The sequence below is a fragment of the Pinus tabuliformis genome, chromosome 4_2, assembly GCF_031772625.1.
Source record: "Pinus tabuliformis cultivar Carrire ecotype Pingquan chromosome 4_2, CPIR1, whole genome shotgun sequence".
In the NCBI taxonomy this organism is placed as follows: domain Eukaryota; kingdom Viridiplantae; phylum Streptophyta; class Pinopsida; order Pinales; family Pinaceae; genus Pinus; species Pinus tabuliformis.
The window spans coordinates 796759967-796904145 of record NC_142304.1 but is presented as its reverse complement, the minus strand read 5'-3'; the positions used below and the strand labels follow the sequence as shown (position 1 = coordinate 796904145).

At 39.8% G+C, this 144179-nt stretch overlaps 1 protein-coding gene across 2 annotated transcripts in view; it reads right to left on the bottom strand.

Annotated features, from left to right (window-relative positions):
- Positions 1-136054: 136054 nt before the first annotated feature.
- The window catches only part of LOC149172056 (uncharacterized), a 10944-nt gene continuing 2819 nt past the window's right edge, over positions 136055-144179 (bottom strand). The window contains exons 2-6 of one of the 2 annotated variants that reach the window (XM_089424187.1): positions 141763-141840; positions 141400-141522; positions 140860-141243; positions 138143-140748; positions 136055-138010 (exon numbers count right to left, since the gene is read on the bottom strand). In XM_089424187.1, the coding sequence (XP_089280313.1) occupies positions 136708-138010; positions 138143-140748; positions 140860-141243; positions 141400-141522; positions 141763-141840 (4494 nt within the window). In that variant the 3' untranslated portion in view covers positions 136055-136707. Of the gene's footprint in view, positions 138011-138142; positions 140749-140859; positions 141244-141399; positions 141523-141624; positions 141742-141762; positions 141841-144179 lie in introns of those variants that run through there. The other variant, XM_089424188.1, reaches the window with a different exon arrangement.

Sequence of the window (144179 nt, the reverse complement as noted above, 5' to 3'; positions counted from 1 at the left end):
GGAGCCAATTAATGGTGTGACTACAAGTGTAGTTTTGTTGGTAGGCCCAAATGCTTAACATCCTCTGCTAAGATGAGTTTCTTTTGACTCTCACTATTTACAATGAAACACAATGGAGCACCCTTAACCCACATTTGTGAGTGAAAGAGACACTAACCTTACTTTAGATATTTGGGCTCACTTTCTTGAACATTGGTGGTGGTGACGATGGCACCGGGATTTCACATAAATGATATATTTCCCATTGTATAGGTTTGGTTCATATTCAAAAAATGTGTCTGACTTTGAAGCTTTAGCTTGGCCACTAGCTACCATTGCTTTGTGCGACACTCACTTGTGTTATGAGTAGGGTTCTTGTGGAAATCACACCGCTTTCCTGTGTTTTTCTTCACTTCCCCATTACCATTCTTTATTTGTGGCTTCAATGGGTTGTCCTATTAAAGTATGTTCTAGCTTTTTCCTTTATTATGTGGTTTGGGGATGCCCTTGCCTCACTTCTAATATGAAGGATTCACAAATCCAAAGCATTTTTTCTCCTATTTAAACTTTTTTTCAAATTTGACAACATATCAGTATGTTTCTTCGAGTGAGGAGATGTCCAGGAACCCCATTCACCAAGATACTAAAAAATTCCAAGACTCATTCGACAAGAAAATTTCATCAATACCTCATTAAGACCTACACTCAGACCATCATTTGGCCCTCTTCCTTAAATTATTACGGCCACATATGAATAATTTTATCTCACTACTAGACATTACCTAACATTTGGGATCATCTCCTATTTTTAGCATTTTCTATTTTTAGTAATTATGATTTTAGTAGCGGTGACACTTAGAATGACATGTGGTGGTTACTAGACACTAATTGTGCTTTGAAATGGTGATTTCCTCTCCATTATTTCACTGCTAAGGTCCCTAATATGAATTCCCTCTCTTATTTTGCGAAAATACCTTATCCACCCACCTACTAGCTCTCTTTTTAACTTTCAGTTCCATTTTTGGAGTTAGCATGGGTGCTAAGTACATGTGAGCGCTACTACAATTTTAATTTATTTGTAACTCTAATTAATTTCGACTAATTATTTTAATATATTTTTTATAATTTAAGGGTTTCCCACTCCAATTTTGGCTTTCTAGCTAATTCTAGGAAACTACTCTAGTTATCTAAGTGCATGCACAATGGAATCCCAACCTAATTCGAATTGGTTCTTCCTCCTAGAGAGTCTATATATTGTATTCATGTTCCACATAATAATACATCATATTTTCATATCATGTCTCTTGTGTAATTTGAATCTCCTCTTTGGACACTTAGTAAAAAAATTAACTAATTTTTCTTTTTCTGCTCTCTTATTTTGTAGTAGCTAGTCTAGTATTTTTTCACACATATATCTTAAGCCTGTAATTAAAATCCTACACCATAATACATATCTATATTTAAACATTATCAACAAAATACTTATATAAAGCATAAGGAAATAATGTGTCCATAAATTCATCTCCTATTTGAGCATCTCAATTGATCTAGGTGGATATCGGTGGCCACCCACCAATTCCAATGGCTCACAACACAATTTTCCTATTTTGGCAATTTTCTATTTTAGGCAGTTTTTAGGTCCTGAACTTATGGAGTTTTTTTTTAGGCCATAAATGATGTTTTTTTGGAAAATATCCATGTGTATACCTTTCCAATGGCCTATTAGGCACAACAAAAAAAGATCGTATGCTAAAGTTATAACCTCGGGAAATTGACATTCCAACTTACCCCATCGGGGCCCATAAGCCTTTAGTGCTTCATCTCCTAGGGTTATGATTTTGGATGTTTATGACTTTTCATTGCTTCTTCATAATAAAAAGGATTTTGAGCCTCATTTTAACATAATTTATGAAGGCGTGTAGCCATCACATCTCTTCTAAGAGATAAGCTACCATCGTTTGAGTTGGTTTACTTTAATTTTGCATGTAAACTATTTCAACATTTTCCATTTATTAATTAAAGTAAGTTTTCACTATATAAGTATATTTTCTTCTTAAGTTTGTATTTAATTTTGTTCCCTTCATAAAATCAGATAAGTGGTATCAGAGCAGTTTGCTCTTCTTAGTTTTTCTATGCATATCCCAGACGAGGTTGGGGTATAAGGAGTTGGGACTCAAACTGCTTGGGCCCTTGTAATGCCATCCTTGCTAGCCTCGATGAACTCCCATGGTAGAAGAAAACAACGAGGGAGCAAGAGATGTTATCAAACTGTTGCTCGAAGAATCCCCTGAGCAATAAAGGAACGAGATGATGGATAATTATTCCTAGATCCATTAGAGAAATTTTGAGGTAAAAAATGGGCCTCAAAGCAAAAATGTATTAAAAAATCCAACTTTATAAGAACCAATAGGATTCAATATGATGATGTCAACCATGGGGGATGATTCAACATCTTTGGAGTAAAAGGTAAAAAAAAAACAAAACAAAAAACTACTTTTTCAACTCGTATTCTCAACTTATCTCCCTACGATTTTACTCATATTTTGAGTGGAAGCACTCATTGGATGTGGAATTTAATTTTTTAGCCAAGGAGTACCCGTGTTTCATACTTTCGATGGACCTCACTACACGAAAAGTGTGAAATACAAGAAAAATCATGATTGCAATCATGTTTTTCCATGTATTTCACATTTTTCGTGTAGTAGGGTCATCAAAATTATCCAACATGGGTACTCCTTGGATGTAAAATTAAATTCCACATCCAATGAGTGCTCCCGCTCAAAATATGAGTAAAATCATAGGGAAATAAGTTGAAAATAAGAGTTGAAACAATAGTTTTTTTCTTTTTTTCCCTCCAAAACTTGATGAGGTAATCTAATCTTATTTTATTATTTCCACCATTATTTTATAATATTCCTTATGAGTCCCTTTTTAGACGTCAAAAATTATCTAATGCTTTGGCAGATACCAATAGGAAACACATCTTCATCCAGTGGCCACTTCGGAGGCATCACCCCCTTTAAGGTACAAGTTAATTTTGATATTCATATATTTGAAGGACTTGCACATGCATATGCTCTAGACAAATTGTTAAATCTGCAAGAAGGATTTTTTTTGGTCCATAATTGTTCCGATAGAGAAAATATTATTTTTTCACTCCTTAAGGTCGCCCCCATTGTCATGGACTAGTGGTAAACTTATTGTGAAAAAAGGGCCATGCAGGAATCCACACTCTTTTTAGTCACACCCACTTGGAACTCTTTTAGGGATGTTGTTAAGGAACCATATTACCCTGTTGGAAACTACAAAGACCAGTACATGAGATGAACCACACTATAACAGGAAAGGGACCAACAGTTCATAGATATATTTGATACCTTGCGCACCAAGCTGGGTATCAAGGACTCTAAGTGACATTTGTTGCTCAAGTACCATGCCTATCTTCATAGATACATCCAGATAGAAATGGAGTTCCTGGACATCTCCTCACTCGATAAAACATACTAATATGTTGTCAAAATTGACCAAAATTTTAAACAGAAGAAAAGATATTTTGGATTTGTGAATCCTTCCCAGCAAAATTAAGGCAAGGGCATCCCAAACCATAGAACAAATGACAAATCCAGGATGGACCATAATAGGACAACCCATCGACAACTAAGGAGTATCTTGGCGAATGAGTCTTGGAATTTTAAGCCATGTTAGGTACTCATGCACAACATAAATAAAATATATAGTGAGTTAAAGAGGGAAAACCCAGTGGGAACTAAACACTCCCTCAAAATAAGAGTGCTTATGTCAAAGATTTTCGTTTCTAAGCAACTATTTCCTTCACTCCTAAGAGCTCCCACAAAGCTATGAATCTCTGATGAGTAAAATTTTTGGTGAAAGTGTTTTTAGTCTGCTCGGAAGAAGGGAAGCATTGTATATTGGTGAATCCTATATGTATTTCCTTTTAAATGTAGTGCATGTGAACCCCAATGTGCTTAGTCCAATGTCTCTAAAATGGTTCTCTACAAAACTTGAGTGTGATATGGTTGTCACACCATATCATTATAGGAAGTTGAATCGATACACCAAGATTTTACAGAAAGTATTACAGCCAAACGGCCTGTTCATTGCACCCTTGTACTATGTCTCTACTATTAAAAAAGAAATAGCTTCCTTCTTCTTAATCAACATATGGGACTAGAACTAAGGTAAAGAACATGTCTTTATGTGGACTTGTGATATGTGTTATCACTGGCCCAATTTGAGTTTGTATAACCAACAAGATCTAAGTAATATTGTGTTCCATAATGTAAGCCATAGCTAGTAGTGCCCTTGACATATCTAAAAATCATTTTAGCTACTTTTCACTGTAGCTCATGTGGCTCTTGAAGTACTTGGAAAATAATCCAACTATATGGGATATTTCTGGTACAGAATGTGTAAGGAACAAAATACTCCCAATCAACTATTGATATCTAGTAGAGTCTACCAATGTTGTAGCACAACCATCTTGTAGCCTAACTCTTGAAGGAAAGGATAGGATTTTCCTTGCAAATAGTAATTTGAAATATGTCAAGAATGTCACTTCCATATATGGATTGATTCAACTCATCCCATTATCATACTGGATTATCTCAAGACCAATAAAATAATGGAAATAATCCCATACGATTCATGGAAAACCTACTGTGAAGAAGAGGTACCAATTCCCAAGTGTTATTCTCCATTAGGGAATTGCACTCCTCTCTCATAACTACTTCCCAAGAGGGGTTTCCTTTGGTCTATGCATAGGTATGAGGGTTTTGATCCAAGCATAAAATAACAATGGATAGTATACAAAGGATCCATGATCGTTATAGCTTGTGGAGGTTCCACAAACTACGACTTTCTTCTCTGTGGATCGATAGGATCACCCATTAGATCAATAATTGCATGAAGTGTTTGTTGTACCCATCGAGGCCTACGTTTTGAACCTTAAATTTACTGTTTCTATTCTAAAATATCAAAATTTTAAATTTGATTAGAATTCTAATCTTAAGAAGTATCACTAATATCTAACACAAACAGAGGTGGAGAGGATGAAGTATGGTGCTCTGGAAGTGCCAATAAGGGACCTTTTTCGAATCTAACACTTCTCTAAATGGAAATAATATGTAATGAAGTGTCTAATATCTTGTATCCATTAAATCCTCTTATATATCCCATAAATAATCACTCTTTTTTATGAGGCTCCATATCCTTCCTCTTATGCGGAATCCTAGCCCATGCCTAGGAACCAAAAACTTTAAACTGAGTAACATCTAGTTTATTCCCTATTGAAGCCTAAAAATAAGTGATCCCCCTTATTGATTTACCTGGAATTCTATTTTGAGTGTATGATGCACAATTAATAGCTTCAACCCATAGCTTAGGAGGTCATTATCTAGCATGAATTATACAATTTTCCATCTCTTTTAGTGTTCTATTCCCCTCTTTACAACTCCATTTTGTTTGGAGTGTAATAAACTATGTTTTGTAGTTGTATGATCAATTATAAATAATGAATTTTAACATCCTTATTGACATATTTCCCCCATTATTTTTTTAAGGAATTTAATCCTCTTCCCTATTTGGTTTTCTACAAGTTGTTTGATTTTTTTTAAGTACTTAAAGACTCTTCATTTCAACTTAAGAAAATAAACCCATGTATATCATTACAAATCATCAACACTTATTTTAAAACATACCTTGCCTTACTTTTTTATGGGTGAGGAAAAGATTCAATAATGTCATTGTGCACTGACCGAATATCTCATGCCAAAACTTGTTCTCCTCATTAGCATGTGTTAAAAGAGAAAAATAAGATATAGGAATGAATTGAGAGAAAGTGTATAACCTGGAATGGTGTTTCACCTCTTGAATAAAATCTATAAAACTATTTACATGTTGGAAATCACTATATATTTGGACTGACTTCTACTTTCTTTCCTAACCCTGTATGAGTGATCTAATAAATGGAAAGGAGTTTAACTAAAGTTGAGGAACATGAATTACCTTGTTAAATTTTCCATGATGCAAGTCAATTCTCCCTTCTTCACAAACATCCGCAAGTGTGTCATATCCCAAAAATATGGTTGGTCTACTACTAATATCCAAGTGAGAAAAAGGATCTTCTGAAGAAGCCATGTGGTGTGTGACTTCTAAATCAAGTAACCAAGTATTATGAGATGAAGTAGTAGCTAGCAATGAAAGACCATTACTATTTTCATTTGGTGGTTGGTCTACCTTCTTCTTCTTGGAATTATCTAGCATTTAATCATCCAAGTGATGTTGTTGGAGTACATGTTCCATTTGATCAATGGTTTTGTTCATGCAAGAGCTATTAGGGTGGAACCCCCTATTACAATATGTGCATTTACCCCCTATTACAATATGTGCATTTATTTTTCACCTCGTTGTCCTTGGATTTTTTGATTTTTTTTCCTTCTTGATATTATTTTTTTCCGTAGCCTTCTTGCTTTATTCCTTTGTTGGAACTGAATGGGGTTTGGAATACTAAAGGGTCCCCATGAGTATGCACTTGGTCTGCTCTTGTATTAAGGACTCAATAAACTCATCCAAAGATAGAATCTTACAATTTTTATCCATGGAAAGTTTAGTAGTATGGAAAAAAGAGACAAAAACATAGTAATCAGGTCCTAGCTTAGAATGCACCAAAAGAATGAGTTGTTTCTTTCCTATCTATGCCAAAAGATTTTACCTAAGTCATTTATGTCTTGAATTTGAATAAATAGTCATAAAAGGTAGAAAATTTGGATGGATCCATTGTGATTATATTATTATCAAGTTGATGTCTCCTCAATGCATCTTTCTTTCCAAATAATTTGTTCAATTTGGTCTAAACTTCTTTAGGATTTTTACACTCATCTATATGAAACAACAAATAAGTGGAGATTGAAAAACATAGAATCTTATAGGTTCCATCCCTATTGAATTATTTCAATTTCCAAATGATTGATGTAGGCTCATGTTCTATCCCCATTGTGATCCTATTGAGCCCCTTGTTGCTCAAGAACATTAGAAGCTTAGGCTTCTAGTCAAAGTAGTTGAAAGGAGTGAGGATTACTGAGATATTATCCACTCCCTCTATGGCTTGTTATAATTTTTTAAATCTAAAATAAAACATAAGTATTCTTCACAAAAACACTCATGCTTTCATACCATGTAGGATTTGAAACATAATATCAAGATTTATGTGTAAAAGAAATACTAGACTAACTACTGCAAAACAAGAGAGAAGAGACAAAAAACTTGTTTAGAAATTTGACTAAATAACCAAAGAGGAAATTTGAATTACACAAGGGAAATGATATGTAAATATGATGCATTATTATTTATGAAAATTAATACAATATGTATACTCTCCAAGAGGAATAACTAATTCAAATTTGGTTGGGATTCCAATGTGCATGCACTCTGATAACTAGATTAGTTTCCTAGAATTAACTAGAAAGCAAAAATTGGAGTGGGAGACTCTTAAATTAGAAACATATCTTATAAAAGAGTTAAATAAATGAAACTATATTTAGAAATAATTTAAAGCTGATATGATCACTCTCACATGTAATTAGTTCCCAAGCAAACTCCAAAAATGGAATTGGAAGTCAACAAAAAAGCTAGTAGGTGGGTGGATAAGGTAGTTTCCCAAAATAAGAGAGGGAATTCATATTAGGAACATTAGGGGTGAAATATTGGAGATGAAATCACCTTTTAATATCCTATTTAGTGCCTATTCATTGCCACATGTTATCATATGTTTCACCCATTACTAAAAATAAAAAATGTTGAAATAAGAGATGATCTAACAAATGATAGGGAACACCTAGTAGTGAAATAATTAAAGTGGTCATATGTGGCCCTAATAACATATGGAAGAGGTTCAAATGATGGCCTGACTATAGGTATTGATAAAATCCTGAGTGCAATGTGCCCCAACATGTGGTTCTTGTTTTAATAGAAATACCATGATGTTCTTAGGAAAGTTAATTTTATGCAAGTTTATGTTTCTCAAGACCCACATTGATCTAGGTAAAATGATGGGAGTAATTGGAAAGAATGTCAATTTTGGTGGAAATTAGTCCTAAGGAAGAGACTCATTCTTAATGAGGATATAAAACTTGGTCCTAGTGGATTGTGAGCTTAAGAGGTGAATATTGACTTGAAAATGATTGTTGATTGGGGGTTAAAACCATAAAAGGGATGAGTTTATTTCACTTAATATCCATTTTGTGAAATCCATATTTTTTTCTCTTAAGCCTAATTTCACCCCAGATATACTAAAAAAGGGGAAATAAGAGGGTTATGAGGCCTTTTAAGGAGTTGAGTACCTTGTGAAAAAATGGAAAAGGGGAAGTGTTCCTTGTGTGAGGGGGATGGATTCTAATTTATGGTTGTGATTACTTCCTTGAGGTACAAGGTTGTTATATCTATGATTTTGATGAGAATAACCTAAGAAATTCTCCAACTCATTCTCAGTGGGTAGATGAGGCCAAGAGTGTTCCTAACTACAAGGGATACTAATATCCATAGTTGAACCTGGAAATTGATATTTGGGGCATCATAACTTCAAAAATAGACGTGTTGTGAGCTAGAGGATTGTTTTTCCATAGTTAGAGATGTTAAGAGCTACAATGTAACAATATATTTTATAAAGGAGCTCTATAGTTGGAGGTACTTTAATATTAAGAGTAAGAGTGGGTGGTCTTGTTCACCATAAACCCAAGGGGTATGGGGGTCCAATAATTCCAAAGGTTTGTCCACCACATAATAGATTATTAGTTGGATGTCTGACACATTGATGTCATTTATTTGGAAAATGAGTGATCTTTATTGAGTGAGACTATTTTGAGCTACATTCTCATTGAGCTTGAGCCATTTTTTGGGGGAAACACCTAGGTTTATGTGAATGTTGACACCTAATCCGAAACGGATGGGTGAACTGGACAGTCATCTAGAAGATGAACTGATCTGTTTTTATTTTTGTATATAAACATGAGTTACCTAATGAATAATATCAATCATTTTTCTCTCTCGCTCATTCTGGAGTTACCCTGGCCTGACATGGTATCAGAGCCAGGTTCCAGAAATAGTTGTAACTCCTGCCTCTTCCAGGTTTCTGCTGCCTCATGAAACCTCTGTCCTGAGAGACTGCGCATCCATTTTCTCTGAGAGACTGCGCATTTTTTTTGTATAAATGTTTGCCTGACACACCTCTGCTCCTCTGCTCCCTGGCGCACCAGCGCTGCATACTGCTCTCTGCTCTCCTGACAAATCTGCTCTCTGGAAGGACGAAGAAGCGCCGGCAACTGAGGGCTTTGTTGTCCTCTCCGCCTCCACCTCCAAACGGCAGCACATTGCATGGATTTGCGTTTCTCTATCTGCACAGAGCTGCAAGAGAGATGCGTAAGTATTGGCATTGAATTTTTGATCAATTCTTTGTATCTTTTTCACTCTGCGGACTCCTCACGCAGAAGTGTTTGTGCCTAGATTTGAGAATTTAGTGAGTCCATTCATGTTCCTCATGCTCACTGTGACGTTGATGTTGTATGATTACTGCTCGTTTGAGAATAATATTATCACGTGAAAGACTTTCGACTTGCTGCTTCAGCACCACATTTTCTTTTTGCAAGTTTTCAGCATGAATAAAATTTCTTCTTGTGCCATCAACTATGGCCTTTTCAAGTCCCTCCATTAATTTTTGAAACACGTGATTTTGCATTATCCATATTTGGTGAACTCTGCATCTCTCGCAAAAGAAACTCGACCCATTGACAACCATTAACTGGATTAGCCGCTGGCGTCGCTGCCGGGGAGCTGCCTGTACTCTCAACACCTGACCCTCTGCGGAAATCTCATCACATCCGATTGCTTCTTATTCCATAACTCCTCTATGTACTTATACGCACCCATGGATGGATTGCTCTTGGATCTGGATGAGCAGGACTCTTAATGGGAGAAACGAATTAGAAGGGCGGAATTTCTTAGAAGTCGAAAATTCTGTATCTTCTTCATAACAATATGACCTCTTTCGTGACATGGAATTGCTGTAACATGGTTGGTATATGAGCAGAGTATTGTCATCAGTATATACAAATGTTTATACATAATGTCTGTTTGGTTGGTATACGAGCAGAGTATTGTCGTCAGTATATACAAATGTTTATACATAATATCTGTTTGGTTGGTATATGAGCAGAGTATTATCATCAGCATATGTAAGCGTTGTATTTTTATGAGCTGTTGATTTGGCAGCACGAGCTTTTAAATATTACACAGCCTCTTTTTGATTGAGCAGTTTTTGGTCTAAAGCATCTGTAGTATTACATGATATATATTGATATATTGAAGTGATATATTAATACATTGAAGTGATGCCTTGCGCATTTTTTTCAAAACAGTAGTATTGCAGTGATGAAATGCTGATATTTTTTTTTAGCAAATATTAGAGGGATTTGAAGGCTGTAACGTAAGGATTTTTTATCAGCAGAAGTATTTTTACAGAATGCATTCAATCATCTCTATGGTCGGAATAGTTCTCACTGGCAAGGAGAACTATTCTGAATGGTCCCGGATGGTAAAACACACCCTCATCTACAATGAGTTGTGGAAAGGAGTGTGTGTCGGAGAAGAAGACAAAGACCCAGTGCAGCCTACATCAGACAAAGAACTCGCCATTTGGGAAAACAAGATCAGCAAAGCCTATGCATTGATCGCAGCATCTGTAAATGAGGAAGTAAGTCGTCATATTTCATCCTATTCCACTGCCTTTGAAGCTTTACAAAAGCTGAAAGAACTCTATGATACACATTTTGCACTTGAAGTTGTTCAGCTCATGATTAAACTCTTCACTCTTGAACTGAAAAATAATGATCCTCTTGCTCTTGCATCTGAAATAAAGTCTATAATGCATGATATTAAATCCACTAAGGTTGAGCTGGATATCTCTCTTATTTCCTTTCTCAAAGCACTCTATCCTACCTACTCCAATTATCTTGAGTCTTTATAAGCAAATGGAAATCTTAAAGATATAACCTTTGACTCTCTTGTGAAAAAGTTTGCTGAAAGAGAGAAAGCCTTTGGAAAGAAAACAGTCCCTGAATCTTCTGAAGAGATTGTTTGCCTTGCTCACAAAGAAAAGCATCCTGCTCAAGATTCTACAAGAGGAAGAGGTGGACGAAGAGGAAGAGGAAGATACTTCAGAGGCAGGGGGGGCAGACATTCTCAAGCAGAAAAAGCAGATCTGCATTGCATTCGCTGCAAACGAAATGGATCACATGATGCTTCTACATGCAAGCTACCATGGGACAAAGTTGAGCAGAGAAGAAATCAGCAGAAAGGTAAAACTGATGACACAGACAAAGGTAAAGCACCTGAATCCGCTCACTATATTGACGCACAATGTAACATTGGAGTAAATGAAGATTTGTTTAATGCTTCACTTGCTTCTTCGAAAAATGACTGGTTGCTTGATTCAGGAGCAACCTGTCATATGACTCATAGAAAAGATTTTTTTGAAGAGTTCACTGACAATGTTGATGGAGCAGTATACTTTGCAGATCAGTCAAAAATCAAGCCATCAGGGTTTGGCACAATCAGGCTTAAACTGCCTGGTCTTCCAGACTTTCTTCTGGATCATGTTCTCTATCTCCCACAGCTCAAGAGAAACTTGCTGTCCCTGGTCCACATCCGCCAGCAAGGTCACTCCATTCATATGTTTGATGGAAAGCTTGAGGTAAGAAAGGCATCTGACCATTCACTTGTCATGAGGGGTATAGAAGAAGAAAGACTTCTTAAACTGCAAGGAACCTCTGCTCATGCACAACATTTTTCATATATTTCTCATCATGAAGAAGGTACACTTCCATCAAGTTTATTATGGCATGCTAGATTTGGACATTTAAACTATGATAGTCTCCGCTTGTTGAAGAAAAATGGTGTTGCTGGTTTGCCTACAATTCCTAGAAAACATAAGCAATGTGATGCTTGCATTCTAGGAAAGCATAGCAAACAGTCTTTTCATGATTCACATTCAAGAGCACATAGGAAGCTTGAACTCATTCATTCAGATTTATGTGGTCCAATGCCTGTTTCTTCTGCAAATGGAAATAAATATATCATGACATTTATTGATGATTACACCAGAATGTGTTGGGTTTATTTATTGAAGAACAAATCTGATGCTTTTCAAACATTCAAGAATTTTCATAAATGGATTGAAAATGATGCACAATCTCATATTGGGTCTATTCGCACTGATAATGGAAAAGAATATATATCAAATGAATTTGAACACTATCTTCGCCAACATGGGATTAAACATCAAACAATTGTGCCTTATAATCCTCAACAGAATGGTGTAGCTGAAAGAATGAACAGAACAATTTTGAATATGGTACGATCCATGCTTTTCTTCAAAAATGTAAAGACAATGTTTTGGGCTGATGTTGTTCTATGTGCTGCATATATAAAGAATAGATGTCCATCTAGTGCTATAAGAAACAAGACTCCTTATGAATTGTGGTATGGACATGTTCCTTCGGTAAAACATCTCAGGATTTTTGGTTCCACCTGTTATGCTTTAATACCAAAGGTACATAGAAACAAACTTGGTGCTAGAAGTCGTAAGTGTATCTTCCTGGGGTATTCAAACACATCTAAAGCATACCGCCTTTATGATGAAGTAAATAAAAAGTTTGTTTTATCTAGAGATGTCATTTTTCTTGAATCATCCAAATCTGACAGTGTTGTTGAGCGGCAACTTGATCGCTTGGATAGATTCACAAAACCGAAATCATTCCAAGAGTTTGATAATCAAATTCCACATCTTGAAGGGGGGATTCCTATACTAGATCAACATGTGGAATCTTCTTCTGAAGAACAATCTCCCCTGCATGACACTCCAACAACGGATGATGCTTTAAGTGATGTAATTGATAGAATTGGGAGACTCAATCTTGATTCAGACCCAACTCAATCAACAGAACAGCCTGGACCATCTCAGAAAGGTCCCCCAAAATGGCTGACAAAGACACTTGAAAGTGTTCATCCTGATGAAATTGGAAAAACAGGAACCAGAAATACAAACAAACAAGATGGAGGTGATGTAGATAACTCTAATTCACCTGTTGATATGGATGTTACTTACGATTGTGAATTGAACTTGTCTACAGATTTTGAACCAACTTCCTTCAAAGAAGTTGCTTCTCATGATGAATGGAAAGAAGCAATGCGGAAGGAGTATGATGCCCTCATAAAGAATGGCACTTGGAAGCTGGTTGATCCTCCATTTGGAACCAAACCAATTGGCTGCAAGTGGGTCTACAAGAACAAGTACAAAGTTGATGGCTCACTTGACAAGCACAAAGCTAGGCTTGTGGCAAAAGGTTTTGCACAGAAGGAAGGGGTCTATTATGAGGAAACTTTTGCTCCCACAACAAAATGGGCCACCATCCGAACACTCTTTGCACTAGCTGCTCAGAACGGTTGGAAAGTCCATCAAATGGATGTAAAAACTGCATTCTTGAATGGAGATCTAAAAGAGAATGTTTTTATGTCCCAGCCTGAAGGATTTGCTGTGAAAGGACATGAACACAAAGTATGCAAACTTGTGAAGTCCTTATATGGCCTCAAACAAGCACCACGAGCCTGGTATGAAAAACTAACTGAGCATCTTCTGAAACTCAACTTCAAACATTTTGATCTTGATGATGCAACTTTATTTGTCAAGAAAGTTGGCAAAACAGTTGTATATCTTGTGGTATATGTAGATGATCTTTTAATGACAGGGAACAATGAAAGCTATATTGCATCCATAAAGAAAGAATTAGGAAATTTTTTGAAATGACTGATTTGGGCTATGTTCATTACTATCTTGGCATTGAAGTAACCCAACATCCAAAGTCCATATTTCTTTCTCAAAAGAAATACATTGGAGATTTGTTAAACAGATTTGGCATGACAGAGTGCAATCCCCTTTCTACTCCAATGGAACAAAACTTGAAGCTCACATCTATTGAAGGAAAGGAATTTGAGGATGCAACAAAGTATAGACAACTTGTAGGAAGTCTCATCTACCTCACTACTACCAGACCAAACATTTCATTTGATGTTGGAATCCTCTCCAGGTTTATGCAAAAGCCTTGTGAGGGACATTGGTATGCTGCAAAAAGAGTTCTAAGGTACTTGAAGGGAACTCAAGACCTTGGAATCAAGTATACACAGGTGGACGACTTCAACTTGATTGGATACTCTGATTCAGACTTCGATGGAGACAAAGAAACTGGGGTATCTACTTCAGGATATGCTATGAGTTTGGATCAGGAGCTGTCTCCTGGAGATCACGCAAACAATCAGTACCAGCAGATTCCACAACAGAAGCAGAATATGTGGCAGCAGCTGAAGCAACGAAAGAAATTGTGTGGCTCAGGAAAATTCTTGAAGATTTGCAGGTAAAACAAATACAATCAACTCCACTCATGATTGATAACACATCTGCAATAAAGTTGGCCAAGAATCCAAAGTTCCATGATCGTACTAAGCACATCAATACTAAATATCATCTGATCCGACATCATGTTGAGGCCAAAACAATCCATCTCCGTCATTGTTCCACAAACGAGCAAATTGCAGACATCTTCACCAAAGCGCTTGGAAGAGAAAAGCTTGAAAGATTCAGAACGATGCTTGGACTCACCAACATCCCTTCAGATTAAGGGGGGGAATGTTGACACCTAATCCGAAACGGATGGGTGAACTGGACAGTCATCTAGAAGATGAACTGATCCGTTTTTATTTTTGTATATAAACATGAGTTACCTAATGAATAATATCAATCAGTTTTCTCTCTCGCTCATTCTGGAGTTACCCTGGCCTGACAGTTCCATTAGGTGAGTGGAAATTCGCCCCTTGGGTGAGATTCCCCCCCTTATTGGCATGCCTACATTGATCATTGTTTTGGACCAATATTCATTCATCATCCATGCATAAGCTTCTAGCTACATGTTATTATTTTTCTTATTGTATTTCTCATCTATATGATTTACTTGATTAATTAAAATAAAAATAATTTATAGTAGGTAACCACCATCCAAGCCAATTTATGCCTATAGGTTTTTCATAATTGCGTGCCTCTAGTAAATGCATGCTTTTGAAAACTAAAAGAATTGAGTGGATGTAACCTTAAGAACTTGTTCGAATTAAGTGAGTTAGAATGAGGGAGGGCTCTTGACTCAAGAAATTTTTTAATTTTAATTACTATATTTATTTATTTCATTTAGTTTCTTCTTTTATTTTATTGTTGTGTGCTTGCTTATTTATTTTCCTTCCTTTTTCTGATGTTCTTTAGTTAAAGGTAGCAAGTTAATTTAGTTTTCATAATAGCACGTATGGACCTTATATTTCTCATTTTTATAATGCCCTTTTTCATGTCATTATTTGGACCATTTGAGTTAACAATTTTCCTATAATAGAATAGGTCAATGTTAGAATAATCAAAACGCACACACATACATTATCAATTGGGTGTAGCTTAGTTGGTTGGCATGAATGATTGTTATCCTCCTTGTCAAGGTTCAATTCTTGCAAGTGACATGTTGAGCCCCTGTTGAATATATGATGAATATATTCTTGTAATGACCTTGAACCTCAAGCTTCTAATAAATGATTTACCTGGGCACCACCCTTGGAATGAGGGAAATTTCCCAGTGGGAGATATATATATATATATATATATATATATATATATATATATATATATATATATATACATGGAGAGAGAGAGAGATCTCACCTTGCTTAAGGCCTTATTTTATTGCTAGGTAATTGATATCTACATAAAGTAGCTACTTGTCAAAGAAAGTGAAAGATTCATTAACCCTAATGAGAATGGATGAGCATTCATCTTGCCTACTTTCCTTTTATTATCATCCTTCTAATTTTTTACATGTTCTTTCTATTTAATCATTTACTTGGTATTTACTTTTTAAATGGATAGGAAAAGATAATTCATTACTAGCCTCTAACGATTGAATTTCCCTTGGTGTGAATTTGGATATTTTTTCTCTTCACTCATACAATTTTTTGGATCTCTTAGTAGAGATGGTTTTGGTATTATTGATATCATACTAGCCCCGAGGGTTAACTCAATTGGTCGAGGTATCATTACTAAAAGCACCTTGTCATTGGGAGGTCATGATGTCAATTCTTGTCGACGCTATCAGGGTTAGGCTCTAATTAGTTTGGTTGAAAGTATGTGATCCCTTAAGGTGGATATGCCCATATTTAAAAAAAATAAATAAATAAATTGATATCATACTTCGACTCTCAAAATTTCCTGATCAAAATTAAATGTGTTGGTCAATTTTGAATGAAACAATTGATTTGGCTTTCGAATATATATATATATATATATATATATATATATATATATATATATATATATATATATATATATATATATATATATATATTCCTACATGTCTTTTCTAAATCACCTATTAGATAATTGACCATAGTGGGAGGTATAATATTGTCAAGCTTGGGAATCCAACCATTAATATAATGATAGAGTGTGATACACGTAGGGTTCATCTTGAGTCATTTACATTTTTGAAAAACCACATTTTTTTAGGGTGTCATAAAAGAGGCCCAATTCACAGTGAAGCATTATGGGAATTTTGAGCTCAAAAATGAACCTCAAAACAAAAATTGTATTAAAAAAATTAACTTTAAAAAAACCAACAGGATTTAAGATGATGTCAATCCCTAGGGGAGAAAATTTTAGAGGGAAAAGAAGAAAATTAAATTTTTTAATTGTATTTTTTACTTATCTTCTTGTAGGTTTATGAATACGTTTTTTCTCATGAATTTTCAATTTTTTCGATGTGGGTCTACTCAGAAGTATGCAGAGTGGGTACTAATTGGATGTGGAATTTAATTTGGCATCCAACAAGTGTCTACACTTGACATTTGAGAAAAACTACAAGCAAATAAGTTGAAAATTCAGTAAAAAAATAGTTGGTTTTCTTTTTCTTTAAAAATTCATCTCTTATTTTATTATTTTAATTATTGTTTTATTATTTTCCTTAGGAGGCTCATTTTAGACCTCAAAATTCCCCTAATGTACCATAAACACAATATGATTTCTAGAAGATGGCATGTTATAGTTGGAAAAGTAAAGTGGGTCTCCATTTTTTTTATCATGTATTTATGATATCTTTCTTTAGATAAGAGATTACAACATTTTTGTAATAGTGGAATATCCTAGACAGACAAGCCCAATCATGAACTATGATCCTACAAAATTGAATTCACAAGTATCAAATATATGTGTTGTTAGGGTCCTAGGGTCTAGGGATGAATATGTGCCTCTTTTTATTCATTTTGGGAATTTGTACGTCAATTTAGCCTATGAATCACTGTTGTCATAGTCTAAAGATCATTTTCTAAGGTCACTATAAGTTTTTCATGTCATAGAGGGTCATAAGGTCATATTTTCATGTAGATTCATTGAGGTTTCAAGGGGGTCATTTCACGGGGTTTCCAGTTAACACTAGTTAAAACCATAACAGTCAAGTTCCATTTGTTAAAATTTTATGGGTCTGTTAGTGGTGTCCACCATGTCCACATTTTACCATTCACAATTCATCATTCAAACTTCACCATTTGTAATTCATAATTACCTTTCATATAATCATCCCATATACTTCTTCCATGCATCGTTTACCATGATAGACTCCCTTCATTCACATTTAACATCATATACACCCCCCTCCTCAAATCACCTCACATCATCATTTCACTTCCCTAAATTCATAAATCATCATCATCCACCATTCATAATTCATGATTATCATAACCCCCTTACCCAAAGTTTTACATTCATGAAAAAGACAAGACATAGGGAGTGCAAATTTTCAATTTTTTTTGGAGTTGCCCTCATTCTCTCTCTATCTACAACCGGTGCTCTCAAAAGGTTTCATGTTCAAAGAAAAGATCAGAAGGTTGAAAGCAGCTTGGCAGAAGATTGAAAGTAGTTTTTTTTCAAGTGGGAGAAGATTGTTACGTAACTATTACACAAAACTCTAAGCCATACAGTCCTTGCGCAGTAGCTATGTAACTGATTCAAGCTCCTTGTAGAGGTCAATGCTAGTCTCCCACTGCTTCCAATCAAGATTTTCTATTGTCTAAGGTAGGAAACACATTCTCTAGCCACAATTTTCCTTAAAATATCGATTAGACATTTATTGGTAATGATTGTGTGTTTGATGTGTTAGCCTCCTATTGCAATAGGTTTCATATTTCATGATTGACTGTTTTACATGCCAAATATGTCATCTTTTCATGCTATAAGGTTCCATATTTCCAAGAAATTCCATTTTGAAGAATCATACCATTTTTGAAGAGTTTTTACAGATAAGGGAAAGCCAAACAGCTTAATCTTGGCTTCCTTAGGTTTAAATTACTTGTTTTAGAAGATAGAGAATGAATATCTGTCCAAACATCTTAAGCTTGGCAGATCAGTAGCTAGGTAGAGAAATGAAGGAGCCCAACTGCTTAATCTAGGCCCTTGGAAGATATAAAGGTACATTTAGATAGGAGGGCAGTCAAAAGAAAAGAAGATAATCAGGGTCTGCAAATCTAAGTGCACCCATGCAAAAAGAAGAAAAAATGCTAGGCAAGTAGGCTGGGTAAGTAGTTTTGTGGTTGCAGAATCAAGCTATGTGATCCATTTCATGTTTTCAAGTGTTATATCTATTCAGATCACAATTATGAGGCACGTTTTTCATTTGGAGGAGCTCAAGCGAGGCATGTCTAACTCCCCCTTCTTCTTATTCCCCAAATCACTTACTAACATCCCCTTGAGGACCTTGGGATCTGCCCAACCAGTCCTGTTACCACTTCATTTTTTGTAAAATACTAAGTCAAGCTTTGACTTTCTTCAGTGAAAAGAAGCCACATTTCTTGTGTAAAAATAATTTCTCCACAGTCCATTCACTTCCTATGTTTAAAGTTTCAGTTCACAAACTTAGCTTCTCCCCTACACTTCACCTCAAAAATTCATATTAACTTCTAACATTATTATGTAAATCCCTATCTATTTTCCCTTCTCCTTACTAAAAAGCACTAAATAGCTCCCCTATGTACATATCCCCTCCCTCTGGTTGAAAGATAACCTTGACTATGCTTGGGAATCGCTAAGTTTGCCTGAAACTTAGCCAAAACCCTCAAGTTGCCTCTCAAACCATCTTCTAAAAATGCATTAGGACTCATTCCTATGCATAAAATTCCCCTCCAAATGTATAAAATCCATATTTGGCCGTTTTTTACCTTTCCCAAGGCATAAACCCCTTTTTGGCCATAAACCCTTCTCAAAACACATAAAACCCTTCTCAAGTGCCTTTGAACTCCTCCAAAGCGTGAAATTCCTTTTTAGGTTATCGGACCCCTTCTGAGGCCTCAAAAACCCGTATTTCCCAAAGTTTTGACCCCCCTGCACATAAATATTAATTTAATATTCGGGTGGGCCCCCGCACATAAACATGCCACCAGCTCCGCACTCCGTCAGCCCTCCGATCCACCTGCCCAGATCCAACGGCTCTCGGCGATTTCGGATCCGCCCTGACGATCGACGGTTATCCTCCGATAGCCTGGCGGTTTTGCCGTCGTACAGAAGACAGGTGTCCGCCTTTTATTGCGTCGGAGCCCCTCTGACAATTACCACTCTCGTACAGAAGGCGGTCCGATGAAACCACAAACCGCCTTCTGTCTCTCCGCCCCTGACGTCATCACCACGTCAGCACTGCATCACCCCCGCATCAACCCACCACTGCATCCTGTGCCACTTCGTCACCCTGTCGTACTGCCATGTCACCCTGCCATGTCACTGCCGTACTGGGACCCACTGCTGACGTAATGCTGGCGTCATCACCAAAAAAGGGCGCGAAAGGCGAAAATCGCAGCGAAGGATGCCCGAAATGAAAAACTGAGGCAGTTTTTGATGCGCAATTAGCGCTTAGCTCTAATCGCACACCGCTAAGAAAAAATGGTCAAAATGGAAGGCTACCTATTGCTCGGCTACCAGCAGGCCCGAAAATTCGCAATTTGACAAGATTTCTTCATGAAGGTTCAGAAAAGGGGTGATTTTGACAATTTCAAGAGCATCAGAGGAAAGACGAAGCCCAGATTAAATTAAAGAGTATCAGTGAAGTGGCAAAGAGTATCAAATCGGCAATACCAAAGCAGGTGAACATTAAAGGCCCCCAAGCAAAGTCAAAGAAAGTGGTGAAGCCATTTAAGGCTCTCAGATCACAGTTAATGCACATCAAAACCACTCGAGAGCAGGGGATCAAAGCCCAAAGCACAATTATGGCTAAATGAACAGTATAGAGCCATAAGGACACCATATTAACTCATTTTGATACAGCTGCCTCCAGCGCAGCTCAAAGATATTTTCTTGCATTAATTTCAGGACAAAATTAGGTTAAAGAACTCATTTTCCTCGGACCTGTTTAAGGTCTGCTGTGATAGATATTTTAAGATATTTTCGCTATATAAACCACCTTAATTCATTGTTTAAAGGGTTGGTTGGTTGATATTCTGCATGCTGGACTTGCGCTGTATTTTTTAGAAGCTCTGTAATCAAAGACTGCTGGAATGCTTTGGATGAAGAACTGACTGTTGTGTTATTAATGGTTAAAGAGTGATTGTGGAATTCCTGTGCTACTACATGGCTCAATAAGTTTTTCTACCTCTGTTTACAGTTTTCATATGTTTATGCACAATTGTGTTACCATCTAAAATAGCAAGAAAAAAGAATAGCTTAGGTTTTGCTTGACTGCACCCTATGCTCGGTTCTTGTTATTTCTATATGTTTTCCTCAGAAATGGTTATGAATATGCATACTTAAATGATCATGTTTACCCTGTTTCTTTCACATATGACTGTTTTTTAGGAATTCTTTACTGCTCCTAGACAAACTTTCATCCACCTTCCCTCTCTGTTAGCTAATGAAAGAATCTTAGTTACCTTTCATCTCTGACCTTCATTCCATCTTTATTCCAGCCTGATATTGTTCTATGTGTAGCTATCCTGCTCTATATCCTCTTTTGACCAAGAAAACACAACAGCAAGCCCTAATCCATGACTCCATGCCCAATGGTTTGAACTTCTCACACTATGCATCCCAAATCTGCTTGAAAACATCTCCTTCCCACCAAAATCAAAACAAAACCCTTGTACACCATAACTAGCCTAAAATCAACCCAAAACAAAGTTAAATCATAAAGAGAGAGCCCTCTCTGACTGCAGGTAGGCTAGGACCTGTGGCCCAAAGATTGGTTTGTGGTTACCTCGGTCGTATCCCTTAAGGAGCTAAGAGACAACTTGAGTGATAACATCATTGGCGACTCCGCCGGGAACCTTATTCAGAAAATTCCAAAAAACGAGTTAGAAGTTGGCTCCCAAGAAGAAAACACATAATACTAGGTCAAACCCAGACCCAAATCCACCAGCTGTTTTTGAAAATCCCAATTTAATCTCTAGAAACCTTAGCAAGAAAAAACAGGAAGAGGTAGTTGATTCTAGTCCTGAAACAGTTCAGCCAAGCTGTTTTCCAACCCCTGTTAAAGTTTTGTTTCGTTCAACCCCTACTTCCCCTTGTTCATCATCCACTTCTCCAAGCACCTTTTCCACACCTCCATTCACTGCGCATACTACCACTACCACCACTGTTATTACAGCTCTTCCAGTTGTTCCAGTCGTTCCACTTATCCCTGTAAATATGGCTAAGAGATATGCACCTTTACAGTTACCTGCAAATCTGGGGGCTATGCCTCAGGACTATCAAACTAAAATCACATACTTTGATGCTACTAGTTTTGGTACAGCCCTGTAGCATACCAATAAAATGCAAGAATTTTTTGAGAGTTATGAAATAGATGATGATAGTGTAAGAATGAAGATTTTTGTCCAAAGTTTAACAGGAGATGTAAGGCCTTGGTTTAGAGCACTTGCTGCAAATTCCATAGCTGACCCAGAGGCCCTTTACCAAGCATTTCTTAACAGATGGGAAAAGAAGAAGGACCCTCTGCACATATTATCCGAGTATGAAACTATCAAAAGAGGCCCTCAAGAAGCTGTTTTAGACTATTGTGCCAGGTTTAACAATGTTTATAACTCTATTCCACAAAACCTTAGACCTCCACCTGATCTTGCTTTATACAAATTCCCTGATGGATTTGATTCAGACATGGCTTATCAGTTAAGAAAAAGAGCCCCTCAAACCCTAGCAGACATGCAGAATGTAGCTGTTAGTGTGGAGGCAAATCTGATTTCCAAGCGAAATAGAGCAAGAGCTGAGAGAAGAACCACTTTCAAAGATGAACCTTCAGCCTTTGAGAAAAAATTGGACACAGTCATCAAAGGTATGGACACCTTTGAAAATAGAATTGGAACTATTGAAAGCAAAGCCACGTGGGAAGGACAACAAAACAATCCTATCAGAAATCCAAACTTTAGAAAAAATCACAACCCAAACATTGGAAGGGCAAGTCCTGACCATGATATAAGACCTCCTTTTCATGAAAACTATGTTGAAGCATCCACATCTAATGATCAGATAGAGGACACTCACATAAATTTTATGGGTTTGAAAAGTGAACAACAAGTATTTCTAACCCAAGAAGACCAAGATGACCATGATATAGATCAATTTCAGACCAAGTCTGGAGAGTCATTTGACTTCAAACAAGGTTATGATTTGGCTGTCTACGAAGTCCATAAACAATACAAATTGAGAACAAAAACCATTGATGTGTCTGATCCCATCAAGCCAAAGGATGCCAAGCTAGCTAAGAAAGTAAAGGACAAGACCGCTATCACAGAACCTGCTGACAAAACAGACCCAAAATTAAAAGAAGTGACCATAGAGGATGTATCTGACATGCAGCCCTCTAATAACTAGCCTTTTTTCTCCTTTCCCTTAAATGATAATGTAAATAGCACTTCTCAAAGCCTTCCCAAAATAGAACAATCTCAAGAAATCACTGATAACCAAGAGAAGATCACTGAAGATATAATTGAAAATGGAAAATCTGCTAGTCACAATACTAAAACACAATCAGAAAAACCTTTTGATTTAGAAGCAGAAATTGGTAAATTAAAGATATCTATTCCTCTCTCTGAGCTTGCCAAACATGATGTGTACAGACAGAAAATCAAAAGATCACTACAAATACCAGAGAACAGGGATGATGTTAATGTCTTAGATAATCAACCTGAATTACTTTTGGTCCTAAGGTCAATGGTAAATTAGGACATGGAGTTGTTCTACCCTTTTATGTCAGTTTGCACATTCATGATAAAGTGTTGCACAATGCTATGTTTGATTCACGTGCTTCACACAATTTAATGCCCAAAGCTGTAATGGAGAAGCTAAACCTTGATGTCACTAGACCCTACAAAGACTTATTCTCATTCGATTCTAGTCAGGTCGAGTGTTTAGGCTTAATCAAAGACCTTTGTGTGTCTTTAGTCCAATTTCCCAATAAAATGATCCTAGTGGACATGGTGGTTGCTAACATTCCACCAAAGTATGGGATGCTCTTATTAAGATCTTGGGGAGCAAAACTCCAAGGATCTCTCCAACTAGACCTCTCCTATGCCACTATTTCAGTCTTTGGGCAACCAAAGAGACTGTATAGAGAAACACTGATGAAGTACGTGGTAAGTAGTGAGGAAAAACCCCAAAACTTTCCCATTTACTCAATCCATTCTGATATGGATTCCTTTATATTGTTCAATGGTGAAAGTTGCCCTCCCACTGATGAGAAGCCTTTGCCTTTAGAACAAGAAACATGCATCAATCAAGAGTCGGTTGCCCATACCCATGAAACTGTTAAAACAATTAGTGCAACCAGCATACAAGAAGAACCACATGAAGCACAAAACCAAGGTTCACCCAATCCTAAAATGACTGAAACTCGTAATACTAGCCACAAGCAAGAAATCACATGGTATTTAGAGTTTGATGGTTCTGTTAATAAGCTAGGAGCAGGGGCAGGAATATGGATTCACAATACACATAATAGCCATGCAGAGGGTCATGCTTACAGACTAAACTTCAAATGCACCAACAACATGGCAGAGTATGAAGCTCTCTTTTTAGGCCTTAAAATGCTCAAAGCTCTAGGAGCTGCAAAAGTGTACATTCTAGGTTACTCTGATTTAATCATTCAACATATGAAAGGTAACTTTGTTACTAATGACAATAGGCTAAGAGCTTATAGGTCTGCTGCCACAGAAATACTCAATTCCTTCACCGAATCCAAGCTTGCTAAGATTTCTAGAAAACATAACATGCATGCTCATAGTCTAGCTACTTTTGCTAGCACTTGCAGGCTGCCCTTTGAGCCCAATTACCACTTTACTGCTAAGATAAAGCACAGGCCTGCTGTCCCTAACAATATCAAAGATTGGCAAGTGTTTGAGGATGATGCTCAAATCAACAATTCTCTTACCTTACAGCAAGAATTCTCAAACTTAAACATTGATGAAGATGCCATGAATGACCCACAACAGCAAATAAGCCAAAATGAGCAAACTATAACAGCTGAAGCAACAAATCAAATGCTGCACCCAACCATTTTTGAGGAGAAAAACGTGCAAGAGCTGAAGCAAATGCATTCAGAAGAAATAGTTGAGAAGAGGCCGGAGTGATTGATTTAAAAGAAAATTTTCTACCTGCTGGCCTCACTCCATTAGAAGACATATTTGATTCAAACAATGTCCCCAAAAAGCCAAAGATGCAGCCCTTAAACGCTGCTGTGGAAGACTGTAATATTGGGACAGTAGAGAAGCCCAAAATGATTAAACTGTCCAAGTCTTTGCCTCCCGATCAAAAACCAAAATATGTTGATTTATTTAAAGAGTTTCAAGATGTATTTGCCTGGAGTTATGAGGACCTTAAGTCCCATGACACCTTTGTTATTCAACATATCGTTCCCTTAAAACCAAATCAAAAGCCCTTCAAACAGAAACTAAGGAGAATCAATCCTGTGCTTCTCCCTTTGATTGAGAAATAAGTGAAAAGAATGTTTGAAGCTGGTATCATAGCACCCATTAGATTTTCAGAATGGGTATCCAATATTGTTCCCACAAGGAAGAAAAAACAGGGGAGATCAGACTATGTGTGAACTTAAGAAATCTGAACCAAGTCTCCCTTAAAGATCACTACCCACTGCCAAAAATGGACCACATTCTACAAAGAGTAGTGGGGTCATCAAGAATTTCTTTACTAGACGGCTTTTCAGGCTTTAATCAAATACTTGTTCACTCGGATGACCAAGACAAGACATCCTTTACAACACCGTGGGGACATTTAAGTATGTGAAGATGCCTTTCGGACTAAAGAATGCAGGTGATACCTTTCAAAGGGCCATGGACATTGCATTTTCCAAGGAAATCCATGATTTCCTAGTGGTTTACCTTGATGACCTTACTCCTTTCTCAAAATCTGATCAAGAGCACTTAAAACATTTGAGGCAAGTGTTCCTAACATGTAGGAAATATGGAATTTCCTTGAATCCTAAGAAATCTCTTTTTAGCCTAGAAGAAGGAAAATTGCTAGGCCATATCATTTCAAAAGATGGGATTAGAATTGATCCTGAAAGAATTCAAGTCATCTTGCAAATCCCTTATCCAAGAAAAATCAAAGAATTGCAAGCATTCCTAGGAAAGATCAATTTCCTAAGGAGATTTATCCCAAAATTGGCCGAGCTGATACGAATGCTAAATAAAATGTTAAAGAAGGATTCCAAGGTAAAATGAACTTTAGAGGCCAAGCAAGCCTTTGAGGGCATAAAATCTGCCTTAACCCAAGCCCCAGTCCTCAGAAGTCCTCAATTTGATAAAGATTTCATCATTTTTTCATTTGCATCTGAACACACCATTGTTGTTGTCCTTTTGCAGAAAGATGATCAGGGAAATGAAAAGCCAATTGCATTTTTAGACGAGCCCTTAGAGATGCACCCTTGAAATACCAAATCATGGAGAAGCAAGCATATGCCCTTGTTAAAGCAATCAAAGATTTCAGAATTTACATTTTATATTCACATATAATTGCTTATGTACCAAATGTTGTTGTAAAAGATATATTAACTCAATAGGGCATAGAAGGCAAAAGAGGCAAATGGGTTGCCAATATCCTTGAGTATGACATTGAGATAAAACCCACCAAGCTGATAAAGGGACAAGGTTTAGCCAAACTAATGTCCGAAACCAATTTTCAAGCCTTAGACATTAATCAACTGGACAATGAACAGGGCTGGCGACTCCACAGATCAGTCAAGCCTTTTTCCAATCCCCATGGTATGCTGATATATGTTTTATATTGTTAAACCTGTGTGCTCCTCCAGGGTTGTCCAGAACCAAAAAGAGATTTTTAAAGATGAAAGCATCAAAGTTTTGTGTCTTTGATAGTGCCCTGTTTTGGAAAAATCATGAAGGAATATTGCTGAATTGTCTAACTATGAATGAAACTGACAGTGTCATGAAAGAATTCCATGCAGGGGACTATGGAGGGCACTTATATTGGAAGTCCACTGCTGATAAGATACTAAGGGCTGGTTTCTATTGGCCCTCTTTGTTTTTTGATGTAAGAAAGTTTGTATTTTCATGCCACAAATGCCAAATCTTTGAAGGCAAAAGAAAGCTTTTGCCCTTGCCCCTTAAGCCCATTTCAACCGAGAAGCTTTTTCAACAATGGGGTCTTGACTTCATTGGAGAAATCCATCCATCCTCTTCTGGCCAGCATAAGTGGATTCTAACAGCCACAGATTACTTTACCAAGTGAATTGAAGCCATCCCATGTAGGCAAGCCAATGACTCCACCATCATCCAATTCCTTGAAACCAACATTTTGTCCAGATTTGGCTGTCCTGAGAAGATCAATACGGATAACGCTGATGTCTTCAAATCCAAGAAAATGATCAGTTTTTGCCACAAATTCCACATTACCTTAGGTCACTCCACAGCCTATTACCCTCAAGGTAATGGCTTGGACGAATCATCCAACAAGAGTCTGATTAACATCATTAAGAAAGTCTTGGAGGAGAACAAGAAGAATTGGCACAAAAAGCTTCTAAATGCCCTATGGGCAGACAGATTGTCAACCAAGAGGTCCATAGGGATGAGCTCATATGAGTTAGTCTATGGCATGGAGGCCAAGTTCCCCTCTTCTTTGGGAATCCCTGTTATCAAATTGATGCAAGAGATGCAGGCAAAGCCAAATGATATCCAAAGAAGAATACACCAAACCATCCATTTGTAGCAAACAAGAGAGAAAGTGTACGACAGAGCTCAGATTTTACAAGAGAAGCTCAAGAAAATGTTTGACAAAAGAACCAAGGCTGAATATTTCTACATAGGCAACAAAGTCTTAAGATGGGATTCAAGAAGAGAGGACAAAGGAAAGCATGGAAAGTTTGATTTCCTATGGAAAGGCCCCTTTATTATTTCTGTTGTTCAAGGTAACAACACATATTTTCTGAAGAATTTGGATGGCATCACAGCTGAAGAAGGCCCTGTCAATGGCCGAATTCTAAAGAACTATCATGATCCCATTTGGTGAAAGCAGCACAGTTCTGTATACTATATGTACATTAATATTAGTATTTTCAGCACTTTTTCTTATAACAGGCCAATAAGAGGGAACAATGCAGCAAATTTTGAAGGAAAGATCAAAGGAAGTTCTATTTCAGATCTCTGTTTATGAAATAATTACAAAGAAGTGCTCAAGTGGACCTGGAATTTTTCTGCAATTCAGCTCAAAAGAATACTGCATATCAGCTTATGAGAATTCAGTCAAAGGCATTAACAAGAAGGAAATTTTCAGTTCACAACAACAAGTGAAGATCAAGGCATTCTGACCTGCTGTTCTTGGCTTTTCATTTTGAAAAACAATCCCCAAGTGGAGCCACTGTTAGCCTCCTATTACAATAGGTTTCATATTTCATGATTGATCGTTTTACATGCCAAATATGTCATCTTTTCATGCTGCAAGGTTCCATATTTCCACGAAATTCCATTTTGAAGAATCATACCATTTTTGAAGATTTTTTACAGATAAGGGAAATCCAAACAGGTTAATCTTGGCTTCCCTAGGTTTAAATTACTTTTTTTAGAAGATAGAGAATGAATATCTGTCCAATCAGCTTAAGCTTGGCAGATCAGTAGCTAGGTAGAGAAATGAAGGAGCCCAACTGCTTAATCTGGGCCCTTGGAAGATATAAGGGTACATTTAGATAGGAGGGCAGTCAAAAGAAAAGAAGATAATCAGGGTCTGCAAATCTAAGTGCACCCATGCAAAAAGAAGAAAAAATGCTAGGCAAGTAGGCTGGGTAAGTAGTTTTGTGGTTGCAGAATCAAGCTATGTCATCCATTTCATGTTTTCAAGTGTTATATCTATTCATATCAAAATTATGAGGCACGTTTTTCATTTGGAGGAGCTCAAGCGAGGCATGTCTAACTCCCCCTTCTTCTTATTCCCCAAATCACTTACTAACATCCCCTTGAGGACCTTGGGATCTGCCCAACCAGTCCTGTTACCACTTCATTTTTTGTAAAATACTAAGTCAAGCTTTGACTTTCTTCAGTGAAAATAAGCCACATTTCTTGTGTAAAAATAATTTCTCCACAGTCCATTCACTTCCTATGTTTAAAGTTTCAGTTCACAAACTTAGCCTCTCCCCTACACTTCACCTCACAAATTCATATTAACTTCTAACATTATTATGTAAATCCCTATCTATTTTCCCTTCTCCTTACTAAAAAGCACTAAATAGCTCCCCTATGTACATATCCCCTCCCTCTGGCTGAAAGATAACCTTGACTATGCTTGGGAATCGATAAGTTTACCTGAAACTTAGCCAGAACCCTCAGGTTGCCTCTCAAACCATCTTCTAAAAATGCATTAGGACTCATTCCTATGCATAAAATTCCCCTCCAAATGTATAAAATCCATCTTTGGCCGTGTTTTACCTTTCCCAAGGCATAAACCCCTTTTTGGCCATAAACCCTTCTCAAAACACATAAAACCCTTCTCAAGTGCCTTTGAACTCCTCCAAAGCGTGAAATTCCTTTTTAGGTTATCGGACCCCTTCTCAGGCCTCAAAAACCCGTATTTCCAAAAGTTTTGACCCCCCCGCACATAAATATTAATTCAATATTCGGGCGGGCCCCCGCACATAAACCTGCCGCTAGCTCCGCACTCTGTCAGCCCTCTGATCCACCCACCCAGATCCAACGGCTCTCAGCGATTTCGAATCCACCCTGATGATCGACGGTTACCCTCCAATAGCCTGGCGGTTTTGCCGCCGTACAGAAGACAGGTGTCCGCCTTTTATTGCGTCGAAGCCCCTCTGACAATTACCGCTCTCGTACAGAAGGCGGTCCAATGAAACCACAAACCGCCTTCTCTCTCTTTGCCCCTGACGTCATCGCCACATCAGCATTGCATCACCCCCGCATCAACCCGCCATTGCGTCCTGTGCCACGTCGTCACCCTGCTGTACTGCCACATCACCCTGTTGACGTCACCCTGCCACGTCACCTCCGTATCGGGACCCACCGCTGACGTCATGCTGACATAATGTTGGTGGGTTAAAGAACTCATTTCCCGCAGACCTGTTTAAGGTCTGCTGTAATAGATATTTTTAGATATTTTCCCTATATAAACCACCCTAATTCATTGTTTAAAGGTTTGGTTGGTTGATATTCCGCATGCTGGACTTGCGTTGTATTTTTGAGAAGCTCTGTAATCAAAGACTGTTGGAATGCTTTGGATGAAGAACTGACTGTTGTGTTATTAATGGTTAAAGAGTGACTGTGGAATTCCTATGCTACTACATGGCTCAATAAGTTTTTCTACCTCTGTGTACAGTTTTCATATGTTTATGCACAATTATGTTACCATCTAAAATAGCAAGAAAAAAGAATAGCTTAGGTTTTGCTTGACTGCACCCTATGCTCAGTTCTTGTTATTTCTATATGTTTTTGTCAGAAATGGTTATGAATATGCATACTTAAATGATCATGTTTACCCTATTTCTTTCACATATGACTCTTTTTTAGGAATTCTTTAATTCTCCTAGACAAACTTTCATCCACCTTCCCTCTCTGTTAGCTAATGAAAGATTCTTAGTTGCCTTTCATCTCTAACCTTCATTCCATCTTTATTCTAGCCTGATATTGTTCTATGTGTAGCTATCCTGCTCTATATTCCTCTTGTGACCAAGAAAACGCAACAACAAGCCCTAATCCATGACTCCATGCCCAATGGTTTGAACTTCTCACACTGTGCATCCCAACTCTTCTTGAAAACATCTCCTTCCCACCAAAATCAAAACAAAACCCTTGTACACCATAACTAGCCTAAAATCAACCCAAAACAAAGTTAAATCATAAAGAGAGAGCCCTCTTTGACTGCAGGTAGGCTAGGACCTGCGACCCAAAGATTGGTTTGTGGTTACCTCGGCCGTATCCCTTAAGGAGTCAAGGGACAACCTGAGTGATAACATGATGTACAATCATAGCGCAAAGCCCTGCATGTTGATTGGTCTGTGTTTGAGATGTTTGAAATGTTCAAGGTTTGTGTGTCAATTTGTATGTGTTGATGTGTATTTATGCATAACCCATCAATCAAATTTCATGTTAATTGTCATAATTTCCTTCGCATACGCCCACTTTTATGATCTAGCATGTAAAAAGGTTGTTCGGGCATAAGAATTTTCCCAAGACCCAAAGTCATTTAACTCTTGTGAAAACCCTATCAGTTGGCTCTGTTCATCATGCTGTCACCTCACTTCATCGTATTGTCATCCTTTTCATTTCTCATTGCACTATCAGTTAACCTTTTCTCCACAGACTTGGTGTATGCCACGAAAACATAGTTGAAAGTGTGTGTTGTAGTTTTTAAAACTAGATGGAAAGCCTAGGGAGCAAAAGAAAAGCAAAGGGAGGAGAGGTAGTTCATGTTGAGCCCAGAAGTTTAGAGATGGTGAATGTTGACCCTGCAATCATAGTGGCATTCGAAGAGACAGGATGCATAGCCTTCTGTGAGAAAATTCAAACACATGGCCACCACTTCTAGCTTGCTAGTATGTTTTCCCTAAATTTTAAAGGTGACAAGGTCAAAATTGGAGATTTAGAATTTACAATGTCTGAAGAAACTATTTCTCAAGCCACAGAAATCCCCTTACAAGGTGAAAGATGGTTCAAAGGCAAGGAGTTGGATGCCTCACATTTTAAAGAGTTTGTAAAACCTCAGTACAAAGACAAATATGACACTACATTCCCAAGAAACTACTTATTGAACCACTACAACCAACTTTTGAAGGTAATACAAAGGTATTTTACATGTGAAGGCCACTTCAACAAGGTGTACCAGTATCACATTAGGCTTCTTATGCATTTCACTAGAAAGAGGAGCCTAAAATTACCTTATTACTTGTTCAAAATCTTGGGCAAGATGGCAGAAAGAGTTCAGTCTAAGGGAGAGAAACACTTGCCTAGCTTGTTCCATTTTGCACTAATCAAACTGTTAGTTTTGCATGAGTTAGAGAAAAATAAAATGTCTTGGGATGGTTTCTTGTTAGCCTCAAGTTTGTTGTCTCATGCATACATTTATACTATGGAAGTAGAAGAAGAGGTGCCTAAAGCTGAAGAGATAGTGAAGGAATCAATGAGGGATAGGAGAGAAACTAGTAAGGGGAAAGGCAAGATACAAGTGGCCCATGAAGAAACACAATTTCTTCATAGACCGAGGACTAGATTTTCTACCAAAAAGTTGATTGAGGAGCCAACTTATCAAAATACCATTGATCTCCCAGAGGATATTCCAGAACAAGGTGCAGGGGGTGAGCAAGATGTTCAAATGGAAGACAAAGACCTTGAAATTACAAAGTTGCAGGACAACCTTGCTAAAGCTCATCTTAATATTGCCTATTTGCAGAAGGAAAACTGAGAGCTCAGGCACACATAAGGAAAAATAGCCTAGAAAAAGGAAAGTGAGTTTTCCAGGAGGACTCCTAGACCTACAATATAGGATAAAGGAAAATAGGTAATTTATGTAGAGGAGATAAGAGAACCTAATGTGCAATTAAGGAAGCCTTTGACAAGGTTAGCAGCCAAATGGAAAGACCAGATGAAAGAAACCTTTCAATCAACAAATAAGACAAAGTTTGATCAATGGAAGGAATATCAATGGTTATTTGAGGATATTGAAGATTGTCAACAACAAGTTGATCAGATAAAAGAGAATACTGAAATTTACAAGACGGCCATCAATGGTTCCATCTCAGAAGTTGATGCTCATGTTGCAGAAGCTCTTGACACAGATGACAAAGCCAAAGTAGTATTAATATGGAATCTTCCCTTACATAGAAAAATAAAGAATTATTACATAATAAATCTAATTATGAGAAGAAGATTAAGGTTGATGAAATAGAATTTGGCTAGGACTAGAAGACAACTAAAGAAGATCAAACAGTCACATTCACCTAGTGTTGGGCACGGGATCCCCCAAGGGAGGTTTTGGGGCTAAAACCCCATATATTTGGTGATAAATTGTATCTTTGATGTAAAGACTCCGCATTTTGTGGGTGTGGAGCGCGTAGCTTGTAAATGAGTCATAGGGTTGTCCGCCCTTAATTTTGTAATGTAATGTCGACTATAGAGATCTACCCATGGTCTGCGGACCATGGATTGTATAAATAGAGCGAGGCTCTGAGTTGTAGAGGAATCAATGAATTGATAATGGAATAGAAGCTTGCTGGAAGATCTAAGGGAAAAGTCAAGTCTTTGGGTCATAGAGTAGGAGAAGGCTCTGCAGCTGAGTGTGTAGAGGCCTAGTAGTCCGCAGCTGAGTGCGTGGACCCCTGCCGCTGAGTGCGTAGGGCGAGTCGAGTCTATAACCGTTTAAGCATTAATAAAGAGAAGTTTTACATCAATTCTGTGTATTTATTTCCTATTTTCTGTATCGAATATACTGGGTATAAATTGCATTTATGTTGTCTATATGGTGCACGAACATATATAATTGTGTAGATTAAGTGAATGTGAGTTAAAGTATTTGTTTATGCGAAGTTGACTAACATCTATAAGAGGATAAGTAAGATACGTGGTGTAACTTGGGGAAATAGTGCAGATCGCTGCCATAGCAGCGCGAAATCACCTCAGCCCTTGGTTAGGGTTGCGCGAAGGACAGTTATAGCAGATCGCGAAGGTATCGCATGTCAGAACGGTGCGCAAACTGACCTGCACGAAGGTAGGCACGGTTAGACTAAATCGACCCCTCAAACATCTTGAGGGTGCAGAAACTTGGTTCAAAATCCCCCCATATTACTTCAAGTGAGACTTCAGTCCACACTCCACGGGTTGATGCCGAAAGGGCCAGTAGTGTAGGGATTTGTTTGGCTAATTAACTCCAAACCTGGGTCAGGCCCCATCAAGCCAACAAATGGTTCCATTTCCAGGACTAGAATCTACATAGAGATGTATGATGTCGTACCATTGTAATCCAACTAAGAAGGAAATTGAAGGCTGGTTGGACAGAAGAATTCACGAGTTCGCGGCCCAGGAGAACAGGAACCCACGATTGACAAAAGAAGAGTGGTTAGACTGCTACCTATATAGAGAGATCCACGAAATATCCTCCGCATCTTTCTCTACTGAGTTGTACGAGTGGATTGCGAAGCTAGCAGATAGCCAAGGAAGCTGGAAACTTGACGGTCCTATTGTGTGGACCCCAGAGTTAGTGCGTAGGTTGGAAGCATCGGAGGATAAGATCATGCACCGTTGATCATTGGCTCGATCAGATTATAGGAGGATTCATTACTGAGTTCGCGGTTGACACCTCGGTTAGCTACAGCGAGGCAGAGTGACGCTTTCTCAAGGGACCGCGAGGTAAGTACGTAAAGTCTTTGAATACTTGGATTAAAATGCTATTGTATGAAAAGAGGGTTATGTAGTTACCTTGATGTTTGGGGCTACGCGAAGTGGAAAAACTTAAAGGAACAAAGGAAATAAGGGACCAGAAACTAGCCCCTTGATTGCACCTCTGCGAGGGGACGAGGAAGAACTCACGAAGGTCTCACCACGAAGTGTGATCCACATGATAAGGCAAAGAATTCTATGAATACCACCCCCACCCACATCATCACCAACTTCACCACCATCACCTCCATCTTCACCCGTACCACCTTCACCACCACCGCGATTCAATATGGCAAGCATGATAAAGTTGCTTGTGTTCAAGGGAGTGGGAAATGAGGATCCAAACCAATTTTGGTTCATTGTACAAGCCGTATGGGAAGCACAAGGAGTTACAGATGATAATATAAAGAAATTGACACTAGTTAGCGCCGTACAAGACTGCACGCTGACCTGGTATATTAAGCACTCCAATGATAATCCAAATGCGGGAATCGCAGATATCCAAGCAATGCTAAACAAAGAATTTAGCAGGCCAAATTCTGAAGCATAGTAGATCATTGGATTCAAATAAATCACAATTCTACCAAGTGAGACTCCTTGGGAGCTGGATCAGAGACTGAAATGCACAATTCACGAAGCTAATAGGAATCTGACGGATGGGCAACATCGCGAATGGTTTGTAGCATCGCTAACACCACATCTGAGGAGTGCGCTATCACAACAGAAATTAATGACTCAGGCAAAGGCCTTAGAGATCGCGATGAGGTTGCATGAGACTCCGATGTAGGATCCTAACTTGGGAGTTCAACAGATCCACACGCAGCTAAAAAATTTATGCCTTGAGATGCAAAGTCTGAAACAGGACAGGACAGCGTGACCAGAAGTACATGAAGAGATGTGGTGTGTAAAATTCAAAGGCCAAGGTCATGACAAGGACCACTGCCTGGTTTTCGTGAATTACCTTGCAGGAGGAGGACCGATGCCATTAAGGCCGGAAGCATAAGCAGGACCTAGCACGACACTTGCTTTGTGGTGAACGATTTGTCAAATAGGAGGAAAACACGCTACGGACAACTACCATTTGTTATAGAACTATACACAAAATTCACAAAAATTTTGTAACTTTTGTAGGTCAGTTGGACATGATGAGCGCACTTGTGGAAGCTATGAGTTGATGATGGATAGAACTCCAACCTACAGAGTTCAGATAAAATCATGGCCCTTAGAACAGAATGCAGGAGTGGCGCGAACAGGATTTCAGGGGCGCAGCCGAGGCTGAGGCAGAGGAGGATCTGGAAGAGGTCGTGGGCAGTTGATATATTGCAATTGTGGAGGGCCAGGACATTATGCCTGCGATTGTATGAATCCAACGCGCCCGTCATGTTTGTATTGTAACTTGTTTGATCATGAGACAGAAGATTTTCCTACACTGATAGCTAGGATACGCGAAAAAGGAGCGCTACCACCTCCCCCGACTCAGAACCTGCAAATGATGAGGTCTGAGCCACGCGAGGAAGATCCAAATGTGAACATTGTGCTCCGAAGTGGAATCGCGACGGGAGATGACAAAGGCAAACAACCAGAGGATAGTACTTGGGTTCACAAAGCTCCAACGAAAGAAGTGGAGTTTTATTTGGAGCGTGCTCGAGAAACCTTCATGGAAGCTAAGAAGAGCTTCATGGAGGCCTCCACTTCAGGAAGCAAAGATAGACCGAAGCTAGAGATGGACCCATCCATGCTCACAATGTTCTTGGAAACATGTATGAAGTTACTACACGACAGTAAAGCTATAAAAGAGTTACATGAGCTCATTAATAGATGCGCTGGGACCGCGCAAGGAGAACTGCACGTAGTCAGGAAGATCAAAAAGAATAAGACAAGAACGGGAAGAGAAATGAGGTTAATCGTGCAGATTGGAGAATATGAAATGGACCAAGTAATTCTGGATCTAGGATCAGATTCGAATGTTATGCTGAAGCAGAAATGGGAGCGAATGGGGAGACCTACGCTGCAATGGTCTCCTTTTTAGCTGCGAACGGCGAACCAGCAGAAGATAATACCTATGGGGCGATTGCAGGGAATCACTGTGGACATTGAGGGATCGAGTGTGCTAGCAGACTTTTAAGTGATAAAGATTGTTGATGGTAGCAATCCCTACCCAGTGGTCTTAGGAATTTATTGGGCCACTGACATGAATTGGGTGATTAATCTGAAGAAGCGCAAAATGATTTTTGAGAATAAGTAACTACGCGTAGTTATACCCCTGGACCCTGTTGAAGGATCGCGCTATACAGAGCCGGTGCACGACTATGCAATTGATGATGATTTGGATTGCATCTTTAAGATAACAACGCAAAACCAAGACTGGGAAAATCCCACTGTGGATGGGCGGATTGCATGGAAGTGCGAAAGCTCCTGTATTTTGGATTCAAACGAGGAAACAGAGCGATGTCAGAATTGGTTACATGAGGTGACTACACTAAATTATAATATGATGACAAGGTCGTTGCACTGCATATCGACCGAAGTAAGAGACCTACTTACTTATGATGGCCTAAGTGAGGTAGATACCTTCTTGAATAAATTTGAAAGGGAGGTGCCGGAAAATCAATGCTTCCAGGTCTTAGATTGGGTACTACGTGCTACGCCCACAAGGTGGTGGGGTATGTTAACACCCAGGTTGTTCCCTATGACTCCCAAGGGAATACGGCCGGGGTAACCACTAACCAGTCTTTGGATCACAGTTCCTAGCCAAACTGTAATCAGAGAGGGCTCTCTCTTTATGATTTGTCTCTGTTTTGATAGGATTTTTAGGCTAGTTATTATGCTCAGGTTTTGGTTTATATTTTGGTTGAAGGATTTCTTTCAGTGCTTAAGATGTAGTGTTCAGAGAATAGTATATCATTGGGCAATGGAGTCTAGAGCTGTGGAGTGCTTTAAGATGCTGGAGTGATGATGTTCAGACTGCAGGGCCTATTGTGTATCTCAAACAAACAAATTTAAACTTAAGTGGTGGGGCATGGCCAGCCAACAGAAAGCAATTAAGAATTCTCTATTAAGCTGGTGATGTGAAAGTGAAACATGTTGCACAGGAGCAAACTTGAATTCCTGAAACAAAGGTCACTGTGAAAGATATATTTTGAAAGTGCAGCAATTAAGAATTACACTTATCAAGGTTATAGCTGAAGAAAAACATTCATTAACAACACAGATTGAACTCAGGGTATTGCATGAATAAATCCTGAAGGTTATTCTTTTTCTTTGTTGCTAAACACTTAGAAACTAGAAACATATGGGTTGTAAAAGATTAAAGCACATAACAAAGAGAGTTACAGAAACTTATTGTATTGTGAAGTACACAGGAATCCTACAGTTTTCAACAGAGACCAGAACGCATTCAACACTTCAGAACTTTGAGAAATTCCAGCACTTTCTTTATTAAACTCTGAGAGAATTACAGCTTAAGAAATTCTTCAGGAGAAATCAACAACAACCCCTGCAAGCTAGTGCGAGGGGCAAATATATACCATCGGTCATTACAAAATATCTGAGTGCTAAGTTATCTCAGAATTGAATATCTTCACCAACTTTTCAAGATATTTAGATCAGAAAGTTATTACATCATTGAATACAAAGTAAATGCATCTTTATGCTTGTCAGAAGATATTTTGGCCTTTGGAGGCCACTGAGTCAGTTGAAGTGATCTGCATAAATGCTGATAAATGCGCTTTTGGAGCTGCTCTGCTGTAGCTTCTCGGCCTGGACACCTGTAGCTTCCTACTTTGCTTCGTTGGCCAAAATTTCTGCTGAGTTGGCTCAGCTTTAATCTTTAATGCATGCTGATTCTTTTTAGACTGTCCTGTGTATGACAATTTTGCATTTTCGATGATCAAAATTTGTTGAATGGCTTCCTGTTTATAAAATTGTCTGTATGGCCTTAGTCCACCACTCTAGTGTAGGTAGTTGATGCCTGAGAATGGCATCCATAGTCTCCTCTGCCTCTGTATACTTATAAAAATTGGGAGGCGCCTCAAACAGGTGTTTGATTTCATTCATTATAAAAAATAAATTCTCTACTCTGTTGTAGAGAGTCTGTCCTGTGGCTGGCCCTGTTTCCTCTGAGGTGCTGGGCTTCTCGTTGATCTGACTAGTGGCAAATGTATTAACCCTTTTGGCATACTGGTCATGTGTGAACAATCTCCCTGCGCTGTTCAGTAAGCTAGGGAGCCCTCTGTTTTCTAACACCTGAAACTTCTCCATAAACCTGTTCACCTCAGTCTACATGTCCTGGGTTCTTCTTTCCAATGTCTGCACTAAGTTTCTCGGTGTGAGAACCCTTTTGATTAACTGAATGTGCTCAGTTCTATTTGAGATCCCCATGGCAGCCAACTGAGTACTTGTCCTATTGTTAAGCACATTAATCATCCTGGTGGCTATTTCAAGCATGTTGCTTAGAGCAGCTCTTGATCTTTGAATCTCAGTCTGTGCTTTTGGAATGAGCTCCAACTGCTCATGGATTGTTTCAATATATTGTCATTGCTCATTAATAGATTGGCCAATGTTAGCCCACAGCACTATTTTGAGCTCAGCCACCACCTTATCTAATTTGAGCTCATTCTCTAGCTCTTTGATTCTATCTTTGAGGGCTTTTATCTCCCTGCCCTTTTCTGCCACAGACTGCTTGGATTTGTCATATCTGTCATTTACTTTGGCCAATTTATCCCTGGTCTCATTCAGCTCTGTCATTTGAGCTTCCAGGGCCTGGATCTCATTCCTCAGCTTTTGCATGTCCAGGCTTGGGGCCTGCTCTGTTGCTGGTGGTGCTGCTGAATTGGATGTTGCTGCCTGTTCTGCTTGTTGAGGAGGAGGAACAGTGATTGGAGCAGTTTCCTCAAGGTTTATTACTTCAGGAGGAGGCTGGGAGGTCTGACCTTCTTCTCTTTGCTTCAAAGCTGCCTGTAGTGCTGCCTGTGCAGCCTCTGATTCTCCCAGCTTTTCTTGTGTCTGGATTAACTGCTTATATAGAGACACCAGCAAGTTTGAGGCCTCTTGATCATGCCTCTGCTGGGCAACCTCATCTGTTTGAGGGTGGATTGTGGCTGGCATTTTGATCTTTTTCTTCAAGGCAGCCATGTCTGCATCACTTAATTTCAATATCTCCTGGATGCCCTTGATATCTTTGGGATCATGCCCAATCTCAATAATTATATCTTCTAAGGACCTAATTCTGTTGTCCTTAGCCTTTGATGATGCCCTTTCCAACTCAAGTTGGGCAGCTGTATTATTAAGGCTATTTTCCAGCCTATAATTGTCCAGTGTTTTGTCAGCCAAGGAGGCATAGACCATCTCACCTGTTTGCTTATGCAACTCAATTTTATCCATTGGGTGGATGTCTTTGGCAAGGACCTCAAGATTGGTCCTTATGTAATCTGCATGAGATTGGGGCTGTGCTACAGCTGGCAAGAAATGACTCATGATCATCTTGCCTTCACTAACATCAAAAGCAGACATCAGTCTTTGCTGGTTAGTGGGAGCCATCTTCAGTAAATGATTATAGAGTTGTATTTTTATGGGCTCATTTCTTTTCTTTATGTCTATGAACTGTTGTTTGATGCTCAGTTCACCCTCCCTCTGCTGGCTAGAGGAGCTGACTTCTCCTCCCACAGTTCTGTTCTGTTCCTCTTGGAAGGAACTTGCAGATGCTTCCCTGCTAGGTGGGCCCATGCCCAGAGACTGCCCTATTGGCATTTCCTCATTGGAGAAAGGGTTCAATCTTTGTCTTTTCTCACCATGACTTTCTGATGTGGTCAAGTGAGTCTCTCTGTCCCTTTTTCTGCTAGTATCCTCCTTTTGTGGAGTTTGGAGGATTGATGCATCAACTGATGTTTCTTGCCTAGGAGGCACCGTATTTTGTGCCTGCTGTTCTGTGGAAATTGGGGCCTCAACTGCCCCTTCTTGCTGTGGGGGCTGCTCTTTATTATGATGCCTTTCTTCTTGCTGCAATTCCTGTTGTTGTTGTTGTTGTTGTACCTGTTGCTGCTGTTGTTGCACCTTCTCATGCGGTGGCTGTTCAGTATCCATCTCTTTTTCCTTGCCCTTGCTAGATATATCTTCAGTGACTTTGGGTGCTTGCTGATTTACAGTCGAGGAGGATGCAACTGCTCCCACTTGTGTGCTTGGCAGTGAAAACACCTGTGAACAAAGTTCAAGGTCAGCCATCTTTTTAAGATTCCCCACCGCTCTTTGATTCAACTCTTCTTGTGTAACCAGCTCTTCTAGGGTTCCTCTCCTCCATTTTGCTTGGTTTGCATGTTTTTCAATGTGAGGGATCTTTACATGATCATAGCCAGAGAGCCTATATCTGAGCCTTCTCAAAGTGATGAAGTGGTTGGGGTCATAAGGTTTCCAGAGGAAACTGGTTTGAAGGCCAAGGGACTCAAGCATCCTGTCTGCTTCTCTCCAACCTTCCTCCCTTTGGTTATAGACAAAGTGGCCAAGTTGGTTCCTAACTTTCAACTGTGCTTTCTTACCTTTGCCTGAAAAGTGAAGCACATCAACATTTCCAAACTGCCTGAAGTATTCTAGGGCAAATAGCCTCATAGGCACATATCTGGGTAGTCTGTAGGGAGGCAGTTCACACCCATACATCCTGATGACGGTGTGGTGCTGGTAAAAGTACCAGTCCCCAATGTTGTATGATTTGGATAACTGCAAGATCCTTTGCATTTCATCTGTGAGCCTCGGAGGAGGTGAGCCCATCATCATTGACATAGCTGGGTGGATGAACTGATCTATGAACTCACAATAAGTATAAGGAGTTTCACCTCTACAGTGGAAAACAGATGACCAATAGACCACTGATCTTGGATTGCCTTGGGCATCCTCTCTTTTGATTGGAAAAGAGAATTTCTGATGTTGATGATATAAGATCAAGTGGTAAATGTAGGAGGTATACCTGAACACTCTTTCTCTTGCCAGGTTCATTAGTTGCTCATGTATTTTGTCTGCTATATAGGTGGCATAGTCATAGCAGATAGGAGACTTGCCAGGAGCAAACATGAGCATGATTACCAGCACAGTTTGATCAACAAACTCAATGGAGTTGTAGCCCAAAATAGGACTAATCATGTCTGCCAGATCTCTGCCCAGTTGGTTGAGGTATACTTGATTGATAGGAGGATACTTCACAGAGTCAGAGCCAATGTATAGCTGGTTTAGTTTGGTGACCTGAGCATCTGTCATTCTGGCTCCTCGATTTATCAGGTCTACAAGTGATAGAGGGACCAGTTTCTTCTCAGTCCTGAAGCAGAGCATATCCTTGATAGCTTCTGGGGTGACATAAAACACAGCTGATCCTGAAGGGTCAAGAACTGCCCTCTGAGTGGGGTCATAATTTTCAGCACACAGATGGATCAAATCAGGGAATTGGTTAACTTGAGGGAGCTTGAAAATAGGGAGGAATGAGTCCCATATGCCCAGCACATCTGTTCCAGCCTCATGCTTGGCCTTCAGTTCATTGAGCAGGTGGATGTGGAACTTAGTACCCATCAGCATTTCCTCTGAAATCTGATAGTCCATGTCTGCCAGAGACTGCCATTCCAATTGTCTCTGAGGGGCATTTAATGGAGCAACGTTTAATGCTATTGGAGCTACTGGTGGATCCATGACTTCTCCTAGAATTATGGATAGAGTTTCTATGCAGAGCAACACCAAGAGTTTTCTTTGAGGGAGAAATGTGAATTGGATAGAACAGAGGGTGAGTGAAACAGCTGCAGCAATTGAAATACTGTTTAAAGTGAAAATAAGACCAATGTGTGGTCTCAATCTGTCTTTTTAACAGGTAGGTGCAATTTGAGTAAGTTGTTTCGCGATTGCGCGAACAAAGTGCAGTTTTTTGTGAAAGTATGGGCAAACAAGGCTCAGCTGGTGTTTTTCGAGCTCACAGTTGTAAATGGGGGCTAGGCACCAAGATTTCGCCGGTGAATTTTGAGAGTTTTTTGTCGTTTAAGCTCTTTTGAGGGAATTCACAGACAAAGTAGGCATATGAAGAATTTATAATGGAGAATACCTGGTAAAGAGCGAGCAATGGTCACGGATGACTGTGGAAATAGCGCGCTGGATGTCTCCGAGTCGATTTCAGCAAAGGTGGTATAATTTGGACGTAAAATCATGCAGAGAAAGCAACAGCTCTTGCGGCAAAAAGTGTGAAAAAACGCAAAAATTGGCCTAAATATGGATTTTTGGCATATTGGCGCGTTTTTTGGATGACGTCAGCATGACGTCATCAGGTGGGGTCAAGGTCGGATGACGTCAGCATGACGTCATCGGGTGAGGTGGCAGGCTCTGATTGGTCCACGTGGATGATGAGGTGGCAAAACAGATCAGCATAGGGGCGGACGCAGGGGCTGACGCGACGGCGGGGTGGCACTGACGTGGGTATGACGTGGTGGTGACGTTGGCTGGGCGGATCGACCGAAAACCGGGAGCGGTTAGCGGTTTCTCATCGCACCGCTTATGATACGGAAGAAGGATTTGTCAGGCGTACCTCCGATGAGCTGTGGGGATGACGGGTGGCGGAGGCCTGACGTCACCTTCTGACAGATATCGGAAGGTATCTGTCGGACGTCGGGGCCGGTCCGATATGGATTAGGGCCGTCCGATCAAAAGCGCTCGATCGGACGGTTGACGGGTCGCTGAGATGATCGGTGGATATGACAAGGGGCGGGATTATTTTAATATTTATTTTCGGGATCAGTGCTGGGCGGAAACTCTTGGGATATGGCGGGTTTACAAAGGTTTTTTCAATGTCCATTCAATATAAAATTTAAAAATAACCCGGCGCCCATACTTTGGATAAACGAAAAAAGTGGGTTTTTGTTCATTTTTTGCAAATTAAAGCGGGTATAGGTAGAACAAGGTCTTCTATAAGGTTTTCTTTGACAAATGAGGGTTTTAAGGGGCCAAATGGATTCAGAAGAGGGGAGGGGGTTAGACTTAGGTTCAGCAAAGTGACCAGATGCCAATTTGATCCCTAACAGAGGATTTATTGGCTATAATGCCAAGGGGAGGGATATTTATACAATGTTTGGGGTTTATACACCATGGTGTTATAATACTAGGGAAAGGGTAATATAGGGGAGTTATATAATAGAGTTAGGGTTAATATGGATGAAAGGAGTTGATGAGGGGAGATAACACTAAGTTTATTTGAAAATAACTTAGCTTAAGGAGTAGATCAAAATGAAAAGAGTTTTAGAGAAGAAATGTGGCTTCTAATAGGACTAAGAACCACAAAAACCACCAATTCTTTCATGAATATCAACTGATGAGGGGATGTTAGTAATGAATGGAGGGGGAATTTTGGGAAGTTAGACATGCTTCTTTTCTTGTTGCAGCCTGATAGAGAAGAAGACTTCTCCATCCATTGACTTTGCTTTGTGAAATAGGTTAGCATACCTTCAATTGTAAGGAATGATACTTCTGCAACCCCAACTGCCTACCCATCTACTTGCCTAGCATTTTTTGTTTCTTCTTGGAGGGTGCACTTAGGCTTGCAGACCCTTATTTGCCTTTTCTTTTCTTTGGCTTTTTCTTTTGTTTTTCTATCTACTTCTACCCTCATTTCTTCCAAGGTCCCAGATTAAGCTGTTGGGAGCCTTTCTTCTCTACCTAAACTGCTTTGTCTGCCAAGATTAAACAGTTTGGACAGACTTCTTTCTCTATTCTACAACTGAAAATTTAAAACATGGCATGATCCAGATTAGGCTTTTGGACCATCCATCAGAATTTGAGTCTACATCAAGCTATAAGCACAGATTGTATTCTCTTGGAAATATGTGATCTTTGCATTATCAAAGCAGAGCATATTTGGACCTTTTCATTGCCAATCATGAAATATGAAACCTATTGGTATAGGTAGCTAACAGTGGCTCCACATGGGGATGGTCTTTCTTTTGAAAGACCAAGAACAACAGGTCATATTGCCTTGGCCCCTTGACTGTCTTTAACAAAATCTTGAAGTTTGCTGCTTTGAAATGCCAAAATTGTGTAATTCCCTTCTTGGTAGACCTCTGAACCTATTTGCCTTTTACTGATAGTTAATAAACTTGAAAACTGCATTTTTACATGTTGACAGAAAATAATATATACATCTGGATATGTACAAGGGAAAATTCAGGCTGCACTTATGGATGGTAGTCAAAATAGTGCTTCAGCATCCTGCCATTCACAGGACCTTCATCCAAATCAGTTTCATTGAGACTTTTAAGGAAATAAGTGTTGTTTCCTTGTACTGCTTGGATAGCAAATGGTCCTCTCCAAAGGGAATCAAATTTTCCATGTTTTCCCTTATCTTCTCTTCTTGCATCCCACTTGAGGACTTTGTCACCAATGTTGAAATCTTCTGCCTTGGTTCTTCTGTCAAAGGCCTTCTTTAATTTTTCTTGTAGGACTTGAACTCTGCTGAAAACTTGGTCTCTAGTTTGCTGTAAACATATGATTTGATTGATTCTTCTTTGCATATCATTTGGTTCAGCTTGGCTTTCTTGAAGAAGCTTCATAACAGGTATCCCTAGTGATGAAGGAAACTTGGCTTCTAATCCATAAACCAACTCATATGGGCTGGTCCCAATTGATCTCTTGGTTGTTAGTCTATCTGCCCATAGAGCATTCACAAGCTTCTTATGCCAATTCTTTTTGTTCTCTTCTAGTACTTTCTTTATAATGTTTACCAGACTTTTATTTGATGACTCAGCAAGGCCATTACCTTGGGGATAGTATGCAGTAGAATGGCCTAAGGTAATGTGAAATTTGTGGCAGAAATTCACCATTTTCTTGGATCTGAAAGCAGCAGCATTGTCTGTTATTATTTTATCAGGACAGCCAAATCTAGCCAAAATGTTGTTCTCCAAGAACTGAATGATAGTGGAATCATTTGCTTGTCTTCATGGAACAGCTTCAATCCACTTGGTGAAGTAGTCTGTGGCTGTTAAGATCCATCTATGTTGGCCTGAAGATGAGGGATGAATTTCCCCAATGAAATCCAAGCCCCATTGTTGAAAAGGTCTCTCTGTTGCAATAGGCCTCAAGGGAAGTGGCAGCAACTGTCTCTTTCCCTCAAACACTTGACATTTATGACATGAGGTAGTGAATTTCTTGACATCAGAGAACATGGTGGGCCAGTAGTAACCAGCCCTTAGTATTTTATCCACAGTGGACTTCCAGTACAAGTGTCCACCACAGTCACCTGCATGAAATTCCTTTATGATATTGTCAGTTTCATTCTCAATTAGGCAGTTTAGCAATATGCCTTCATGGTTTTTCCACAATAGATTTCCATTTATAACACAGAATTTAGAAGCTTTCATTTTTAAGAACCTACATTTAGTTCTGGACAATCCTGGGGGAGCACACAGGTTTTGCAATACATAACATATATCAGAGTACCAAGGGGATTGTTCAAAGGCTACATTGATCTTTGGAGTCGCCAGCTCCGGTTCATTGTCCAGCTGGTTGATGTCTAAGGCTTGGAAGTTTGCTTCTGTCATTAGTTTGGCCAAACCTTGCCCTTTTATTAGTTTTGTAGGTTTTATTTCAATATCAAATTCCAAAATGTTGGCAATCCACTTTCCTCTTCTGCCCTCTAAATTTTCTTGGGTGAGAATGTCTTTGACAATAGGACTTGGTACATAAGCTATAACATGTGAATAAAGGATGTAAATCCTAAAGTCCTTAATGGCCTTAACCAAAGCATAAGCTTGCTTTTCCATGATTTGATATTTTAAAGGTGCATCTCTAAGAGCTCTGCTAAAGGAAGCAATTGGTTTCTCATTTCCTTGGTCATCTTTTTGTAACAAAACAGCAGCAATAGTATGCTGGGAGGCAAAAGAGAAGATGATAAATTCTCTGTCAAATTGAGGATTGGTCAAGACTGGGGTTTGGGTAAGAGCCAGCTTTATACCTTCAAAGGCTTGATTTGCTTCATCTGTCCATTTTACTTTTGAATCTTTCTTTAGCATGTTATTTAGTAATCTGATTAGTTCAGCTAAGTTGGGGATAAACCTTCTCAAGAAATTGATTTTCCCCAAGAATCCTTGCAGTTCTTTGATATTTCTTGGGTGGGGCATTTGTAGGATAGCTTGTATCCTATATGGGTCAATTCTAATGCCATCTTTAGAAATGATGCGGTCCAATAGCTTACCTTCCTCTAAACCAAACAGGGATTTCTTGGGATTCAAGGAAATTCCATATTTTCTGCATTTTAGGAAGATCTGTCTCAAATGTTTTATATGTTCTTGGTCTGATTTTGAGAAAGGTGTAAGGTCATCTAAGTAAATGACTAAAAAGTCATGAATCTCCTTGGCAAAAGCAATATCCATTGCTCTTTGAAATGTTGCCCCTGCATTTTTCAATCCAAAAGGCATCTTTACATATTTGAAAGTTCCCCATGGGGTTGTGAATGCTGTTTTATCTTGATCATCAGGGTGCACCAGGATTTGATTGAAGCCTGAAAATCCATCCAGTAATGAGATCCTTGAGGCCCCTACCACTCTTTGGAGAATGTGATCCATCTTGGGTAAGGGATAGTTGTCTTTGATGGATACTTGGTTCAGATTTCTTAGATCCACACACAGCCTTATTTCACCAGTTTTCTTTCTTGTAGGGACTAAGTTTGAGATCCAGTCAGAGAATCTGATTGGTGCTATGATGCCTGCCTTGAACATTTTTTGTGCTTCTTGTTCCATTGCTGGGAGAAGCATAGGATTGATTCTCCTCAATTTCTGTTTAAAGGGCTTTTGATCAGGCTTGAGAGGGATTGTATGCTGGATAACAGAGGTGTCATAGGACTTTAGGTCCTCATAACTCCATGCAAAAACATCCTGGAACTCTTTAAAGAGGTCAATGTATTTAGGCTTTTGGTCAGGAGGTAAAGAAGCAGACAATTTAATTATTTTGGGCTTGTCAATGGTACCAATGTTGCATTCTTCAATGGCTGCATTTTTGGTTTTCTGGGAATATCATTTGAATCAAAGATGTCCTCTAGTGGAGTTAGACCTGTTGGTAGAAAATTGTCTTTCAGCTCTATGATTTCAGTTTCATCATTGGCCACTTCCTCACAATTGATTGATTGAATTTGCTGAATGCTGTCCTTGTTGAAAATAGTTGGATTTAGCATTTGTTTTGCTGTTCTAGGTGATATTGGGTGAGTAATCTTTTGAAACTGTATTTGTGATGGACTTGCTCTTTCAAGTATTTGTGATTGACTTGTTGTATCAAGTATTTGTGATTGACTTGCTGTATCAAGTATTTGTGATTGACTTGCTGTATCAGTGTCAATATTTAATCCTGCAAATTCTTGTTGCAGAGTTAAAAAATGGTTTATTTGCTTGTCATCCTCAAATACTTGCCAATCATTAACATTGTTTGGAATGTAGGGTATGTGTTTTACCTCAGCTGTGAAACAATGATGGGGCTCAAAAGGCAGCTTGCAGGTACTTGCAAATGTGGCTAGACTATGAGCATGCAGATTGTGGGTTCTAGGAATTTTAGTGATTTGGAATTCAGAGAAAAAGTTTAGTACCTCAGCAACAGCAGACCTATAAGTCCTTAGTCTTTTGTCATTGGTGACAAAATTTCCCTTCACTTGTTGGATAACTAAATCTGAATCACCCATGATTGAAACCCTGGCAGCTTGCAAGAACTTTACTAACTTGAGGCCTAGTAACAGAGCTTCATATTCTGCCATATTATTAGTACATCTGAAGTTTAATCTATAGGCTCTGCCTTTTGCATGACTATTTTCTTTATTGTGTACCCAAACTCCAGCTCCTGCCCCTAACTTGTTGACTGAGCCATCAAATTCAAGGAACCATAGAATATCCTGTTGGGAAGGAGATTTAATGATCTGTTCATGGGCTGGCAATGTAAGTAGAAGTTTTGGTGTTTCATCTGGCTTGTCTTCTAGGACAGTTTCATCATTTGATTGGGTATGCTTGATATTTAGAACAACAGCAGTGTCTAGCATTTGATTGACTGTTGTTTCATGGGTGGTAATTCTTTCATTAGAGTCTTCCTCCTGTGTGAGTATTTTGGTTTCAACATCATTTTTTGAGAGAATTGTGTTGTTATTGAAGAGAATGTATGAGTCTATGTCTGAATGGACAGCATATATGGGAAAGTTTTGAGGCTTTTCTTCACTGCTGACCATGTATTTCATGAGTGTTTCTCTGTATAGTCTTTTTGGTTGCCCAAAAACAGAGATGGTGGCGTATGACATGTCTAATTGTAGGGAACCTTGGAGTTTAGCTCCCCATGATCTTGATAACAGCATCCCATACTTAGGTGGGATGTCAGCAACTACCACATCCATTAGGATTGTTTTGTTTGGGTATTGAACCAGAGACACACATAAATCTTTTATGAGACCCAGACATTTGACTTGGCTGGAGTCAAAGGAGAACAGGTCCTTGTATGGTCTTGTTATATCTAGATTTAATCTCTCCATGACTGCTTTTGGCATGAGATTGTGAGAGGCTCCTGAGTCAAACATTGCGTTATGTAGTATTTTATCATGAATATGTAAGCTGACATAGAAAGGTAACACCCCTGTGACTACCGTTTTTCCATCCACTTCTGGACCAAACAGTAATTCTGGGGTGTCATCCAGCACATTGACATCATCTTTGTTGCTAGTGAGTTGAAGGGACTTCTTGATCTGTAGTTTATAGATGTCATGCTTGGCTAGTTCTGAGAGAGGAATTGCTATCTTTAGTTTGCCAATTTCAGTTTCTAGGTCAAAGGGTTTTTCAGATTGGGTCTTAGGGTTATGGATAACAGTCCTTTCCTTGTTCATTAAATCTTCTTCTTGATTTTTATCTTGACTTTGGGACTTGTCTCTTTTACTCATCTCTTGGGGAGTAACACTTAAATTAGGTTGAGAGGGTGAAGTGGCCATAGGCTTCTGTTTTAAGGACAGTGGTTCAGTGATCTCTTCAATAATCACTTCTTCTGCAGGTGGTTTTGTTTTGTCATTAGGCTCTGTGACTATGACTCTTTTAGGCTGCTGATTATCCTTTATCTTTTCAGGCTGATTTACGTTCACAGTTCTGCTCCTTAGCTTGTATTGTTTATGGACTTCATAGACAGCAGTGTCATAGCCTTGTTTAAAGTCAAAGGATTCACCTGATTTAGTTTGGAACAGTTTGATTTTATCATCCTCATGATCTTCTTGCGTTAAGAAAACTTGACTTTCACCATCTATACCCATTAAATTAATCTCAGGATCTTCATTGGGCTCTGTTGATGTGGAATTTTCTGCATAATTTTCTTGGAAAGGGGGTCTTATGTCTTGGTCAGCACTGGCCTTGCCAACGTTTGGGTTTTGAGTTCTCCTAAAATTTGGATTCCTAGGAGGGTTGTTTTGTGGTGCTTCCCATGATGATTTTCTCTCAACCGATTCCACCCTATCACCCAATCTTTTCATTCCAGTGAGTATTGCATCCAGCTTCTGATCAAAGGCAGAGGGTTCCTCTTTGAAAACAGTCCTCTTTTCCAACCTTGCTCTGTTTCTTTTGGCAATTAGGTTGGCTTCCACTGTAACAACGACCCTTTGGGCCTCTGCAAGGGATTGAGGATCTCTTTCCTTCAACTGATAGGCCATGTCAGGGTCAAAACCATCAGGGAATTTGTACAAAGCTAGATCAGGAGGAGGTCTTAAATTTTGCGGGATTGCGTTATATACATTGTTGAATCTTGCACAATACTCCAAAACAGTCTCTTGGGGACCTCTTTTGATAGTGTCATATTCCCCAAGTATGTGCAGAGGATCCTTCTTCTTCTCCCATCTGCTAGTAAAGGCTTGATACAGTTCATCAGGAGTTGTGATGGAATTTGCATTCAGGGATCTAAACCAAGTTCTTACATCCCCAGTTAGGCTTTGAACAAACATCCTCATTCTGACACTGTCATCATCTATTTCATAGGTCTCAAAATGGTCTTGCATCCTTTTGGCATGCTGGACAGCTGTCAGAGGGCCATTGGAGTCAAAATATGAGATTTTGGTTTGGTAATCTTGGGGTAGAGCTGCAGCATTAGCTGGTATCTGCAAGGGTGCATATCTGTTAGCCATATTTACAGGGTTTAGAGGATTAATAGGGGCAGCTAGGATAAAAGGAACAGTGTGTACCACAGGTGTAACAGGTGTGGCAGCACCTGGAGTGTTGTTCAAGGGGATATGTGCAGTGGATGAAGATGTGAGAGGAGGACTTTGAGATGTGGATGGTGAACTAGGGGAACTAGGGGTAGACCGGAAAAGGACCTTGCATGGAGTAGAGATAAGGCTGGGATGATCTGAATCTGAGGTTAAATCAGCAGGTTGCTCCTGCCTTTGCTGCCTCCTGATGTTTCTAGGGATGGTATTTGGGTTATCAACAATGATGGGTGGTTTAGGGTCAGGATTTGCCCTAGTGTGCCGTGGATTTTTCTTGGGAGCCAGCTTCTAACTATTTTTTAGGATTTTATAGGAAGTTTTTATACCTGCAAGGACTGGATAAAGATTTTGAAATGGCTATATATATTTCAAAGCTGAGATGAAGATTCACTGAAAAAGCTCTTCCCTAAAGCTGTCAATGGGACACAGAAACAGTTTTGAAGGCCTCCTGACTATTTTCAGGCTTGATTTGTAACTTTGAGAGATGTATAGAAATTGGAAAATCCTAAGAAGTCCCCAGTGGAGTCGCCAATTATGTTAACACCCAGGTTGTTCCCTATGACTCCCAAGGGAATACAGCCGGGGTAACCACTAACCAGTCTTTGGATCACAGTTCCTAGCCAAACTGTAATCAGAGAGGGCTCTCTCTTTATGATTTGTCTCTGTTTTGATAGGATTTTTAGGCTAGTTATTATGCTCAGGTTTTGGTTTATATTTTGGTTGAAGGATTTCTTTCAGTGCTTAAGATGTAGTGTTCAGAGAATAGTATATCATTGGGCAATGGAGTCTAGAGCTGTGGAGTGCTTTAAGATGCTGGAGTGATGATGTTCAGACTGCAGGGCCTATTGTGTATCTCAAACAAACAAATTTAAACTTAAGTGGTGGGGCATGGCCAGCCAACATAAAGCAATTAAGAATTCTCTATTAAGCTGGTGATGTGAAAGTGAAACATGTTGCACAGGAGCAAACTTGAATTCCTGAAACAAAGGTCACTGTGAAAGATATATTCTGAAAGTGCAGCAATTAAGAATTACACTTATCAAGGTTATAGCTGAAGAAAAACATTCATTAACAACACAGATTGAACTCAGAGTATTGCATGAATAAATCCTGAAGGTTATTCTTTTTCTTTGTTGCTAAACATTTAGAAACTAGAAACATATGGGTTGTAAAAGATTAAAGCACATAACAAAGAGAGTTACAGAAACTTATTGTATTGTGAAGTACACAGGAATCCTGCAGTTTTCAACAGACACCAGAACGCATTCAACACTTCAGAACTTTGAGAAATTCCATCACTTTCTTTATTAAACTCTGAGAGAATTACAGCTTAAGAAATTCTTCAGGAGAAATCAACAACAACCCCTGCAAGCTAGTGCGAGGGGCAAATATATACCATCGGTCATTACAAAATATCTGAGTGCTAAGTTATCTCAGAATTGAATATCTTCATCAACTTTTCAAGATATTTAGATCAGAAAGTTATTACATCATTGAATACAAAGTAAATGCATCTTTATGCTTGTCATAATATATTTTGGCCTTTGGAGGCCACTGATTCGGTTGAAGTGATCTGCATAAATGCTGATAAATGCGCTTTTGGAGCTGCTCTGCTGTAGCTTCTCGGCCTGGACACCTGTAGCTTCCTACTTTGCTTCGTTGGCCGAAATTTCTGCTGAGTTGGCTCAGCTTTAATCTTTAATGCATGCTGATTCTTTTTAGACTGTCCTGTGTATGACAATTTTGCATTTTCGATGATCAAAATTTGTTGAATGGCTTCCTGTTTATAAAATTGTCTGTATGGCCTTAGTCCACAAATCTAGTGTAGGTAGTTGATGCCTGAGAATGGCATCCATAGTCTCCTCTGCCTCTGTATACTTATAAAAATTGGGAGGCGCCTCAAACAGGTGTTTGATTTCATTCATTATAAAAAATAAATTCTCTACTCTGTTGTAGAGAGTCTGTCCTGTGGCTGGCCCTGTTTCCTCTGAGGTGCTGGGCTTCTCGTTGATCTGACTAGTGGCAAATGTATTAACCCTTTTGGCATACTGGTCATGTGTGAACAATCTCCCTGCGCTGTTCAGTAAGCTAGGGAGCCCTCTGTTTTCTAACACCTGAAACTTCTCCATAAACCTGTTCACCTCAGTCTGCATGTCCTGGGTTCTTCTTTCCAATGTCTGCACTAAGTTTCTCAGTGTGAGAACCCTTTTGATTAACTGAATGTGCTCAGTTCTGTTTGAGATCCCCATGGCAGCCAACTGAGTACTTGTCCTATTGTTAAGCACATTAATCATCCTGGTGGCTATTTCAGGCATGTTGCTTAGAGCAGCTCTTGATCTTTGAATCTCAGTCTGTGCTTTTGGAATGAGCTCCAACTGCTCATGGATTGTTTCAATATATTGCCATTGCTCATTAATAGATTGGCCAATGTTAGTCCACAGCACTATTTTGAGCTCAGCCACCACCTTATCTAATTTGAGCTCATTCTCTAGCTCTTTGATTCTATCTTTGAGGGCTTTTATCTCCCTGCCCTTTTCTGCCACAGACTGCTTGGATTTGTCATATCTATCATTTACTTTGGCCAATTTATCCCTGGTCTCATTCAGCTCTGTCATTTGAGCTTCCAGGGCCTGGATCTCATTCCTCAGCTTTTGCATGTCCAGGCTTGGGGCCTGCTCTGTTGCTGGTGGTGCTGCTGAATTGGATGTTGCTGCCTGTTCTGCTTGTTGAGGAGGAGGAACAGTGATTGGAGCAGTTTCCTCAAGGTTTATTACTTCAGGAGGAGGCTGGGAGGTCTGACCTTCTTCTCTTTGCTTCAAAGCTGCCTGTAGTGTTGCCTGTGCAGCCTGTGATTCTCCCAGCTTTTCTTGTGTCTGGATTAACTGCTTATATAGAGACACCAGCAAGGTTGAGGCCTCTTGATCATGCCTCTGCTGGGCAACCTCATCTGTTTGAGGGTGGATTGTGGCTGGCATTTTGATCTTTTTCTTCAAGGCAGCCATGTCTGCATCCCTTAATTTCAATATCTCCTGGATGCCCTTGATATCTTTGGGATCATGCCCAATCTCAATAATTATATCTTCTAAGGACCTAATTCTGTTGTCCTTAGCCTGTGATGATGCCCTTTCCAACTCAAGTTGGGCAGCTGTATTATTAAGGCTATTTTCCAGCCTATAATTGTCCAGTGTTTTGTCAGCCAAGGAGGCATAGACCATCTCACCTGTTTGCTTATGCAACTCAATTTTATCCATTGGGTGGATGTCTTTGGCAAGGACCTCAAGATTGGTCCTTATGTAATCTGCATGAGATTGGGGCTGTGCTACAGCTGGCAAGAAATGACTCATGATCATCTTGCCTTCACTAACATCAAAAGCAGACATCAGTCTTTGCTGGTTAGTGGGAGCCATCTACAGTAAATGATTATAGAGCTGTATTTTTATGGGCTCATTTCTTTTCTTTATGTCTATGAACTGCTGTTTGATGCTCAGTTCACCCTCCCTCTGCTGGCTAGAGGAGCTGACTTCTCCTCCCACAGTTCTGTTCTGTTCCTCTTGGAAGGAACTTGCAGATGCTTCCCTGCTAGGTGGGCCCATGCCCAGAGACTGCCCTGTTGGCATTTCCTCATCGGAGAAAGGGTTCAATCTCTGTCTTTTCTCACCATGACTTTCTGATGTGGTCAAGTGAGTCTCTCTGTCCCTTTTTCTGCTAGTATCCTCCTTTTGTGGAGTTTGGAGGATTGATGCATCAACTGATGTTTCTTGCCTAGGAGGCACCGTATTTTGTGCCTGCTGTTCTGTGGAAATTGGGGCCTCAACTGCCCCTTCTTGCTGTGGGGGCTGCTCTTTATTATGCTGCCTTTCTTCTTGCTGCAATTCCTGTTGTTGTTGTTGTTGTTGTACCTGTTGCTGTTGTTGCTGCACCTTCTCATGCGGTGGCTGTTCAGTATCCATCTCTTTTTCCTTGCCCTTGCTAGATATATCTTCAGTGACTTTGGGTGCTTGCTGATTTACAGTCGAGGAGGATGCAACTGCTCCCACTTGTGTGCTTGGCAGTGAAAACACCTGTGAACAAAGTTCAAGGTCAACCATCTTTTTAAGATTCCTCACCGCTCTTTGATTCAACTCTTCTTGTGTAACCGGCTCTTCTAGGGTTCCTCTCCTCCATTTTGCTTGGTTTGCATGTTTTTCAATGTGAGGGATCTTTACATGATCATAGCCAGAGAGCCTATATCTGAGCCTTCTCAAAGTGATGAAGTGGTTGGGGTCATAAGGTTTCCAGAGGAAACTGGTTTGAAGGCCAAGGGACTCAAGCATCCTGTCTGCTTCTCTCCAACCTTCCTCCCTTTGGTTATAGACAAAGTGGCCAAGTTGGTTCCTGACTTTCAACTGTGCTTTCTTACCTTTGCCTGAAAAGTGAAGCACATCAACATTTCCAAACTGCCTGAAGTATTCTAGGGCAAATAGCCTCATAGGCACATATCTGGGTAGTCTGTAGGGAGGCAGTTCACACCCATACATCCTGATGACGGTGTGGTGCTGGTAAAAGTACCAGTCCCCAATGCTGTATGATTTGGATAATTGCAGGATCCTTTGCATTTCATCTGTGAGCCTCGGAGGAGGTGAGCCCATCATCATTGACATAGCTGGGTGGATGAACTGATCTATGAACTCACAATAAGTATAAGGAGTTTCACCTCTACAGTGGAAAACAGATGACCAATAGACCACTGATCTTGGATTGCCTTGGGCATCCTCTCTTTTGATTGGAAAAGAGAATTTCTGATGTTGATGATATAAGATCAAGTGGTAAATGTAGGAGGTATACCTGAACACTCTTTCTCTTGCCAGGTTCATTAGTTGCTCATGTATTTTGTCTGCTATATAGGTGGCATAGTCATAGCAGATAGGAGACTTGCCAGGAGAAAACATGAGCATGATTACCAGCACAGTTTGATCAACAAACTCAATGGAGTTGTAGCCCAAAATAGGACTAATCATGTCTGCCAGATCTATGCCCAGTTGGTTGAGGTATACTTGATTGATAGGAGGATACTTCACAGAGTCAGAGCCAATGTATAGCTGGTTTAGTTTGGTGACCTGAACATCTGTTATTCTGGCTCCTCGATTTATCAGGTCTACAAGTGATAGAGGGACCAGTTTCTTCTCAGTCCTGAAGCAGAGCATATCCTTGATAGCTTCTAGGGTGACATAAAACACAGCTGATCCTGAAGGGTCAAGAACTGCCCTCTGAGTGGGTCATAATTTTCAGCACACAGATGGATCAAATCAGGGAATTGGTTAACTTGATGGAGCTTGAAAATAGGGAGGAATGAGTCCCATATGCCCAGCACATCTGTTCCAGCCTCATGCTTGGCCTTCAGTTCATTGAGCAGGTGGATGTGGAACTTAGTACCCATCAGCATTTCCTCTGAAATCTGATAGTCCATGTCTGCCAGAGACTGCCATTCCAATTGTCTCTGAGGGGCATTTAATGGAGCAACGTTTAATGCTATTGGAGCTACTGGTGGATGCATGACTTCTCCTAGAATTATGGATAGAGTTGCTATGCAGAGCAACACCAAGAGTTTTCTTTGAGGGAGAAATGTGAATTGGATAGAACAGAGGGTGAGTGAAACAGCTGCAGCAATTGAAATACTGTTTAAAGTGAAAATAAGACCAATGTGTGGTCTCAATCTGTCTTTTTTAACAGGTAGGTGCAATTTGAGTAAGTTGTTTCGCGATTGCGCGAACAAAGTGCAGTTTTTTGTGAAAGTATGGGCAAACAAGGCTCAGCTGGTGTTTTTCGAGCTCACAGTTGTAAATGGGGGCTAGGCACCAAGATTTCGCCGGTGAATTTTGAGAGTTTTTTGTCGTTTAAGCTGTTTTGAGGGAATTCACATACAAAGTAGGCATATGAAGAATTTATAATGGAGAATACCTGGTAAAGAGCGAGCAATGGTCACGGATGACTGTGGAAATAGCGCGCTGGATGTCTCCGAGTCGATTTCAGCAAAGGTGGTATAATTTGGACGTAAAATCATGCAGAGAAAGCAACAGCTCTTGCGGCAAAAAGTGTGAAAAAACGCAAAAATTGGCCTAAATATGGATTTTTGGCATATTGGCACGTTTTTTTGGATGACGTCAGCATGACGTCATCAGGTGGGGTCAAGGTCGGATGACGTCAGCATGACGTCATCGGGTGAGGTGGCAGGCTTTGATTGGTCCACGGGGATGATGAGGTGGCAAGACAGATCAGCATAGGGGCGGACGCAGGGGCTGACGCGACGACGGGGTGGCACTGACGTGGGTATGACGTGGTGGTGACATCGGCTGGGCGGATCGACCGAAAACCGGGAGCGGTTAGCGGTTTCTCATCGCACCGCTTATGATACGGAAGAAGGATTTGTCAGGCGTACCTCCGATGAGTTGTGGGGATGACGGGTGGCGGAGGCCTGACGTCACCTTCTGACAGATATCGGAAGGTATCTGTTGGACGTCCGGGCCAGTCCGATATGGATTAGGGCCGTCCGATTAAAAGCGCTCGATCGGACGGTTGACGGGTCGCTGAGATGATCGGTGGATATGACAAGGGGCGGGATTATTTTAATATTTGTTTTCGGGATCAGTGCTGGGCGGAAACTCTTGGGATATGGCGGGTTTACAAAGGTTTTTCAATGTCCATTCAATATAAAATTTAAAAATAACCCGGCGCCCATACTTTGGATAAACGAAAAAAATGGGTTTTTGTTCATTTTTTGTAAATTAAAGCGTGTATAGGTAGAACAAGGTCTTCTATAAGGTTTTCTTTGACAAATGAGGGTTTTAAGGGGCCAAATGGATTCAGAAGAGGGGGGGGGGTTAGACTTAGGTTCAGCAAAGTGACCAGATGCCAATTTGATCCCTAACAGAGGATTTATTGGCTATAATGCCAAGGGGAGGGATATTTATACAATGTTTGGGGTTTATACACCATGGTGTTATAATACTAGGGAAAGGGTAACATAGGGGAGTTATATAATAGAGTTAGGGTTAATATGGATGAAAGGAGTTGATGAGGGGAGATAACACTAAGTTTATTTGAAAATAACTTAGCTTAAGGAGTAGATCAAAATGAAAAGAGTTTTAGAGAAGAAATGTGGCTTCTAATAGGACTAAGAACCACAAAAACCACCAATTCTTTCATGAATATCAACTGATGAGGGGATGTTAGTAATGAATGGAGGGGGAATTTTGGGAAGTTAGACATGCTTCTTTTCTTGTTGCAGCCTGATAGAGAAGAATTCTTCTCCATCCATTGACATTGCTTTGTGAAATAGGTTAGCATACCTTCAATTGTAAGGAATGATACTTCTGCAACCCCAACTGCCTACCCATCTACTTGCCTAGCATTTTTTGTTTCTTCTTGGAGGGTGCACTTAGGCTTGCAGACCCTTATTTGCCTTTTCTTTTCTTTGGCTTTTTCTTTTGTTTTTCTATCTACTTCTACCCTTATTTCTTCCAAGGTCCCAGATTAAGCTGTTGGGAGCCTTTCTTCTCTACCTAAACTGCTTTGTCTGCCAAGATTAAACAGTTTGGACAGACTTCTTTCTCTATTCTACAACTGAAAATTTAAAACATGGCATGATCCAGATTAGGCTTTTGGACCATCCATCAAAATTTGAGTCTACATCAAGCTATAAGCACAGATTGTATTCTCTTGGAAATATGTGATCTTTGCATTATCAAAGCAGAGCATATTTGGACCTTTTCATTGCCAATCATGAAATATGAAACCTATTGGTATAGGTAGTTAACAGGGTACACACAAAGGGAGCTTTGATGACTGGCACGAGTGTAGGGGAATGATGTGCTTTCGATTTGGGAATCCTAGGGTACAATTGACAGATAAGTACAATGGGTAGGATGATCCATGCACGTATATGGCCAAATGGACGCAGGCCTATGGGGAAAATCCATAGCCTGAGTGGGTGCACCTGTTCTGTCATACCTTGGATGTTATATAGAAACAAATCTCCGACACAGGATAGGTGAATGGGATGTTCTACGCGAAGGGTTCGTGATGACCTTCAGTTTTGAGGACGAATGGGATAGTATTGATGAATCGCTACAATAGGTAAAAGAAGCCATCTTTAGGATACCACATGAGCAGGAAGAATTGATTCAGCCTAAAATACTTAGCTGAGTTGTGCGCTATAATGTTATAATGTAATTGCTGAAGAAGAAGAAGATGATTCGCGAAAAATTAACATTCTAGAGACGGAAGGCCATCGCGAGGTTCAGGGACCATAGATTGAGAACCCTGACATAACTGCACCGGTGAAGACTAAGTAGATGAATATTGGTACGGAGGCGGAACCTAAAATTGCAAAGATTGGAGACTATTGGGATGGCCCAACGATGGATAAGGTCATTGAATTGCTCCGTGAATATCAGGACTTGTTCCTGACCAAGTTTACGGATTTGAAGGGAATAATTGGAGACTTAGGGGTAATGAAGATCATGTTAAAACCCGACGCGAAGCCAATTAAGCAGAGGTCGTATTGTTTAAATCCGAAATAGAAGGAGAAGGTCCGCGTAGAGCTAAACAAGATGCTCGCGATAGGCATCATTGAGCCTGTGGAGGAATCCAATTGGGTAAGCCCGATGGTGGTACAAGAGAAGAAGCAGTTAGAAGAAATAATAATATGTATGGATCTTAGAAAGTTGAATGACGCGTGTGTACATGATCCATTCCCAACTCCGTTCACAGATGAAGTGTTGGACAATATAGGCAGTCAGGAAGCATATTATTTCACTGATGGGTTCTCAGGGTCCCACCAGACCAAAATCACGCCGGACGATAGGAGCAAGATAACCTTCGTGACTGAGTGGGGTTGATTTCAATAGACTGTTATGCCATTTGGATTGAAGAATTCCCCTGTTATCTTTTTGCGCGTAGTTGTGGTGGAATTCGGGGAATATATTCATAAGTTCTTAGAGGTATATTTTGATGAATGGATTGTACTTGGGCTGGTTAGGTGCCATGCAGTGAACCTACGCTTGATGCTGGATACATGCTGAAGATACCAAATCATGCTCAACCTCAAGAAGTGTACATTTCTTGTTCCTTTTGGGAACTTGTTGGGGCATGTGGTTTGTAGACAAGGCTGATGGTAGACCCTGCGAAAATCATGGTGATTCTGAATTTTCAAGCATCACGGAGTGGGAAACAGTTGCGTGCTACTCTGGGGCATACAGGGTACTACAAGAAGTTCATAAAAATCTATGCCCATATCACCGCGCCGATGGAAAAGTTGTTGAAAAAGGATTTCGTGTTTTGTTGGAACGATGACTGTAAGAAGAGCCTAGATGTTTTAAAATAAAATATGGTTACTGTGCCAATTCTGGTCTTCCCGAACTGGAAGAAATAGTTTCATGTCCAAGTTGATGCGTCGAGTATAGCGCTAGCGGCAGTACTAACACACGAGGGTGGAGAAGGCTTGGATCACCCTATTGTGTTTGCGAGTTGTAGATTATCTAAAGCAAATAAGAATTATTCCACCACTGAACGCGAGGGACTGACTATGGTGTATGCGCTCCATAATCATCGAAACTACTTGCTAGGGGGACACTTCAAGATGTATACAGATCACTCTTCGTTGAAATACTTGGTCAATAAGCTTGTGTTGGGGGGTGCATATGCAGATGGATTTTATTGTTCCAATAATATGATTTGAAGTTGTTGTGAAGCTTGAATGATTGAACGCGGGACCAGATCACCTGTCTCGCATTAAGACAGAAGAGGAACCTACTAGTCTGGAGAAAGGATTACCTGATGCGCAACTCTTTACTGTGTGTGTAGCGGATGGAAATTTTGAAGATATAATTCACTTTCTCACGATTGGAACTACGTCGAAAGGGTACTCTGTCCAGCAGAAGAAGGAACTAGTGGTGCGCGCGACAGACTTCTCTGTCATTGTGGGGCACCTATATAAGATGGGGAATGATGAGATACTATGAAGGTATGTACTTGAATTTGAACGAAGCAATATCCTCGTGGACAGTCATGGGGGCACTGCAGGAGGGAATTATGCATGGAGAGTGACCGCGTAGAAGATTCTTCTTGTAGGGTTGTGGTGGCTGACCCTTCATCAAGATTCAAAAGCACATTACAAGGCCTATGATGTATGTCAAAGAACAAGTAAACCATTGTGGAGGTACGAGATGCCTTTGAATCCGGAAATGACATTGCGGCCCTTTGAAAAGTGGGCGATCGACTTTGTAGGACCTATCAAACCTCAAGGAAAGACAGGCGTGAGATATATTATCACTGCGACAGAATATCTGACTCATTGGGAAGAAGCATATCCGGTAAAGGATTGCACGGTTATGACGGCTGTGAAGTTTTTGTTTGAACACGTATTGACGTGATTTGGGTGTCTGAAGATCTTGATGAGCGATTGCGGTACACATTTCTTGAAAGAGACGATTAGCGCACTGACAAAAGAGTTTCAGGTGTATCATCAGAAAAGCACACTGTATCACCCACAAGCTAATGGAATAGTAGAAGTGTTTAACAAAGTACTAGAGACTGTGCTGACCAAGGTATGCAATGTGCAATGAACTGATTGGGACCTGCGTGTACCCACAATATTATGGGCTTATAGGATGACATGCAAGAAACTGATGGGACAGACACCTTTACAGCTTGTTTATGGAGTGGAAGTTGTAATGCCTATGGAATACATCATGCCTAGTCTATGCATAGCGGCGCTCATAGGTATGACGAATCGCAGAGCCCTGGAGGAGAGGCTCGCTCAGTTGGAGGAGCTCGAAGAAGAACGGTTTTTGGATGGATTCCACTAGCAGGTGCAAAAGTAGCGCGAAAAGGCCTGACACGATTGAAATATTAAGTTGCGCACCTTCGAGGTGAATGATTTGGTGTTGTTATGTGATAGTAAGTTTGATCAATTCCTAGGAATGCTCATAATGCATTGGTTGGGACCATATATTATTAAGGATATCACAGATGGTGGCACAGTGTAGTTGGTAAAGTTAAATGGAGAACTCTTCCCAAGAAATGTCAATGGCAATCGTTTAAAACTATACATAGGTGGCTCGGCCATCTGACTAGCCATAGGAAGCATAGTCTTAGCACTCTAGGCAGCTGAAAGGAGGCGTGGGACTATAAACTACTCTGCCCATGAGCTGCGTGATGACAGGACTGTGCGCAGTAGCGAAGTGTCACAGGGTCCACGACAGCGCGAGGGTGGCTGCGCTGCCATGGGTTGGTTGGAAAGTGACCGAGGCGAACTTTATGGGCTAGATTTGGGAAAATCTACTGCTAAGGGAGCATTAATGGAACAAAAGAGGGGGGAATGGTCAAATTCAAATTCAAAAGGTGCTACAAATTACAAGTAGTTGTCCAGCGAACAACACTTGCCATTTTGAGAGCTGAGTTGTTGCGTTATCAATTGTGTATGGACCTTTCAAAATTTGAGGCTTTGAGAGCAAGTTCAGTGTTTGAAACATTGTTGAAGGAAACGTAGGACCTTCTAACGAGAATGATGGCAGCACTTGAGGAAGCCGTGGATACTGGAGCAATGACCGCTGAGGAGGCCGCACAGGCCATAATAGAGGAGAAGCCCTAAAAAGTGTCGGGATAGTCGTAGAAATCCCTAAATCATCGTGCACGCCGAGACCCAATAAATACAAGCAGCCTATGGTATCGGTGCACGTGTCCCCTAGGAATCCGTTAAGAACGAGGTTCACCATGGAAGAAAAGGGGAAGGCGATCAATTTGGAAGCAAATGAGGAGGAGGAAGACTTTGCAGAAATCTTGGTAGAGGAGGAAGAGGGGGTAGAGATGGAGGTGGAAACCCTCGGTATAGACCCTCTAACCAGGCTGACCACGTATGTTCCTTCGTGGAAGGGGAAAGCAAGGGTGCCCAAAGACATGGACAAGAGCAAAAGCTCTCTGCATACCCCACTGCTCCCTGACGACATCATTTTTTACGGAGCGCACTTGGGGAGAGTGCCGGTATTAAAATTTAAAGACTGGGATCTCTTAGACCACGAGAAATTCCCACATTTAGAAACCGCAAAGCTCATGTGCCAGAATGAAAACACATCACCGAGAGTTATAGAGTTTGAGCCTCGCCAGTGGTTACGAGGTGTAGAGAAAGCATGATTCTTAACCCTGCTCTGGGTGTGCATTATCATCGCGCCCCAATGACTATTTTCATCATCAAGCAGCTTCTTTGCCTGGTACATGATGGGTTTTTGTGGCTGGATGAGCCCATCGCCATCACGGATCATCTGATTCACAGAATTACCCAGCTCCCTTGCAAAGGGGAGGATCCAGCGAACATATCTGAGGGTAAAAGTGATGATTTGGCCATCACGGAGGCCATGAAGAAGAAGTTCAAGCTGGAAAAGAAAAACAAAGGGTACGTGATCTCCAGTATCAATAATGCTGCGGTCAAAGTCACGATGTAGATATTGGTTGGGAAAGTTATGCGGAAGTGCTACGCGGATGAGGTGCCTGTGCCAGTGGTTGCACTTGCTGCACAGTGCACAAAGGGGGTCCAGTTTAACTTGGTGAATTACTTGTGTAGAGAGTTCCTGGAAAACTGTTGTGAGGCATAGGAGTAGGGGAAGACTTTCCACTATGCATGGCTTCTACTATCCATAGTGCTGGTGGCTTGGGAATTTCCCGAGGACAGCTAGTTCCCAATGATTGCGCAGGATCTTCTAGAGGCAGCGAAGTACGCTTCGTTGTGGGCAACCAGAGATGCACAGAGGATCTGAGACAACAAGATACTCTGGGTGTTCATGGAGATGAACATTAGAATGGGGATTAATTGCAAGTTGTGGTTATCGCCCACTGTCTACAACAATCTGCAAATATTTGCGGAGTTTAAGGCAGATTTTCATCACATGTACATCAAGGCGAGGAAGGACCCCACGAAGGCATGGAAGGAGCTACCTTATCTAGCGACAGACGATGTCATATTTTTCGTGCTTGATTCACGGCTGCCAGAGTGGCGTGCTCTAGCCAGCTTCGCGGTGGAAGCAGAGAAGTCCGCTGCACAGAGGAAGAAGGAGGAGGAAAAACTGCAAATGGCGAAGTTGGCAAAAAAATGAAGGAACGAAGCAGCAGCAGCCAAGGCACAGGAGGCGCGAGACACTGCAAAGGCAGCAGAAGGAAGCTGAGAAGGAGCATGAGGGAGAAAATTTGCCTTCGCCCAAACAAGAGATAAAAACAGAGGAAGGTGGCACGGACCCACAGATAGTTTCCACACAGTTAAAGCAACATTGCTCGAGAGAATAGGTGGGGCCGCGGAAGAAGTCGAAGGCATCAAAGACTTCTTTCAACCCGATCACCCTCACTAAGAGGGATCTTCATAACATTAGGGAGATGATGCGCGATGTCACCGCAGAGGCCCTCCAGCAATTCGCGAAGGAAAACCATATGGTGTTGGGGGCCCTTCGGGCACAGATATAGGAGTTGCAGGTGCGCACTCCACAGGCTGGTACTCTGTCAACTAGCCTCGCAGTAGATAGAGTTGCGGCTGAGGAAATGTTGCGCGCACGCATGACCAACATTATAGTGCTTCTAGAAGGAGCACTTGTTACAAAAAATGAGGCCGATAGGCCTATGGTCAGTGAGTTGAAGGGAGTTGGAATAAATATGGATGCGCTCCCTTGGGAGACGCTCTATGTTTTGCAGGACAGAGTGACTGTAGAACTACGAGCCAAGTAGGGTCGTGCACTCTAGGTCATGAGTGAGCAGTGCATAAACATCGAACAATTGAGCCTGCAACACGACGAGGTAGAGGCGTAGAACCGACAGATTGTGCAGGTGGTCGATGAAGCCTTCTAGATGGTCCCAGAGCTTGCCATCCAAGCAGAGGAACCAGCAGAGGCCTGCATCTGAAAACTAGCAGCAGGGGTGCACGAGGTGAAGGAAGAGATGGCTAAGGTACAACTAGAGTTGAACCTTCAGATACCCAAGCTACAATTGAAGGTGCAACCTTCAACGCCGCCGGAGGTTAAGGAACAACGTGATCTCAGCAGCCATAGCAAAGGTCAACATCGTAGTGAAATACTGCACCAAGCTATTTAAAGAGTCATTCAAGGTTCTCACTACTCTGCACGAGGACCCGAACATACATCACTTAGAAACATAGTTGCGTGAGCTATAGTAGAAATATAATGAGATAAAAGGGACCATGCAGACAGTTTCCCTTACACAAAGGCTTGCGCGGATGCAGCAGGCAAAAGCACTTAAGGAGTAGGTGGATGCTGCTCGACACATGGAAGTTGTTTTGAAGGAGCGCGTACAACCATGGATTGATGAGGCGTTCATCATTACAACCTATATTTAAGCAAAGCTTGCGCAGATGCAAGGTACACAAGAACAGGTTCAGGGAAGCAGTTCAGCTACAACGATTTCTAAACAACGCGTCCAAGAAGTACAAAAAGTAGCTGCTCAGTGCTTGTCGACCTTGTAGTAGTCTAGACAGAGTTGGGAGGTCTGCTCACAAAGATCTTCGCATCGATAGAGTGACTCGAGGGCAAGTCATGATGTTTGTGTTGGGGGCCTGTTGGGTGCGGGATCCCCTAAGGGAAGTTTTGGGGCTAAAAGCCTAGATTTTGGTCATAAATTGTATCTTTGATGTAAAGACTCTGCATTTTGTGGGCGTAGAGCGCATAGCTTGTAAATGAGTCATAGGGTTGTCCGCCCTTAATTTTGTAATGTAATGTCGGCTATAGAGATCTACCCATGGTCCGCAAACCATGGGATTGTATAAAAAGAGTGAGGCTCTAAGTTGTAGAGAAATCAATGGATTGATAATGGAATAGAAGCATAGCAGAAGATCTAAGGGTAAAGTCGAGTCTTTGGATCGTAGAGTAGGAGAAGGCTCTGCAACTAAGTGCGCAGAGGCCTAGTAGTCTGCATCTGAGTGCGTGGACCCCTGCAGCTGAGTGCACAGGGCAAGTTGAGTCTGTAACTGTTGAAGGATTAATAAAGAGAAGTTTTACATCATTTCTGTGTATTTATTTCATGTTTTCTGTATCAAATATATTGGGTATAAATTGCATTTATGTTGCCTATATGGTGCGCGAACATATATAACTGTGTAGATTAAGTGAATGTGAGTTAAAGTATCTGTTTACGTGAAATTGACTAACATCTATAAGAGGATAAGATATGCGGTGTAACTTGGGGAAATAGCGCAGATCGCTACCATAGTAGCATGAAATCACCTCAGCCCCTGGTTAGGGTTGTACGAAGAACAATTATAGCAGATCACGAAGGTATCATAGGTTAGAACAATGCGCGAAGTGACCTGCATGAAGGTAAGCACAATTGGACTAAATCGACCCCTCAAACATCTCGAAGGTGCAGAAGCTTGGTTCCAGCATCCCCCCATACTGCTTCGGGTGAGACTTCAGTTTGTGCTCCATGGGCTGATGCCGAAAGGGCTAATAGTGTAGGGATTTGTTTGGATAATTAACTCTGAACCTCGGTCAGGCCCCATGAACCCAACACCTAGCAATTTTACCACGGTAGCACAACCATCTAAATAATCCAAACCATCATCTAGAAAGAAGAGGAGGAGGTAGTATTGGTATTGTGATTGAGGTGGGGGTTACTCATTTTTGCGAAATTATATGCTCTGCTCCATCATGCTGAAAGTCAAAAATCTGTGTAGCCAAGGGCTCATTTTGCAATCACAAGAGGTCATTTTTTTATGAAACTGTGAAATTTTTTGAAGTTTTGATGCATGATGGGAGTTATAAGGTGTATGTGATGGATTTCTAGACATTACAATGTTTTTGGAGCAGAAAATATAAAAAAAACTCAAAATTTGAATTATGTTGTGCAACTGCTACGCAAGCGGTGACTAGGCATTTCGGGGGTCTGCACGCATGAAAGGAGGCATCCAGTGGGTCCTACGCCAACACATCACCATCTTCAATGTACCCATCAATTTAGTTTTATCCAATACAACCTGTAACCATGATGAGTTGGAAGTCTACTACAAACTACTACCCAACTGTTGGGCAACTTATCACCTAGGTCTGATTTTTAATTTTGACATTTTTGGACCTTCTATAATTAAGTTAGTGATTAGGAAAGGTATGGATATATGGATAAGTTTTATTTTTATTAAACTCAATTTTGCTAAGTTTTTATCAAGATTTAAGTCATGATGCTTCCAAAATAGGATTGTATCGATCTTCTTTGAACATAGAAGATACATAGTATTTGGTCCTTTATTTTCCATGCAATAAATTCTTCCTAATTGTATTTAACAAAAACAAGACATGAAAAAAGGGTTTGGTTGGGTCTAGACTATAAGAAACTAAGGCTATTTTTTATTTGCGTTTCTTTTCCAAATGAATAGAAGAAGGTCAATGCGATTTGGATAGGGATACTTATGTCACGCTTATTTGTTTGTTTTCCATTTGTGAACCATATGTATTTTATTTTTAGATATGTTTCTAAAATATAGTTTCATATTGTATAATTTCTTCATGCTCAGCTTGAAAGAAGTTTTATTTCATAATTCATGTATTTTCTCTATTTAATTTCAACTGATCATATGTGTTACGTTTCTTCTTTGGAAAATCTGAATTCATTTGTGGCTTGATGCTCAATTTGTCACTTTTTATCCTCCCCCACTCATCCTTCCACTACAACGAAATTTGATTAATCGCCAGTAAGTCTGCCTATCTTCCCCATGCTGAAAATTGCATTATATCCCTTATTCATTTGGATTTGTAACTTTGATCCAAAGTAGTTCTTTCCCTCTGCACCCACCTGTAGAGCCTCTAACTTGCACTTGATTATCCATCATTACCTACAGTTTTTCCTCACTCATCTCTCTCTTTTGCCTTATTTTCCTTGTAAACCTACCCAGATCATTACATTTGATGTCTTTAAGCATGATTAAGTGAACTTTGCTAATGTGTGACTGTTTTGTTTAGATTTTGACATATTTACAGAGATTCCGCAGCTGTCTGGCAATTCCGCAGCCATTCAGCGATTCCGCAGCCATCTGGTGATTCCGCAGCCTTTTTGTTAATCTCAAGGTTCCACGTGTCATTTTGCAAAACGAACCACATGGGCAAGTGGCAATAAAGGTGCTCAAGGTTCCTGTGCTATTGGTTCGGTCAGCCACATCATCTACACCTCCAGTCAACGAGGGTCAAGCCACGGTCAACAAAGGCAGCTTAAACGGTGTTGTGTAAGCTGTTGGGTCACGTCAATGCAACTGGTGATTTGTCCGTGTTACGTAGGTTGTGGGAAACATAATCCAACCCTGGATTCAATTCCCATAACGACCAGAACCTCCAGCTCATCCACGAGGCTCATGACGTGTTGCTGAACCTTTATTACGCATGACAGATTAGTTAATTTTCAGTTTCTAGCTTTACGCATTAGGCAATCGTTTAGATGCCTATAAAAACTAGCGTCTGTGTACGCTTAATGTTACTTTTTAGTTGTTGTGTTTTATGAACTTGTTATAATTTTAGTGCATTTCAAGGCTCTGTTTTGATAGTGTTGTTCTAGCACTCTTGACTGTAATTTTCTGCATATGGAGTAATAGAAGACAGTGCTGTTCTGACGTTTTCAAATCCTTGAGTCTTCTTTGGGTTTTATGAATGGAAGGGCCCCCGTTCATGACAACCCTTGTATAGTATTTTATGTTCATATTCTTGCTATTTCCTTATTTTTCATTCAGCATTTCCTTTTCTTTGAAACATGTACAGCTTGATTCACTTTCATTGTCATTTCATTTGCAGCATTCACTTTGACTGATCAGATTTGTTTTTCTGCAGGTTTTTAAACCCGGGATTGTGTGTGTGTTTGTGTATTTGCTTTATATCTAGTGGTAGTTTCAGTTGTCTTATTCATAGTGCTGCCTTTTACTTTGTTTTCTAGTTTAGCTTTTAGTTTAGTTTCTCAAGTTGTATGCTAACTGATTAATGGTCTCTTTATCATAAATTGTTTATCTTTAAGAGAGAAAAATACTAATGAATTATAGCTTGTTTTGAAGTAGTCTTGGCTTATATCACTGACTCTCTTTTTCCACTTGTTACACATAACCATGTATGTTGGAAGCAGAATGATGGAGAAAGGCATAGTGGTGTTATAATTTGTCATTTAGAGCTTTATCATTTCTTAGACTTATCTTTAGCTACTTCCTAATCGTGTTTTACACAGTACTATGTGTTAGAAGCAGAGAGTTAGGAAGAGATAAACATTATCATTGGTCTTTGAAGTGATTTTCTTATCTTTTTATTTGCAGCAACATGAGTAGTGACTAATGCCATTAGAAAGTGGTTCTTTGCTTTCAGCTCATTTCAAGTTATTTATTTCTTTCAAGCTTTTCCTTTTCAGCAAGTAGTTAGAAACCACCAATCACACACCCTCACTCATCTAGAATTCACCTTACACACACTATCACTCATCTGTTTATAAAATCATCACTCCATCTTAGGAAGATAAATTAACCACAAACAACACCCCAAACGACAAAAATCTCTAAGAGGTTGCTTAAGTACATATAGTACACCTTCACTTCATCAGCTTACGAGCCCCGGGTTGACAATTAATGACATCAATTTAGGAACACTAAATTGACTAAACATTTTGGCGCCGTTGCCGGGGAAGTGAAATTAAGTAGCCATATTCTTAGAAAAAAAAAAACATAAAAATTTCAAGGAAAGAAGTTGATAACCTATCAAAGTATGCTCTCCTCTTGCACTTCAAGGTGATCTGGAGGATCAGAAAAGAGAAAGTTATTGATTTGGTAGTTTCTTGAGTATGCTCTCTTCTTGCACCTATAGTGAACTGGAAGATCAGAAAAAGAACTATTAACTTGACTTGAAGAAAAATAATAAAAAATGACATGCATAGAGCTAGAGATTCTAGGGGAAGGTTTTTAGCTAGAGCTCGAAGTTCAATTTTTACAAGTCCATCTGCTTCAAGGGATAGACAAGAGACACCTCCCTTATCTCCAACCGACACTCCTAGTCCTAGAATTCCTGGAATTCAAGAGCCAAGAGTTGACTCTCCTACACCTTCTATTGAATTTGAACTAGGAAGAGACTCTTCTCTTTCTCCTACAGAAAGACCAATTGTCATTGAGGAAGTGGAATCATCTGAAGAAGAAGGAGAAATCTCTTCTCATTCACCTTTTGTAGAGGAACCAGAAGATTTTGAAATCCCTAGGAGAACCATCATGGCCGAGGAAGAAGGAGGTGGTAGAGGTAGAGGTAGAGGAGGAGGAGGAAATAACAACAATAATGGAGGTAGAGGTCCCCTTGGAGGAGGAAATAGAGATGGGGATAATTCATTTGGGTTTCCCATTGTTAATGAGGATTCCTGAGCTACTATGAAAAACATATCACCATCTGTCCTCCCAAATTTCCATGGGTTAAGAACTGAGGACCCTGAAACATTTTTGTTTGAGTTTGAAGTGGTGTGTCGAACTTATGACTACCTGGATGACTCTCAGAAACTAAAATTGTTCCCTTCAACACTGAAGGATCAAGCCTTGAAATGGTTCATGGGGTTACTCACTCAATCCATTAGGTCTTGGGATGAAATGAAACAGACATTTTTGGATAGGTATCAGGACTATTGTACGCCTACTAATCACAAAGATGAGGTATTTAAAATGATACAAAGAGAAGATGAAAGTTTGGAAGATTTACTTGAGAGATTTCAATATAACTTGAAAAGAGCAAAAATGAGTACCTTGGATGAAGAGACCTTAAAAGCCCTCTTATTAAAAGCCATTAGGGATGAATGGATAGATATCTTAAACATGATGGGGAAAGGGGATATTTCTCAACTTTCACTCAATGATATAGCAGAACTCTGTATCCATCTCTCAAGGGGCAAATCAAAAACTCAAAAAGGGCCTAGAGATCCTTCTCTCCTTAGGGCAAATAAATCTGCAACAGGATCAGTAAGTAGGGCTGAAATCGGCAATATGCTTGATGAATTTAAAACTGACATCTTAGGGAGTCTTAGTGAACAACTAGATACCCTTAAGATTCACAATAAACAAAAAACAGAAGCTGAGGCTTTGGATATTTTTTGCCCGAAATGTAGAAAGAAACATGCTTTAAGGGAATGTCCCTTGGACACACACGTTGTAGAAACATGTGTAATTTGCTCAGAAACTCATGAGACTAAGGATTGTCCTTCAATACCTGGCCTCAAAGCAGTCTTTCAAGAGGATCCAAGTACACTTGAATCTCTCTGTTTTATTGCAAGGAGACTTTGGCAAGGGCAACAGAATCAAGGGTTTAACAACTCTATGAATTCTCAATCCCAACCAAATTGGAATCCTTGGCAACAACCTTGGCCTCAACCTCAAAATGCTTTTCAAGCATGGATGCAAAGCATGCAAAATCCTTATGGGAGATTTGCTCAATTCTATCAATATCCTCCATCATTTCAGAATCAGCAGGCTCCACAACTTCCAAATCAAGGTCAACAACTATCATTGTCATACCCTCAACAACAACAACCTCCTCCACAAAATCAAAATTCTCAACTATCGCTTCAATCCCAGCAGAAATCAAATCAACTTCCCTCTCAGCCATTACCACATCCAAATAATAGGAACCCTCAAAATGCTTACATGATGGAAGGTCAACCATTCCCTACCTATATGGTTGTTCCTCTCAATGAAGTACAACTCAGATCAGGTAGAATCTTAGATCAACCTTCTACAAGTGTTCAACAACCAAGCATTTCTGAGGAAGAATCTCTCAAAGTCAATAAAGGTTCTGAAGTATCACTTCAAAACCAAAATATCCAAAAAGAAAAAGAATCAACCTCTACAACTCCCATAGTTGAGCAACCTACACCTTTAGCTACACCTCCTTTTCCTGAAAGATTACAAATTGGCAAAGGAGTGGAAAAGCAAATATGGGTGCCTGACTATAGTTTTCTAGATGAATTGAAGAATGTCTGTATCAAGATCCCCTTGTTACAAGCCATTAAGGAAATTCCCATTCTAGCGAAGACAATAAAGGAGTTGAGTTTGAAGAAAACAGGAAAGAGAACCAGAGATACCAAAAGGATACATCTAGTTGGAAAAATTGCAGACATTATGATGGGTAAGATTACCATGCAAAAATATGTGGATCCCGGTAGCCCTATTGTCAAAACTCATATTAATGGGGTTGAAATCCCAAATACTTTGATTGACTTAGGAGCCGCTATCAACATCATGAGTAGACAGACCATGGATCAGTTAAAGCTTCCTAACCTTCTCTTTACACCTACTTTACTGCAACTTGCAGATAGATCAATCATTAAACCTGATGGTGTATTGGAAGGCATTCCAGTCTCCCTAGATTCTTGGGAATATCCAGTTGATTTTATGATTTTAACTCCCAAGAACAATCTAGGAGGACATCCTCTTATTTTAGGAAGACCTTGGCTGGCCACAGCTGATGCTTTCATAAGTTGTAGGTCTGGGGACATGTATATATCAGATGGTAATTCCACCAAGAAATTCAACTTGTATCCTCCAGCAAAGGCAATAACAGAAATAGGAGAAGATGAGTGGGTAGATGATGAGGATACTATTCAACCTGTTCTAACCATCTCTGAGATCAGTGAGGATAGTCAAATTCTAAATACATTAGAAAATTTTGAAATACCTTTAGAATATGACTCTACACAGTTTCAGTTAGATGCAGACATTGAATATCTCTCCTCTAGACAGATGTCTCTCTTCTCAATGGAAGAGTTTGGTAGTTCTACAGTTGAAATCCTTTCAGGAAAACCATTGAACATTAACAAAAACTTGGAAAGACCACAACAAGAAGAATTAACTAAACTGTTGCAAAAACATTCCACTGCCTTTGCATGGGAATACACTGACATGAAAGGAATCGATCCTAAGACTTGTATTCATCACATCTATATTGAAGAAAACAGCAGACCTATTAGGCAACCACAAAGAAGGATGAATCCAAACCTTAGGGAAATCGTGAAAGAAGAACTCCAGAAATTGCTCAAGGTAAACTTCATTTACCCCATTTCAGATAGCCAATGGGTTTCTCCCTTGGTTATAGTGCCCAAAAAGAATGGTAAATGGAGAGTTTGCATTGATTATCGAGAATTGAACAAGGCAACCTTAAAAGATCATTTCCCTCTACCTTTTATTGATCAGGTACTAGACACTTTAGCAGGTAAAAAGTATTTCTCATTCTTGGATGGTTTTAGTGGGTATAATCAGGTTCAGGTAGCACCTGAAGATCAAGACAAAACCACATTCACTAGTCCTTGGGGAACTTTTGCCTACCGAGTACTCCCTTTTGGATTGTGCAATGCACCCGCTACATTTCAAAGGGTTGTACTAGGAATCTTTTCAGACCTGATTCATGATTGTGTAGAGGTATACATGGACGATTTCACAGTTTATGGTAATACATTTGAAGAAGCTTTGGAAAATTTGGAAAAAGTACTGGTAAGATGTAAGGAAACAAATCTTTCTTTAAGTCATGAAAAGTGTTTTATGATGTTTACTGAAGGGATTGTTTTAGGACATCATATTTCAGGAGATGGGATTAAGGTTGATAGATCCAAAGTTGAAGTCATCTCTAAGTTACCTGTTCCAAATTGCCAGAAAGATGTTAGAAGTTTTCTTGGGTTTACTGGATATTACAGAAGATTTATTGAAAACTTCACTAAGATAGCATCTCCTCTTTTCAAATTGCTTACCAAAGACTGTGAGTTTAAATGGGATCCTGAGTGTCAATCTGCCTTTGAAGCTTTAAAGACTAGAATATCTGAAGCACCCATCTTAAGGGGGCCAAATTGGAAACTCCCTTTCCACATTTCTACTGATGCTTCAGATACAGCTCTAGGAGCTGTTTTGGGACAAAAGGATTTGATCCCTTATGCCATTTATTACACCAGTAAAAATTTGACTCCCCCTGAGTTAAATTATACTGTTACAGAAAAAGAGTTCTTAGCTGTGGTACATGCGATCAATAAGTTTAGACACTACATAACCGGCTATGAAACCTTTGTCCATACTGATCACTCTGCCATAAGATATTTAATGAACAAACCTGTTACTAATGGTAGAGTTACAAGATGGCTTTTACTCTTACAAGAATTCAACATTGCTGTGTTAGATAGACCTGGAAAACAAAACACAGTAGCTGATTTCTTGTCTAGGATCCAAAACACTAATGAGGATTCTCCAGTAGAAGATAAGTTTCCAGATGAATACTTGTTTGCAGTAACTACCAAGACTCCTTGGTATGCAGATATGGCTAATTATCTAGTTACAGGGAAGCTTCCTCTACACTTATTTCCTAATGAAAAAAGGAAAATCATTCAGGAGAGTTCACATTATTCTTGGATTTCTAATGAATTGTTCAAAACAGGGCCAGATTGTATAATCAGAAGGTGTGTTCGGGAAGATGAAATGCCTGACATCCTTAAGGCATGTCATGATGAACCATGCGGCGGGCACTTTGCTGACAAGAGGACAGCTTATAAAATCCTTTCTCTAGGATATTATTGGCCTTCTCTCTTTAAAGATGCAAAGCAGTATGTTAGAAGGTGTGACAGCTGCCAAAGAGTTGGGAAACCAACTCCTTCAAATGAAATGCCTCTACAGCCTCAGGTATGCATCGAACCCTTTGAGAAATGGGCTCTAGATTTCGTTGGACCAATTAATCCTCCATCAAAGCAAAAGAAGTATATACTGGTTTGTACTGATTATGTTACTAAGTGGGTAGAAGCGAAAGCATTGCCTTCTGCCACTGAAAATTCAGTTGTTCAATTTCTTTTTGAGGATATTTTCACTCGTTTTGGTGTCCCAAGGGAAATTGTAACAGATCAGGGCAGCCAATTTACATCTAAATTGATGGAGAAGCTGATGGAGGAATATAAGATCAAGCACAGAACATCTACTCCCTACCATCCGCAATCCAATGGCCAAGTGGAATCTACCAATAAAGTTCTTGAAGGCATTGTCACCAAGACTGTTCATCTTCATAGAAGAGATTGGGCGGAAAGGCTTCCTGAAGCCTTATGGGCCTATCGAACCACATGGAGGAACACAACAGGACATTCTCCCTATGAACTTGTTTATGGGAAGGAATTCCTGCTCCCCATTGAGTTCCAAATCAAGACCTTCAAGATGGCAGTCCAATTGGGAATGAGCCTCTCAGAAGCCCAAAAACACAGAATGGACCAGCTAAATGAGCTAGATGAAATAAGACAAGATGCAATTCTAAGGACCGATCTAGTTCAGCACCAAAGATCTAAATGGCATGATCGTCATATCAAAGAAAGAAAGTTTCAGAAAGGAGATTGGGCTCTATTGTTTGATTCAAAGTTTAAGGACTTCAAAGGAAAATTTCAAACTCATTGGCTTGGGCCATATGAGGTTGATGAAGTCTTTAGCAATGGAGCAGTTCGAGTGAAAACTATTGATGAATTTCATACTCCTCTTATTGTGAATGGCCATCGCCTGAAAGTCTACCAGAAGCCACTCTCAAAAGAGGAGTTTGTCAAGTTGTTTAAAGAAGATTCTGCAATCAGATTGGTGGAGAAGGATTCTTCTCCTCCATCAGCCTAATCTTTGGTTTTTGAAAAAAAAAAAAAAAAAAAAAAATAAATAAATAAATGTATAAGCCTGAAAACCAATCTCTGATTGGCAGTCTTATGCAGAAAACCTGAGGTGAAAATCAGGGTCACCTGACACCTCATGTTTTCCAAAAATCTCTCTCTCTTCCATCTCATTTCATCATTACAACCATTTCATTCACCATCTCATTCATTTAATCACTCTCACTCCACCTCATTTCTTTCCATCCATCCATCCATTCATTACATTTCATTCCATCAATAAAGTTTTTTTTAGATAACTAAAGTTGTTTTGTGCAGCCGGAGGGTACCACTGCAGTTTCCGCAGCTGTCTGGCAATTCTGCAGCCATTCAGCAATTCCGCAGCTCTCTGCACCTGCATAAAAGAAACACAGTCTGTTTGAAAAGAAATTTACAGTTCAGAAGTCATCAACAATAAGTGGAAAAGAGTCATGCAACAGCAATAAAACAATGAAGGGTTAGTGGCAAATGATCAAAGGCAATCCAAGCGCGGATATGAGGTATGATCTAAATCCTAAACTTACGGTTATCTCATTTTGCAAAGTTTTCGGGATTATGTTTTTGCCATTTAATGTAATGATTACCAGTCTTTCCCATCATACGACCAAAAATCCACGTATCCCCCACACTTATCGGGCCTGTTCATCACGATTTTGAAACTCAATTGCGGCTGCTCCTCCATTAAGGTTTTCGTACCTAAGTGATGTAGACTACTGTACTACGTCTCTCTACGTCATAATCCCGCAGCCAAGTGTAAACCTATGACCGAAGCCTAAGGACCTAACCGTTTCTACCCATCATTTCATAACCCTCCTACGCTCGTATCATTCCATTCACGTTGTTTCATTTCCACAGTTCCCTTATTCCGCTGTGCTCACTACGCTGCTACCTTAGCCATACTCTGTTTTACTTCTTCCTCTCTGCTAATTCTGATTATCAGTGAAAGTATGTTATGGCTGTTACATTAGAGCCGTAAATTTACTGTGTGAAGGCCACTGTTGAAGCCGTGTAACCTTTTTTCCAAAAGTTTTAGAACAGAGCCGTAGAGCCAATGGGTAAACTCTTAAGAGCAGAACCAGAGGGTTCAAAATTTCTGGAGGGATATCCTCAAGTTAAAGAGGCTTTGCAGAAAGCAAACTGGCTCCAATGCATCCAGAAATTCAGAGGTTACCACAAAGAGGTTACGAAGGCCTTTGCACGTTCCTTTAGAGACAAAGACAATCAAGTGGAGATAGGGGACCTAAAGTTTACAGTCACTGAGAGCAGTATAGCACAGGCCACTTCACTCCCACAAACTGGAGAAAGATGGTTTAAAAACAGATCAGTACAAGACCAACAGTGGAAGCAAATCTTAAAGAATCCAGGTATGGATACCAGCATTTTTACAAAAGGGATTCCTGTTACTTATGTCAAGGAAGAATGGACAACTTTACTTTTATTAGTGCAAAAATTCTTTACTTGTGAGGGAAGGTTTGGAGTTTTATATGTTTACCATGCCAAAGTCATGATGCATTTCTTAGGAGATGATATTAACCTTCCATATTTTCTACTCTCAAGTCTTAGAAAAATGTGTTCAATTGTCCAAAGGAACCCAAGAAACATTGAACCACATCTGTATCATCATGGTCTTGTTAAGATGCTAGTTGAGGAAAATTTGAAACCAAAAAGAGATACCTGGGAGAGATTTCTTGTGAGAAACCATTTCGAAGAGGCAGGAGAAACCTCTGTGCCTAGAAAGAGTAGAAGAAAAAGAGAAGAGGCTACCCCTGAAACTGTTGTCCAAGAAGAAACTGTCCAAGACCCTGTTGAAGAAGAAAATGTTGCCCATCATTCTGAACATGAAATTGACCCTGAACCTGCTGAAGACATTGATCAAACAGCCCAAGGAATTATCACAGAAACTCTGCAAGAAATTGTACAAGAAGCTGCTCAAAAGAAAAAGGAAAGTAGGAAGAAAATAAAGAAAGATAAAGGAAAATCCATAGCCCAAGAAACCTACTTTACTCCTGAGAATTCTAGTGAGGAGGACACTCAGCCCTTAGCACAAAGAATGGCCAAACTCCATGAGACTGCCCTTTCCAAGAAGGTGGAAAACAAAAGCAAAAGGCACAAAAAGAAAAACAGAACATCACCACCGTGAGAAGGAGCAGAAGGATACAAGACAAAGTGGGGGCCACAAAGGGTAAAAAATCACTCATCATTGACTTGAGCACACCTGAAAAGGTTGCTACAAGACTTGACTTTGAGAAAAGCCCTCCACACGCTGAGTATGTTGGGACTAGTCCTCCACGTGAGGAAACTCCTTTTGAGCATGAACCTGAATATGAACATGGATCCGAATTTGAGTATGAGCCTAGTCCAAAGAAGTCACCAGAGGTTGACCCAGATCAGCAGAAAGTTTATAATTACCTGGAGACATTAGAACAAGTAGCTGCTGGTCCAAGCACTGTTCAACCTTTGGAGCAGCAAGTTCAAACACTGAAGCAAGAAGTATTTGAACTGGAGGTACTAAATTGCCACATCAAACAAGAAAATGAAAGACTGAAGGAACAGAGAAATGTGGACAAGATGGTCCAAGATAATACCATGCTTCATATGGGCCTTTGGCAAAAGGAAAACAAAAAGCTCAAGAAGAGATGCAGGAAGTTAAACAGAGCTTTGATCAACTTAAAATTCAGGTGTTTGATGAAAAGACCAAGAGTCAATGTGGCCACACAGAGGAAGAGGAGAAGATTGGATGTCTTAGCAGAGGCATCTCAGCAGGTGGACTAAACAATGTCTTTGTTGCATGAGGACATGCAACACCCTCGTAGTGGGGGTATGTAGAGCCTCTAACTTGCACTTGATTATCCATCATTACCTACAGTTTTTCCTCACTCATCTCTCTCTTTTGCCTTATTTTCCTTGTAAACCTACCCAGATCATTACATTTGATGTCTTTAAGCATGATTAAGTGAACTTTGCTAATGTGTGACTGTTTTGTTTAGATTTTGACATATTTACAGAGATTTCGCAGCTGTCTGGCAATTCCGCAGCGATTCCGCAGCCTTTTTGTTAATCTCAAGGTTCCACGTGTCATAACCACATGGGCACGTGGCAATAAAGGTGCTCAAGGTTCCTGTGCTATTGGTTCGGTCAGCCACATCATCTACACCTCCGGTCAACGAGGGTCAAGCCACGGTCAACAAAGGCAGCTTAAACGGTGTTGCGTAAGCTGTTGGGTCACGTCAATGCAACTGGTGATTTGTCCGTGTTACGCAGGTTGTGGGAAACATAATCCAACCCTGGATTCAATTCCCATAACGACCAGAACCTCCAGCTCATCCACGAGGCTCATGACGTGTTGCTGAACCTTTATTACGCATGACAGATTAGTTAATTTTCAGTTTCTAGCTTTACGCATTAGGCAATCGTTTAGATGCCTATAAAAACTAGCGTCTGTGTACGCTTAATGTTACTTTTTAGTTGTTGTGTTTTATGAACTTGTTATAATTTTAGTGCATTTCAAGACTCTGTTTTGATAGTGTTGTTCTAGCACTCTTGACTGTAATTTTCTGCATATGGAGTAATAGAAGACAGTGTTGTTCTGACGTTTTCAAATCCTTGAGTCTTCTTTGGGTTTTATGAATGGAGGGCCCCCGTTCATGACAGCCCTTGTATAGTATTTTATGTTCATATTCTTGCTATTTCCTTATTTTCCATTCAGCATTTCCTTTTCTTTGAAACATGTACAGCTTGATTCACTTTCATTGTCATTTCATTTGCAGCATTCACTTTGACTGATCAGATTTGTTTTTCTGCAGGTTTTTAAACCCGGGATTGTGTGTGTGTTTGTGTATTTGCTTTATATCTAGTGGTAGTTTCAGTTGTCTTATTCATAGTGCTGCCTTTTACTCTGTTTTCTAGTTTAGCTTTTAGTTTAGTTTCTCAAGTTGTATGCTAACTGATTAATGGTCTCTTTATCATAAACTGTTTATCTTTAAGAGAGCAAAATACTAATGAATTACAGCTTGTTTTGAAGTAGTCTTGGCTTATATCACTGACTCTCTTTTTCCACTTGTTACACATAATCATGTATGTTGGAAGCAGAATGATGGAGAAAGGCATAGTTGTGTTATAATTTGTCATTTAGAGCTTTATCATTTCTTAGACTTATCTTTAGCTACTTCCTAATCGTGTTTTACACAGTACTATGTGTTAGAAGCAGAGAGTTAGGAAGAGATAAACATTATCATTGGTCTTTGAAGTGATTTTCTTATCTTTTTATTTGCAACAACATGAGTAGTGACTAATGCCATTAGAAAGTGGTTCTTTGCTTTCAGCTCATTTCAAGTTATTTATTTCTTTCAAGCTTTTCCTTTTCAGCAAGTAGTTAGAAACCACCAATCACACACCCTCACTCATCTAGAATTCACCTTACACACACTATCACTCATCTATTTATAAAATCATCACTCCATCTTAGGAAGACAAATTAACCACAAACAACACCCCAAACGACAAAAAGCTCTAAGAGGTTGCTTAAGTACATATAGTACACCTTCACTTCATCAGCTTATGAGCCCCGGGTTGACAATTAATGACATCAATTTAGGAACACTAAATTGACCAAACACCACCTTCAAAAATCAAACCAAAAATCATTTTTTGATCATCATAGCCAGCCTAAAACCTAGATCCTATCATTCCCCTAGGTGATTAGTAGCACGAGACAGTGAGAGAGCCCTCTCCAAGGCTAGGGGGGTTGGACCTTAGCCTACAAGAGGTTTGTGTTTACCTCTGGGATTTCTTTCCTCAACCTGGAGAAATTAATAAAGTGGTAACATTCTGGTGTTGCTGCTAGGGATAGAAAGTAAAATATTCCCTGGGAAGACTTTTCATTGAGAGTTGTATCCTAGCCCTATGGGTGACAAGTTGCTAGACATCAATAGGTTGAACAATCACCTTGACAAGTAGTGTTGAGATCAGTTGCAATTTAGTTTTATGAGGAAATATAGCTTCAAAGAGATATACAACACATAATCCTAACCCAAATCTTCCTGAAGTTGTAGACAACCCTAAAAAGTTTCTTATAAGAAAGAGAACACCTGAAGAAGGTCAAGGTATTAATAGTCTCCTTGGAAGGTCATGCTCTATGCCTGAAAGTTTGAGTATAGTTGAGGACATTAAATTCCACTCATCATCTGAACACCCTCTGTTTAGGACGAGGTCTGAATATTTTATTTCCAAAACTATCGTGGATGAATCAATATTGAGTCCTTATATCCCACCTCCAAAGACTGAATTTGGTAGGAATATATTGCAATAATTTACAAAACTTAAGAGTTTAGTCAATAAAGTGCAGCAAACTACTGAAAAGGCAGTCCTTTTCTAGCAAACAATCTCCCTTTCATTTACAACTTCTACTTCATTTGTTGCCTCTTCATTTACAGCTTCTTTGAGTCCATCTCACAACTCTACTCCCCTAATATTTGTTTTTTATACACCCCCTATCATAACCACTCTTCCACAAACAGTTAGTCTGTCGCCTCTTTCATCTATAACAACTACCACCAAAACAAGTTTATCATCCACTCAAATACAACCATGGCAGCTAGGTATGACCCTTTGATATTACCTACTCAGTTACATGACTTGCTTCATAATTATGGTCAGAGACTCCCTCAGTATGATGGCACTGGTGAAACTACTGCCAGACAACATGTAGATAAAGTCAATGATTTTGTGGATCTTGAAGAGGTCGATCACGAGGATGTGAAGATGAGGTTGTTTGCACAGAGTTTCTCTGGGGAGGTGAAAAAATGGTTTAGAAGTGTTAGAGTTGGAACTTTTTCCACTTACCAAGAACTTTAAGATGCCTTCATTGCAAGATGGTGTGAGAAAAAGAACCCTTTGGAGATCCTTGTTGAGTATGACAGTTTAAAAAGATAGCCTAGTGAGACAGTCCAAGACTTTTCAACAAGGTATATAACTCCATTCCAATAGATATAAAGCCCCCTCCCGGATTAGCCTTACTCCACTACCCTGATGGTTTCGATCTAGAGATGGCATACCAACTTAGAGAAAGGAACCCTGCAACACTTGAAGACATGCAGAGCAATGCAGTTAGTGTGGAAGAAAAACTTTTGGTAAAGAAGTCTAAGATGAAGTTAGAGAGGAAAGTAACCATTAAAGAAGAGCCTTATACCTCATCTGATGAAAAATTGGATACCTTAGTAAAGACCATGGAGAAAATGATGGAAAAGATAACACTGTCAGATAGAGTTGTTTCTAGAGAACCTCAAGGAGGTCCAAAAATTCGAAATCCAAAATTTAGGAGGCATCCATAGATCAGATTAAGAAAAATGGAACAAAAGGGTCCAAAACAACAACAACAACAGGTGAGATCCCCTTTGTAGCAGAACTATGCACAAGATCAAGATGAGGAATATGAACAAGCACCTGAAGACCAAATCCACTTTTTTGGTGATAGATAGAAAATTGTTTATTTGACTAAAGAATACCAAGAGAAATTTGAAAACCTCGGGACCGAAGAACAAGAATTGTTGTTTACTCAGTCTCAAGATGATATCATGATGGATGAATCAAGATGATATCATGATTGACGCTATGTGATTCATTTCACCAGTTTCAATCCCACTTCTTCACCCCTGTGAGCATCACCTAATGCAATGAGTGCTAAGTGGACTATTCAAAAACCATGAGAAATTAGTCAGTTATGACTACCTCTCATGGAAATGGTCATAGATGAATGACTTACTTAACGTAATTGAATCCCAAAATGATATCTAATATAATGCACTGCGAAAACCCCCAATACTTAATTCAAAAAGAGTGAAGGGAAATCTACTTGAATGGTTCATGAGGCACAATACTTGCTAAGGTTTTGCAAATGGGGTAGCAAGCTAATTGGGCTTGATTGTGGGGAAAACTCCACAGTTAAGCATGCTTGAGCCAGAGGCGATCTGGGATGGGTGACCTCTCGAGAAGTCCTGGTTACCGAGTGTAAGCCCCAAAAGTGATGATTGACGCTATGTGATTCATTTCACCAATTTCAATCCAACTTCTTCACCCCTGTGAGGATCACCCAATGGAATGAGTGCTAAGTGGACTATTCAAAAACCATGAGAAATTAGTCGGTTACGACTGCCTCTCATGGAAATGGTGATAGATGAATGATTTACTTAATGCAGTTGAATCCCAAAATGATATCTAATAGAATTCACTGCGAAAACCCCTAATACTTAATTCAAAAAGAGTGAAGGGAAATCGAATTGAATGGTTCATGAGGCATAATACTTGCTAAGGTTTTGCAAATGGGGTAGCAAGCTAAGTGGGCTTGATTGTGGGGAAAACTCCACAGTTAAGCGTGCTTGAGCCAGAGGTGATCTGGGATGGGTGACCTCCGGGAAGTCCTGGTTACTGGGTGCAAGCCTCGGAAGTGGTGATTGATGCTATGTGATTCATTTCACCAATTTCAATCCCACTTCTTCACCCCTATGAGCATCACCCGATGCAATGAGTGCTAAGTGGACTATTCAAAAACCATGAGAAATTAGTCAATTACGACTACCTCTCATGGAAATGGTCATAGATGAATGACTTAATTAATGCAGTTGAATCCTAAAATGATATCTAATATAATGCACTGCGAAAACCCCCAATACCTAGTATAAAAATGGTTACCAAAATGCCATCATGCAGGTCCAAAGACAATACAATTTAAGAACTAAAAATGTTGACAACAGTTCTACAAAGAATGATGTAGCAACCAAAAATCAAAAGAAGGATGTACCAAGTAGCAGCAGTCAGAAAAATGATGCACCAAGCAACATCATTCTAAGGAAGGATGACTCTACTAGAGACAATGTAGACAAGAAAGATCCAGCTCCTAAGGATACAGATAAAATGCAGAATCCTTTCAATTTTGAAACTGAACTTGCTAAAATCAAGATTTTAATTCCTCTAGGTGAGCTGCTAAAGAATGATCAGTATAGGGTTCAGATTCTAAAGGCTTTGAAGATTGAGAAGACTTATGATACTATCAATGTAACTGATGATCGTGCCATCATATTTGGACCAAAAAGGGTCAGGATGGTGAAGTGCCTCCTTTCTATGTAAGCCTAAATGTACATGATCAAATCCTTCATAATTCTATGTTGGATTCAGGGGCTTCCCATAACTTGATGCCGAAAGTAATCATGGAAAGGCTTGGACTTGATATCACTAGACCATACAAAGATTTGTATTCTTTTGATTCCAGAAAAGTGAAGTGTTTGGGACTGATAAAAGACTTAGTGGTTTCCCTAACTCAAATTCCTTCCAAGAGCATGGTGATGGATATTGTAGTGGAAGACATACCTCCTAAGTTTGTAGAGCTCTTATCCAAGTCATGGATAGCAAAATTGCGAGGGGAAGTGCAAACAAACATGTCATACATCATTGTTTCAGTTTTTGGTGGCCAAACTAGGAGACTTTACCGGGAACCATTGATGCAATACATGATCAGCAGCAAGGAGAAGCCTACCAATCACCCTGTTTATGTAGTACACTCTGATTTAGATTCTTTCATCTTGTTCAACAATGGGTGTCCCGAAGAGGAGAAGACAAATTCAGTTGTTATATCAGAACTAAAGGAAGGGGAAGATAAGAAACATGACAATAAGACAAATGATAAGAAGGTCGAAGAGTTGAAGGCCAAGGTGGATGAAGAAGAAGGGGAAAATACCTTTGGAGTATGCATTTTGATGGTGTAGTAAGAAAAGAAGGTGTTGGTGCAGGCATGTGGATAATCATCCCAGTAATTGGAAAGACAAAGTTGTGTTCCTACAAGTTGGCTTTTGATTGCACCAACAATGTAGCTGAGTATGAGGCACTCCTTTTGGGTTTGCAGGCCTTGAAGAAGTTAGGGGCCAAAAGGATAGTAGTTTATGGAGATTCAAAATTAATTATCAAGTAGATCAAAGGTGAATACAAAAAAAAACATCCTCGAATGTGGGCCTAGGAGATAGAATGTTGGTGTAGATGATTTAGCTACATCTGCTTGTGATTTTGAAATTCCAATTCACCCTAATGAAAAGTATGAAATTGAATTCAAGTATAGGCTCGATGTCCCAGATAATATGAGGTACTGGCAAGTTTTTGAGAATTATCCAAGATGTGGTTTGAAAATGATTGATGGTGGGAAGAAGATGAGAAGGAAAAATTTATAAATTAGCTCAAAGAAGACTTGGACAAATATGTGGAAGATTTGAAGGTGTTGCAGTTAAAGGATAATGCCATTCTGAGAGGGCTCATACCACTCGAAGAATTTTTTAACCAAAATGATGTAGCTCAAAGGCCAAAATTGATGCCTATTGAGACATGAGTAGAGGAGTGTAACATAGGTATAGAAGACAAGCCAAAAATGGTCAAGTTGTCTAAAAATTTAAGCCCATAAATGAAGCAGAAGTATTTGGATCTTCTGAGAGAATTCTCTATTGTATTTGCGAGGGGGTAATATTTTAAGTTTTATGATAAGAGTATCATCCAACAAACAATTCCAATCAAAGAGGACAAAAATCCATTCAAGAAAAATTTGCAGACGACAAATCCTATTTTGTGGCCTTTGATCGAAAAGGAGATAAGAAAGTTATTTGATGCTGGAATTATAGTACCTCTCAGATTTTTTAAGTGGTTGTCTAACTTAGTTCTAGTTAGAAATAAGACAGGAGAAATCAGGTTGTGTGTAGATTTTATAAATTTGAACAAGGTATCTCTCAAGGATAATTATCCCTTGACCAATATGGATCATATTATTCAAAAGGTGGTAGGTTCAAGGAGGATGTCATTGCTGGATGTTTTTTTAGGATACAACCAGATTCTTGTTCATCCAGAGGATCAGGACAAGACTGCATTTACCACACCATGGGGTACCTTCAAGTACGCCAAAATTCCTTTCGGTTTGATGAATGCGGGAGCCATATTTCAACGAGCTATGGATATATATTTTGTTGATGAGAAGGACAATTTTTTGGTCATATATCTTGAGGACATCATTGTGTATTCATAGTCTGATGAGGATAGTTTGCAGCTCATCCAGGTGGATGCTGGTGGCCACCCACCTATCCCATTTGGACCCCCACAATTGTCTCTTTCATTTTTTCTGTTTCCTTAATTATAGCACAGTTTACTATTTTTAGCAATTTTTCGGGTCCTAAACTTCCGGAGCCGTTTTGAGGCCCTAAACGACGTTTTTTGGGAAATCCATCGCCAGCGATTTTTCTGTCTAAAAATCATCTTTTCCGTCGTAGTCCTCGGAGAGATCTTTCCAACGGGCTATCATGCGCGTCAAACGGAGAAAGTATGGCATCTATATGTTGGGATGGGGTTCCCTGGTTTAGTTTTGGGGTTAAAATAACCCAAGTTTTGATACATTTTTGTAATTAATGTAAAGTCTCTGCAAATTGTTGATGCAGAGTGCGTAGATAATTAGGAGTCAAGGGGTTTAGCCCCTTGTTTTATGAAAATTTTGAGCCGGTTTTGAGATCCACCCATGGTCCGTGGACCATGGTATTATATGAAAAAGACTATAAATAGGTGTGTCTTAGAGAGTCTAGGCCATGTTTTTAATGATGATTGATGATGGCTGAGAAGTGATAGCAAAGAAGTGGGTCAGATAGGATAAGAAAGGATTTGTAGCTGAGTGCGCAGAGGCCTAGGTAGAGTCTGCAGCTGAGTGTGCAGACCCCTGTAGCTGAGTGCGCAGGGTAGTTTGAGTATGTAATCTTGAATTGAAGATAAAGAAAGACAGTTTCCGAAGAATTCTTGTGTATTTATGTTATGTTTATGATATGTGCTATCAATGAATAATTCCTTTTATGGAATATTGATTGAATGTTGCACGATTCTATTGAATAACTGTTAATAATGTACGCAAAGCATGTTCATGTAGTTTCTCGAAGACTCTGATGATCTCTCTGATTTTACTAATAAATTAAGTATATATGTGCGAACACTAATTTAGGGTTGTTCTATGATGTGCGTAGGTGGATAAATTGACTGCTAAGGGTCCGCAAAGACTAATCATAGACCTTCACGAAGGTCTGAAGGCTGTTTTAATAGAGTTGCGGTAGCGTGCCCTGAGAGTTTATCGATCAGCGCGAAGGCAGATTTGAAGAGCTAAAAGACATCACACTAGTCTCTGGATGCAGAAAATTGGTTCTTACATCCCCCCATACTACTTCGGGTGAGACTGTAGCCTGCACTACGCGGGTTGCTACTGAAAGGGCCAGGAGTGTAGGGATTTGTTGGTTGGTGCAACTAACTTTGAACTTCGGTCAGGACCCCCTAAGCCAACAAATGGTTCCATTGCCAGGACTGATATCTTCTTGAAAGAGATGTGTGATGTCACATCATTGGAATTTGACAAAGAAAGAGATTGAAAAGAGGTTGGATCAGAATATTCACGAGTTTGCGGCGCAAGAAAATAGAAATTGCGCCTGTCAAAGGAACAATGGTTGAACAGGTATTGTATACAGAGATACACAAGATCTTCTTCTGCACCTTCCCCATTGAATTGTATGAATGGTTGGCTAAATTGAAATATAGCCAAGGAAGGTGGAAGCTTGATAATCTGATAATGTGTACTCCAGAACTAGTGCGACATCTAGAAACCTCTAAAAACAAGATCACGTGGGTCGTCGATCATTGGCTCGATCTAATTATAGGAGGATTTGTTACAAAATTTGCAGTTGATACCTCAGTCATCTACATCAAAGTGGAGCAGATATTTTTCAATGGACCGCAAGGTAATTATTTAATATCTTTGAATACTTGGATTAAAATGTTGTTGTGTGAAAAACGGGTTATGCCATTACCATGATGTTCGGAGCTACGCAGAGTGGACGATTCTTTTGAAATCACGAAGGATCGGGATCAAAGTATAGTCCATTGATTGGACGTCCTTTAAGTGATGAACAAGGGGTTGAACGAACTCCGCCGCGAAGCGTTGTTCAAATAATCACTCAGGGGATTCCCCAAGTAAATCACCCATCCACTCCACCTCTGCCTCCACCTCCAATCCATACACCTTCGCCCATGCCTCCATCTCCACCACCACCATCCGACATGGCGAACGCGATGAAATTTTCGATCTTCAAAGGCATAGGGAGTGAAGATACATAGCAGTTCTAATTTGTTGTGAATGTTGTCTAGACAACACAACAGATTACTGATGAAAATATCAAGAAGGAACAATTGATTACCACTCTACAAGATCGCGCGCTCACTTGGTATATTAAGTATTGTTCTGATAACCCTCTTGCATCATTGGTAGAGACTAAGACGATTTAGGAGTTTAGTAAGCCTAAGTCTAACTCACAGTCATTAATTATATTTAAGGAGATCATGATGAGGGTCGATGAGACGCCATGGGAATTATATCAAAGGTTGAAGTGCCAAATTCAAGAAGCTAACATGCAGCTCTCATATAGTTAGCATTGCGAATGGTTTATAGCTTCGCTTCTGCCCCAACTGGGAATTGCCCTGTCACAATAGAAGATAGGAACACAGGCAGAAGCCTTGGAAATCACAATGAGGTTGCATGCAATGCCTATTCAGGATGCGACCTTAAGGGTACAACAGATCCCCTCTCAGTTACAAATCTTTCACTTAGAATTGAAGAGCTTGAAGAAGTACAAGGAGAATAAACTAGAGGTGCACGCGAAAGTCTAGTGTCTGAAGTGAAAAATCCAGGGACACGATAAAGACCGCTGTCCTGTGTACTCAAATTATATTACAGGAGGGGGGCCAATTCCCTAAAACCAGAAGATCCTGTAGGGTTGAGCATGGGGGTTGTGCTATGGTGTGCTATTTTTTAGATTGCTGGAAAACATGTGATGGATAATTGTCATCTACTTCAAAAGTTCGTCTAGACACCTCAATAGTTGTTTTGTAACTTCTGCAAATCTGTGGGCCATGATGAGCGCCATTGTCAGGGCTACGAGTTGATGATGGAAATAACACCTACATACTGAATTTAGGTGAAAACTCGGCCTCCGGATCAGGGTGCTGGAGGGGTGCAAGGAGGTTATCAGGGAAGATGACGAGACCGAGGGGGAGGAGGACATGGTAGAGGCCACGGTCAGCTCATCTGCTACAACTATGGAATGCCAAGGCACTATGTGCGAGATGTCCATAATCAGACACGCCCATCATGTCAATACTGGAACCAATTTGACCATACTATAGAAGAATTCCCTGTGATGATAGCTAAAATGAAAGAGAATAAAGCGTAGCCTACGCAAAACTTATAGATGATGAGATTTGAGCCTCACGAGGAGGATCGAAGCATGAATATAGCATTGAGGAGTGGAATAACAACAGACTATGAAAAAGGAAAATAACCTGAAGAGGATGGATGTGTCTGCAAGGCCCTAGAGAAGGAAGTTGGTTTTGACTTGGAGCGCGCTAAGGAAACTTTTATGGAAGCCAAGAAAAGCTTCGCTGAGGCCTCCACCTCAAGAAGCCAGAACAAGATACAAGAAACCAGTGCACCTGTAGAAGTTGATCCCTCTGTGCTTACTACATTTTTGGAGACTTGCATAAAACTATTGCGTGATAGCAAAGTTGTGGAAGGCCTGCGGGAGTTAATAAACAAATGTGTCAGCAAGGAGAAGGTTCCTAATGGACACCGGGTGGTCCGGAAAATTGGCAAACATAAGGCATGAACAGGGCGCCAAATGAGGCTCACCACGCAGATAGGTGATTATGAGATGGACCAGGTCATATTGGACATGGAGTCCGATGTGAACGTTTTTCCAAAACAAACATGGGAAAGAATTGGGAGACCTACACTGCAGTGGTCTTTGGTTAAGCTTAGAATGGAAAACCAACAGAAGATCATCCCCATGGGGCGATTATATGGAGTAACCGTTGATATAGAAGTTGTGAGCGCGATGGCTGATTTTGAGGTTATAGAGATCGTCGATGACAGTAACCATACCCCGCGATCCTGGGAATTGACTGGGCCATTGATATGAACTGGGTCATCAATCTAAAGAAGAGGACAATGTCGTTTGAAAGGAAGTCGCTTCGGGTTGTAGTACCGTTGGACCCTGCAGAAGGGTCGCGCTCTACTGAACCAGTCCGTGATTATGAAGAAAGTGAGGATGAACTAATCAAATCGACAAAATAATAATGCAAGATCAAAACTAGATCAATCTGATGGCAGATGGATGGATTACATGGGACTGGGAGAGTTCGTGCACCTCTGATTCAAACGAAGAATTGGAACATTGGCATAATCAACTGCATGAAGTATCCACACTGCGATGCAATATGATGATGAAGTTGCTATGCTATGTCTCATCGGAGGTAAGGAAACTACCCTATTATGATGGCTTAATTGATGTAGATCTGTTTTTGGATAAATTTGAGCACGAAGTCCCTAAGGATCACCGCTTCCAAGCATTAGATTTGGAACTGTGCGCTATAACTACACGATGGTGGGGTACACATAAAGATAGTTTTGATGGATGGCGAGATTACAGAAGGATGATGAAGTTATGATTTGGGCGTCCTAAAACTTGATTCACTAAGAAATATAATGGGAAGGATGATCTGCGCGATCACCAAGCGAAATGGACTAAAGCATGGGTAACAAAACCATAGCCAGAGTGGGTACACATATTTTTCCATACTTTGGATACAATTCCCATGAACTGGTATCTGGAAACGGACCTCCGCCATGGCACCATGGAGTGGGACATATTGAGGGAAGGGTTCTTATTGACATTTAGTTTTGAAGACAGCTTCGCAAACATCGATGAAGCGCTACAAGAAATTAATGCAGTTATCTTTAGAACACCTTAATATCCCATGGAATGGGTCCAACTAGACTGGAGCACCCAGCTACACCATGCGCTGGAATTCTATAATGTGACCTCTAAAGTGGAGGATGAGGATCCGAGAAACATTAACATTCCAGAGGCAGAAGGGCATCGCAAAGTCGAGGGCCCACAAATAAACAATCCAGACATCACCACACCATTGAAAACAAAGCAAGTAAATATTGGCACTGAAGCAGAACCAAAGTTTTCAAAGATTGGAGACTATTGGGACGATGTTATTGTGGATAAAGTTGTTGAGTTACTCTGTGAATATCAGGAACTCTTCCCTACCAAGATTTTAGATTTGAAGGGCATAATTGGCGATTTGGGCATTATGAAGATCACTCTGAAGCCGAACGTGAGCCTATTAAATAGAGCATGTATTGCCTTAATCATAAATAAAAGGAAAAGGTTTTCCAGGAGTTTGATAAGATGCTGGAGGCGGTCATTATAGAACCGGTTGAAGAATCAGATTGGGTGAGCCCGATGGTGGTTCATGAGAAGAAACATAAGGGTGAGATAAGGATTTGTGTAGATCTGCAGAAGCTTAATGATGTATGCATCCATGACCCATATCCGACATAGTTTACAGAAGAAGTGTTGGACAATGTTGGAGGGCAGGAGGCCTACTAATTTACTGACAGGTTTTCAAGGTATCATCAGATCAAGATCGTGCCAGAGGATAGGAGAAAAACGACCTTTGTGATGGAGTGGGGTTGTTTTCAGTACATTGTGATGTCGTTTGGACTTAAGAATGTGCCTATGATATTTTCCCGTGTAGTCATAGCAGCGTTCAATGAATTCATTCATAATTTCTTAGAAGTATACTTTGATGACCGGGTGGTGTTCGGACTAGTAAAGTGCCATGTGGCAAGTCTGCGCCTGATGCTCGATATGTGTCGCAAGTAGCAGATCACTCTAAATTTGAAGAAATGCATATTCTGTGTTCCCTTTGGGATCTTGATGGGTCACATGGTGTGAAAGCAAGGATTGATGGTAGACCCTGCAAATATTGCAGCGATAGTAAATCTAGAGGTCCCAAGGAGTGTCAAACAGTTGTGCGCGACACTGGGACATACCGGATACTATAGAAAATTTATCAAATCATATGCTCAGATTATTGCGCCCATGAAGAAACTGTTGAATAAGGATGCAACATTCTTTTGGGATGAAGAATATCAGCGCAACTTAGATGTGTTGAAATAAAATATGGTCATCGTGCCAATCTTGGTATTCCCAGATTGGACAAAGGAGTTTCACGTACATGTGGATGCCTCTTGCATTGCATTGGGTGTAGTGTTAACACATGCCGGTGAAGGAGAAATGGACCATCCTATAGCATTCACAGGTAGGAAATTATCGAAGGATGAGAAGAATTATTCAACGACTTAGTGCGAAGGATTGGCCATGGTGTACGCATTACAAAAATTCAGGCACTATCTGTTAGGAGGGCATTTCAAAATGTACATAGATCATTATGCCTTGAAATACCTAGTCAATAAGCCTGTGTTCAGGGGGAAGATCTGCAAATGGTTGCTACTATTTCAAGAGTATGATTTTTAAGTCATTGTGAAGCGAGGGAGGTTAAATGCAGGACATGACCATATGTCGTGGATCGAAACAGGCGAGGAGCCCAATAATCTAAAGGAATGGTTTTTAGATCTGCAACTCTTTATGTTGCATGTAGCATATAATAATTTTGTAGATATTATTCACTTCTTGACTATAGGGATGGCACCAGAAGGATATACAAGTCAGCAAAAGAAGGAATTAGTAGCGCGCGCGGTAGATTTTTCAGTTATTGCAGGACAATTGTATAAGATGGGTGTTGATGAAATATTGTGAAGATACGTGCCAAATTTTGAGAGGGATATAATTCTTGCTGAAGGTAATGGGGGAGATACTGGAGGTCATTATGTAGGCACGACGACTATGAAAAAGATTTTGTGTCTAGGTCTATGGTGGCAAACGCTGCACAAGGATTCAAAGGCGTATTGTAAGGCATGCGATGCATGTCATAGAACTGGCAGACCATTGTGAAGGGAAAAATTTCCATTACAACCTCAAGTATCTTTGTAGCCATTTGAGAAATGGGCAATTGATTTCATTGGGCCAATTCAGCCCCTAAGAAAGAAAACTAGTGCGCGTTATATCATCACCGCCATAAAATATCTCACCAGATGGGCGATGTAGAAATTTTGAATAATATGACACTTATTCACAAATATTATCCTGATTATACACTATTTCGAAATACATGCACAATACATAATCTCCTCTACATTGATCATCAATTTAGCAGCATTAAAAATAATGAAACATCAATCACATGCACACATTAACACAGTATGTAACCCGGGGAAAGCATACAGCTGAAAACCCCACACTATCTGTATATTATAATGATTGAGAACATGTAGCAATACATAGTACAATACTCCTCACAAGCACTCAGTACTATCTCCACCTATTACACACAAACTAGCTCAGATCTGAAGCCTCAAATCTCCTCCACTGTTTGCATGCCTCCACTGCACAATCCTGCAAGAGAATGGATCACCCACACTGAAAATCACGTGAGAAAAAGCTATAATTCCCTTGGTATTGGCCCACACTGCGCAATTCTCATTGGCATAACTCAATCCCATTGATTGTGCAAGATCTCATGCACAACTATAGTCATAACTGATAGCAATCTCATCCTCTAACACCTGTCTCCACTAAATTGTACATGCACTAACATGCAACTGAGTTAACTGATGTATTCTTTAGTTGCTTTATGAGTTAATAACAACTCATCATTAGTCTATTTGCAGTTAGACTAAATACAACTAGTTTAACCAAGTCAAACTGAACACAACTCCATCAACTCCACCAAACTCAACCACATGAGTTCTAACTGAAGTCCTGCATGCAATAGCTCAACTGACTCATAAGAAAAGTGCATTTCCTTCTGACAGCTGCATGTGCCACATCTGTAGCTCAAACTGAAGTGCTCCAAGAGAATAAGATAATGTTTATAGTCCAAATATTATTATGAGACAATAATATTTGACTGTTCTATTTTTAGCCTGGCAGTCTAAAAATAGAAACCTGCCCATATGTCTAAAAATAGAAGTCCATCTATTTTTACCAACATGATCAATCATCCAAAAATAACATACTACAACTCATAGACCATGATCCATATGTCTAAAAATAGACATTGTCTAAAAATAGACTTTGCGCCATAATTTGCCTGCGGGCCCACTTAGTGAAGGCGACTCCTTTCCACTAAGCTCCATCATCTTGTTGCATTCTCAACAAGATATGGATTATCAGCAACCCCTATCCTGCCTCGGTGGTATTCGAATTTGCTCCTGGTGAGCGCCTTCGTCAAGATATCAGCATCCTGATCTTCCGTTGGAATGTATGAAAGTAACATGACTCTCCGCTGCACATAATCTCTGATATGATGGTACCTGATGTTAATGTGCTTAGATATATCATGAAATAATGGATTAGCCAAGAGTTTAATGCAACTTTGGTTATCACAATAAATCACATTAGGCTCCAAACATGAACCGAACAACCTGACCAAAATCTTCCTCATCCATATAGCCTCGCATGCAGCCAAACTTGTTGCCATATACTCGGCCTCTGCTGAACCGAGTGCCATGGATCTCTGCTTCCTGTTGTACCAAGAAACTGTTGTCGACCCGATACTGAAGACCTATCCTGATGTGCTCTTTCTGTCCATTGGGCTCCCTGCCCAATCTGCATCCATGAAGCCACATAGCTTCACCTCATCCTCCTGTCTGTACCACAATCCATATCCCGATGAGCCTCTCAAATAACGCAATACATGTTTGCCTACCTTCCAGAAGAGCTTGGTTGGCTTAACCATAGCTTGTGAAAGCTGGTTAACAGCATAGCATATATTGGGTCGTGTATTGACCAGATACATAAGCAACCCCACCAACTGTCAATAAACAGTGGCATCCACTTCTTCTGTTGAAGTGGCATCCTCCTTCCTCCAACCTCCAGGAAGAGGAGTATCAATAGGCTTGCAGCCATGCATGTTGAAATTCTCCAGTATCTCTCGAGCATACTTACCCTGAGAAACAAACAGTCCACCACTATGCTGCCAAATTTCCTATCCCACGAAATAATGAAGGAGGCCCAAGTCCTTCATCTCAAACTCCTTAGCAAGATCATCCTTGCATGAAAGTATCAACAGCTCATCTCCCGTTAAAATCAAATCATCTACATAAAGTACAATGATAAGCAACTTATCCTCCACCACAATCTGGTATAGGTTAGGATCCGCCTCACTCTTGGAGAATCCAAGTCCAGTGAAATAGCTGTCTATCCGTGTGTACCAAGCACATGGTGCTTGTTTCAACCCATACAACGCTCTCTTGAGCCTGCACACATGCGAATCACTACTGAAGATCTCGAAACCTTCGGGCTGCTCAATGTACACCTCCTCCTCAATTTTTCTGTTGAGGAACACAGTCTTCACATCCATCTGATGAATGTGCCATCCCATCTGTGCTGAGAGAGCAAGAATCGTCCGTATGGAAGAATACCTTGCGACAGGTGCGTCTCCTCATAATCGATCCCCTCTAGCTGTGAAAAGCCTTGGGAAAAAAATCTTGCCTTGTACTTATCCACACTCCCATCAGCTGCCTGCTTAACTTTGTAGATCCATCTCGAACACACCATTGATTTCCCTTCCGGTCTTGGGACAATCTCCCATGCACTGTTTCTGACAATCGAATCATACTTTTCCACCATGGCATCCACCCATGTGGGATCCTCCACATCTTCCTCGAAAGAGGATGGCTCAGTCACGACACATTTGCTCACAAGAGCAATGTATCCAGTGTACCGATCAGGTGACTGTCTCTGTTTACGTTGGGATGTAGGTGGTCCTACAACTTTCTCTGCATCTTGAGCCAGTCGCTCAGCTTCTGTCAAGCGCTTTCACCCTCTGATGGTTGGCGTTGCATGATTGGTCTCTTCCTCTTCATGAACTTCGTCATGTGGCTGATCCACATCCTGAAGCTCATCTTTAGGAACTAATAGCTCCTCATCTGCATGCAAGTGTGGCTCCCTCTCAAGCGAACACTTCATGGCTTTCTCCTCCTGAAATTTTATATTCCGTTGCACAACAGTCTTGCGACTATATGGCATATACACACGATAGTTGTGGGGCATATCAGTGTACCCCAGAAATATCCCAACCTCTGTGCGCAGCTCCAACTTATTCCTGGCATCCTTCGTCACATGCATGTAAATGTTACCACCAAAAATCCTCAAATGAGAAATATCAGGCCTCTTACCAGAATAAGCTTCCTCGGGTGTACTCATGCCAAGTATCCTGTGAGGACAATAGTTCTGTACATATACTGCAGTATTGCATGCTTCCGCCCACAAGTGAAGGGGTAGGCCCTGATCATGCAACATCACCCGTGCAACACCCACGATCGTTCTGTTCTTCCACTCATCAACCCCGTTCTGCTGTGGGTTATGGGGAGCTATGAGCTCTATTCAAATCCCTTTTGCACTGTAGAAATCCTTGAACTCGCCAGAGATGTATTCACCACCATTGTCGCTCCTAAGAGCCTTCACCTTCTTCCCCGAATCCTTCTCGACCAGTGCTTTAAACTCACAGAACTTTGAGTATGTCTCGCTCTTCTTCTGCATGAAGAAGATCCAGCACTTACGAGAGAAATCATCAACAAAGATCACATAATACATATGTTTTGTTGTCGAAGCTACTGAGAAAGGTCCACAGAAATCTTTTTGAATTCTCTCAACAATCGTCGTGGCACGACTATCCTTCTCGTGAAAGGTGGCTTTCACAAACTTTCCCAAAGTACACCCCTTGCACTGATCTAACTGCGCAAGAGTGCCTTTAGGAAGCCCAGTAGTGATCTACTGAAGTATCTTCAAGGCTCCATGGTGAAGGTGGCCCAATCTCCTGTGCCACATCTCGCCATCATCCCGACTCACCAATGCTTCTGCCTTGCATGCCATTGTTGCACAGCCATCTACATGCAACTGATAAAGGTTCCTCACTCGAACCCCTATCTTCCGGGTTTCTCTAGTTTTCTTACTACGCATGAAAGCCTTTCCCTTGCTGAAAACAACATCATATCCCTTGTCTTCTAACATCGCCACAGAGATCAGATTCTTCTTCAATCCTGTAACATGCATCACTTCCTTCAATAAGAAGGGTTTACCAGACTCCCTCTCAAAGGAAATGGGACCAATATCTGTCGCACTGTATCTACCATCATCGCCCATCTCGATGTGCACTCCAAGATCTTTCTCATCCAAATCAGAAAACAAATCTCGATCTCCTGTCATGTGAAAAGACGTACCACTATCCAAGAACCACACTGATCCCATCACACTTGAAACCAAGCATGCGATCAATGAAAATTCAAGCTCAAACTACGAGGCTAGAGCCTCTCCTGCTGCAGATCCAGCAGCTTGCTTGCTCTTCTTCTTCTGTGAACAATTTGTGGCATAGTGTCTGTGCTGGTGACAATGAAAGCACTTCACCTTGGACATGTCCTGCTTCTTGCCTTTCGCACCAGAATGAGAAGCTTTCTTGTTCTTCCCCTTCTTTGATTTGGTAGGCAAAGCACAATTTTCTTCATCAGTTGCCTTTGATGAAGATCCGTCCCTGGTATTCCGCCTGATCTCCTCTTGCACAACATCCGACCAAAGTCTCTCCCATCCTGGCAATTTCTCCCGACCATTGACAGAGTCCTGATAGGAATGCCAACTCTTCGGAAGACCAAGGAGAGCCAAGCTCACCAAGTCCTCATCATCGACAGTCACCCCCACACTTCCCAGCTCATCCTGACATTGGGTGAACTTCGTGAGATACTTGGGTATACTGTCGCCTTTCTCACATTTGATGTTTCTGAGTTTATCTTTGGGCGCCAACTTCCTCTAATCGCTCTTGCTTTGGAATAACTCTATCAACGCTTTCCACATCAAGTATGGAGAAGCCTTTCCATGGAGGTTGGACACAATGTGATCCTTCACACCCTCCAATAGAATCATTCGACACTTTGTTGTCTTCTTTTGCCAAGCATCAACTTGAGAAGCATCAGTAGGCTTTGGGACCTCAGCCTCTATGAACTCCTTCAGCCCATTATCATCTAACACCGCCTCGATCTTGTCCTTCCATGCAATATAATTCGGCTGCCCTCAAGAGCATACTTCAATCGCAATCCGTTGAAAGACATTGCAACTTTGACACCAAGAAAACACTGCTACAAATTCGAATTCCACCAGCTCCAAAATAAACCGCTTCTGATCTAAAATTCGTGAGAACAAAGTATTTCTTGTACAGAGATCAACTGTAAGGGCATTCACTGGATATCTCACCTTCCAAAGGAAGGATGAATCCAGAGGCTACCTGGCCCGATTACAAACTCTGCCTGAAGAAATAAAATGTAAACACTTTCTGAATAGTAGATCTGATGATCAACAGCTCTGATACCATGTAAAAATTTTGAATAATATGACACTTATTCATATAGATTATCCTGATTATACACTATTTCGGAATACATGCACAATACATAATCTCCTCTATGTTGATCATCAATTTAGCAGCATTAAAAACAATGAAACATCAATCGCATGCACACATTAACACAGTATGTAACCCGGGGAAAGCATACAGCTGAAAACCCCACACTATCTGTATATTATAATTATTGAGAACATGTAATAATACATAGTACAATACTCCTCACAAGTACTCAGTACTATCTCCACCTGTTACACACAAACTAGCTCAGATCTGAAGCCTCAAATCTCCTCCACTGTTTGCCTGCCTCCACTGCACAATCCTGCAAGAGAATGGATCACCCACACTGAAAATAACATGAGCACAAGCTATAATTCCCTTGGTATTGGCCCACACTACGCAATTCTCATTGGCATAACTCAATCCCATTGATTGTGCAAGATCTCATGCACAACTATAGTCACAACCGATAGCAATCTCATCCTCTAACACCTGTCTCCACTGAACTGTACATGCACTGACATGCAACTGAGTTAACTGATGTATTCTTTAGTTGCTTTATGAGTTAATAACAACTCATCATTAGTCTATTTTTAGTTAGACTAAATACAACTAGTTTAACCAAGTCAAACTAAACACAACTCCATCAACTCCACAATCAACTCCACCAAACTCAACCACATGAGTTCTAACTAAAGTCCTGCATGCAATAGCTCAACTGACTCATAAGAAAAGCGTATTTCCTTCTGACAGCTGCATGTGCCACATATGTAGCTCAAACTAAAGTGCTCCAAAAGAATAAGATAATGTTTATAGTCCAAATATTATTGTGAGACAATAATATTCGATTGTTCTATTTTTAGCCTGGTAGTCTAAAAAAAGAAACCTGCCCATATGTCTAAAAATAGAAGTCCATCTATTTTTACCAACATGATCAATCATCCACAAATAACATACTGCAACTCATAGACCATGATCCATATGTCTAAAAATAGACTTTGCGCCATAATTTGCCTGCGGGCCCACTTAGTGAAGGTGACTCCTTTCCACTAAGCTCCATCATCTTGTTGCATTCTCAACAGGCGAAACACAACCGATTAAGGATTGAATAGGGGTTACGACAACAAATTTTTTGTTTGAATATGTCTTAACCAGGTTCGGCTGCCCGAAAGTGTTGATGAGTGATAGAGGTACACATTTTTTGAACGAAATGATCAGCACCCTGACTAAAGAATTCCAAGTCTATCATCAGAAGAGTACACCGTATCACCCACAAGCCAATGGAACTATTGAAGCCTTCAATAATATTTTGGAGAACGCGCTGACCAAGATTTACAATGCGCAATGAAATGACTGGGATGGAGTACTATGGGCTTATAGGACTACTTGTAAGAAACTGACAAGGCAAACGACGTTCATATTGCTATATGGTGTAGAAGTTGTAATGACAATAGAGTATATTGTGCCTAGTCTATGCATAACAACTCTCACAAGTATGGAAAATCACGAGGCCTTGAAGGAATGACTCGTGCAGCTGACAGAGCTCAAAGAAGATAGATTTTGGTAGGATTTCATCAACAAGTACAAAAGGAACGCGAAAAATATTGGCACGATCGCCACATCAAGATTCACACGTTTAAGGTATATGATCTTTTCCTATTATATGATAGTAAATTCACTAAGTTTTCAAAGAAATTCTAGATTCATTGGCTAGGACCATATATTATCAAAGATATTACAGATGGAGGCGCAGTTCAACTAGTGAAGTTGAATGGAGAACCTTTTCCTGGAAGAGTGAATGAGATCTAATTGAAGTTGTATATAGTGGATCCTACACAATGACTATATAGCAGTAGGATAGTCTTAGTGCTTTAGGGAGTTGCAAGGGAGCGCAGGACTATAAACTACACTGCGAGGTTTGGAGGACAACACAGCAGGCAGGTTGCGTGGACCATGATGGAGGTGCAATCTTGGAAGCTGTGAGCAGGGAGCTATGCCATGGAGGAAGGTACCGCGCAACACAATAGAAAAGTGACTGTTGGAGTCACTTTTCATGACTTAACGGCTAGAAGATGGTTAAGAGGAGAGGGATGGCGAAATTTAAGTCACAAATCTTTGAAGATCTATCGCCAAAACAACATTTATTATCAAAAATTGGGGGGAACGATCGGATTTGAATTCAAAACTCCATATAAATTATGTGTGTTGATCCAATAGATAACACTTTCTACTTCCATAATTGTTGATGAGATTTGATGTCTGTCGCGTATGAACCGATCGTATTAGGAGGATTTAGTCATGAGCCCCGCATTTTCTAAGTTGTCTGAGCTAAACCAGAAATTTATCCTAGAGAAAATTCTCAGCCCAAGCCCCACTGAAACTGTTCGTACAGGTGATGTTGCCTCTGAGGGAGCTACCTCAGAATTCTTAAGTATGGAAGCTCTAGCTCCTGTGCCTATGACGCCGAGGTCGCCTAAGCCAAATCCTACCCCTACCAGAGAAACCCAAATATCCAAACCGAAGAAGGACAAGAAGAAGAAGCTGGTGCCAGTCCGCGCTTCCCTTAGGAAGCATACCGAAACCCATAAACAGAGGAAAGATAAGCAGTTGGAGAAGGTGGTCAACCTGGAGGTGGAAGGAGGCTAGGGAACAGAAGACATTGATGCTGAAGGAGTAGAACCCATAACCAGGTTACCCGAGTATGTCCCTCCATGGAATGGAAAGGCGAAGGTCCCGAAGGACCCAGATTTAGAGAAGTTCATTGTTTCCATGCCCCTGCTACCAAAGCGGGTCCCTTTTGAAGGTCTGCAGATTGCAAGGATCCCGTTGTCGAAAATGGAGGATTGGGACCTCACAGATCATGCTAGGTTTCCACACCTAGTGACGAATAAGTTTATGCACAGGGTTTATTATGCCGAATCAGGTGTGACAACATTAGAGATGGAGGTATGGGTCCGCGATGTCGAGAACTTGGGGTTACTTAATCTATTATGGGTACCCCATTATCATCGCACTCTCATTAACACAATTTGTTTGCACTAGCTTCTCACATTATTGCACGACGACTATCTGTGGCTAGGAGGGCCTATACCCATTACAGACATGCTAATTCACAGAGTCACGCACCTGCCATACAAAGGACTGAACCCGGCTAATGAGTTTGGTGGAAAGATGAGGGAAAATGACCTTGACGAAAGAATGAAGAGAGATTACGACCTCGTGAAGAAGTAACGAGGGTATTCAATTATGTCGATAACAGACCCAATAGTTCAATTAGCCACCCAGATCTTACCAGAGAAGGTGATGAGGAAACGTCACGTGGATGAAATTTCGGCACCGGTAGTTTCCCTGGATACCCAGTGCGCGAAGGGTGTACAATTCAATTGGTCCAGATACCTCTGTCGGGAGTTCCTCGCAAACTGCTGAGAGGACCAGGATGAAACCAAGACATTTCACTATGCTTGGTTATTTCTGTCCATTGTGCTTGTCGCGTGGGAATTGCCGGAGGACAACCAATTTCCTTCGCTTGAGGAAGGATTGCAGGAGGCAGCACAATTCGCGTCCTTATGGGCTACAAAGGACCTCGCACAGATTATAAAGATGAAAATATTTTGGGTCCTTATGGAAATGAGCCTCCGCATGGCTATTTACTAGCATCCACAGTTGTCCCCAACCTTGTACACACAGTTGTCACCCTACACGGCATTCAAGGCCGACTTCCACAGAGTGTACATTCAAGCGTGGAAGAATCCACAACAGAAATGGCATGACTTGCCATATTTGGTGACAAAAATAGATGTACATGAGGTGGTAGTGAGATGGCCTACAGAGTGGCACACCCCCTCAGACTTAGATGTTGGAACAAGCATGGGCGCGGGGAGTTCTGATGTGCAGAAGAGAAAGGAGGTAGCTAAGCAAGTTACGCGTACACTCACAGAGAAAAAAAAGAAGGAAGTCGCAGAAAAGGCTCGGCTGGAACAAGAACACGCTGCTAAGGAGTAGGTGGAATAGGAGCAACGTGAATCAAAAAAAAGTGACAAGTCATCTTCACCAGAGACAGAGGAGCGGGAACTTTCAAGGCAAGGCAAGACAGAGATGAGGGGCAGTGTACCTCATTCATTCTGAAGAAACGTGGTAAGGCGCAACAGGAAAGCACAAGGAAGAAGCAGAAATCGGATAAATCACAAGTTGATCCCATGGTCTTAATAGAAGGTGATCTCGATGAGATCGGGGATAAAATCAGGGGTACCATGACTGAAGTGTTTCAGTAGTGTGAGCAACAATATATGCAGACGTTGGGGAGCATCCAAAAGGATTTGCACAGGCTGCAAATTCAGGCAAACAGAATACAGGTGGGCACCGAACAAGTGAGCATGGAGCAAGCGATCCTGGCACCTGGGACAAGCCAAGAAACCGATTTGGTAAGGACTCTAGACCTTAGGACTATTGCATTTCCAAATGGGTCCCTTCACACGGAGTCAATCGATGATCATATTATCCTAAGAAAAATCAAGAACATCAGGTTGAATATAGTGGTGCTCTCCAACAAGACCCTCCAGTGGCAAATGAATAGAGAGCCTGCAAGAAGCGCACTCCCAACCTCATCATTGAATACAGAGTGAATAATGAGCAGATGTTCACTGAAAATATAGAGGCTCTAAAGGAAAAGGAAACGTTGCAGGCGCAGAGTTCACAAATAGAGTCAGCAGTCGCAGAGGCATGCAGGACAGTGCCTGAGCTTCATATACCGGAGGATGCACAACCAGAAGCAAAGATCAGAAAACTCGTCGTTGGTGTGCGTGAAGCTAAAGCATAGGTTGGCCAAGTTCAGTTTGAGCTAAAAATGAAGATCACAGAGTTGCAGTTAGAGTTGCAGTCCACGACTCTGCCTGAGGTCCAGGAGCTACGCAGAGCTGCGATAAAGGAAGGAATGGCTACCCTGGATGCCACAAACGCTGACTATACGACATTGTTCGAGAAAGAAATGGATTTAGTGACCAACCTGAAGGAGGATCTGAAACTATAGACATTGAACACAGAGGTCAAGGAGTTGTAGCGACAGTGTGATGAAGTTAGGGCAACCGTGGGCTCCATAGCACCAACACATCACCTTGCTAAATTACAAGAGGGAAAGCAGCTCCTAGCGCAGGTCGAGGAAGCAGAAAGGAAGGAGGCCTTGCGAAAGGCCAAGTTGCAGCCATGGTTGGAGGAAGCTTATCAAGTCACAACGATCATCTAGGGTAAGCTTAAAGGGTTGTACACAACAGATGGTGAGGTTGGTCGTAGAAGGACCAACCATAGAAATATTAGTTGAGGAAGTCAAGCAGGCAACAACTCAGAGTGTTGCGAAGTCGCAGTGATCCAGGTGGAGCTGAGGGATCTTTGCAGCAATATCACAGCGCCAGCCGAGTGACTTGAGGGCGAGTCACGATCTTTATGTTGGGGGCCTGTTGGGATGGGGTCCCCTGGATCAGTTTTGGGGTTACGATAACCCAAGTTTTGGTACATTTTTGTAATTAATGTAAAGTCTCCACGAATTGTGGATGCAAAGCGAGTAGATGATTAGGAGTCAAAGGGGTTTAACCCCTTGTGTTATGAAAAGTTTGAGTCTGTTTTGAGATCCACCCATGGTCCGCAGACCACGTTATTGTATGAAAAAGGCTATAAATAGGTGTGTCTTAGAGAGTCTTAGGCATGTTTTCTATGATGATTGATGATGACTGAGAAGTGATAGCAAAGAGAAGTGGGTCAGACAGGAGAAGAAAGGCTCTATAGCTGAGTGCGCAAAGGCCTAGGTAGAGTCCACAGATGAGTGCGTGGACCCCTACAGCTGAGTGCGCAGGGTAGTTTAGAGTCTGTAATCCTGAATTGAAGATAAATAAAGACATTTTTTGAAGAATTCTTGTGTATTTTTGTTTACTTCTATTTATGATATATGATGTTAATGAATAATTCATTTTATGGAATATTGATTGAATGTTGTGCGATTCTGTTGAATAATTGTTAATAATGTACGCAAATCATGTTCATGTAGTTTCGTGAAGACTCTAAAGATCTCTCGGATGTTTACTAATAAATTAAGTATACATGTGCGAACACTAATTTAGGTATGTTCTCTGATGCGCATAAGTGGATAAATTGACTGTTAAGGGTCCGCAAAAACTTATTGTAGACCTTCATGAAGGTCTAAAGGCTATTTTAACAGAGGTGCAGTAGCATGCTTTGTCTACCTTTGTTTTTAAGTTGATTGACCTGCATTCAGATCCTTATTGATTGGTGGTTTTATTACTTCATCTCCTATCAAACAAGGTATGTAATGTTGTTAATATATATGTGCATGTTCAATATATAAAAAATTCAACTGCTAGGCATCTCTCTTAGACCTCAGAGACTCTCCCTAGAGTTAAGATTGTATTATGGTAGGGGATTTTAATACAACCCTCCATAATTGGGGGAAAAAAGGAGGCTCCCCTGTTCGAGATCAGTTTTGAGAAAATTTGGAGGGTATGATTACTTCACTGGATCTAATGAATATCAGGTCGGCTATAAACAAATTTACATGGAATAATCACATATTTGGCCTGGGGCATACTGCATTCTACCTATAGATATTTTTAGTTTCATGTTCCTTTTTAGCTCAATACTTTCAAGCCTCCTCTCAGATTCTTCCCTGGGAAAGTTCAGATCATTAGCCAATTTCTCTTGAAGTATCACAGAAAACAAACTATGGGTCATTTCCCTTATACTTCTCTCTTGTTTCAATCCAAAGGGAAGGCTTCTCAGATTTGGTAAAGGAAGCATGGAGCATGTGGGAAATTGGTTCTCTAATTATCTAGGGAAAAAAAATCTCAAATTAGCCATTAAGCAATGGATAAAAACAAATAATGAAAATAAGGAGTAGGAAATAAACATGCATAACTCAAATCTAGAAGAATCTCAAAGGAAAATAGAGTAGGGAGTCGTCACAAAGGATCTTTTGCAATAATAACAAGTAGAATTTAAGGCCTACCATCATGCACTCAAATTATAAGAGGAAGAATAGCACCTCAAATCCTATGGATTATGGCTACTAGTTGGAGATAGCAACACCAAGTTCTTTCATAACTAGGCTAAGGGTTTGGAGGTATAATATTAAATATGTTAGGCCATGGATGGAGTGCAGATTGAGGACTTCAAGGGGATCCAAATGGTAATTTTTGGTTACTTCAGTTCGTTATACTCTTCCCATCTTTTATCTAATTTGGAGTTTTTCTAGTATATGTTAGATAATATCCAAAAATTGGTGTCTCAATACAATAATTTGGACCTGCTGCAAAGCATTACAAAAGAGGATATCTGAAAAATTGTATTTCTTTAAGCACGGAAAAAGATCTATGTCCAAATGGGTTCTCAACCCACTTCTATCAGGATTATTGGGATGTCATTAAGTTTTATCTTATTCATCTAGTGGATTACACCTTCAAGCATGGCTGCAATGGAGGAGGGATTAACTTGTCCTTCATTGCCTTGCTTCCCAAAGAAGTCAATCCAACCTCCTTTTCCAGGACCGTATAAACCGATGTATTTATGCAGATTGTGTTTCATATAAGATCATTTCTAAATTTTAGCACATTGCATAAAGCTTCTCCTCCCCAAGCTCATCTCTAAGAATCAGGGTGGATTCATGGGCCAGAGGCACATAATAGATAATATTGTCTTGGTCCAAGAAAAAGTACATTCAAGTAGCGTAAGGAAGGATAAATGTATGCTCATCAAACATGATATGGAAAATGTATTCGACCATGTCAATCAAGACATTTTATTAAAATTGCTTCCTCAATTTGGCTTCAATGGTAAATTTATAGAATAGGTGGAGGTTTGTATCTCCTCCCCTTGGATCTCCCCCTTGGTGAATGGCCTCTCCTCGAGATTTTTTAAAGCCTCAAGAGGGCTTCATCAAGGGTGCCCCTTGTCACCTTTCCTCTACATCTTGATGGTAGATTCATTAAGCATGTGTCTTGAATATGAACAAAGGAATGGCAGCCTTCTAGGTATAAGATATGTCTCAGGAATCAAGAGTATAAATCACTCCCAATTTGCATATGATACCCTCTTATTGGAAGGAGATTCATAAATTACTACAGATTACTTCAAGCAAGTTCTAGATCAATATATATTGGCTTTTGGAGGTCTTATTAAGCATAGAAAATCACAAATCTATTCTTGGAATATTAGCCCCCTTCTTCAAAAACAGTTAGGTCTTGTTCTTGGGTTTCATCTTGTAACCTCTTGGAAATATTTCAAATATTTTGGGATTCTAATATGTTTAAAATCAAGTTCATAGCTCTCATAATGTTAGTTGGGACTCTTTGCAAAATAGTTAAAATTATGAGGAAATTTTTATGGGATGGTGGTAATCATAGTCATAAAAAGTTTCATCTCATCAAATGGGTTGGGGTAAAATCCCCAAAGTCTCATGGTGTCTAAGGGATCCAAGATCCCTCCCTTATAAATATTGCAATAGGTGCCAAGTTGGTGTGGAGATACATTTCAAATCATTATTCCTTATGGAAATAATTTCTATGATGCAAATACTTCCAACAAAGATGAGATTCCAACCTCAAAGCTCCCCTAGCTCCAAAAGGTGGCTTGTCCATCTGGAAGCTCTTTTATTCATCTATGGAAAAAATTAAATAGAATATTTATGTTGAAAACAGAAACAAGAAATGCTAAAAATAGCATTACTATAGATAGCATTTCGGGATACATTCGAATTTTAATAAGTCCCTAAATTAAAATTGAGAATTAAAATTCGAATTTGATCTCAGCAGTTGTTTGTAAAATAATTAATTAATTCATCTTGAGTTAATTAGTTTGAGAAAATCAAACATGAAGTCTATGTGAAGGCATGCAACATCTATCCCTTTGATTGAGGAAGTTATCCCTTAATTAAGAAGATCAGGATGAGTTGTACTTTGAGTTGTAATTAGTTAGCTCAGTTAACTGAGTTAAGTCCAGTTAGATTAGTTCCAACAATTTTTGGAACTGATTATGAGTTCAATTAGTCAATGCATGCATGCATGCAACTAGTGTACTTCAGATAACTGAATATTCTCTCATAAATAACTCATGCATGTCATTTTAGACAGAGACCCAGTTGAGATCAAAGGATGGGACAGTGTACTATCAGTTGCAGGAATATTCCCATGAGGATATCTCTTGCAGGCAGAAGGAATTCTTTCCTTGAGGATTGCGCAGTCATTTTAGAGGTTAGTGAGCAGTGTGTGAGGTAATTACAAACAAGTGGCAGCTTGAGAACCCAGGAGAAATTGCGCAAGGAAATAGGAGGTTTGGAGGACTGAAGGAAGGCATATGTGTTGTCTATTCTGTCTATGAGCAGCAGTGAGGGATTGTACTAAGAGTTGGATAGCTTAAGGGCTAAAGCTTTGTGTAATCCTAAGATATTTCCACTTGTATGATAATACAGATAGTGGGGTTTTTAGTTGAGTTTTTCCCCAGAGTATTCTTCTGTGTTTCATGTGTGATTGAATCTTCTTCTTTGTTATATGTGTTCTATTTGATCTTGCTCAAAATCAATTAAGCTTCTGCAAGTTTGATATTAGAAGTAGATTAAGTATTTTGCTTTAGTACATTGCATAATTAGATTAATCTATGGTGAAATTTCTACATGGTATCGGAGCAAAGGTGATCAAAGCAAAGAACAGTATACAAAGAAGGGAGAAGTTTGAAGTTTGAAGTTCTTAATTGTAGAAATCGAATTCTTATCACATCTCAAAGTTCACCAATGGCATTCAATGGTTTGAGACTCGAGTATGCCCTGGATGGCAGCTTGAATTATATAGCCTTGAAGGATCGCATGGAAGAGGTATTAGATGACAATGGTTTGAAGGACTTCATTGATCAAGAAGTCCCCAAGCCAGCAGCAGCTAATGCCCAAGAATTGGCTGAATGGAAGAAATGTGTGGCTAGAGCGAGGAGGATTATTCTGGAGGGAGTTTGAGACCATATTGTCTCGAGTCTCCATGGAAAGGAGACATCGTTTTCAATGTGGAATACATTAAAGGACATATATTAGAATAGCAGCAATCAGAGGAAGATGGCGCTGAAAGACAAGCTTTGGAAAATCAAGTGTGAAAAGGGCGACACGATCTCTACATATATGAACAAGCTCACCACCTACAAGGATGAGCTTGGAAGTGTAGGAATCATGACAGCCAATGATGACATGGTGAGTCTTGCTCTCCTCAATCTTCCTAAGAGCTGGCATAGCTACCAAGACTCAGTGAATGGAAGAGAGAAACTTCCAGATTGGGAATTACTGTAGTCGGATCTGATGCAGGAGGAGATCAGGAGAAGCACCAGAGATGGTTCTTCATCAAAGCATGATGATGAATAAAATCTAGCCTTAACAAGTAAGGCGAGGAAAGGGAAAGGGAAGGCTTCCCATTCCAAATCGAGTTCTTCCCATGGTGGGAAGAAGATTGACAAATCTAAAGTGTGATGCTTTAATTGTCATGAGGTGGGCCATTATGCAACAAATTGTCCACTAAAGAAATCCAAGAAGGGATCCTCGAAAGGATCAGATGGTGAGGCACTATCCTCACAGTTCGAATTGGATTTTACCCTCGTCGCATGCATGGTTTCATCGATGGTGGGTTGTGTTTGGTACCTGGACAATGGAGCCTCATTCCACATGACCGGTGACAAGAGTTTATTCAATACCTTGGAGGAGAAGGACCTCCAGATGCACATAGAGATGGGCGATGATGGAAAGTATTGTGTTTCAGGTGAAGGCACGGTTGTGTTTCAGAGGGAGCATGGAGCTCCTCTCACCCTGACTGGTGTAAAGTACCTGCCTGGACTAAAGAAGAACCTGGTATCCGTCGTAATGTTGGAAGACAAAGGCTATGATGTAGTCTTCAGTAAAGGAAAGGCGTTCCTAAGACACATCGCCACGGGACAGACCAAGAGTATTGGGATTTGAGTGAAGAATCTCTACAAGCTGGAGGTAGATAACTGTGTTGCATTGAGTTCCAAAGCGGAGTTGGTGCAAAGCCAAGATATTGGTGAGCTATGGCATAGAATATTGGGCCACTTGCACCATGGGGCCTTGAAGATCATGCAGTAGATTTCTACCAGACTTTCCAAGGGTAAACTTGAGCAAGTGGACACATGCAAAGGTTGTACCTTGGGTAAGTATGCAAAATCTTCCTTTCATGATCGAGACAGTCGAGCTAAAGAAATCTTGGAGTGAGTTCATACAGATGTGTGTGGACCATTCTCGACAGCCTCCACCGCTAAACAAAGGTACTATGTTATTTTCATTGATAATTTTTCTTGTAGATGTTGGATCTATTTCATGCAGAAGAAGGATCAAACCTTCTCAAGGTTTTATGAGTTCAAAGCCTTGGTTGAGAAAGAATTAGGAAAGAAGATCAGGACCTTGCGAAGCGACAATGGTGGATAGTATGTCTCTCAAGAGTTTAAGGACTTCCGTGCAGCAGAAGGAATTAAACGAGAGTTGACACACCCCATAACCCACAGCAGAATGGAGTGGCGGAAAGGAAGAAAAGAACGATTGTGGGAGCAGCTCGGGTGATGCTGCATGACCAAGGCCTACCACTTCATTTGTGGGCTGAGGCATGCAATACAGTGGTTTACTTGCAGAATAGAAGCCCGCATCGCATACTTGGGATGAAGACACCAGAGGAGACTTTCTCTGAGAAGAGACCAGATGTGGGTCACTTCAGGATCTTTGGCTCATCGATTTATTGCCATGTGACCAAGGATGCCCGGAAGAACCTAGAGCCAATAGCAGAGTTGGGGATACTTGTGGGGTACACTGATACTCCCCGCAACTATCAGGTGTATTTACCTACCAGCTAGAGGATAGTGGTTCGCAGAGATCTTAAGTTCAATGAGTTGAAGGCCATGCGAGTTTCCCTTGAGAGGGAGCTCAAGTTGCATGCAGAGGAGAAACTTTTGGTTCCTAAGGAGGAGGAGCCTAAGACTGATGCGGAGTAGCCGCATGCAGAGGATCCGGGAGTGGAGACATCCACTCATGCAGAGTCTTCTAGAGATGGGCAGAAATGCTCAAGGGAAGCTGACAGATTGTTGATGGATGAGAGAGAGAATGTGGGAGAGCCATCTTCTCAACGCAGATAGAGGAGGTCACCTGAGCGGTACACTGGGTACATGGCCCTTGTTGGGGAGTGTGTAGAGACTAAACCATCTTCCTTTGAGGAATCAGTGCAGCAGTGAGTTTGGGTTGATGCTATGGTGGGGGAGTATGACTCCATAGTTCGAAACAGTGTTTGGGATGGATTTCCAAGACCGGAGAACAAGTCAGTGGTGAGTACCCATTGGCTTTACAAGGTAAAGCAAGCAGCTGATGGTAGTGTGGAGAAACATAAGGCAAGGTTTTTTGCCCGTGGTTTCTCACAGATCGAGGGGATCAACTATGATGAGACTTTTTCTCCTGTAGCAAGGTACTCATCTATCATATCGATGTTGGCACTATCAGCACAGATGGGTTGGAAGATCCATCAGATGGATGTGAAGACTACATTCCTCAATGGCAAGATTGAGGAAGAGGTGTACATAGAGAAGCCGGAAGGATTTGAGACCTTCGATCGTGAGTCGCATGTGTGCCGACTCAAGAGAGCTTTGTACGGGTTGAAGCAAGCACCTCGTGCTTGGTACACCAGGATCGACAGCTATTTCACCGGGTTGGGCTTCACAAAGAGTGAAGCAGATGCAAACCTATACCACATCATGGTAGAAGGTAAGCCATTGATCATTGTTCTTTATGTTGATGATCTAATATTAACAGGTGATGATCAGTTGATCAAGTCTTGCAAGGAGGACCTTGCAAGAGAGTTCGAGATGAAAGACATGGGTCTCATGCACTACTTTCTAGGCATGGAAGTGTGGCAGAAGGATGGGGAAGTGTTTGTATCTCAAGGCAAGTATGCTAATGAGATACTCAGGAGATTCCACATGGAGAAGTGCAAGCCCATGCAGACTCCTCTAGCAGGCAACTGGAGGAAGGAGGATGCTACTTCAAGTGAGGTAGTAGCTGCTACTATGTATCGGTAGCTTGTGGGTTCATTGATGTATTTAGTGAAAACATGACCAGATTTGTGCTTTGCAATGAACCAGCTAAGTGAAGCTATGGTTCAGCCTACCAAGTTGTTTTGGAAGGCAGCTAAGCATGTGCTGAGATACCTCAAAGGCACATCTCAGTATGGATTATGGTACAGATGGACAGAGGGAGTGAAGCTTCAAGGCTTCACAGATGCAGATTGGGCAGGGAGTCCATCAGATTAGAAGAGCACTTCAAGAGGAATTTTCAACCTTGGTTCAGCTGCAGTTTCTTGGTACAGCAGGAAACAGAGGTCAGTTGCACTTAGCTCAATAGAGGCTGAATACATGGCTGCAAGCCAGGCAGCATGTGAGGCCATTTGGATGCGGAAAATTCTAGTTGGGTTGTTTGATCAGAGGATGGATCCAACTGTGATCTATTGTGATAATCAGAGTTGTATCAAACTCTCTGAGAATCCAGTATTTCATGACAGGTCCAAGCACATCGATATCCGGTATCATCATCTTTGATACTGTGTGGTGAAGAGGATCATGTTGTTGTAGTATGTTTCGACCGAGGAGCAGGATGCAGACATTTTGACTAAGGCATTGTCAAAATGCAAATTCAAGTTCCACAGAGACAGGATCGGGGTGACAGTTTATCCCTTTCTTGTTGAGAGGGATTGTTGAAAATGGCAACAAGAAATGCTAAAAAATAGCATTACTATAGATAGCATTTCGAGATACATTCCAATTTTAATTAGTCCCTAAATTAAAATTGAGAATTAAAATTCGAATTTGATCTCAGCAGCTGTTTATAAAATAATTAATTAATTCATCTTGAGTTAATTAGTTTGAGAAAATCAAACATGAAGTCTATGTGAAGACATGCAACAGTTATCCCCTTGATTGAGGAAGTTATCCCTTAATTAAGAAGATCAGGATGAGTTGTAGTTAGTTAGCTCAGTTAACTGAGTTAAGTCCATTTAGATTAGTTCCAATGGTTTTTGGAACTGATTGTGAGTTCAATTAGTCAATGCATGCATGCATGCAACTAGTGTACTTCAGATAACTGAATATTCTCTCATAAATAACTCATGCATGTCAGTTCAGACAGAGACCCAGTTGAGATCAAAGGATGGGACAGTGTACTATCAGTTGCAGGAATATTCCCATGAGGATATCTCTTGCATGCAGAAGGAATTCTTTCCTTGAGGATTGCGCAGTTATTTCAGAGGTTAGTGAGCAGTGTGTGAGGTAATTACACATAGGTGGCAGCTTGAGGACCCAGGAGAAACTGCGCAAGGAAATAGGAGGCTTGGAGGACTGAAGGAAGGCATATGTGTTGTCTATTCTGTCTATGAGCAGCAGTGAGGGATTGTACTGAGAGTTGGATAGCTTGAGAGCTAAAGCTTTGTGTAATCCTGAGATATTTCCACTTGTATGATAATACAGATAGCGGGGTTTTTAGCTGAGGCTTTCCCCAGAGTATTCTTCTGTGTTTCATGAAGCTTTTGCAAGTTTGATAGTAGAAGTAGATTAAGTATATTTCTTTAGTACATTGCATAATCAAATTAATCTACAGTGAAATTTCTACAATTTCCAAATATTTAGGGAATGGGAATTCAATAAATCTATGGTCAAATTGAATCCTTAATGAGCAGGCTTTGGAAATTTATGAGGAGCTAATCCCCTTGAGAGATTGGTTGATCTTTGAAAGAAAAATCACACTATCAAATATTTCAAAATGGGACAACTTTGGTTCATGGATTTGTTGGGACTTGGATTTGCTCGAGTAATCCTATTGATGTTTATGTTGGTTGAATGTGCCCCTAAGAATCATGCCTCTGTTGATAATTAGGTATGGCAAAACTTAAAATCTACAGTTCATGGAGGCTACTCTATTTTATTTTTTCAAGTTGAACTTTCTCCAAAGTCTCATGTTTGGTCATGAGTTTGGACTCCCAATTATTCACTAAAACTCAACTCCTTTTGTTGGTTGTTTACATATGGTAAAATATTGGCAGCGGAGAACCTTCGAAAACGAGAAATAGTTGGCCCCTCACATTGTCCTTTATGCTTGAGACAAGAAGAAATAATTGGTCATTTATTTCTCAGTTGTTCCTTTGTTCATGAAGTATAAGAGTTCACCCTTGCTCCTCTCGTATCTATAATTTGGTGGCCTAACCAGCCCACCTCCTTATTCTCTTCTTGGGAGGGTTTCTACCTTCAAAATTCAAAGGAAAGATCTCTTTCAAGTTAATCTGGTTGGTGTTCCCAAAATTGGTCTATTGGAAGGCTTGGATATCTTGAAATAACAACATTTTCAAAAAGAAGTGGTATCACCCTCACTCTACATCCTTAAGAGCTCGAGTCTTGTGTTGAATATTGGAAGAATTTTGCCCTACTTGTTGAAATGGGAAATGTGGATTCACAAGAAAAGGAATGGCTTCTTAACGTCCTCGGTTTTCTAAGGAGCAAGAAAACTCACTTTAGACGTGCATAATGGTGTAAGTTGAGGCTAGATCAAGATGAAATGAAAAAATGAAGGAAATCTCAGACATATTTTTTGTTGAGTTTCGATGGTGCTTCAAAGCATAATCTAGGGGTGGTAGCAGCAGGATGGGTTATTTTCAACCCCGATGGAAAATTTTAAATTGAGTATAATTGGGGATTAGGAAATTATGCAAATAATGTAGCAGAGACATGGATTATTACAAGGGATCCTTCTGGACAAGGAAGAAAACATGGAATATTTGGTGTTGTTGGGAGATTTGAAATTGGTTATCCATCACCTTATTCATGGATCTTTACCTAAGGATTGCAAGTTGTGAAGCATTACTAGTCGAATTAGGAATCTAAAATTAACCTTCTCTACTATTAGCTTGAACTTCCATGTGTTGAGAATGAAAAATTCTGTTGCAAGTGATCTCATCAATAAAGGTGTAAAATTGGACACAGGAGTCCTAATGAGAGATGGAATTTGTTCCCTCACGGCTATTCTTTAACAGTGGGTATGATTTGAAATGTAAATTTTGTTTGTATCTACAGGGCTTTTGGAGAATCTACACGTACAAAGACCCCTTGTCATTTAATCATTTAGGATAGTAAAATGGCTAATAGATATTGAGAATAAAGATCGTCATGAGGTTATAGGTGTAATTGGCCTCGAAATATTTTCATTGTACTCACCTGTTGTACAAGTCATGATCCAGGCATAAATTTTGATTTAATATAATACTTTTATTGTAGTTTAAAAAAATTATATTTAATGTTTGTCTTCACTCTTATTTCAAAAAGTGGTGTTAGCAATAATATCGTTTTTCTCAAAGTTTGTTCAGTGCGAAGCCTAATTATCTTCCTAATTGTTCAGACGTATTATCTTCCTAATTGTTCAGACGTTTTTGTTCCAGTCGTTTTGGATCCCTATTCCTAACGGGGTGGAAACGTCGTTCGTTTAATCGTCATTAAGGGGTGCAATAGCGAATTTTATGAGTTGCCCCGAAGCTAAAAATAGATGAAAAATTTCCTTGTAAAATATTGTAATTTTGTAGTCAATCTAGGTTGTTCATTAGGCGAATAATCTGACAATAGAAGTTATGTTAATTTAGGGTTTTTTGCCATAGAATGAACCCCTCGACTTATATGAGAGAATTGTATTATGGTTGTGGATCATTATCCTGAGCGAGAGAGAGGAGAGGAGACTGTGTGAGAGCGAAGAGGAAATTACAGCGGATATGTTGTAGGTTGTATCTCTTCATTTTGTTGGATAATATAAAAGGAAGGACTTGTTGTTTCTCCGTGGACGTAGCCCAAATTGGGTGAACCACCTATATCTGTGTTTCTTGTTTTATGTGTTTTTGTATTTGCGTTTCCGCAATATTTTGTGCATTTTATTGCTTCGTTAATTAATTTCTAACAAAGTTAATGTTACCACATTTTGCAACCATGGTATTAACAGTCTCACAATATTGTCAAGACAAACCTTAAGATTCAACCCTTGAATTGAAAAGCAATGCATATCAACATTAGTTTTGTTTAGATTAAAATTACAACTTCTTTGTTTAGATTAAAATTACAACTTCTTTAAAACCATGGAATTAACTAAAAAACCGGCTTTGAAAACCAATAATTTTGGAACCAAAATCTTATAATCAGCCTCCTCATGAAAAAGAGATGCTATTAATAACACACTTTTAGTTTAAAACTTATATTTTTGAAAACATAGTGTAAATAATAAATAAATAAATAACACTAAAAATAAAGAAAAAAAATACAAAATTAATAATTGAAAATGAATAACAAAAAAGTATTTTTTTGGGATGAAAATATATATATATAATTTAAAAATAAAAATAAATAACTAAAATTTATATCATAATTTTTTTCAAACAAAACAGTTATCTTTTAATATTAAAATATTTTAGATTTCATTTCCACAACCATTTATAAATTTTTGTGATTTCTATTACTTCATTCTAATATAAACATAACAAAATTTTCGCACTACAATTTTCTATTAGAACCTCCCATAGATTTTACAAAAGTGCCCCCAAAAAGTCCAAACTTGCAGTACTCAAAAACATGTTACATATTTTACCCAGAGGAGTCCGCCTCTGATACATTTTCCAATTTCACCTCCTTGCCGCGAGATGTGCCACCTTCAAGCACCACACCAACCGCTTTCACCACCCGAGGATTGAAACGAGATCAGAGAGTGGAACCAAGATCCTCTACATTCATCGCTTAACCATTAGATTGCATCTTCAGGAAAAGAAGTTTGGACTCTATACCAGCCAGCTTCCTTTCCTTGTGTGTCTGCAACCATTCAATTATCATTTCCAGGAGTTTAAACCTTGCCTCCTTCACGCTTTCAACGAACTCCAACCTTATGGTTGTGATCCCAGCCATACCCATTATAACCATAAATAATTTCTCTACTCACTGCTTCCAATGATCAAATTTTCCATCAGGGACATGACTCTTCCAATGATCAAATTTTCCATCAGGGACATGACTCTCAGGGGCAGCAATGAAAACAATTCCTAAACACTAGCTGTGAAGCCACCAAACCAAACACGGAGTAATAGGAAGAGACGAGCATTTTTCCCAGAGCCCCTGCACATTTAATAGTTCTTCATCGCTCAACTCAAGGAGAGGCATTAATTCAAGCTCAACTCAGAAGTTGAAGCCTCTGGGAATTTCAGTGGAATCAATCCTCGCGCATACCATCTGTCTAGACTGCATTTATGGAGAGACGAGGGAGATATGGAGATCTTTTCTCCTCCACGCAAAGAGGATTTCAAGTTGTTAGAGCCCTATGGAAGGGACACCAAGTGGCATAAAACATTTAATACACATATTCCATTAACCAAGGTTCTCCCACAAGGCATGTGACTGATCTGCACACTAGCCAAATGGTCTTGATTCATGGAATTGGAGAGAAATTTCTTTGCCCAAAGTTTGTTTCTATAATTCCTGGTTCAAGCTAAGACAGGGGTGATTAGCAAGTTTATGCACCTTGTCATTTAAAAATCTAAGAATATGAGAGAGGGAGATCTCTTCAAATTTTTTGGTTTGCAAAGTTGTCCTCATTAACAATGGCAAAGGAACAAAAGTTTCTTCTTAACAACGCTTTGGAGATATACTTGATGACAATCAAAGAATTTCCTAAAACTTTTAGTTTCTTTATATTTTTATTGATGACAATATCTAGACCTTTACACAATGCCAAGAATTCAGCCTGATTATTTGTTACTATACCTAGACCCCAAGTGAAACTGAACACTATTTGCTCCTCGGGGCAAATTATAACCCATCCAGAGATTTCGTCTCGGGACACCATCAAAAAACAACAAAGCTGAAGTTTGACCTTTTTTTCCAAATTTGAAAGTCCTCAGCCCCGATCTTAATTGAGGAAGTTATGAACATTTTGGGCAGCGAATAAATGAATTTGAGTCAAGAATCATGTCCCTTTCGAGAATTAAACCTAGGTAGGGAGAATAACATTCATTCCTCTCAACCACTTTTTCCTATTTTTAACTTATCATTTCATTTTTCAAAATAAAATAAATTTTTAAATTAATACATATCGATAATCAATTATATATAACACTGATAAAATAAATTATATTTATATTTATATTTAATGTTTTCATTTATTTGTCCACGGGGTCTTGGATAGAGGGTTATCAAGTGTTCTATTAAGACACGCCTTGATGTGAAGTCACCCGTTCAATTCCCTGCCCCAATCTCAACATGATAAAGATATAATCCTACAAAATTTACAAAAAAAATATTTCATTTATCTATTTATTTTTATTTTATGTATATGAAAAAAAGTTAATGAAGATAATTAATATACCTTTATCCTAAGGCATTTGGATTTTTATTTTATGTATATGAAAAAAGAGTTAATGAAGATAATTAATATACCTTTATCCTAAGGCATTTGGATTTTTAAGGCATTTGGATTATATTAAAAAGATATGGTAAGAATAAACACCCTTATTATTATATATTTTATATTTCTTTGCGAATGGTTTAATATTATAATAATTTATATTTATACAATGTTTTTGTGAATGGTTTAATATTATAATAATTTATATTTATACAATGTTTTTATTTGTTTATGTTGATTCTGTATATGAATAAAAAGGGAAGTTTATGGGAATCACTCGTATCTCATGGTATTTGCATTTTCAAAAAGATATGGAAAGAATAAGTGATTTTATTATTATATATTTTTAAGTGAATTTATATATATAATAATAATAAAATATGAAATATATTAAATTTGAATAAATAGTGTATTAGGGGGCAGTTCAATTGGTAATTGAAATAATGTGAAATTGTGTAAATTAAGAGATTTAAGGTTTAATTCTCTAGTTGTGGTAAGGTTTATGGAGAGGCAGACAGGTCGTAGGCCCTTAGAGTGTTGGGTGTGGAGTCTAATTATCTTGCTTATTTAGAAGTCTTGTTATAGCCACATTTGGATCCCAGACCCTGACAAGGGGAAGTGGGGGGTCTTACCCCCCAACTATTATTACAAGGGTATCCAAGGGGGTGGCAACAACTTTTGAGCCCCCTCGCGATGGTTTGGGGGCAATGCCTCCGAAAGGAATTCTTTTGAGAAAATTGTCTTGTAAAATATTGTAATTTCATAGTTAATCTAGACCGTTCATTATGCAGAATATTTGACACTAGAAGTTATATTAATTTAGGATTTTTTGCCCTAAAGGCAACCCTCAGTTTGTATGAGAGTTGTATTGTAGCTAGGTATTACTCTGTGAAAAAACAAAGGGAGGAGACTATCTGAGAGTGAATAGGAAGCTACAACGGATGTGTTATAGGTTGTATCCCTTCACTTTGCTAGATAAAATAAAAAGAAGGATTGGTCGTTTCTCTGTGGATGTAGCCTAGATTGAGTGAACCACGTATATTTTTGTTTCTCTTGTTTTTTGTTTCTCTTGTTTTATGTTTGTCTGTGTTTCCACAATAATTTTTTTCATTGCTCTGTTATCCAATTCCTGACACAGAGGTATAGTGGTCGCTGCCAAAATTGCCCTGTGTCATGCAAATACGAAACTAACCCAGTTGTTGATTCCTTTGAATTAAAAAAATGAATAAATATTAATTAAAATAAATAAAAATTAAATAATACTTCATTATTACTATTTGTATAGGTGTAGTCTAACTTATAAACGAAATATTTTTTTCACTAAATTCGATGATACAATTTCAAGCAAGATTGTGACTCATGGGGTACTCGAATTCTACATATTAAAGAACTTAAACTCAAGTTTTTAAAAATCTTTGTCAGATTTGGTTAAAATTAACCAAAAAAAATGTCGTAAAAATGACTATTTCATCTATAAATTAGACTACGCATTTTCTATATAATTTAATTTCATGAATTTAATTAATAAAAAAAATTATTATTTTAAAAAATAAAAATGGTAATAATATAAAATATTTTATAGTCGTTATCCAATAAAAATAAGATACATGAGTATTTTATTTTAATGTCCAATCTAATGATAATTTTTCTCATAGTTTTTTAAATTGTAATAATTATTGAATTTCAAATTCAACAATGATATTTTATTTATAAAGCACATTTTAGTCCCAAATTTCCTCAAATAAAACTCTAATCTAGATATTGACTTTGTTTTTCCTGTTTCACTTCACACATATTTGAGTAAAATTTGACTTTGTTTTTCCAAGTTCACTTCACACTCATTTGACTTTGTTCACTCTGAACTCGTTGATAATGTCAATAGAGGATTTATAAATTGGTGTACGAAAAATTATCAGAAATTTGATTATGCCATAGACGATGCTACAACCTCGGGTTGAGGACTCCTTTCTCCTCCAACCACTTGCACACCTAGGATCATAGTGGATTATGTTAAGGAAGTTGAGAAGTCTATGATGATATTCGCACATTGCGTTGAATCCAATTCTAGTATTATTCCTATTTTGTGATGACTAAATCTACAATAAGGATGAGCATCATCCACTTACACATATCCCAAATCAAACAAAGAATCTAATGGATGCAATTCCAAATTTCTTATTTCAAAAACCCCTTTGAAAGTGTTACTTTCAATAATGAGAACCCCTACAACCTACACTTGTGACCTTGAGTTTCTACAATTGAGAAAAATAGTACAATCCTTCACTAGTATTAATGTGTTCATGCATATCCATTTGAAACAAAAAGGATCCATTAAGTGATTTTAATCATAAATGAGGGGGATGATTTGAAAAAAGTGGTACTAATAGACTAATGCCTTGAATGGTTACTCTGCTCCATCCTACATATGATTCATCTCAAAGTTAATGACTCAGAACTACAAACCAAGGAACTTTACAATAGATTGTATATTGTTATGATAACAAGTTAAGGTTGACATTGTGAAAAATTCTAAATAGAAATCCTACTGCATTGATTAATATTATTTCTTCTACTTATTATCTCATAAATAAGTTATTCACAGTGTTCTCACAACAAATATCGAAATATATTCTATTGCAGCCTTCACAATTAAAATATTGCAGAAAGTAAATGTAACGAAAAATATTGGCACAAATACAATCACAATGACATAGTTATTTTTGGCCAATCATCCCCGGAAAAACCCAATGTGGGAAAATGATGCAACAGATGAGGCTTTCTTTATTATTCTTTAGCAAATTCTCATGTACAAATTACAACCAGCAAAACAGGAGAGAGATTTTGCATGCGCTTCCTGACAAATTTTTGATCCAGGTGAAGTAATCCTCTTCCCTGGAATCCTACTGCATCAAACTTCTCACACTGGCCCAGCGTCTAGCTGCCCATGTAGGCTCTGCGTCAATCTGCCTCTGTGTTGCCTCTTTTTGTGTCACCCTGTTCCTGCTCTGCGTCTTGCTTCCTTGCATTCTAGAAATATGTTGATGCCCTCTCTTCCTTTCTCACCTGCAATTCTCCCTCTGGTTCGATTTTCTCTTGCCGAACTTTGACCAGTGAGAAAATCGATCTTACTCAGGTAACTAAGTATCTGCGTCTGGTGTGTTCTCCAAGTATCTATCAAACCTCCTCTTATAATTCTCTCGTTGATCAATCAACGGCCTAGATTAGATTCTAATTAATGGCTAGGATCATATTGACTTTATCTTCGTCTTCTTCTAGAAGTTTCACCCACAGTTTAGATTAACACTCATTAATTATTTTAATTTCTTAAGTTTAGACTTAGAGTCCTATTAAAAATAATTACTTATTTTAATAAAACTGTCTCCAGGTGGAATTTCCCAAAACGATTTCTGGGTATTGGAGAATGCGTGTGTCGAAGCCTCCCTGCAAATTTTGAGACTTAGAAAACATCTGATGCTACCATAAATCAACACTACCTCTTAGTGAGGAATGTGCTCTAGCAATGCAGCATGCTGAAGCATCACTCTGTGATGTAATATCTCCCTCAGCGATGTTGATGTCTGTCATGTTGAACACCAATCTCTACGCAAATGTTGCATCTGTACTGTTGCTGACCCTGCCACGGTCAACATTGCATCCGTACTGTAACTCCCTCTGACTTTCTGCATCTGTGTTGTTGTTGGCACTGCCACTGCGACTGTCCTTGCACTACAAACTACTGCTACTACTGAAACGAATTTTCTACCATACCCATCTGCTCTCTAAATTGAGTGAACTTAGCTCTTCTAAGATCCTTTGTGATTATATCGACTACCTGCTCTCCTGTGGGGACATATTGTAGTTGTACTGCCCCACGCTAAACAGTGTCTGATAAAGTGACATCGGATATCTATGTGTTTCAACTAATCATGAAATACTGGATTCTCAGAGAGTTTGATACAACTCTGATTATCACAGTAAACCCTGGTCGCCTCCATCCTTTTTTCTGAACAAGCTCATGTCAAGAAATTTTTCTAATCCATATAGCTTCGCACGTAGCTGTGTTGGTTGCCATATATTCTGATTCTGTTGAGCTCAGAGCTACCGATTTATGCTTCATGTTGCACCAAGATATCATCCCTGATCCAACACTGAAGCAGTACCCCGAGGTACTTTTTCAGTCTACTGAACTACCTTCCCAATCTGCATTCGTGAACCCATTCAATCTATCGTCCTCCCCTTGGGAGTATTTCAATCCATATCCGGTTGTTCCACTCACATACCTAAGAATGTGCCTAGTTGTTGACCAATGTACCTTTTTTGGTTCTACCATGAAGACTAAGAGTGTTGACAGCAAAGAAAATGTCTGACCTAGTGTAGACCAGATACATTAGTAACCCAATGAGTTGACTGTACAAGGTGGGGTCTACTTCCTTGTCTCCTAATGTATTTATTTTCTTCCAGTCGTTGATCATGGGAGTAGCCATGGGTCAACAATCCTGCATTTTGAATCTCTTCATAATTTCTGTAATATATATTCCTTGTCCAAGGAAGATCTCCCCGTTCTTCTGCCAAACTTCCAACCCTAGAAAATAATGCATCAACCCCATGTCCTTCATATCGAATTCAGCTTCAAGATTCTTCTTGTAATTTTGTATGAACCAGGATAACCCAGTTAGGAACAAGTCATCTACATATAATACCAGAATAAGTGACTCATTCTCTATCATCAAATAGTAGAGATTGGGATCAGCATCACTCTTGACAAATCCGTACTGCTGCAAGTAACTATCAATCTGACCATACCATGTTTTGGGTGCCTGCTTGAGCCCATACAATGCTTTCTTTAATTTGCAAACATGAGTTCTCTTCTCATGAGTTTTGAAGCCTTCGGGTTGTTTTATATACACCTCCTCTTCTATCACCCCATTCAAGAATGATGTCTTGACATCCATCTGGTGAATCTCCCATCCCATTTGAGTTGCTACGGATATAATGGATCTAATAGAGGTGTATCGAGAAACTGGGGTGAAGGTATCTTCATAATCTGTATTTTCTTTTTGAGCACACCCCTTTGCCACGAATCTTGCCTTGTACTTCTCTATACTTCCATCTGCAACATACTTGATCTTGTAGATCCATTGTGATCCTACCACTGATCTATCTTCTGGTCTAGGTACTACTTCCCAGACAACATTCGTCATGATAGAGTTGAATTCTCCTACCATGGCATCCACCCATACTTGTTGAACAGTGTTCTGAAAGCTAGAGGGTTCTTCAACCTGAGCTACCAATGTTTGGTATATGTCAGGTTTTCTACGTTGCCTTTTCTCGGTTCTAGGAGTTCCAACAAACTCCTCTACATCCCTCAGTGTCTATTGTACTTCTCTGTTGGTTCAACCAACTCCTCCTCCTGATCCTGTCGTTCCATTTGTTGAGAACTGTCTGCATTTCCTCCTTCTGAGAAGATATTGGCATTGGTCACTGCACTCGATCCAGGGGATTGTCCTCCTTGTTGCCCTTCCTACCCCTACTACTCTTGGACTAATGGAAGATCTCCTCACTGATCTTCTATAGGTCTCTCACGAGATTTCCTGAAAGCTCTGCCCTCCATGAACTTTGCATCTCGCCTCACTACAATCTTCCTGCTACTAGGAATGTAGATTTTTTATTCCTTTGAGGTCTCAATGTATCCTACGAGATACCCTTTTTCTACAGTCTAATCGAGTTTGCTATGCTTCTCGTCTGCTATGTGACAATAAGCCACGCTTTAGAATATCCTGAGATGACTGACTTCTAGCTTCTTCCCTATGAAGACCCCTTCGGGCGTTTTCTTCCCCGATGCTCTATGAGGAGTTCTATTCTAGATATACATTGTTGTGTTGCAATCTTCTGCCCATAGATACCTAGGTAGACCCTAACAATACCACATAGCTTTCGTTGCCCCAACAATAGTTCTATTTTTCTATTCTGCTACTTCATTCTGCTCCGGATTATATGGAGTTGTCCACTCTCTTTTGATGCCCTCGTGTGCACAGAAATCTGTGAAGTCTTTGTCTGTATATTCTCCACCATTATCTGAATACAATGCCTTTATCTTTTTCCCTATCATATTTTCAACAAGAGCTTTAAACTCTTGGAAACGATCAAAGACCTCATCCTTGGTCATCCTTGGTCTTTAAGAAACAGATCCAAGTTTTTCTAGAGTGATCATCGATAAAGGTGACAAAGTATTCACCACCACTAAGATCTCTTGTGGACATACGACCACAGATATCTGAGTGTATCAATCCTAATACACATTCTTCTCTATTGTTACTTCTGGAAAAAATTGTTTTAACGTACTTCCCTAGTACACATACTCTACATAAATCATCATGTTCACTACTAAGGACTGGTACTCCTGTAACAATATCGTTGATCATCCTCAGTGCTCCATGGTGTAAATGCCCCGTTCGCCTGTTCCATAATTTGTTTCGCTCCTTCTCACCATTATAGTTGTTGCCTATCAATGACATTAGTGACTCAAGATGCAATCTATACAACTTGTTGCTTCGAATCCCAATTTATCTTTTCTACTTCCAACTTGGATGCTTGACGTATACTTTCTTTCCCATGAAATATACACCATATCCCTTGTCCTATAATTGAGACACTGAAATCAAGTTCATTCATAATCCTGGCACATGCAAAACATTGGTGACTCAGATTTTGGTCCGTGCTTCCGTCTGAAATGTTATAGTGCATCTCCCTACTGGAGTACATTTCGTTATGTTTCCATAATGATTTGGAAGACCATTTGTTCTTCTTAATAGCTCAAGAAATGTTTTCGTACTCCAATCATATGAGTTGAAGCCCCGTTATTAATGTACCAAACATTCACTGACGTTGAATTTGCTAGGCATGTGAATTCTTCATCTAATCTAGTAGATAACTCTGAGACACTTTGAGTATCCATATTGTGCCAATTTCCAACGCTATCCTGTCCCAGCAACTACTACGGGGAAAAACTACGTCCTACCTGAGAGAACCCCTCTCGCTGAATCTTATGTTGCATTGTTCCTTCTACCACTGACAAATTTCGATCGAAAAGACTTACCTCTCTGTCGACTCACTCGAAGAGATTGTTCCCACGAAATCTAATCCTCTTGGCTTTCAACTGCGTAAGCCCCTTGGAGGTTCAAATTACTGCCCCTGCAGGAACTTCGAATTCCTTTTTTCAATGTTGGCTCTTCCGGCTTCTTCCATCTCCTTTCCCGTAGCTCCAATACCATGTGAAAATTTATAAATAGAAATCCTACTGCAATGATTAATATTATTTATTTTACTTATTATCTCAGAAATAAGTTATTCACAATGTTATTACAGCAAATATCGAAATATATTCTACTGTAGCCTTCACAATTCAAATATTGCAGAAAATAAATGTAACGAAAAATAATGGCACAAATACAATCACAATGACAGTGATTTTTGGACAATCGTCCCTGGAAAAACCCAATGTGGGAAAATCGGTGCAGCAGATGAGGGTTTCTTTATTATTCTTCAGCAAATTTTCATGTACAAATTACAACCAGCAAAACAGGAGTGAGAGATTTTACAAACGCTTCCTGAAAAATTTATGTTCCAGGTGAAGTAATCCTCTTCCCCAAAATCTTTCTGCGTCAAACTTCTTACACTGGCCCAACGTCTAGCTGCCCACGCAGGCTTTGCGTCAATCTACCTCTACGCTGCCTCTTTCTGCGTCACCATGTTCCTACATTACGTCTTATTGCCTTGCACTCTCAAAAGATGTTGATGCCCTCTCTTCATTTCTCCCCTGCAACTCTCCCTCTGATTTGATTTTCTCTTACCGAACTTCAACCAATGAGAAAATCGATCTTACTTGGGTAACTGAGTATCTGCGTCTGGTGTGTTCTCCAAGTGCCCATCAAGCCTCCTCTTATAATACTCTCATTAATCAATCAATGGCCCAAATTAGATTCTAATTAATGGCTAGGATCATATTGACTTGATCTCCACCTTCTTCTAGAAGTTTCACACACAGTTTAGATTAATACCCATTAATTATTTTAATTTCCTAAGTTTAGACTTAAGGTACTATTAAAAATAATTAATTATTTTAATAAAATTGTCTCCGGGTGGAATTTCCCAAAATAATTTCTTGGTATTGGAGAATGCATGTGTCTAAGCCTCCCTGCATATTTTGAGACTTAGAACACATCCAATGCTACCATAAATCAACAATTATAGCAATGCCTAAAGCTCCCTCCAACATCAAACAACAACCTCAAGGGCCACAACAACAAATTAGTAAACTCAGTGCTCAAAAGCCTCAAGAAAAACTATATTAACACTATAAGAATCATTAAATTATTGGAGGAACGCCTACTACAAAACCTAAAATTTGTGCACCAACTTATGCTCTACATAGGACTAGAGACATGCAATGAAATCACTTGAGAGTTGTTTGTTTCATTTGCAATACCTAGAGGCACAATCAACATGAGTGTTGCGTATTATCCATGACAAGCATGACTCGTCATAGTCAATGAACTCGCTTGAAATTTTCAGTACTACTTCAATCACCGCTTGCAACACCCAACCTTGTCCGATGTTATCTTACACATGACCTTGCAGCAAAAATAACCACCCCAGACACCACCAGCCACTTCCTGTTAGGTCCCTATACTACTATCGTATCCCCTTATTGATATTAGTGCAACCCCCTTATTGTATTGTTGTGCCCATGTAGTCCCCGTATTATTATTATTGTGCCCCATAGAAGCCCACTATTGTTATTATTGTGCCCTCACATTATTATTGTTATGTCGGCTCTGATTATATTGTGACCCTTTAGACTCCTATATATAGAAATGATGTTTATCATTTGTATCATTTGTTAAACACACATGGACAGCAAAGAATAGGAAAGATAAATCAGTGAGTACATTTTTTATTAACATAAGATACACATTTATAGTACAATACGTGACTCTTGGGATTCAGATCCCAAGGTCTCTTGGACTGCTTTTGTCCATTCGAATTCCACACTAACCCTTTAGGATTAGGTGTCCAACATTCCCCCCCTTAATCCGAAGGGTTATGTATGAGTCCAAGAAGAGAGCTGTAATACAAAATGTGCAAAAATGCATGGCAGCACTAGGTTGAATGTGCTCTATGAAATGTTGGTAAAAAAGGGCGGTGGTTTAAGGATGACCACCAACACTGGAACGCTTAGTGCAGTTCCCGGAACTCTTCCAAAACTGGCAAGAAGCTGGAGTCTTCTGCTAGAGGAAGTGTTCTCAATCTGTGATGGTTTAAGGATGACCAACAACGCTGGAATGCTTAATGCAATTCCTGAACTCTTCCAAAACTGGCAAGAAGTTGGTGTCTTCTGCTAGAGGAAGTGTTCTCAATTTTGTTCCAGGAATGCTTCCAAAACTGGCAAGAAGCTGAAGTCTTCTACTAGAGGAAGTGTCCCAGATTGCTAGAGGAAGAATTCAAAATTAACCCTCGAAATTCTTGTGCCAATGAAACAGCCACGCTATCAGTGAAAAGCATTCCAGCATTCTAGCATCCACCTTCTGCGTTCAGCTCCAAACAATGTATCTCCCATCCATGCAGTACGTTCTTTTATATATAACTGTCGGTAACCAAATAACACTATGAGAGTCGCTTTCACCAGCAAGTCTGACCAGCATAAACCGGGATGGCCTACGTAGGAAGCCTGGATGGACAACGTGGATGTATAGTGCAATGATGCAGGCATATAACTGGTAGAGCACGGTGTATGGGAGAGGCGTTATGATAACAGGAGCAGAGGCATTACGATAACAGTATTGATATAACAGGAGAAATTTCCTCCTTCAACAACAATCCCTGAAGCATATTTTATCCAAGGTTGTCTCGGAGTTGTATGGTCGAGAATATATTATGCAAGCGGTGGATTTAAAATTTATTGCAATTAAAAACCAGTACAACATCGAGGTAAGGCGTATACAAGCCTGGCAATACAGTACTCACTCAATTCGGGTATTTAGTGGTATATTCTGAACTCTGGGGTGCCACAGGACGCAACCACAGTCAAACAACAATTGGACTGGTCAATGGAAACACTGCTCCCTCGACCCTCCGTTGCACAATCATTCTTCTTCTTGCCGCGACGGCGTTTGTCAGGCTTCTGATCTACAGGAGGAGCATGACCCTTGCACATTTCGCTGCACAGTTCCAGCGTCCTTCACCCATACAATTCAAAGATCCTTCTCTTGAATTTCGTGACACCAACTTGGTTTTCATCAATATACAGGTTTTATACAGGTTTTCTTCAATATATACTTGAATATACCTCGTGCATTAAAATTATATTGTAGTCGGCGAGAATGCGTCCGTATCTCAACGTCTAGGCAGCGAAGACAAGATGCTGCTTCTAAGTTCTGGATGTCTTATCACTGGTAACCAGGACGGGAAGAAAAGGAGCGAAAATAGATATATATAGATGGCCCGAGATCGTGAAAAGAGCCGTTGGCGGATTCGTCTCGTTGAAAAAGCAACAAAAGTAAGGGAATTTGGCTATCTTTATCGCATCACAACACAGAGACAGAGAGGATCCCGCGTCCCCATGACATCACGGCAAATATATTAAAAAGAGTCAGAAAAATCATGCACTGCACATGCAGCTGTAACGCGGTTTCCAACCTGCACTGTCCCTTCAAATGCACCAGCGGCAAGAAGAATGAGCTCACGATCATCACAAAATTAGAGAATAATTTACCTTCAGTACTCAATGCATCCTTCAGCTGAGAAAATTGTCTCTACACTTATGCTTAACTCGTCCTCTTCAAGGGTCCCGAGCTATGCTACAGCAGCCTTACTTTCCTTTCAAATTCACCTTCTTTCTTGAGAGTTGTAATGTCAGGTTCACTACACTTCCGCCCAACGATTCTATGCACCAGGCCAATGCAACGGACAGGCCAGCATCATGATTATAGGAGTTATGATTATTGCGGGAGTAGAGTGTGGAGGAGCGATACAAGAATGCACAACCTTCAATTCAGCGCAGAGAATTAATGCAGCCAGAAGATTCAGCACAGTATATGTGGCAGGAAAACAGAGAATATAAAACGTCTATGACACTCACACAGTGTTTGCAGCAGGTTTTATTTTAACAGAGGGCCTTCATCATAGAGATTCGACGCGGGAGCTGAGCAGTCATCATAGAGATTCGACGCTCCAGTTCTGGAAGACCAAGAGACGTTACACTAGTAAAAAACGTGCCAACAATGATAAGTCAGAGGTGTGTTCTGGCTAGGGCGGCAGAGATGGCAGGTCTAAATAAGGAACATTTTTAGAAGGCAGGTGAATAAAAATGGCGCTGGGAAATAACAGGTTGCAGCTAAATTTTAGCTGAGAAAATATTCAATTCATGAAATGAAGAATAGATGGCAGAAATGATCTGCACATAAAGGCCATAAGACAAACGGCTCACACTAATTATGCAGGTCAGGAATAACCTGGCTCCGATACCATGTTAAACACACATGGACAGCAAAGAATAGGAAAGATAAATCAGTGAGTACATTTTTTATTAACATAAGATACACATTTATAGTACAATACGTGACTCTTGGGATTCAGATCCCAAGGTCTCTTGGACTGCTTTTGTCCATTCGAATTCCACACTAACCCTTTAGGATTAGGTGTCCAACATGATCGAAGAATCGTTCATTTGTGTAATGTAAATGAGGTTTCCCCCTCGAAGAGGCTTATTTTTAAGTCGTTGATCTCTCCCTTCTTTTATTTTGTGCACTGGTTGCATAACATTTGGTATAAGAGCTTTGAATTCTAGAGTTTCGCTGCTTCAAACAGGCCATCATGGAATTTTCGCTATAACTTTTTTTCTACGAAGTTTCAGAAGCTAACATTAAAACCCATTTGAGCCGAAATCTTGATGAACCTCGTGTCTGAATTTCAAATCTTGTCGCACTATGTTTTTGGAGAAATGAGTTGAAGAAAAAGTTTTTGCACACTCCAGAATTCCATCTCAAACAGGGCATCGTGGAATTTTCGCTATAACTTTTTTTCATCAAAAATTTAGAAGCAAAAACTAAAACCCATTTGAGAAGCAATGGTTTTGAACCTTGTGTACGAATTTCAGATGTTGGTTCGCTATATTTTTGGAGATAGGATCCAAGGAAGTTAAGGTTTTTGCAGGCTCCCGAATTCAATCGCAAACAGGTGACTTTGGGAAAATAGTCATAACTTTCTCTCTGAGAATTGGATTCAAATTTCGTAAACAGCAACCGAAAGAGGATGCACTGCAGTTTATTGGGGATCGTTTGTAGAGATGAAGGTAAAAAAAAGTGACACGTGGCATGGCGTACAGGTTGGCTCTACTGAACCAGTCTATAATCAGGTCATCGTAGGAGATTGAGGATAACTCTTTCGTGGAGAATCTAATATTGATCAGACTTGTGGGGTTGGAAAGAGGACTCGAAGGGCTATCACGGGTTGAAATTTCAGAACTTGGAGACCTGAAATTACAGATTTACAATTGTTTCCAAATCAAGCTCCTAAGAGCAAGAAAAATATTGATATGAAGAAGTTTGATGGCAAGGATCCCATAAAATGGATTCTACAGATGGAGAAATATTTTGATCTCCATAATGTGCAAAACACACAAAAGGTATGTATTGCAACTTTATATTTGGAACCCAGTCAGTTTTCATGGTATCGATCGCTTTGCTCTCGTAAACAAATGGTCACTTTGTCTATTTTTATGGAGGAAATGATAGCACATTATGAGGATATAAAGAGAAACACTTTCTTTAGCGAATTGATAAATCTCAAACAAAAGAGTTCATTAGCAAAGCACATTGAATACTTCCAAAAATTGAATATTAGGGTAATTGATATTCCAGAGGAGCACAGGATTGATGTCTGCATAGGGACTTCAAAATATAACATCCAACATTAGGTTCGCCTTTGGGAACCTTATTCACTGGAGAAGGCATTCAGGTTGGCAAGAAAAGTTGAAAGTAAAATTATGGCAACAAGGAAGTCTAGCACACATCACTATAAAAATGGAAGTGTTGTTGCTCCTAGTCTTCCACAACCGACAAGATTGACACCACAACAATTGGAAGGAAACAGAGCAAAAAGGCTTTGTTACAGTTGTGATAGAAAATACACTAAAGGTCATAAGTGTGTTGAGAATAAATTATTTTACATAGATTGTGAAGAAGAGGAAGAAAAGGATCAAGAAAGTTTGTTAAAAGAATAGAATACACCAAGAACGAACCCCAGAAAAAGAAAAAATGAATCTGACCATATCTTGTAATGCATTGGCACTTTATGGATATCATCCACCATCCATCACATCATCTGTATGATAAAATTCTAAAGTTCAAGCAGCGGAAGATCACATTGAGCATCAACAACAAGTTCTCCAACTCTTGAAGGATTACCTCACTTTGGCGCAGAATCGAATGAAACAACATGCAAATCAACGTCGCAGGGAAAGAATTTTTGATATAAGTGACTTGATATTTTACGACTATATCCATACAAACAAATGTCCCTCAAGCAAGCTAAGAAGGATAATAAATTATCACCAAAATACTATGGTCCTTACAAGGTGTTGCAAATGATTGATATTATGGCATACAAATTGGAGGTTCTTGCATCTTCCCGAGTGCCCTCAATTTTCCATGTTTCATGCTTAAAGAAGATTATAGGTGACAAGCTCTCAGTTCAAACAATATTGTCAGAACTTGATGAGGAAGGAAAATTTATATTGGAACCTGAAGCAGTCACGGAAACAAAAACTCGACAGCGACGAAATCAATCAATTTCAGAGTATCTCATCCAGTGGAAGAACTTACCAGCTAAAATCCAAAATTTTATAAATAAAAATCCAAAACTACTCAAGCGTTGAGGACAACACTTTTTAAAGGAAAATGGCATGTTAGATCCCTATACTACTAGTGTAGCCCTTTATTGTTATTAGTGCAACCCCCTTATTGTATAGTTGTGCCCATGCAATCCCCATATGGTTATTATTGTGCCCCATAGAAGTCCAATATTATTATTGCTGTGTCCTTACATTATTATTGTTATGTCAACGCTGATTATATTGTGATCCCCTATACGCTTATATATAGAAATGAGGTTTTATCATTTGTATCATCGGAAAAATGTTCATTTGTATAATGTAAAGGAGGTTTATTGTGAGTTGGTTTCAGTGCATCACATTACCTCATGACTTATGGTTAACAAATGATGATGAACAAGTGATAATTCAATGTACAACCCATGACAATGCATCTGATATGGTCTTTAAGAGATTTATTTGTACAATGTACAAAATCCACTGATCACAATTCTATAAGAGTATTAGGACACTTGTAGTGCATCATTCTCTTGGGGTCTTTCACCCTACCAAGCCCTCATGCAACACACTACTTAAGATAGAGAAGCATGCACAATATCACAATCTTGTGTGACAATGTATATAAGATTCAAGCATTAAAAGAGAGATCAAAAACAAGAAGTTTGAGGGGCCTCCATCAGCTCAAATATACAGTTCATAGTATGTTAATGCTTTAAAATCCACACCCGCATTGCCTCCAATCACTTTTAGGCAAAGCTATGAACAATCCCAACAATAGTAGTGAACAACATCCATCATACCAAGTTCAAGTATATCCATTACCCCTCATTTGGCTCCCTCCTACCACACTTGTGCCCACCCAATCAAGTACATCAACTTTACCTCCTTTGATTCCCTCTCATCTCAAAGCCCTCTCATCTCAAAGCACACTCTATGTACTCTATCCCTTTATGTTCAATGCATTATACAAATTCGCACCAACCCCCATAAGTCATCTTCGCCAACCCCAACCCTAATCATTAAGAAACAACTTGAATCTTCTGCTCCAACAACTAACGCAAAGCCTGTCCCCTAAGAAATTATGCTTACTGCCTAGTGCCAAACTATTTTCATTGATTCATTATAAATATTTTTACGTCAACCATTCACAATGGAAATTTGATTCATTATAAATGTTTTTATATCAACCATTTTATAAGGCAATCAGTACCACAATGGAAATTTGATTCATTGTGAATATTTTTATATCGACCATTCTATCTAAGGCAATCGAGTGAGAGTCTCCTATCCTTATTATTGTATTATACTTCAATTACAATGTGTTTTTTTTGTTATTTCTCTGATAACAAAACGTGCCATGCATCTGACTGAATTTTCACATCTCTGAATTAACAATCGCTTCCTTCTTATAGTTCAGCATACAGTACTAATATCATATTGTACTATATTTCAACCAGAATAAGACATACAGCGCTAATATCATATTGTACCATATTTCAACCAGAATAAGACATCTTTGTGTATGATTAAGGCGTTGCATATCTACATTAATACAATAATTTATGTCATAATTAAACACAAAACGAGTGAAAACTATCACTGTCTCATGTTTTAATTATTCACTCGAGATATATCTTTTAAAAATGGTTCAGTAATATATCTTGTTAATGAGAAAAAGTGTACAACAATCTTCTTCATTTTCTTTGTTGTTTTACATTTTCTAAGGTTTAAAACGTATTTCTCATGACATATCTAGGTTCATGAGAGACATAGCATTCAACGTTCTCCCTTGTTCTCTTTGTTGTCTTACATTCTCATTTTTCATTATAGAAAATTAAGTGCTCTTGGTTTTCTTTGCTGTTTTCCCAAAGGGTACATATCTAGGTTAATGAGAGACATAACATACAACGTTCTCCCTTGTTCTCTTTGTTGTCTTACATTCTCATTTTTCATTATAGAAAATTAAGGTTTTCTTTGCTGTCTTCTCAAAGGGTACATATTTAGGTTAATGAGAGACATAGCATACAATGTTCCCCCTTGTTTTTTCAGTTGTCTTACATTCTCATTTTCCATTATAGAAAATTAAGTGTTCTTGGTATTTTTTTGGTTGTTTTTTCAAAGGTACGAGGATTGAAAAAGGGAAAAATTGGTTGTTTTTTCAAAGGTAACAGGATTGAAAAAGGGAAAAATTGAAAAGTTTACTGGGATGGAAGAATTGCTTGGACGGTCACTTTTCGCCGAAATCCAGGGAAAAAAAAATTCAACAAATCTTGCTTTTAAATCATGTTTTTGAAAGTGGCAATGGATTGAACACCATCAAAAATTTCTAGGGCACCCAAAATCTTGAAGTTTAACGACTTTTGCCCAGATTTACAAAAATCCCTAATAGAATTCATCAAAATATTACGGGAATTTTTATGATTTTCAAGGCAAAAAAGCAATCTAGTTGGTCTGCAGCTTTGTTGGTCTGCGGGTTTAAAAAGGGAGTGCTCTGGAAAATTATTCGATATCTTTTAAATCGTGTTTTTCATTACCCATCTTGGCTAACGAGAGATATCGCATACGACGTTCTTCTGGGTCCCTATCGTCTTGCATTCTCGTGGAGGGTGTTTCATGACAAAAAACTGAGCCCTATGAAGCGAGTTTCGCGTTTTCCCCTTGGGGATTAAAATTTTGTTGGCAAGCACAGAGGCCACTTTTAGATCAGAATATTTTCTAAAAATTTTAATGGGGATGGACAGGTTAACACTATTTTGGATTTGCCAATCAATCACCAAGTGGGAGCGGCCTGCCCGATGGAAAACAAACATCACCAAGTGGGAGAGGCCTGCCTGATGGAAAACAAAGCCATTGTAATATTTTCTAAAAATTTTAATGGGGATGGACAGGTTAACACTATTTTGGATTTGCCAATCAATCACCAAGTGGGAGCGGCCTGCCCGATGGAAAACAAACATCACCAAGTGGGAGCGGCCAGCCTGATGGAAAACAAAGCCATTGTAATATTTTCTAAAAATTTTAATGGGGATGGACAGGTTAACACTATTTTGGATTTGCCAATCAATCACCAAGTGGGAGCGGCCTGCCCGATGGAAAACAAACATCACCAAGTGGGAGCGGCCTGCATGATGGAAAACAAAGCCATCGGAACAAGGAATTAAAAGAATTTTAAAAATCTATACAAATAGTACTGTTGTAAACAACGGCAATTATGCAAAATTCCAGACATGCAGATTAAGTTACACATGGTGCTGACAAACACTAGTCAGTGCTGAAATTACGGTGCAAATTGAGCAGCATCACAATCACACCTGCTTGGCCATCTATCAATGCAGATTATGCTTTCAGATGGACTCTTCTTTCATCAGTAGAGGATATCTGTTTTTATTCTGATTATGATGACCATCACATATATTCCCTGTGCTTAGTCCTCACATGACTCCTCTACAAAGAATGAAGAGTAATCACCCCGTTAAAGAGTAGAGACCGTTACCTTTACTTTGCATGTTGTTCCTCTGAGACTATTGCCCGTTCTACCCCCTCAGGCCGAGTCAGATGTTGGTTTACAAGAGTTTCAAACCTCTTAGAGTCAGCGGGAATTCAGTTGGATTGTCTCCCTCCTTTCCGATATTCCTTAGATTCTCCCGGTCACCTTTTACCTACTAAACAGGAGCTAAACAAAATCATCAAGGAGGACATCTACAGGGAGTTTGTCCAAGTCACCTAGGTCAATCCTCCAGGAGGGTTGCGCCCAAAGATGCCTTCTATGCTGAGCACTTCTTGGAGTTGAGAGACAGGCTCATTGTTCGACCCTAGTGTACATTTCACCACTGGATGCATGCTTTTCTAGGCCAGTTCAGAGTAGGTTCTCATAGACTTCGTGTAGAGACAGACCACCAGGTGGATAGATTAGACAAACTCTGCCAAGTATGTCATTTACAGGAAGTGGAGACCGAGGTGCACTTCATCCTTGGATGCCCTGTCTACTACGAGATTAGAGGAAGGTTTCATTGCTTGTTCAGAGATTCTCGGACCTTCGCCAACTTTTTTAGGTACCCCGATCAGAGATGTTTGGCTCTATATATGCAAGAGGCTCTTAGGTTCCAAACGCATATTCTTTAGCGTCCCATCAGACCAGACCTCACACAAAGGATCACGACATTTTTCAAGGTACTACCTTCAGACAAGGGCACCAATAAATCGATTGATTGATACCAGTACGTATCCAAACTCGAAATCGGTGAGGATTTGTGAGGATTTGTGGGACCTCACCTTGCTACACGAAATCTCATCAGCGATTCCGTCTCAGATCCATTTTTGGGAGACAGACTAGGTCCTCCAGCGTTCAGCAGCGTTTGAACCCCCCAAGGCACGATTTAGTGGACAGTCTGCACTTGCCATTGGTGCTTCATTGGGCAACAGACATTATTGAGTTTCTTCAGCGTCAGCCTCAGATGTTAGGAGAGATGGGTCTAATCCTCAAACCTATTAGGTCCTGGATCTTCTCCGCTAAACCCAGATGTTGATTTACTTCATGCATTGTATCTTTGATTTACTTCATGTATTGTATCTTTTATAGGAGACCATTTGGTTCTCCCACTTTGTATATACATCAGTGTACTCAACAGTCCCTTTGACCTACTTTGTGGTCATTAGGTGGACATAAATATAATCATCTTATCTTATCTTATCTTATCAATAATCAATAGATACTCGCATGTTGTTAGATACACCTGTAACTGATACAAATAAGTAATCAGCTTAAAAATGACCGCCTTTAAATGGACTCCGTGGCTGCATATCAAATTTCTGCGAGTCTTTGAACATATCAAGCCATGAAAATTGCAATAATACAGTAATCAACTATAAAGCGTGAACTGTCATGGTGGCATAACGGTTACAATTCTAATTGATTATATTTAAAGTTATCTAATGGTAATGGACATGGATCGCTATTGGATCAACTAAACAAAAAAAAGAATATGGTATCATGGTCTCACCGGATTTAATTATGTTAACAAATAGCTTACATCTTAATGTCACAACAGTTTATGATGTTATGTTAACATATAAGAAAAGATAATTTTATTAAGGTACACAAACGTGACCAAAATGTTAGGTCAACGAGACTCAAAACTACAATTCAGTGGTGACAAATTGTAGAAGTGCCAGATCCTATAATTTCAGAATATTCTTTTCTTAGTGTGCATTAAAAGTTTCACTGTTCATTGACATTGACTAGCAATCTATTTACACTTTAAGAAGCAGGCCCAGGTCCATGAAGATTGGCCAATTATTTGGGAAAAAAGAGGATCCTGTATAGATAGCAAATAAACATTTCTAAGAATTATCAATGAATACAACCACTTAATCTCAAGATATGGGAGTGCACGCAAAAGAGTGTGGTAGTATATAGAACCAAAATTGACTGGAGCTACTTCTTGCAGCTCATTTATAGAAGAAATGTAGGAAGACACATGACATTTTTAGCTCAGTGGTATGAAAAATTCAAGCAGCGCAATCAGAACCTGATCTGTAACATTTCAGACCAAGAAAATGGATCTTTACCGGTAACTAAGAATTTTACGAGGGTCAGGTTAATAGCATAGAACTTGACTTGGTACTACATAGTGAATGCCAGCTTATAAAAAGGGGATTCACCTAAGAGCCCCAGGAAATTGACATGGTACAGCAGATAGTAGTGATAGCAAGTGCTTGGGATTTTATCTCTTCTATGACAAGAAACTAATGTTTGAACTGAACTACCATAGACTTTACAAATAGTTTGGGTTTCACAACCCAACAAGAGAACTTCATACTTCGGATATGTTCCCTGCACAAAAATCCCAAGGGAAGTTTTCAGATGACTGCAACAGGCTCGCATTAAACAGGACCTAAATACAACAGTGTGAAAGGTAAGCAATTATTAACACAAATGTTATCATGATTGCCTCTCCCACATTGATTTTATGTCATCACCACTTTCATGAAAATCCAAATATAAGAAACTGCCTCTTCCAGTCTTCCTCTCCAAAGACAATACTTCTTGGCAGCCTATGTGTCTGTCTATAACCTGCTATTATGGTCCCCCCTGCCCTGCTCCCTTGAGATCCCAGCATCCTTAGCACGAGAGTTACGAGGTTGACAGCTGGCCTCATCATCCTGACGTCTATATCTTCTAATATCTGTGCTGCCAACCTCAACTGATCTCCCAGAATTATCATTCTGCTTTAGTCTAACGTCTTCACTTTCATCACGCTTGAAGCGTCTACTGTCACTGCCAAATTCAGCTGTTCTGGAAGAATACACTGTACCACGGTACTCACTATGCTTTAACCTACCAGGTGAGCCCATCAACCCAGATTCATGAACACCACGGGGGGACATTCTCTTTGATGGACTCCCAGTGCGGAAAGATCTCTTGTATTCAGAGTCCTTAAAGTGGTTTGTATCTCTTCTGTCATAAGACCATTTTGACGACTGTGGAGGCGATCGCCGAGTTCTAGAAGAGGGTAGAAAAGACATCCTGTGTTCAAAGGAACCAACACTATGAAATAACGGGGACTTTGGCCTGTCCATTCTAGATTCTGACCTTAGGGCAGGAGGTGTCCTGCTGCGCCTTCTAGGGGCTGGTCCACGGCCTATGCCAGCACCACCATTTCCCCTCGGAGGAGATTTTGGCCGTGGAGAGCGAGTTCCTGACCTTGAACGAGACTCTGTGTGAGAACGCAACATACGAGTCAATCTCCTTCCAGGAGGAGGTGTAAAACTCCTATTTCTTTCCCTCAATTGATGTTCCAACCTGTGAGGAGAATCCCCTATTGAATGATCCCACCTATTATTTCCAAATGATAAATCTCGATATCGTTCTCGCCCTACATGACTACCAGCACTTATTCTGTCAGGACCTAAACCAACGGCTCTAGCCCTGCTCATGTTCATCCCTGTATCAGACATCAGGCCACCACGTCCCATGCTCATCTGCAATTCAAAGTCTCTGCTCTCTTCAATGCCCATGGGAGATCCCCTCCCCATCAATGTACCACGACCTCTTCGACCTCGGATTCCTCCCCTCAAAACTTTTGTTACAGTACCATCCATGGAAACAACAAAGCCACTACTTTCAACCTTGGCAGCAGACATAGCAGCGGCATTTGCAGAGACATGGGGTCCGAACCCAACATGATCATCGTAAAAATCAGGAGAATGATGCCTATGTGGACCCAAATGACGAGTTCCACCATCTGCCCAGGGATCAGCCCTTCCCATATTATGCATTCCACGAGAAGGTCCACCACCCCTTCCAACAATTCTGCCCCTGGTTGGTTTCCTTGAAGGAAAACTCAGACTTGTGGAAAGGCTTCCATCCCTGTTTGACCACGAGAATATAATCAGTTAGCCTTAAAAATATATTATTCAAACAGCATAGGAGAGAAAAAAAATGTCACTGGGAAAATTCAAAATAATGTGCAAGCAGAAGAGAAATGACAGAAATAACCACCTTCCACGAATAAAGAAACCCTCTTTTCTGTACATAGAATCATCAACGTCCATTCTTTCCCCATATCCAGCATCCCTTCGTGATGACGCACCCCTGGAAGACATAGGCCCTATGCGTCCCCCAGAAACCAAAGCAGCACCTCGTCCCCGCTTATTGAATGTACCATGGACGGCCTTAAGTGCTTCCGCTGCACTTTCAAATCCATCAGGCAATTGATCCCATCCAGAAGATTTCTGCCGTGTAAAGAACCTCCCTTCCCTTGATTTTGCAGCAGCACCCTTATTTTGATCTTGGTGGCATTTCAGTTCAACCTCCAAACTTATATCTTCACCTAATAGTTCAGTGGTTTGAGATACACTGACATCACCTTTATGTTCGCCTTTCTCAGTAACATGTTCAACATCTATTTCAGCTCCCACTGATTCACATTGAGTGTCTTCTTCCCCAGCTTGATTGCCTTGAACAGCTCCCTCAAATTGTGAGTCATGTTCCTCATGATGACTATCAGTATCATATTTTTCTTCCATTTCAGACTGCTGACCATCATCCCAGTTTTTTTCATGTTCCACATCTTTCCCTCTGTAATCCAGATCCATTCCAAGATCATCAGCATCTCTACCATCAGAATCACCATAATCAACATGTTCATCTTCCAGTTCTTCCCCTGTATCGTCTTTATCCCAATTATGAAGCCCTGTGTCTCTATATTCTCCTTCTTCAACTTGATGCTCATTTTCAGCATGTTCAAACTCCTTTTCATTCTCAGAAACAAGTTCATATTCATCATCATAGCCATCAAACTCGGAGTCACCACCATAGGCAATTTCTGTGGCATCCTCTGTAGATTGCTTGTCCAATCCAAGCTCGGGGCTTCCAGGATTTTCACTGTTGGTGTTAATATCTTCCGCACAAGCATCAATAGCACCAATAGTAACAGCATTTGCATCATTAACAACACTGTCCTCATTCACAGTTTTGACAACATGTTGATCCCTGGGTGGAGAAGATGGGGAACCTTTTTGCACAAGATCAGGATTTTCGTAATTTGTTTCGGGATCACTTGAGTTGCCCTTGTGACTAGTGCCCTCAATTGCTTCAAAATCATCTTCTGCAGGTTCCTTCTCTTGCTTACAATCAGGGGAAGACTCAGTTTTATCAAACATATCTACATTGTCATCAATCGGACTATTATCTAAGTGACTGTCGCTTTGCAAGGGAGGATCTGTTGCCAAAAGGAAATCTGAAGGTTTCTTTATCAAGTGTCTAACATCTCGGGCATCAACACAAGAAATGTTAGTAACTGATTCACAGGCTCCTCCTGAAGGTGCCATGGACAGATTTAGTTCCCTTTCAGCTACCAATTCCTCTGACAGTGAAACACTCTTATTGATATATGCATGGTTCATTTTACTCTGGTTGAGAATGGCATCTGGCTGAAGACTAAGAGAAGTATCAAGTTCAGAATCCTTTTCAAGAGCTAAGCCTTCTGAGAAATTCAGTGCATTATGATCTTGGTCTGCCTGTGAAACCTTGCTCAGCATATCTTGTTCAGACTTTCCACTATCATGCTTAGATTCTGAAGCTAATATGTGAATTCCATCCAAATGTACCAACTTCTTATTATTTGCAGCGTCTCCAGGTAAAAATTCAGGTTTAGGATCTGTATTTACAACCTCTGGTTGTTTTTCCCAAGAATCCATAGGGGTATTCAAGTCCCAATGCGACCTATCATCATTGAAATAGCCCGAATCCAACCTCAAGAGCATCCCTTTCTCTTGTTTCTCTCCATCTTTCAGTAAACCAGCAGAAGAACACTCCCCGGCTACAGTAGACATTTTACTACAGCCAGTTGTCTCTAAGTGATTTCCAGATCCTAGAGAAATAGAGTTACAGCATAGGGCTAACTCCATTGATTCCTCTGTCTCCATGCATGTAATGTGATCATTTGTTTTGCTCAGATTATTACAATCTGAAATTCCCTTGGTTACAAGGCTTTTCTTCTCCGCAGTGAGTAACAGATCACTCTCTAGCACATGATCTCGTCTCCTAGAACCTTCTTCCTGTTTCAGAGTGTCCATGCATGCATAAGCTTCTTCTTGATCATCTTGACTACCAATATCGCCATCATTCAGTCCTACAGGTGTACACGTAGGATTGTTGAAGTTGATTAATCCCACTTCAGATACTGTGTCATCCAAGCTGCTGCTCGCTGGCTCACCCATAGAAGCAGACATCAGCAACCTTGAATCTCTTGACAAATTAGCATCACCGATATCCTGTGGAAAATAACCTACTGAACTTGGAATTTTCCAAGTATTTTCATCCGAGGACTGACCAGTAACCTCTGTGTCTTTCTGCTGGAGAGATTCCCCTGTAATATCCATACCTTCTAGCACTCGCTGTTCCCCCTGCTCTTGCTCTGCAGATGGTACTTCAGAACAGACTAAAGGGGCAGCAGGTGCTGGAGAAGATGATTCCAATGGAGAAGCCGGTGATGGGGATGCAGGTGGAGGAGAAGGAGGCTGGAACAGTGTATATTTCCGTTTTTTTATGGGAACACTTGCAACAGCATCATCAAATCGTCGAGTGGGAATAATAACTTCAAGCTGCTCAATTTAAAGGAAAAAACAAACGAACAAACAATCAGCAAATTGTTGAAAACTAATGCTGATTTTGCTATGAACATGGTTATAGCTAAATTAAAAAGCACACTGTACCTTTTCAGACTCGGAAATTGAAAAATCCTCCTTTTGTGAATCCTGTACAGTTTTCCCGCTGCTCTCTTCATTAAAGATTTTCGAATGAGGATGGTTCTCAGAAAGATCAGCCTTCCCCGCTCCTCCATTGGTTAGGTCACTGGCAACTCGTTTTACTCCTTTCTTTTGAGTAGCACTGGTCATGTTTCTTCTGAAGTTTGGATTTACTCCAGTTAGCTTTGAAGACCCTTCATCTGTTGAGGCTACATTAAGAGTACCTCTACCACCACAGATCTTACATGAAGCTGGTGCCTGATTGCTTCCAGTCCTGCGAGTTGCCAGGGATGCAGAAACACAGGTTGGATGGGCAAGTATTGAACCTCCGTTGCAGCTGCATGGATGAATCTGCAGCCAATGTTTGTCAAGATTAGTTAGCACTAAAAAAATTCAAACCTAGAAATCACATACAGCAAATGCAATACTCTGCTATAAGAACTGGAAAAGAGGGATTGCAACTTGTGAGGCCTTATCAGTACTTGAAATATATGGTGCAACACTCACCATTATCTCAAAATATTCATTGTCCTCACACCCACAGACACTGCAAACAGACTCGCCCACTGATAACCCTACACTTTTATTATCTGTGCAGATCTCTTCAACAGGGACCGTATTGTATTCTCCCTGCAAAATACAAGACCCGCATATAAATTTTTTTAACAAACGATGATCCTCCTAATGATAAAGTTTTTAATAGTGTTGCACCATGATCCCCAAAATTTTAACCTTAAATTGATAATGACCAAGGAGGCCATCGACTAGATGCAGTACTTTAATCAATCAAATATCTCTATCGAACTCAGTATAAGAAAAGCCATTTAGCTGACGCCCACAGAAGGCACTTGCTGGATGCCTGGAACTAACCTGCTCATCCATCCTGATAATAGTAATCTCACCCCTTTCTATCTTTTTACAGTAAAAGCACAAGTAATCTTCAGATACCTGCAAGCAAAGGCACCCAATGTAAACATGTAGCAATTGGTTGAACTTTCAAGAGCAAATCCAACAATCAAGGTTCTTTTAATGGTCGAGCATTTGACATATTGTATCATATATGCAAGCTAGTTACAACAAAAACATCTCAGCCCCACTTGGTAAAGAAGCTTAGCAGAAAACAAGCACGAAAGTGGGTAAAATTCCATCCAAACTGTGAGCAAAACATAGATACGTAGCCACATTTATCCATTTCTTGATTGCTCATTTAGTAATAAATTAGATTCACAATCATTGCTTAAATGCCAAAATAATGTACCACAAGTCTCATAATCAACAGAACTATTGAATATCCTCACATGCAAATGAAAAAATAATATAACCAATACAGCCCATTTCCCACCTCCTACATACACTAGTAACAATTTATATAAAAATATAACCAATCAAGCCCATTTCCCATCTGCATACACTAGTAACAATTTATATAAAAATATAACCAATCAAGCCCAATTCCCATCTGCATACACTAGTAACAACTTATTCATCACTTGAAGAAAAGGTAATAGAAATCACTTATGAAGATATTCGCTTCAACTTGTCACGGAATTGAAACTCTGAAAAGGTGTTCTTCGGGTGGAAAAAATTTCATGAGCAGGCACATATTTATTCCTTCCCGTCGCATATTAGAGTGAAAACTCTTGACCAGAAATAAGCTTGAAGAAAAAATTATTTCTAAACCACTTTCACATAGGTTAAAGGCTAAAGCAGCCTGCCAGAATAATGCTTTGTTCATGCTTTTGTTGGCAGAGTTTGCTGCCTATTAAGTGGATAACATATGGAACAAGGGCTGAGATATTTTTAGCTCTCAATATAAGATGAGATAAGAAAAGTTTATTAATGTCCAACAAAGGACCACAAAAGCATGTCATAGGATTAAAAGATACATCCAGTGTGAATACAATGTGCGAGTGCAAAATCAACTCCTAGATTATACTGAAAGCAAGCAATGGAAAGCGAAAAAAAGGCAGCATAGCTAAGTATCAGGAAGAGATCTTAAACTAAACCTTCCCAAATGAGCAGTCTGTTCCCAGCAAATCCTATGAAATACAAGACCTGTGACATCTTTGACAGCTACAGAAACTGCTGTATATTTCAACAGCCCAATTGCTATTTCAATGCTGGTCTCCCTGTTACCAAGGGAGACGATTTGTATGACATTGATTAGAACAGATTAGGGATTTTCAACTATGATCCCTAATTGCACAGTTAACAAGTTGCAAAGTAGCAAATGTATGGACTGGACGGGCATGGGAGCTGTTTTTCAGATATTGAGTTAACCAACTGAGGGACAGAGCATCCTATTAGGCAAAAACACAAAAGACTAAAATACTATAAAACGAGGTTAAGAATCTCAGGGTTTAAATGAATAAACCTATTAACATCCTATGTATCTGAAATGTTATTATTTATGGTCAACGTGGTAGAACTATTACGACTGTTGATAGAATGAGGAAGCTGGGTCACTGTAGAATTGGTACCAGGGTGCAAGATGCCTTGTAACCCTGCTAAAACATTCAAGTCAATATTTTGTTCAAGAAATGGGTGAGGACGCTAGACCAAAGAGTAAAGAGGGCAGGGTAAGGAGGGCACTCCTGGGTGGCATCAAATAAACAATAATGTCTTTAAGGTTGATTTTTTTGCCTTTTTTGGTGTATTGCATTTTCTTTCTCTTTCTTTTCAGGGGAAGGAGAGGTGTACTGATGAAATCACCCTTCGAGAAGCTTCCTCGGAAGATTAACTATTTGCCTACATTTGCAAGGCTTGATTCATCATATGAGGCACCCCATTCTATTGGCATGGGATTGAGAGGGCCATGATAAATGAGGAAACTGATTAAATAGTCAATTAAATATTTGATAGCATAGTAACATTGGTTACTACAAGTTCAAAACCCTTTTATATTTCTTCTAGGCACCTGAAATGCCATATTCGATGGATTGACAGATCATCATGGATGCATATTTAAGAAAGTTGCAGCATACAAATTGCTGTATAGTTAGTGCACAAAATACATTGCACTGCTAGCATCAGAAAGCCCCTTGTGGATCTTTAAGAATGTTAGGGTGACAGATTTCATGGCTAGGCCTGCATTCAAAGATGGATTTGTTCAAGTTCTTGACTATCATCTTTGCCAGGAGTTCTATTTTAGCAAATAAACAAAATTGAATTCCATGAATACTATCACATTTCAATCTCAAAAGCAATACCCCAAGTGAACACATCACAACACGGGCCCAACAAGCAATCCCAGGCAATAGCTTATGGCTCACTTCAGCAAGTGGTTT